A 116,586-nucleotide genomic window follows, 5' to 3' on the forward strand; every position below is an offset into this window, starting at 1 on the left:
CAATTCTGTGCAAATGCAGGAGATGACTTTGAGGAAAGGTGTTACCTGGAAACACTGGATGAACAGTTTCAGATTGTGAGATGTACCAGGAAAGAGCTCTGTAAGACCCTATTTCCCTGCGGTTCAGTGTTAGCAGCCTCAGTTTAGGAAAACTGGCAGGATGTGGAGGACCTGGACAAACGGCAACCTGAGGCTGTCAACCTCCAGCGTCAGCGCAGCCACACAGGGCTCCATGGTGTTTCCATTTCTCACATCTCTCCTCTCAGTCATGTGTAGCCAGGCCACATCATGTCTCCAGAGAAGATAACAGATAAATAATGGAGTAACACTCAGCACACTTCTTGTCATCCCCAAAGCTGCAGGAAGGGTTGCATGTCATTTGCATGAAAGAAGTAGAAAAAGCAGCTGGCAGAGGGCCTGGGCTGGGTTGTAGACTGGACTCACATGCCCCAAGTGTGGTGTTTTGGCATCCAGCTTCAAGCCGCCTCAGTGCGATGGTACAATCCAGAGTGCAGTGCTGGTTACGCTGCGCAGGACGGAGCCAGGCTCCCGGCAGGCTTGGGGAGCTCCCAGCCTCCGTGGCGGCCAGAGGTGCTGCGCGGGGAACGCCGAGGCCCTGCTGGGGCTGGGGGCTGGGCTCACCAAAACGGGGCAGGGCCAGGCACCTGCTGGGCTGCCACAGTGGGCAGCACTGCACCTTCTCCGCTGGGGAGCAGGGCACGCGGCGAGGGCAGCACCCCTACAGACGCCTGCAAACTTTGGAAAAATTTGGAGCAGTGACAGAAAAAAAACCATACACACCAAAAAGAAAAAAAAAAAAAAAAAAGGAAAAACCCCAGTGCTGTACCTGTTGCTTCAGCCGGGAGGACAGAGGACCCTGTAATGTTCTGCCAGCCTCTCCATGTCCTTTCTCCTGTGTCTTAATACAAAAGGCATAACCGCATCTCCAAATAAGGACTAGGTTCCAGGTCTTTCTGCTTCCATGTGAACCCCTCGAACAGTTAGCCAGAAACACTCACTCTCAGCTGGTGCTCAGGGGCTTTATTTTTTTCTTGCCACTCGGTTCCATGTCCAGCCTTTATTGCATTTTTTAGATCCCCCCCTGCCCCAGGCCATGTAGAACAAAGTGCCTTCTATAAGGGCTGCCCTCCGATCGCTGGTGTAATGGGCCCAGGAGGAGGACGAGGGCCGGGACTTTCATGGGAGCCGTGTTTTCCCAGGGTCTGTATCTTCGTGCTCTGTCTGGGCTCTGTGAACAGCCGCATGGGCAAAAGGGATCCAGAGAAATGCCAGATGCTTCTCCTGGGAGTGATACAACAGTACTGGTGTCAGGCGTTGCTAATTAGGGGGAAATGTGGTTAACGGGGGAAGCTGTGCAGCTCGGCCTGGGACAGACTGGGTAGTTCAAGACCAGGCCTTTAGCTCCTACACTTCGTTAGTGTGCCCAGGCCATTACCACTGCATGCTTTTAGGTCTCAGGTACACCTGCAGCGGGTGCCTCGCATAGAGGCCACCTGCAGCTGTTACATACCACCTGGTTTCCCCAGCTCTCTGCCCTGTTTGGAGTCAAACTATATAGATTGCTCTGGCCTGCATCACCTTGCCTCTGCTGCTCATTTTTCCTTAACTGTGCGAAATACAAAACCAGAGGATGTAGCCTTAAATATGTACTCGAACCTTTGTTTCCTTACAAACAGGAGTTGAAACTCAGCTCAGAAGTGGATAATTTTCTTAATTATAAGCAATGTATTGATATTAGCAGCATTGGTAATTTTGCTATGTTTTTATATATTTTATTCTTTTCATAATAAGGTTTCTTTTAATTGAGTTTTACAGTGTGCATTTAATATTCTCTGAGGAAATTCACTGTACTTTACTGCTTTTACTTGTCAGAGAATGATTCAGTTTCATTTAATGTAGATGGCTGATGTCTGCTCTACGTTTGAAAAAAGAATGTGGATTTGTTTGAATTTAACATTAATGGTTAGAAGTCACATTGCAGAAATTTCCTATCACTGCTTTGAGAAGTTAAGGATAAATGTTGAACAGTTGATACTAATAATTTTTATTATTATAATTACATTGTTTTCTTCAGCCACCTGTGCAAAAATAAACATCACATACTGTGTTACTAAATTTCCTACTATTTGTTCCTGTTTTCCCATCTAGCATTACTGGAAAGTATAAAGTCAGGTGTTTTTAGAGTAACCCCTACCACCAATGTTACTGCTTCGGTATTAGGGGTATAGAGGTCAATCTTGCATTTTAAATAATCAGGTGCAGCGTGGTTCAAATTGTGAGCAATTTTTTCTCCAGTCTGTCTTTTCTGGGCAGGGGGAGACACAAGCACATGTGCATCTATGTGAGTGAAGGAGCTGCAATAGCTCTCAGGGACTCACAGAAATACACGTGGGCTCTGCTTGCCACCCGTCCCCTTGGGACTTACTCTACCAGTCCAAAAGCTTGAGCACCCTCAAATAACTGACAAATTAAACAAAACCCACGACGCTGGCAAGGGGGAGAGATGTGAGTGGGACGACAGGCGAGAAGTGACGATTGCGAGGCGGTGACTCGGTTTCCCACTTCAACTGCACACGCTTTCGTGTGATCTCAAGGATTTCACAATCTCTGAGCCTCTCTTCTGCAGCTGTAACAGGGGAATAATAACACTTCCTCTCCTTTCCCTGTTTCCTCCGCCACTTCTGGCACATAGTGATTACAACAGGGCTTGATCTCAGTTGGAATCTATCAGTGCTACTGACATGTTAATAATACTCGCAGAAACGTTTCCTCCTCGCTTTGCACTGACAAAGCTCTGCTCCGGGGAGCAGCTCGCAGCGTGTCAGCCCAGAATGTATTCACTTTCAACCCCAAATTTGAGGCATTTTCTGGAGGCAAGACAGAGAGGATACAAGATTCGTTCTGACTTTGAGGATTTTAAACAGAAAGAAATAGTCATAATGTGCTTAAGTTTGATGGTCCTCCAGTTATTGCAAAGAAAGCTCAGAAATACCCTCAGCCTCTTGGCTGCTTGTGCTGAGTGAAACCTTGAGCAGTTCAGTCTGTTTTGGTGACTCTCTGCCCAGGAGTCCTCCCAGTACGAGTCTGGTCCTGGAGAGGACAGGCAGAGTCGACTGTTGTCTAGGCAACATTTTTGAGGTGATTTTTGTGTCCTGAAGGAAAACCCCAAAGACACTGCCAGTTGCTACGAAAGCTGTGTGGGGTTGGCTGCCTGAGCAGCCTGGGGAAAGCTCTCCCCAGGTCTTCGGGATCCCCTGCTCCTTGGCTCTGCTCGGAGTCACCCGGTGCAGGGCTGATTTCCTGCAGGGGAAGCCTGAGGAGGTTTGAGGATATAGTAAGGTTACGGGAAGATTTTCTAAACATAATTTGTAATTAATGTTTTTGGCCTGAGTGTGAAAATTGCCTTCCCTATTGCATGCAGTCATATAAAAATGTCTCCCTAGTAGCTCTAGCTTTTACATAATTCATCATTTAAAAGTCTCTAATGACTTGTATGTTTTCTTAAAGTTTTCCAGTGATAATAAACACGTGTTTATTCAAACAGATAAGAAGCCAGGCAGATCAAATTAATCTGTTCAACCAATGCAGATAGTTGTATTATCTCATTTTAGTAGAACTAAATTAAAGCTCTGTAAAATAGTTTTTAAACACACAAATACTATACTAATAGAGGATAGACTCAGAATGCATTTTGGCTTTGATAGCTATTGCTAGCCTCAAAGGACAACACCCAAGGAGCTGCAATAAGCTCATATTCTGTTTGTGTTTTTCCATTTGTGCCTCCATATTCCCATATGTGAGTTCCACAGGATGCAAAAGTTAAGTGTAGCAGTATAACTCTTGTGCAAATTGTTACTGCTCCTCATTGGTGAGATGGAGGCATGCAAGCCAATGTAGGAAATAGCTGGCACATCTTCATTAATTCCTTCTGGTTCTAAAGTAGCTCTCAGGAAATAATTCTCCAAGACCTTGGCTACACACACAGAGTATTTATTCAGAGTTGGCAGAGGCACCAGAAACCATATAGCCCATAGAACCCTGCATTTGTTTATATCCTGAAGGTATTTATGAGGAAAGACTTTCAGGCAGAGTAGAGCCATGCAGATACATGGCGCTAACCCTAGGACACTTCTTGATATCTTCAAGCACTTTAGGCTTAATCCCAACATCCATCCACTGTATGAACAAACTTTGGAAATCCCTTGATGGCTTTAAGAGTTACTGAGAGAATAAGGAACCATCCCCCTTGCATGTCCTGTGAATATTAGGTGTGCAGGTTTTTTACTCCAAGTTATTTGCCTATAACTATTATCTTTTCTTCTGTGTTGTGACTATTTGACTTGTGACCTCAGGGATACTTTTTTTGTTGCTTGAAATTTAGCAATGACTAAAACCAGGAGTTTAGATATTTATTCAGACCTTTTTTTGTCTGAAAAATAGACTGAAAATCCTGAATATCAGTCTCTCTCATGAGATGTCCTGATTTCATGCATTACAGCAGGGCCAGAAATAACATGAGAACAGCTTTTCTCACAGTACTTTGGTAGTTCTTTTCTGGCCATTGCCAAAAGCAGGATGTGAAGACATGCATGAACATTAAAGCAAACTCTTATTAGAATAGTTCAAGTTCCTTTTGCATTGTGGTAAAAATTCGTGTCAATTTTTATTCTATTCAGACTATTTCATCCCTTTCACTACTTCAAAAATCCTTCAGTGTTTTTTCTTAATAAATCATTCTGCTAAGTTAAATTTGACTTGTGGGTTTTCATCTTTTTTTTAAGTGCAGTCCAAGAAAATGACGAAGTGCTCAGACCTAAATTGCACTTTTGGTTGTATGCATAAACATTGGCTATCCCATTGGCTTTGCTAGAATTCCTCATTTGGGTAATAATAAGCATACACTAAGTGTTGGCTGGACCAGGATGGGCGCTGCCCTCAGAAGCCCAGGGGCTTCCAGCTTCCGTCAATGGGGACACTGCTCCCGGGTGTAAGGACAGAATTGGTTTTCAGGTTTGCATAATTAAATTGCTTCCTTCAAAGCTGTCAACAAATTTAGGTGCCAGTCACCTCGCAGCCTTTCTACAAAGTAGCAAAACTGTATAAAGTTACTCAGCGCGGCTGCCAGTGTAAACACCGGGAATAAATGCAGGCACAAAGCAGGGTCACAGCCGCTTGTGCATATTCTCCTCCTGTGCGAGACGTGCCCATGGCAAGTGGCACTGGAGTACCCAGAGCTGCGGGATCCTCGGGGGCCGCGTGTCCCCACCGTGGCAGTGCCCCTAGCTGTACTTGCAGCGGTTTTGGGGAGCGTCCCTGCCTCTTTCCCAAGCGGTAGCCTAAACGCATGCTGTGGCCCCGCAGTCGCTTGGCCTGTCCTGGAGGGGCCTCTCCACGTGTGCTGGAGTCATGGGGCAGGAGTCAGGGCTGCCATCCTCTCCCAAAAAGTGGTTCAGAGACAGGCTCTATAAACCTGTGAAAAGGGACGCTTGCCAGAGTGCAGTGGAGGTCATCTGGGCCTCCTTGCACTAAGTCTTCACCTTCTCCATCAGATGGCAGCAGATTTAGCCTGGTTTAGCAGACTGCAGAGTCCACTGTTTGCCCACATTTCCTCTCCACCAGTTCAGTAAGGAAGGAAATGTGGGGGCATGATGAACAGCTTGTCTGCGCAGCATCTGCCAGGTGGATACACTGATTTTGATCACCTGCACACAGAGCACCACGGCAAGCCTGGTGTGTCGTAAATTAGAGGTAATGACCATCAAAGGTGAGAGACACAGGGACATTGCATCTCCCCCTGTATCCCAGCTGAGTACGAGTAAGGGGTCTGTCATAAATCAGTGCAGAAGACCATGTCAGGAAGGTGTTTTTGGCAAGATTTCTGGTGAATGTTTTGCCTGTCAGCTAGCAGGCTTTTCCTGAAGAGCCCTGCACCTCTGCCATAAATGGAGCATGGATGGGTGGGCCTGGCACTGGGCAGACTTTGCTTGTTCACACCCCCTGGTCTGAGGTCACTCTGTTCTGGATATGCTCCCAGGTTTCTGATGGGAGTTAAATGGAGATGTGTAGCAGAAGGGACAGGGTCCACTCTCAGAGACTTCCGGCTCTTCCTCAGGCCCTCAGATGGACCTTTGCTGCCACAGCAGTAGCAAATTTGTTGGCCCTGCTCAGGGGTTATGGTACCTGCCTCTGTTGGTCAGGATGCATGCGTGCAGGGAAGAACAGGTGGCCTCTTGCAGTGCATGAGTGACACTGCTGTTTTTACTGAAGAAGTTGGAGCCTTTGAAGAAGATATCCTCAAAGGCTGCCGGCCCTCCTCTAGTTCAGTGAACTCAACTCTGAGACCTTTTTCAATATTATCACAGCCACTGTCCTGCAAAGGTACCAAGCCCCGCTGGGAGCATTCCCTCCAAAAGAAGGCGCTTTGCTTCCTGCCTGTGTTTATGTGGAAGATTCTCCACAGGTTGAGCCATAACGTCCTCAGTTAAGGTAATTCTGCTTGGCAGCAGCACTAGATAGTTTGCAATGAACGTTTACAAACTGGCCAAGAAATATGATCTTCTACCCAAAAGATCTCGGGTTTTTTTTAAGGTTCTTGTCCCATGGAGCAACTTTAAACAGTCATTGTGATTTTTATCCTCCCCTGGATGGACTCCACAGGCCTGGAACCAGGCGGCAGATAACTGTAAAAATGCTCAAAATACTTGGAAAGGATATAATCATGTCAGTTCTCTCCAATGAAGGTAGCAGGCACAAACACGTTGGTTTGCCAGAAGTCTCTGGCTGGTTCCAGGAAGCCTTCCCTTGTTTGCATTGCTAATCTACCAGAGACAGAGACTGTGCACGGGGAGATAGCACATTGTTTGTAAGCTTTCTCTTGCCCTGCTTCTGTTTGGGTCTGTGGGGCAGCAGCCATCTGAGAAGATTTGGGAAGTCTCCGCAGTTATCAGAGTGAGACAGAAGGACCCATGCTCAGCCTCAGTGACCGGCAGCACAGGCAGGGCAGCCCTCGGAGCTGGCTGTGCGTTTTCACTCTGCGCGTCCTCGTGCTTTCCCCGTGGCTCAGCTGCTTGCGGGCGCTGGCTGATGGCAAGGCCTTGCTGTGGCCAGCCAGGCTGCTCTCCTGAGGGGCGTCCTCACGAAGCTCAGTGAACGCCGTTACCCCCTTTGGGTTGGGATCCCTGCTGGAAGAGAGATCCCTGCACATTCTTTTGGAGCTCCCCTCTCATAGGAGAGTGAGGAGGGTAATTTGTATCTCCATGTACTTTTGAGCCTTTCTGGAAAGGGGAGTAGTGTGAGGGTGGTATATGGTATACAGGGTATATGTCCTTTTCCTGCATCGGAGCAGCACTGTTCCATGTCCCCTGCTGGCTGGAATGGCCCCTCGTAAGAGGGGCTGCCTTGGCATCCTCGCCGCAGGAGCTGCCATCCTGCCCTGTGGCAGCCCCAGATCTGCCCTGAGCAAGCTAACTAAATCATCTGTCTTCACTTCTTAATAAAACCCTTCCTTAATAAGCCTTTCTTCCCTTCTTGCTTCCTTCCACCCAGCAGTCTGACTGACCAGCCCCTCTCCAGCTAGGAAAGGCGGCTGCACTGGTGTGGGGCCCCAGCAAGAGCACGGAAGGAAACGGGGAGCGTGAGCGCAGCCGTGCTGCCCCTGCTCCCAGCCTGGCCGGGCGCGCGGGGCCCCAGCAGCATGCACGGGAACCTTGCAGAGCAACCCCCAGCCCTCCCCACGGGTATTCCTTGGGCAGAAATAACACCCCTGTGTGCCAGTCCCTGCCTTCCCGGGGCAGCCGAGGGAACCCTTTCTGGCCCCAGCAGCCCGGGTCTGCGGCACATCCACAGCTGCAGGGAGCTTCCCAGGGCCTGCAGCTCCCTTTGGCTCCTACTCAGCAGTTTCGCAATCACTTCGTTTGCAGTTGTTCGGGATGTGTTTGCCCAGATCGCACATGCTCATGGCCAACATAAAATGTTACCTGCCCCAGAGAGAATGGGCTGAGCTTTCAGGTATTTTTCCACAAAAAATTTTTGATTAAAGCCTTGAAGTGCGTTGAAGGGGTACTTGCAGGTGGCAGCCACCTTTTGTAACCGAATACCCTGCACATTCTTATTATTTTGTAAAACTGCTACTAGTTGATTATATCAACACAATCGTGTTACTTTGTTGGACTGTTTCATTTAAAAAATGTAACCCTTGTGGACTTCTGACAATTGCTAACTTTCTCATTGGATTAAATTCTTAGACAGCTTTATTGTTTCATGCTGTGGGGTTTTCCAGGGTTTTCTTTGGCTGGGCCAGCCTTTTTAAACTGCCATTTCGATTTGCTATGAAAATACACGCCTCCGTGCGTGCAGCACACACGCAGGCAAGTGCACACAGGAACCCGTAAGCCCAGGCTGCTTACCTCGGCTCCTGCACGGGGACACGTAATCAAATCCCAGGTGGGCCCTCAGCCCTGTGGAGAAGCCATCTGTTTGCCCCCAGCCCTCTCGGGGTCATAGGCACTTACATCAGGTGGGAAGAGATGCCTCGCTCCATCAGGCTTCGCAGCCCTAAAGCCGCTTCTGGGGTTGAGCGTTTTGGCCAGCGCTTTCTCACAGCCTGAGGCCCCGGCATCGCCGCGGCTTTCTGCCCAAGCTGCAATAGTCGTTCGTGATACAGAATAGGAGGTTGCAGGCTGTGAGTGTCCTCTTTTGTGCTGGCACAGTCTGATGGAGACTCTCTGAGACCCGGCGCGTGCCTGAGAGTGCTGTGGGGCACTCGAGCCCGTGTTTCCCATCCCACAGAGCAAGGATGTGCGTTGGAGAGAGTGGAGTAATTCACTGTTAGAGCTGAAATGTGTTTCAGTTCTTTGGGGTGCGATGGTGAGCATGGATGTGGTGACTGCATGGATTTGCATGGTTATGCAGGGGATGAGACACGTAATTCAAATCCAGCTCTAGCAAAAATTAAAGTGGTTACTATTACACGTTCCTGTGAAGTTCAGAATGGGTGCAAGGGTAATTAGATATCAGTAATTGCCAGTGGAACTATGACCAGAGCACAGACCTAAGTAACTCTGTTGATTCAGAAATGTTGACAGTAATGGTACTTGTACAGCCTGGTGGATACAAGTGGGTCAGCATAATGCAAGTGTCTTACAGACATGCAAAAATATGCAAAGCAGCACTGGGAGGACAGAAGAGAGTTCTGGCTTTTTTCCTGCTGAGTTTGGAAGGAATTAGGCCTCAGCTTCTTCAGAGAAATCACTCTGCTTTGTTTTGTACCTCTTCATGCCACATCAGATCCAATGCTTGGCAGTCACCTATATTCCTTAGTTGCTACACTGAAAAACATTCACCTAGTCATTACATTCTGGGAAACGTACCAACGCTGGCCCACAGAGGTCCGCTTCTGCAAATATTTTTCCTTTTACATGATACCCCACCACAGACAGTTGTGGAACGGACTGGAAGAAGGCATCAATCTGACCATAACTTCTGATTCTGAATGTATTTTGCCCCTCATCTGCAAGTGCATGTGGAATATTTCTGTCCAAGAGCTGCTCCAGCTCCACTCTGAATATTTTCCTCCCTAACCTCATGAAGGGGTAGGGGTTAGCTGGTCTGCTTTCTAAATGGTCCAATTAAAAAAAAAAAAAAAAGTCGGCCATGAGTGAGTGTAATGAAGGTCTGCAGAGCAAGGCTGGCAGCCACCGGGAAAGGAATTTTCCGTATACTGGGCAAGTCCAGCACAAACAGGGGCAATTCAGGAGCCTCTGCGCTATCACCCACCTTGTGACTGAGCTCGGTTACAAGGGCAGTGGGACTTTTGTTGTCGGACCTAAGCAGCACCGGTCCCTTTACTGAGTACACTGGGAGCTGTTCCTCTGTCGTGCTGGTTGCCCCCTGGAAAATGGCCAGAGAATGCCCCCTGTTTTATACCATCCTCCAGCAGGTCTCAGTCTGGCCCTAATCAACCTCGGTTCTATAACCAAGGTTTACTAAACTGCTGACCATCTACCACCAGTCTCTTTTTCCTCTTTTTTTTTTTTCTTTTTTTAAAATTTTTTAGCGTCTGTTTGTCCCAACGTGGGTTCCCCCACCCTTCCGTCACTGGAAGGTTTAATGCTGAGTGAAAAACCACGAATATTCTTTGAATGTGTTCTGCCAAGTCTCTTTACAGTACAATACTGGCAGGAGTGAAATACTGGGGCCAGGCAAATATGCAAGCTCCATCACATTAAAGGAAGCAGGGCAGCACAGTTATTGCATCATTCCATGGCTTCCCAGACATTGTTGTTATTTTTTCATTAGTGCAACAGGACTGCACTTGGTGCTTTTTGCTAAAGAGCCAGGGAGGCCCCAAAAAGCTGTTGATTGGAGAAGAGAATGCGGCAATTGGAAAGACGAGTGGTTTACTGCACTAATTTTATAGTGCAGCTTTTACCAGTTTGTGTTAGAGGGAACCAGCAACATGATCTGTGTTCACTTTTTTTTTTAAAAAAAAGACACATAGCCAAATACTCAAAACTATTTGCTTGTTCAAGACAACTTATTTGAAAATTTAACTACTACTGAGTCAACTAACAATTTTCAACAGTAAGTCATTTCAATTCCATATCATATGCTTTTAATTATATCAGCATCTGTAACTTTTTAATTACCTTTTTTAAAAAAACCTTTTTTCAAAGCAGTACATAAATCCCTAGTTATTTAACTTGGGTATCAGAACTTGCAGTTCAAGGCTCCACCACTGCAGCAAAATTCTGCTCCCAGACCTGCCCAACAGACTACAGGTGCTCCGTGTTTTCTCTTGGCATTCCCCAAGTGCCTCAGAGAAGTGGTACGTGTCACAGGATAACTGGAGAAAAACCTACCACCAAGATTTTAATGAGTAATTCTGCCAAGGAAAAGCTTCTAGGGAGATTCTCACCTAATCACAAGTGGAGAAGAAGGCAGCCAGGATTCCGGTTCAACAGGGAGGTGCCTGAAAACTTGCTCTATGACCTATCATTTCATGGCTTGGCGCTGGTATAAATTCATTCTTCTGGCCCTTGTCCAAAATATATTCAAAGTGACAACAAACCACAGTTTTGTCTGGCCAGCTACCCTATCTTGTCACCGCAACAGGATTCCCAAATGATAGAAGAAAACCCATGAAACTGGTGAAGCTGGTTTTGTGCCACTGGAGAGCTGCAAAAGCAATAGGATTAGGCCACATCGTATAAGCCGATAGCCAAGCCAAAGCTTCCCTATGTGGGTTTATGAACCTTGGAGAAAGGAAGCAGATCTGTAACCAAAGTAGAATTGATTACAGTCATGGTAAAAGAAGGATCAAACAGCTGAACTGCTCTGTGTTCCACCTAGATTAGAGTAAAGCACATAACTCGCCAGTGAAAACAACTGGAAAAAAAAGAGAGAAACTTGCCAACCAAAAGGTGCCCGGCAGCTACCACAGAAACAAGTTGAGAAAACAAATTACGGCAATGCTGTCCGTGCCTTCCCATTAAATAGTGAATATCACTGAACTGATAACTAGGCAACAAGATACAAAGCACCCGTCACAATATCAAACTGCACTCAACAAAAAGATTCAGGGAAAGGGTTGACTCTTTGCTAGCTTCAATATCCAGAGCAGCAAAATGTGGATTATTGAGGAACTTCTCTGCTTAAGCAGGGGAGGGAACAATAATTGGTAAAACTCGTTCCCTTCAGAAACCGTGTAGTGTAACTTCCCCTTGCAATGGCTACATCTGCAGACACTCTGGTCCTGGCACATATCAGGTCATTGAAAAACAGGAGATTAGGTTGTCTGAATTTCAATGTGGCTAAGAAACAGCACAGCTTCTCTCTGTTATTCTGGATCCTGAGCAGCATGTGGCAAAGTTGAAGGGGCTAAAGAAGAAGCAAACCACAATTTACAGTTGGGGAGCGGTTAGCTTCTGACTCTGGAAATAAGCTCTGCAAACAGCCTGAATGGAAACTCGAGTACCAGTGTTAAGGAAATACATTACACATTTTCATTGTAGTCATTCTGCTGTTGTGTGTACAATTTTTTTTGGTAGAAATTTGCAAGGAACAGCCACCTAATTTATTACGAGATGAAATTCTTAAACTAACATATTATCTAGTTCAGCTTCCCAGGACAGTTCACACCTCTGACCCCCAGTGTCAGCAGGTCATTTGACTCCTTTTGGGAGACATGAAAAGCAAGAGGAATCTCATTTCTTACAGAGTGATCAGCTAGCAAATTAGCAATCGAAATCTCAACAGCCCTGTGTGCCTCGAGCTCATTTACTCTCTGAAGAAAAGTTCTGGTGAGGGAGCAGAATAACAAAGCCTCTAATATATCTCAGATGCCATTGCACCCAGGCCGTGAAGTTTATATTTCCTTAACAACTTGGACACAATATTGTGTGTCAGAACACATGCACTTGTCATTAGCATGAACATTAAGAGGAAATGAACATAAATCCCAGATTTAAATGTGTAGTTTGAACATTCTGGGACAATTAAATTATTGATAATGGTTATCTGTCACCAAGCAATAAATCATGAAGCCTTGGAGTGGCAAAAGAAAAGCTATCTTGCTGCTGACAGATGCAAAGGCTGAAAGATTTGCTCAGCCTTTAAGGTTCCAGAAGTAATTATAGAAAAGTGAAAGATTTCTTTTCTTGCATTTTTTCTCATCAATTCTAGTATTTCCATACTCAAAACAACACTTTCTCATGACATCTTTTCTTATTCGACCTCTAATTTTTCTGACATTTTAATGAAAGCAAGGACCGAAGCTTGAAATGAGCGGTGGCTGTAGAGCAGGCCTAGCTTTCTTGCTGTATGTCGGCATGTGCTGCTCTGCGCAAACTGAGGAGCTGCCTTCCAGAATTTTAAAAAGTGATGGACTCTCTTCTGACAGCAAAGTCAATGCAAACAAACTGCAGGCTGGAAGAAAACTACTACAAGACTGGGAAAATACAGGAATTACATAAAGAAAACAAGCAAGCGGGGAAGGAGGGGAGCAGACTGAGTAGATGACAGCAAACAAATGCACCAGAGAGGGATCCCCTGTTAAGTCACTTGATTTTTGCAATTAAAATAAGGACTTCATATCAAATTTTTATATCAAATTGCACTAAGCTGAATATAATACTGAGCTCTCATGCTCAATATAACCAGATTTCTTAAGGGGCTGCAGGTTTGTCTGGATAAGTAGCAGCGGGTGGCACAAGAAAGGAATAAAGACATTTCCCTTTGGATTGCAGGGGCTGTAGGGAGTAGCTGGTGCCCGGTCAGAAATGGTGGGAATACTGGGGCTGGATGGCTGGGGCTGCTCCAGTTCATGCCGGGGCTTGAATAGGCTGGCGACGGTGCCAGGCCCGGCGTGCGTGAGCAGTAAGCGGGAAGTGGCTTTGTGGGGGCTCCTTTTCAGCCAGCCGCAGTGTTGTGAAACTTAACACAGCTCTGCGGAGCGAGTGGAAGCTTTTCAAATGTACACGCTGTACTGCACACTTTGGAGAAGCCAGGAACCAGATTCATTTATTCAGTGTCCAAAACTGAAATCTCTTTATATTAATTATGTGGAATCCAGCAGTTTTAGCCAAAAAAAGATGTATTTTTTAAATATTGATCTTTTGACTGTGTGGTAAGTCCATTGTATCAATTTCAAAATTTCTTCTCCCTGTACAGAACTTAAAAACTGCAGGCATAATACAGGAAAAGAAAACACCAGCTTAAGCCTAGGATTAAGTGTCTGATATCTTTAAACAAAGTCTTCAGCTGAACTACTCAAAGGCATAAGGGCTACCAGCGTGAGTGAGTGTCACACTGAGGCCATATAATTGTCATGAACATGACATTTATTGCCCTGACACCTGTATCATAAAATTAGGTTTACTTTAAACTTATTCTATTTGAATTCTATGTTAAACAGTCAGGAGTGCCTTGAGAGGTCAGGCTAAGGACAACAGTTATTGTCGGGGAGGTTTGTTCCCCACAACAATAAGTAAAATAACCCACCATTTTACATATTTTTCATAAGTAAGACTGCCATAAACTGTTCACATCTACAACTTTTCTCACAAAAAAGACAAAAATAAAGCTGAGCCCCTGCCCCTTCTAAATGAATTTGTGAATTAGCATTTTTTTCAAAAGTGTTTATGTAAATAGCTGTGAAGCATATGCTGTTACTACTGTTGTGAAATCTGTAGAATAATATAGATACATTTATTTAAAATAACATACCAGGCCTATGGGCCAGAGCTGGAAAATAGCTGAAATAGTATTTACTTGGTCACCAGTTGCTAGTAGAATTTGTGCCAACTCTGTGACCATATAGGTGTTTGCATTTATCAAAACCAGTAATTGGATTAATATTTTGCTCCCCACACTCTCAGCACCTGCCCAGAGTTGCTTTCCTTTAAATACTCTTTATAGCTTGGAAAGGGCCTGCTGCGATCCCCCAGCTCCGCCGGCGCAGAGGCTCTGCAGCAAGGCGCGGGACGCGGTCGCTGCGCCCTGGGGCGCCAGCCCGGGGCTCGACGGCTCTGCCCCTTCCTCGAGCGCCCGCGACGGGCGGCGGGACGGGCTCCAGCGCCGCAGGAGCCGCCGCGCAGCGCGGAGGGCTGCCACGCGCCCCACCGCCGCCGCCGTTAAAACCTGCGGTCTGAGGGCTCCCTGCAGGGACGTTGCAGTGCTCTAGGCTCCACTTGTACAATTTTGGTTGACGGCAAATTTGGTCATGTTTTTATTTTAAGGTAAGTAGGATGCAGACAAAGAAAGTGAAGTTCTTTTACAGAGGACCAGGCTCAGGAACCTCTTAAATACTTATGGGAGCCTACTGACTGCACTCAGAGAAGCTTTAAAAAAACTAAAAATTCAATGAAAATTCAATACTTTTTAAACATATAATGACTATTTCTTTAAAATGATAAAATGAGAAATAATTCTATCAGTCTTTTAAAATGAAATTAATGAGCCTGCATGCCTATTTCAGAGAAAATACAAATGAAAAGTTGGATTTGCATTTATTTATTTGTGAGAAGCCTCTGCTGGTAGTAAAATTAGTTGCCTTTCGTAGCCATGCTAGTTAGAGGGGAAAAAAATTATAAACGGACACTTCCAAAATAAGGAAACTGTTAATTATTAAATAAAATTAAAAAAAATTCAAAAGTGAATATTTGACAAATATAATTTATTTAAACATTTGTTTTTTTTCAATTTTGTCACCAGTAATTAAGACATTACTGCTTTCAAGGAAATGTCTTAGACAATATTATTTGTTGAGAATGGTACATACTTTAACAAAGACTAGATAACAGTTAAATAGATGCCTGGGATGTAGTTCAGTGGTTCTGTAATCTGTAATATGAATAATTGATTACATGGTGGTTGTTGAATACCAGTAATTGATTATATGGTTATTGAAAGGAATGCAGTATTTCTAAATATAATTTTATGTAGAAAAATAAAGTAACTACCTCAAGACTATGCTGTTCTCAGTTTAAAAATGGAAAATCATGAGATAATTTATAATGTGTAAACATGAATGTAATACTTTACTTTTTATTTACAGTTGGTAAGTTTTAATGTGATTTAAATGCAATGTTAATTAAGATAGATATTTCACTAGCTACTTATAAAATTATGCACTATATTGTTTGATGCTGGTAGTAAGAGGAAATGTGGAATGATGTCTACTGCTACAGCTGTTTGCAGTCCTTATATAACACCAGATGTGACATTGATGTATCTGTATTTTGTCCTCTCCCGTGAATTGTAAGTGATCAAACAGGCAAAAAAAAAACATAGTGACAGGATGATTAGACAAGTTTAGCAGGAAGGGAATTGTTCAAGACATTCATAAATTACTGCACAGCCACACACAGGCAGTAATGGAAAATGTATTTACTGTAACTTTACAGATATGCAAAAACACATATATCTAAATTGAATCTGAGAAACAAGCTTATTAATTACAGAAAACTACTTTGACATATCTTACACACACCATCAAGGTAAAAACAAACAAAACATCCTTTTGTTTTCGCAGATGTATTTTTATTATTAAAATATTCTCCTATAAACGTTTTATGAACTCTGCTGTGAAATACAGATACTAGATCAAGTAGTCATGCATTTAAGTGTAGCTGTATTGTAAAAGCAGTGTGTTGGAAAAAGCTGTTAAGGCATCAACCATACTTTGCTTTTTCTGTTGCCAGAGCCAATCTGCGAATGTTTGCTATGCAGCCAGCTGCCGCCTCCTGTAGAGCTTCATCAGTAGAGCCTACCATAGCTAGTAGGAGCTAGTAAAAATACAAAAGAAAAACAGCATAAGAAAAACAAATTAATATGCTTTTTATGCAACAAATATTCAAATCATATATACAACAACTGTATAAATTTACTCACACACATGTAGAGAAATAAAATGTTAAAAATCATATTAACCAAAAATCTTGTAAATTAAGATATATAAACAGAATGCTTTAAGTTTTATCATACTTGTACCTGTCATTTCATTTACTGATTTACTGATTATCTTATTACATCTGTCTATCAGTTCTGACTTGGATTTCTTCTTGTGAGTAGAAATTGCACATGCTTTAATTGAAATCATGATTTCCCCCTCAAGGCATAGTAGCATATTTGTCCATGCTCAAGATTTTTAACAAACAAAGCTATGCACTTTTTTTTGGCCTTGATCTTGAAACCAGATGCATGTGAATGGGCCCTCGTGTCCCATTGACTGCAGTAGGTTTCTTTATTGTCACAGCAAACCACTCATGTTAAACTGCTTGAGGGATAACGGTCTGGGCATATCATTCTGAAATATTTGCACGTAAGAGTGAAAAACAAAAGTTCAACACAGGCCCCAAACTTCTGGAGCTGATTCAGCTCTTCAGTCATGTGGAGCAGATCCTTTACTCTGGAAGCCATTCAATTTTTTCAGTGGAAATTCCCTTGGAGTAAGGCACTGTTCAACACAAGTATGACATAAGAGAGGGCTTGATGAGAAAATATTTTTACATATCAGAAAGTCATTAATAATGGTTTTGGCTCTTATTTTCTTAGCGTGTTGCAATCAGTGATGCAACTGCAAATGCAATATATGCTGGAAAACAGAAGACTTGCTTAGCTTAAATCAGCTCCATGCAATCCTCAGATTTCTGAAAATCTGCCAAACTTAATGTGAGTTCAGGTATTTTGAAGCTCAGACAGCTCTAATTAAAACCTATATTTTCAGTCTGCAATACTTAGGATTCTGCGTTCACCCAAACAATGTTGAGTCAAACCACAAAGAAATCTGTTATCACTCAAGTCCCGTGCATATTTTTCATACAGCTAAAATATTACATAAAATTATGAACTGCTAAATATAAAAGCATAAATTGAATGCAGACATCAAATTCATATGCTACCTTTTTGTAACCTTCCAGCAATCATGAAGAATGGGCCACAGCTGCACACATATGGCATTTGCTTATAGAGATCAAAGCATTTTATACTTGAGGAAGTATTTGTGTTAGCCAAATGTACAAAATAAGCATCTTGCCAGTCACCTTTCACTCTTTGACCCCTATATATATAACTTGTAAGATTGCCTGTAATATGCCTGAATTATGTAAAAAAGAGCCTTATGTAAATCAAGCATCACTGATAAATTCTTCTAGCCATTCTTCTTCCTATAATTTCCATTAATGTAATCAAATGTTTATGCACAAATAGCTAGATAAGAATTCTTAAAGTGTGAACATTGTGAAAGGATATACCTGAGTTAAAACAGAGAGGCAAATGATATGAGAAAGCTTTATATTTTTATATTTTATTTGTATGCAAAATCTAGGCCAAGTTAAGCAGGCAGTGAAGTCAGTGGAAGTTTCACCTCTGATTTCAACCGGGGACAAGACCAAGCTGTACATCTCCATGTAGTGATAAAGCTGCTTTACAGAGCACAAGAGCCAGAATGCAAGCCTTATCAGACAATTCACTTTTTTTGAAAGAAATATTGCTGGATGAATATCCTTCTTCCCTGCTAATTTCTACAGTTGATTTCTCATCAACTTAAACTGTAAAGTGTTTCTTTGGGTACCTCACAATGTTCTTACAGAACTTACAGAAGAAAACTGATATAGACCTTCATATCCATGACTGAAAACCAAAACCATGTATGTACATACTGTACATCTGGTATTTTGGTAAAGCCATAAGTTTCAAATTTTGGAGCAAGGAAACCATATGCCTTATGCGATTACTCTCTATATCTTCATAGACCTAGTGCAAGGCTTCTTCAGTGTAGTGAGTGTGGAACCCAAAACTTCATAATAATTTCAAGATGAGACTTGCTATTTATTCATAAGAGCAAAAGTTCATCATGAAGTTAATGTTTTGGAGATGTTATTTAGTAGAAATAGAGTAAAAAGCAAAAATAAATCTGCCTCTGTTATGTCTACATATGGTATGGAGGCCTCAGTTCAAGGTTATTTATTCTTTCTTTTAGCCACCATTTGTTTCTAGGCTCAGAAGACTTCAGAAAATAGATACTTTTTTGACACTTTCCTAGGCAAGTTCAATATTAAGCAACCACAGCGGTAGGAGGGGGGATCTACGCTGTTTACTTTGGACTGCACTACACATTTCAGGTGGATTTCAGAGAATCAAAGTTAGATATGCAAAACCAGCAGCTCTAACAGGCCAATGATTCAAAATACCTTATTACACTCTAAAGAATAGGTGATATGAATGCCACCAATGCAAACAACAATTTTAATGGAGATATTAAAAACTGGGAATTTTCCATTCTGGGTTTGGTGGGGCAAGGATCAGTCACTCTCTAATTGGTTTTCCTTTTAAGTCACTTGCCAGGGGTAATATCCAGAAGAACTGCCACATTGTACAATATCCCATATTACATTGTGTCTTAGGATTTTCACAATATGACTTGAAAGAAATATTCTTGGAAACACAGTCCAACACAGTAGCTGCCTCTGGGGATGGAGGATATACAGCAACATTTGCCAGTCAACTTACTCCATGTGCTAACAAAGAGGCAACTGAGGAGACAAATAGCAAAAATGCAGAATGTTTCAATGTAAGTAGATAATTCCATACTTAGGAATCCAACTTTGAAGATTTTGATATAAATGCTGTTACTATCTTTGTCTTAAATGAAATAAAATTTTATCCTCTTCTTATATATCAACAAAGTTATAATTCCTTCAATTCCTGACTGCTGCTCCCTGATCCTTTTGTGGTTCAGCTCAATTCACTGGCAATTTGGTTGTCCAATTCAGCTATGGAAATGCATTCACAGATAGTATACATGGATCATATATACATATTACATATATTTGACAAATCCAAGAAATTTTTTTTTGATTCTGATGCATCAATGCAATATAATATGTCCTTTCTCTTCATGCAATGCCCTTGAACTTCATTTATCCCTTCCCTTTACTGTTCAGGTATTATTTTCTGACCCATGTAAATGTTAACAGATGTGAGAAGCAGTAAAAAAGCATGTGGTATAAATGCTTCTTTATGGCATATAAAAGGCACTTTCCATAGACAGAGAAAGCATTTGCAGTACTATGTAGACTTCATTTTCAGTTGGCAGGTATCTAAGGCAAGAGTCCAAAATTTTTTGCACAGTTAGCACGTCATACCAGCAAATAAGCACAAATACAAGCTGTTTAGAGAATGTAAAGGGCATATGTAGCATTTATGGGTTCCAAAAGCAAAAGTAATGCACAGCCAAATCATCTAAATATTCACAACAATTAAGGAGATTTTGATATTGTTAGCATAGCTTTAAAACAGCACAGAACAGCGTGACTGTATTAGGACTGTACAATCATAGAATATGCAGAATATGCAGGTTGGAAGAGATCTTAGGAGGTCTCTAGCCCAACCTCCTGTTCAGCTAGGAGATCAGACCAGATTGCTCAAGGCTTTATCCAGTCTGATCTTGAAAACCTCCAAGCATGGAGACCGCACAACCTCTTCGGTCAACCTGTTCCAGTGCTGGATTGTCCTCATGGAGGAGTTTTTCCTTATATTCAGTCTCTTCCATTTTGATTTGTGCCTCTTGTCTCTCATCCTCCTGCCATGCATTACTATGAAAAGCCTGGCTCCATCTTCTTGACCTCCTTGCAGGTATGAGAAGGCTGCTATTAGGTACCCTGGAAGCTGTTGCTTCTCCAGGCTGAACATACCCAGTTTCTTCAGCTTCTCCTCACAGGGCAAGTGCTCCAGCCCCCAACCATCTTGGTGGCCCTCCACTGAACTTGCTCTAGTTCATTCATGTCTTTCCTGCATTGGGGGGGGGGGGGCGCTAAAACTGAATGCACTGTTCTAGGTTCAGTCTAATGAGTACTGTGTAAAGGGCAAGAATCACTTTCCTCAATCTACTGGCTATATTCCTGCTATATTAGCAGTATTCTGTTAGCCTTCTTTGCTGTCAGGACACACTGCTGGTTCACGTTCAGCTTGCTGTCCACCAAAATCTTCCTGTCCATTTCAGCAAAGCTGCTCCCCAGCCAGTCAGTCTCCAGCCTCTGTCACTGTAAGGGGTTCTTCCCTTGCAGGTGCAAGACTTTGCATTTGTTCTTGTCAGCCCATTCCAGCCCTGTCTGGATACCTCTGAATGGCAGCCCTGCCCTTGAACGTATTGACTGACCCCCACCACCCTCACCGCCTCGCCTCGCAATTTGATGTCATTGCAAACATTATGAGTAAGCACTCCATTGCCTTCTCCAGATCACTGGTAAACATGGTAAATGGGACACACAGATCCCAGTAGAGAGCCCTGTGATACTCCACTTCTTACTGGCCACCAGGTAGATTATGACCTATTAACCATTGCCTTCTGAGCTGGATCTTCCAACCAGTTTTTTTACACATTTGGTTGTCCACCCATCTAGACTGTAAAACATTCTAACTTGGACAGAAATATATTGTGGGAAACTGTTTTGAAAATCTTGCTAAAGTCAGGGTAAATGACACCCACTGCTCTCCCCTCATCCACACCCCTAGCCACTTTAGGATAGAAGGCAATCAGGTTGGTCAGGCCTGATTTACCTTTGGTAAATCTACGCTGACTGTTCCCAGTCATCTGCTTCTCTTTTGTGAGCCCAGAAATGTGTTCCAAGAAAACTAACTCCACAATTTCCCAGGGACCAAGGTGAGGCTGACCAGTCTGGTGTTCCCCAGACTGTTGTCAGGAACTGCTGCTCTGAAGACATGCTTAGCAAATTCTCATTGTTGGATCTTATGCTCTATGATAAACCGAAGTGATAACAAAAATTGAAAGGTTTTTGTTCCTCAGGGCAGCAGTAAGAGGTAAGAGTGTAAGCCACGGCATTTACTTGCATACTGGTATATCATGAATGATGCCATCTTCCATGGTCTGAAAAGCATAGCTTCCTTAAAGTGAAATCTCTACAAACACGAAATAATTAACTGAAAAACTATTTCTTCAATCAGGACAACACAAGCATCAAGATAAGCACTTGTAAAAATCTCCTTCCAAAATCTGGGAACGGATCCATAGTAAAATAAAAAAAATAAAAATGATATTTTCAGAGAAGGCTAGTAACTCTCTTTTCTATGAGGATATCTTTCGAGGATTTTTCACTTCTACAAAAGAAGTAGCACAAGGGAATTTCAAAGCATAAAAAATGCACATATTTGAAGATTTACAGCAATAAACCCTGAATCTGACAAAAATCTCAGAAGGTACTGGTGCTCTGTGTATTGCGTACAATAATTTTTAAGTACTCACTTTCCTTCAGTCACAGTTATTGCAGCTTCCAGACTCACTAGTGGGAAGCAGGAGACATAGGAAGTGGTGTTTTCAGAGAGAATACACTTTTGCATGTATTCATCTTAAAATAAGGGGGTAGTCATGTGATGTATCTACAACATGTTTTCCAAAACAGTGGAAAGTGTAGAGCAATACTGCTGGACAGAGGTTTCTTTGCTCATGCAAAACAGATAAAGATCAGCCTACTCAATACTCTGGAGTCCTGTGAACATGAAAGCAAATAATGAATACAGAATAGCTCTAAAAAGCATATTTAATGCCCCCTTTTTCTGGCTTCTTTAGATTTTCTGCCCTGCAAAACAAATTTTATTTGATTTTTTCTAATTAGAAGGAAATATGGGCAAACTCCTTCAACAAGATTCATATCCAGACACAGACTGGGAAGCTAGTCAGAGTTCATATAGAGCCTAAAATTCCTGGAACTAAAGACATTTGCTTCAATATGACTGCTGATTCTGTCTGTTACTCTGGTGATGACATCTTGTAGATTGACATAGCATTTCTAGTTAGTGGTAGGACTTGCCTTTTTTTAAAATTTAGATTTAATGTCTGACTTCTTCTATATGCAACATTTCCTAAAGGATGCTGAATTTCTAATGCTCTGATCTTCTAATTGCATAGCACTTCTTTTCCAAAAAAGACATTTTTCACATGCTTTTTATAAATCTAACCTAAAAGAAAAAAAATACTTTAAATAAAAGCATATGGTAGAAGCTTATCCAAGAAAGTATCAGTCTAGATCCAGCCAACATTTTGCTAACTTTCAACACCATATTGCACACTGGAAAATATTAAAGCACCTAGTTTGAGTGTTATGTTACACATATTCCTATGAAAATATTTCTCATACAATTAAATTATAAATAATAAAACATACTGCACAATCAAAGCATAATGAAAGTTGAGCTAAGTCACTGTTTCTAAACTAAAAGTCAGGTTGATTTCCTGATTTTCTCTTTCAGCTGAGTAAAAAGATAAGACAATATGTACCACATAGCTTCCTAAGAAGACACTAGTCCAAGTTCTGCAGTGTTTTTTGTTAATTTTGTTTTTCTCAGGTGGCACAAAGAGACTAGATTTCAGATGTAAACTCATCTGCGTCAAGGAATACTCTAAGCTAGCAGAGATAGAAAGTCCAGTCCTGAGCAATCCCAGGGATGGGAGAAGATGGGCACCCACAGTGCTGATTCTCTCTCATCTATGTGCTCTTTTCTCTGGGACTAAAGTCAGAGCAGCCCCTGATGTAGCCTAGTCCAGTCACTCTGAATGTGAAGAGGTGCACACGGACAGTCTCCTGACGGGCTGGGAGAAATCCTGTGAAGAGTCCACCTGGCTTCTTTCCCTTTCCTCTCTCATTCCTGTCTCTCCTCTTCTTCTCTGTCCCCTGAAGCACATCTCCATTCTGGCAGCAATGGAAAGAGGATAACTCAGTCAAACAGGGCTGGTGGGATGAGGAGGCCCAAAGGCTGCCACTTGGGCTAAGGTGCCCTTTCTGAACGTGGTGGCAGTCAGTGGGCTGGGCAGCAGCTGCCTCTTCTTTCCCATCCTCAGGCAGGAAAGCAGAGATGGGGCACAGGCAAACCTGCTCCCCCTCCGCAAATGGGTGCAGGACTTGGGGGACAGCGTCAGGATGATAGTAAACTTGTCTGCAGCTTGTGGTGCATTTCCAGAGGACGATTCATCTCCCCTATTCTGGGACTTAGGACAGGTGACTTGTCCTCTGCAGGCATTTACCTTTTCCTGTATGACCATGTGTGACGAAACAGCTGAACTTTCACATGGCTGCAGCTGGGTGAGCTGAATCCCAGCAAACAAGGGATTACCAGGAAACAAGGGAGAAAGAATAGTATGGCTTGATAGATTCAGTGAAGTAGTCTGATTTATTTATACCCTACCATGAGATGTTTACTGTTTCTTTAGAACACAAAATTTCAGTGAATTTTAATTGATTTCATGTCATGATAGATTTGCAATTTAAAATTCTTCTGTGTACAGCTTCATTTTTTCCTTTTCCTTCCTGTTATCTATTCATTTTTGTCTGTTTCTTTCACCTAGTAGCCTCCTTACTATAGTTAAACTGAAAAGTACTTGGGACAAGGACCATCTTTCTCCAACTCATCTAACTGTGACTACTACAATGGGGATAATACTCTTGAATAGAGGTCCTCTCAGGTACACATTAATAAAATACTAAATAGTATCATAGTTCTCAGACTCTTCAATAAGGTTAAATGTTCTATTGCTTCAGTTGCTGGAAAACGCATACAACCCCGAATGTCTAAAGGGAATTATAATACAATATACACAATTTAAAAATACACACGTTTTTGCCTGTTTGTATATATGTACAAAATATGAAAAAAAAATAACCTACAGCTCTTCCTACATCTCATCTGTATTAATTGTCTATTACTTCTAATTTTATAATTATTCAGGGGAGGATGCACCACTTCTTGCAAGGCCATAACAAATGGGCAGAGAATTTTGGAATATCAGTGAAAAGGAGAAAGTGAACAAAATGCTAAATGGTAAAACGTAAAATAGTTTTAAAACTTTGTAAACTTTCATGATGCTTTAAAATATGTTAAGTTTTAAGGGTTCCTATCTCAAGTTGTAATTCATAGGGCTTCAAATATTTCCAACAATTTCAGATGTGAATCTAACTAAATATATACACATCATGCAAAGGTAATGTACCTAAATAAAGCTAACACTAAAAATGTTTTCTAATCTTTGTTTAAAAAGTGTGATTATATGTAACTGAGACAGGTCCTTAAAGGCAGATATTTTGAATCTATACTCAGCTGTAAGAAGTTTGGTGCAATATTTAGAAAGAATTCAATCATCATGAACATTCCAATGTACAGAGAGTCTTATGGGATATGAAATTCATCCCACAAAAAGCAATACGCAGATCTGATAATCCAGAAGTGATGAAGCCAAAGGTCTTACAGCATATTATTATTGAACCACTTTCTCTATTTTATTTTTATTTCATTGTAGTTTTCAAGAGAAGATTAACATATAAAAAGCTCTTGGAGGGATAGAGAGAACAAAGAACTTTTTCAAAATATCAAAAGAATGACATTGAAGAAAAGCTTTTTTCAATTCACTGGAAATTCATTTTATTAAGATTAAAACAGGAGTCTGCTTACTTACTACATGGACATTCAAAATGGTAGACTAACACCATGGATGCTCCTTTCCTTTTCATAATTAGTTTGGCTTAATGACATGCTGGGGACCATCCTTCCCTTATATTGCTGCCAACCTGATCAATCTTTCTTCTTATTATTTCCTATTTCTTTTCCCTACTTACCTGCTTTTTCATACTTTCCTTTCTTTTTCATTTTAAGTGAGCATCACTTTTACGTTTCCTCCCTTCCCAAATATTACTGAGGGGATAGTACAGGAAATTGGAGAAAAAATTGCTAGTTTGTTTAGTCTTGATTTTCCAAATTTTGTTAAAATTACTGTTACTGTGAATACTGTAATTCTGTCTCCGTCTGTCTTTCTATCTCTAGCAGTCATACAAAGATTATATGGGAGCTCAGAGGGGGCATTTGGAAATAAACTATCAGGAGAGAGTCAGAGAAACAGAAGGAGCCCTAAGCTGTCCATTAACACTCACATTCCAAAACCATGGTGCATTTGGTTCTCTAGTTTATCCAGTTTTCTTGAAATGTATTATAACTAGACTATCTTTGAAGACAACACTGAACTGCGGCAATCAGAAACTACAGTTTCCAGATCAGTGACAAATTTTGCGGTGTTTATCTCAAGCTGCACCTTATCCGAGAAAAAGGTACAAAATCTGACCATACTCATAATTTTAAAGGTATGAAACATCTACTGCAATGTTTGAATTAACTTCAAATTCTCTTCTGTATGCAATTCCAACCACTGATTTTGATTTCTAAAGTCAATATAGCTTTAGGTCTAATGATCTAAGTGTCTGTCTCTCTGCCTATATATGATCATAATAATCAAAATCAGTGGGGTGCTTTTTTCTAGTAAACCTTACATATCAAAGTCTGGGGACAAAAGCAGGATGTTCTTATGGGAGATCCATATGATAGTATTTATTTCAAATAACGAGCCAGGAAATTTTAAAGCTGTTGTTTTTCTGGCATACTAGAAGACTGACCTATAATCTCAGGTTCTGAGGTGTGTGGGTGGCAGCAGAGCATACATTTACCTAAACTGGAAGATGACTGGCATAGTTCAACTCCTAGTCTGTTTTTAAGCTAAGTGAACATACTAGAGAATGCTTAATTAGAACATTTTATGAAACTAATATAAACATACATATATACAGTCACAAAATCAAAAAGTGACTTCTAGAACCTGCTCTGGGCATATTCCAAGATGAGAATATGTAATTTAATAACAATAATTTAATTAGAATTTAATTCTTCACATTTGGCTTTCCTTCCTAACTGAAGGTAACTTCCCAAAACAAATAACAGCTAACATAAATGAGAATAAATACATATATAATTTCACTATTCTTTTGGATACAATTAGTACCTCTTCCAATGAAGAAAGCCAATAATTTGTGTCAAGCCAAAATGTGAGAGGTCTATTTGAACTGGTTATTTATTTGCTGTTCTTCCTGTATGAATTTCCTTCATTTTGGGGCACTACTAAGGATACTTAGCAGACAGAAATTACATTAAACACAGAAAGAAAATGACACAGTATAAATAAATCTATAGATGGTATAAACACAGTTCAGCTTTATTCATACCAATATGAAACTCTGAAAGCGAGCAAGTAAGAAACGAGCTGGGGCCTTTCATGGGCAAGGGTCCTTGTATAGTCAGCATGTTCATTCACATCTGCGGATTTCATAAATTGTCTGTCCTTCCTTTCTGTCTACCTTGTGAGTTTCTATGCTGGATTACAAGATGAGGTGAACTAAGGAATGCATTTTTCTTTATTTTTCCCTATTTTTAAATTGATATTGAGATTTTCAGAACTGTGTGTATACTGATTATTTTAACTTTTGTATTGTTTTTCTTTTTTGTCATTACTTTTGTAATGCTCTGGAAGACAAAAGACAGAATTAAATGTATGATGTCAGGGAAAAGAAAAATAGAAGCAAGAATGAACACAGAGTGGAAGTTATTTTTTCAGATTCTCAAACTGCTTCTTTATTTGTTATACTAGAAAAAAGTAAGGAGTAAATTAATTTTTACTGAGGATTCAACTTCCTGTAATCATCCTAAACTTCAGAGTCATTTGAGCACTAGTTTATGAACACAGTGTGATATAGTGATCATAAAATACATTTACTTGTGCTGGAAATTTCTATGCTTTCATAAAGACTGTGCTGTAGAAAATCATTACCATACAGACTTATTGAGAAAGGCAAATGTTTGGGTTCTTTTGTGGTTAAAACATAAGAGAGGGCTTGAACTAGCACTCCATTCAGGTCATATTCAGCCTAATTATTTGTGATTTGCATATAGTTCTCTAGTGTGGAGTTATACAAATGTTTTGTAAAAAAAGAAACAAAAAATCACCCTAAAACACCAAACTGTTTCAAAGACTTGCTCTGGCCACAAATTATTTGAGTAGCTGTTGATTTTTGGAAGTTTTGTGAGATCAGAGATTTAGAAAAATACTGTGTAGCCTGCAAGCAAGCACTATTATCTGCCTGCCTGCCTTGTACATGTCAGCCAGGAAATCTTAGAGGCCTTGGTCTGCTTCCTTTCATCTCAAATGCCATAACTATCCAGTAGAGAATAAAAAAATCACTGACAGTAGTTAAGTCTAAAACTTTCCTCTGATTAGAGCAGAGGTCTCTTCTTCAACCTTTTGGCTGAATGATTACTCAATTTTAATTCCAAGCTTCAAGTTTCAGGGATGTTTTTGGTTTTTTTTTATTTGCTTGGGCTTTTTAGTTTTACAAAATAAAGTTATAGTTATGCTTATGCAAGTGAGGGTTGTAACACATATAAAAGTTTTACTAGAGCTTTTATGCTGGTTAAAGCACAGTTTATGCTTAAGCATATGCTTAAGTTTATGCTTTTATGATGGTTAAAGCATGTGAGGGAAGATATGAAATTTAATTTTGTAAAACCATGCAACTTTATGCTTTAGAAGAAGAAAAAAGAAAAAAAAATCATGTGGACCTTCTAGCAGGATGCTATCTCTGCAGAGAGCTAAAAAGAATTGGGATTAATACTCTGAATTTAATACAATGGCTACTTTGCATCTTAAGAAGCATGAAATGGCTGGAAAGGTTGTTTAACTAGCTATCCTAATTATCATTTCATAACACTAATGCTGTATAAGAACACTTCTGACAGCATGTTGGACATTCTTGGGTGAATATACTCAGGGCACAGTGCAACCTATTTATAAAATTATTGGGAAGCTGGTGTAAGACAAAGCAGCACTCCTTTGTGTGGAATATACTCTCTTTTTCATCCTTTACTTCCCAGCTTAAAGAGGCTACTTTTCCAGGAAAATACTCCATCACATGCTTAAATCATGGTCAAATCAAGGAAACTTAACATCCTTTCCTGAACAGGAGCCTCTTTATGCAGAATACTGGCATTTGTTAAAGAGTGGCTTCTCATAAGCACAATTCTGTCTTATGCGTATGTGATGCTCAAGAATTAGACAGAATATCAATTTCTTCCCCCCAGGAAGTCAAGACAAATTTAAAGATAAAGAACTCTTATGGTTAATTGCATATTTTATGAGAATTCTTGGATGATGAGATGAAAAGTATAGAGAATAACAGAAACAGCTTGACCAATCAGAAGCAAAACCAAGATCAAAAGTCAGGGATGTATGGCTTCAAGGTCTCCCTAGCTGTATTTTACACAGAAAAAAAAAAAAGTTCAAATCATTTGTGAGGACTTTATAGCCTTGCCCAAATATCAGGACAGCTTGTCAGTTCTAACAGATAGTTATTGGCAGCTCTTTTGGATCTGCTGCACATTTGTACTGTACCTTATGGTCCAGTGTAGTGAAACCATTGCTTTCACAAATGGTAAAAACTTTGTATTGAGCTTCACAACTGTGGTGTACTTGCACAGGAGATTTGACACCTCTAGGAAGTATAAGACAGACTACTGACTAAATGAGCTGCTACAGGTTGGCGTGCCCACAGAGCACAAGAATTGCCATACTGGGCCAGACCAAATGTCCATCTCGCTCAGTTACCTGTCTCAGACAACAGTCAAAAGCAGATGCTTCGAGAAAAGTATAAGAGCAGAGAAGCATATGGTGTTATTTCTTCTTAACCATCACAGCTTCCAGCAATTATAACCTAGGTATTTCTTCAGCCAAAAGCAATGACTTTATACTTCATAACTCTTAATAGACCTGTCTTTCATTCACTGGTTTAATTGCTTTATGAAACACTGTAATTTTTTTTAATCAAAAACACCCAGTGGCAATGAGTTCTACTTTGGGCTACCTATGAATATTCAGCTGACCTTTTCATAAAACTGCTTAACCACAAGACCACTCCTGAGAAACAACAGTCAAGTTAAAGCCCATTAGTGAATAAATAAATTTTTTTTCCTATTCATGCTTTACATGAATCTATGCTAAATTTCATCTGCCATTTTATAACCTACATGACTAAGTACAACAGATATTTAACTGGCTGAATGGCACAGCTCAGAGGGTTGTGATCAGTGGCACAGTCTAGTTGGAGGCCTGTAGCTAGCGGTGTCCCCCAGGGGTCAGTACTGGGTCCAGTCTTGTTCAACTTCTTCATCAATGACCTGGATGAAGGGACAGAGTGCACCATCAGCAAGTTTGCTGACAATACAAAACTGGGAGGAGTGTCTGATACACCAGAAGGCTGTGCTGCCATTCAGAGAGACCTGGACAGGCTGGAGAGTTGAGCGGAGAGGAACCTCATGAAGTTCAGTAAAAGGAAGTGCAGGGTCCTGCACCTAGGGAGGAATAACCCCATGCGCCAGGACAGGTTGGGGGCTGACCTGCTGGAAGACAGCTCTGCAGAGAAGCACCTGGGAGTGCTGGGGGGCACCAAGTTAAGCATGAGGCAGCAATGTGCCCTTGTGGCCAAGAAGGCCAATGGTATCCTGGGGGGCATCAGGAAGAGTGTTGCCAGCAGGTCGAGGGAGGTGATTCTCCCCCTCTACTCAGCCCTGGTGAGGCCACATCTGGAGTACTGCGTCCAGTTCTGGGCTCCCCAGTACAAGAGGGATGTGGCACTACTGGAGCGAGTCCAGCGAAGGGCTACAAAGATGATTAGGGGACTGGAGCATCTCTCTTATGAGGAAAGGCTGAGAGAGCTTGGCCTGTTTAGCTTGGAGAAGAGAAGGCTGAGAGGAGATCTTATCAATGTGTACAAGTATCTGAAGGGAGGGTGTTGATCGGATGGGACCAGACTCTTTTCAGTGGTGCCGAGCGACAGGACGCGAGGCAGCGGGCACAAACTGAAACACAGACAATTCCATCTGAACATGAGGAATAACCTCTTCACTGTGAGGGTGACAGAGCACTGGAACAGGTTGCCCAGAGAGGTGGTGGTGGAGTCTCCTTCTCTGGAGATATTCAAAACGCGCCTGGATGCAATCCTGTGCAATGTGCTCTAGGTGACCCTGATTGAGCAGGGGGGACTAGATGATCTCCAGAGGTCCCTTCCAACCTTGACCATTCTGTGATTCTGTATTGTGAACTGCAGTTTGCATTTTGCCCTTGTCTCTACTGCCCAGAAGAACTTTGTGTTGTCAGCAAACTTTGCAACCTCACCTTTCACCACTCATTTCATAACATTTATGAAGTACTCAATGGCAAGATCCCATGGCTGCAAAACCTGACCCTAATTCTGACACTTTGATTCCCCATTTTTAACCAATTATTTACCATTTTAGAACTTTGTCTCTCATAGCATAGCAAATTAATTTCTTAAGAGCTTTTGGTGAAGAGTTCTGTTGAATGCTGTCTTAAAATCCAAGTAGTGTAAATCCAGCACTTCCAAATATCAACAGGTTTATTGCAGATGAATACGACTATAGAGCAACTGCCGAAAAGGTATAACACTTTGAGAAGCAAAAGACTAATAAAATGTTCACTGTACAGCAAATGCCCAGGAAAGCCAGGACAGACAGGCCTCCTTGAGAAATGTACACAATCCATTTGCCTTATAGTGCCTCTGGACTACAGCAATTACCTGTCTTTGGATTCCTGCAAAGGTACTAATTCAATCTAACGACTTTTGGATCTCCTGCAGATTGCTGAGATGATAAAGATAAAAACAGCAAATAAACCTGGAATCATCCCAAATAACTGTAGACATGGTAGGACATAGGGAAGAAGTGGTGAAAGACAGGACCTCCACAGGGGGATTCAGACTTTAGGTGTTCTGAATACCTTTTGAAGATTTTTAATCTCTCTATATTGGCCACAGAGATATACGTATCTTAGCCTGAAATTCCATTATATGGAGCTGTACTACCTGTAAGGCAGTATGACTGCCTGTTTTCTCAGTTCTATGACATGGACTTAATTTTTATCTTTATTTTCAATATGGATGCAATGGGTAGACTGGATACAATCTAAAATCACTTTCTATGTAGCCTTCTCTTTTCCCCAGATCCAAAGATAATGTATAATAAGCAGTGTATCTGGCTCCTTTGGTAATTAACTGGCAATATGGACCAATGTTCTTTCACTTTAACATTAATTTTTTCTTCAGAATTACCATAGATTAGAAATTATCATGAGCTGTCACAAGAATTCTTACACTGATTAGCAGCTGGTGAATATAGCCACTTATCATCCTTGGAGATTAATGCAAAAATAAATAAAATGAAATTTCAAATAAAATGAAATTGTATGGACTTTCACTAATAGTGTATTAGAAGATACACTTTAGCTTTTACATAAAATTGATTGTTATGTCATCACCGTTATGATCAGTGATGAGTGAGTCTGATCCAGTCTTTAGTGAAATCAATGACAAAATTCTCATCAACCTCCTGTCCCCTGGCAGTTTGATCAGGCCTTTAGACTTTATGCCAAAATACAGAACACTGAAAAGGAACATTAAGAGTAGAACCCATCTTATAATCTACACTTTGCAAAAGGGCTTTTTCTTAGCATCTGTACCTTGAAAGTGACAGCAATAAGACGTGCTACATTACTAAAAGATACTGCAGTGGGGTGTTTGAAAAGGCAACATTGAAAAGATTACAATGACTAGGGCTTGAAGCCAATTTTAACTAAGCCTGATTGATTCTACAGGAAGAAGGAAAAAAAAGAAGTTTTCATAGATGGCAATAATGAATGCTTATTTTGGTACATTAAAGACTCATGAGTGATAATCTAGCCTCTATTTACACATATGTATCTGTATGTATGTATGCAAATATATATACGTGTATACAAGAACTGCTGTTTAAGGGTAAATGGATCGTATTTTCACTGAATGTCAAAATAGACTTATTCACACAGTCCAAAATACCATTATTATTATTTCTTACATTCAGCTTCTGTGAATAGCTCTGTATATACAAGGAAACTATTTTTGATCAGCTGAATGCCAAAAATAATTACCTGGCATTCTGCCCTTGTGCATTAAGCCCAGTATCTTTCAATTAAGAAAATTAATTTTAATAATTGACAATTTAGCTAAGATATTATTGAATAAAACTAAAAAAGTTTCTAATATTCTTCTTCTTTCTTATTATTGTCAAATCAGAAAGAAAAATTTCACATAGTCAGAAGGATCAGACTTGGTGTAGGGAGCTAAACAACTGCAAGAAGCTGCTCTGTGTATTTCTGTGGTTTAGAAATAGTGCCAAGTCGGAAGGAAAAGACATTCCCTGCATTTTCTAAAGCAAGATAAATACAGAAAAGAAATATAGATGAAAGATGGAACTGCTATCTATGGACTCTGCCAGATTCCTAGGCTTTTTGGCACACCTATTGAAGCTGGCAGACTTAGCCAGTAGCAATCTTTTCCATTAAAAGGAGCAGCATATATTTTGGTTTAACATACTTTGTTTGTGCATTTTTAAGCTTCAAAAATGTCTATTTAAATTTTTTTTAATGATTCCTTCTGCACAGTTGGCTGCAATTGCACTTATTTGAAACGGCTCATTTATCACTAAAAGAGCTGGAGGGCACAGCTACTGTTAAACAGCTCCAACAAACCTACAGCTTAGTGGGACAAGCTTCTTTTTAAAAGACTAAAGATGTTTAAAATGTGCCAAGAGGAGTTTTATGCCAGCTTCTAGGTTTGTTATCCAAACGTTACTAAATTAGAGGTCTCCTGAAGCACAGAGTTTGGGCAAAGATAAGCTGATCTCCCTTGGACTGCTGCTTTTTCCCATCTGGGATCAGCCAGACTTTAACAGAACACTTGCTACGTATCATAAACTTTAGTAATGTGAAATTTTGAAAAATCATCTAAAATCTGAGACTTAATCTACACTGAAGTCAAACTTTATCACCTTTGGCAATAGTGCAAAGGCGAATGTTTTATATGTAAGTATCCCTACTTCATGAATGGTGAAATTCTGCTTATTAGGAAGGATGAGGCTTTCTGGTTTCTGCTTCCCAGAGCTGGAACAGTAAACAAAATGTTCATACCTGCTACTTGCTAACACAATAAAAATTGCAGTGATGTAACACTGTCAATTTTCACTAATCCTTCTGAAACAAAACAAAATATGCTAGTATGGGACTCAGTTTATGGAACTTCTTGTTTTTGAAATTTTACAGTGATGTGATCAATTCCTTTGTGGGCAAAGGAACCGGGCACACTTTCTATAGCTGACAGACATGCAGCAATTTTGCCATCTAGTGCCCTCTTTCTTGATGTCCAAGAACTGTAATTAATTTATAAAAAGCAACAAGCATCAGCTTGGAGTATATGCCAAACACACTGTACCTCCAGCCTAAACTGTGGAGCCAGAATAGAGCCAACCATGACCATTAAAAAGTGGGTTCTTCCAAATTGGAAATAAAAATGTAAAGATATAAATAAGCAAATACATGTGTACTACACATATACATTATTATTACATAGATATCATATGAAATATTTTGGACTGATTTAAAAAGAGATTTTCTTAAACCTTGGTTGATAATGTAAAACTGTGTATCCTATACTCAATGTTCTCACCAAAGAACCACACCCCCAAAACAAACTACCCCTAAGCCAAATACACCTAGAGAAGTAGGTGCCAGTGCTTTTGCATTTCAGTTTCTGAACTTCAGATTTATAAGGTTTATGGCAGAAGCTGTTTTTAGAATATTTTCAGTAGAAATTACTAGTAACTGTCATCTGTATTTTGCAATTCACATATATTTATTTCACAAAGATGGTCTTACAAAAACCTGTTCACATAAAAAAGTTAGCCAAAACTTCTCATAAGGATTTATGTCTGCAGCAAACAATGGCCAATATTCTGGAAGCACTGCACAATAAAATACACAGAAGGTATTTTATAATACAGTCATTATAACAAAGTATATAAGAACACTTCAAATATTAAATCTACATGTCACAGTAACTTTTATAAATCATGGTAAAACTAATTATTTTTATATCTTAGATTATTACAAGGGAGCGGAAGAATCTATGTGTGATTAACCTTTCTATAGTTAAGAATAGTAATAGAATTAAAAAACCCACAATTATTTATGAATTAAATAGTAGCAGCATTCAGAAAATACATTGTAGCTCTTATACCTTCTTTGTCCCCCCTCCAAAAATTATCAAACTGAAAAAACCCCCACGTATCTCTTGAGATTACAGGCTGATGGGAAGACAGGAACAACTCTGATGGATTAATTTAAAAAAATATATATAGTATGTGCATGCACATATACAAATCAAGTCCCACTCTTATGAACACAAGTCCTTCTTTGCCTGCCTTATTATACTAGGTACTTCAAATTAAGTTTTCAGCATCCCTGATAAAGTTCCTATATGCTACAACAATTGATATTCTGTAAGGGATCTATTAATATTTCTTCATAATAAGAAAATAGAGCACTTCCATATTATGCAAATAATTCAAAGAAACAGGCTACACAGTTAGGTTAAAGATCAGTTCTATACAGTGGTAGGCAGAGTATACACTTTCAATATTAAAAAAATGTCAGTACACTAACTGAAAGTCTGATCTTCTACATTTCAGGTATGTACTGTAATCATTGAGTTAATCCGTCTGTCTTCCTCTGGCCCCCAAAATAATGTTATGTATATACAATGGAATAGGAACAGGAGACAATGGACTTATTTACAGTGCAGCATAGTAATAGCTATCTTTAAATGAACTTGTCTGGATAATAAAGGCAGTTCAGAATAATGTAGAGCTCAAAATAGGCTAATTTACTCTGACTTTCTGTAACCATCAGAGGAGACACACACATGGAAAAAAACTACCAACAGCACCAGTTATGGTTCCCATGTAAGTTCCTTAATGTCTAGGTGACTGGCTGCTCTTTAGTGGCCCCATTTCCTTGTTTTTCAAAAAATAAACAACCCATAGTCAGTATTTGGTACTTATATTTTACTTAAGATAATTGAATTGCAACTGTGAATTAGCAGTAATTGTATCTTGGTTTTACTTGTATTATCAACAATGATCAATACAAATATTTCTACAGATTTTTTTCTACCATTCCATCCCTATCTGTTTGTTCACCTCCGCCTTGTTGTGTCCTGTCAAACATTCAGACTGAAAGTTTTCTGGGGTCTTCTTTTTATGTAGGTATACAACACTGCCCAGCAAAGTGAACTTCTCAGCTGTGATCAATAGCTTTAAACACCATCACATTACAGATAAATACATAAATAAGTTACAAATTAATAATGTTATTAATTAAACATTGTTATTTAATTAGTTAAGAATTCAAGCACAAACCTTATCCCAAGTCAAAACATCAGGATATCCTCATACAAGATATTGGAAATTACCTCAATGAGAAGATATCCCTAAGTGTTTTAGAATATTTATGTACTATCTGACCAGGTGCTTGCAAATGTAGAAAGAACACCTGAAAAGAAGAATATACTCTTTTTTTAGTTTCATACTTTACTATTTAAAGCCACAGGTATTCTTTTCACAGAGTCTAATCCACCTGTGTCTACATAATTTACAAGCATTTATCACCTTTTCAGCCAGTGAACTCCTTCAGTTTTCTAATGTATCGTATCTCTGCCAAAACTGGAATCTGCTACTATGGAAATGCAGTATGTTGTTTAAAAGGCATTATATGAAATGTCAGTGTGTTGATCTCTTAAATTTCTCTTCTCTAAAACAATAAAATGCTTGAATAAATTTTGTGGCTGCCTTTAAACTGCGAATGATTCTTACAAAAAGAGAGCTAATTCATTTGAGGTTTACAAAGTGTATTGACAAGTATTCAACACTGATTTAATCTCCTTGAAAAAAGATACCAACTTGTTTCACAAGGTCTAACTTCACCAGTGATTTACATTAAAAACATTACCTTCCTTTAATTTTTAGTCCTGTGTATGCAGGCCAATATTATAGCATGGGAATTTCTAACCTGGCAAACAGTTCCCCAAAAGACATGGAAGTCAAAGTAGAAAATTGGCCAAACATAAACTTTGAGGGCAATATTGTGGCCAAACAGGCTAATGAAAATCTCTGATGTTCAAACAGAGCTTACATAGAAACAGGAAAGTTATTTTACCTGATTGAGTATTCATACAACTATTACTGGAATACTGAATCATGTTCTGAAGTATGTTGAAATTCAGTCCAAATTGGAAGTTCAAAAATAAAGCATTCAGAGTTGACCCACAAAAATAATTAAAGACTTGAAAAGACAGAGTAGCAATTCCATCAGAAATTCCACCTACTTAGTCAATTAAAGAGATAACTATAGAGTGATTTGATCTTACTTTATAAGAATGTGTATGAAAACAGAAGTTAGATAGGGCTTTTCGGTCTACCAAGCAACAGTATCATATATGTAATGGCAGAAGATAAAGCTAGACAAGTTTAGGCTACAAATAAGGTGCAAATGTTTTTATGGGGAAGGTATTTAGCTACTGGAACAAGTTATCATGGCTCTAGCAGATTTTCCATTACTGGAATTTTTTAAGTAAATAGTCAGTGTTTTTTTAAAAGATATACTCTATTCCAAACAGAAACAAATTGAAGCAATATATATTTCTATACTCAGTGGAGAAAGGCACCTTCACAAGTCTATTCCATCCAGATGTCTTGAGCACTTATTTTCAGCTAGTGTAAGTCTGCAGGTGCCTCTCTCTCTCCATTGACTACAGAAGGTGCCTTAGTTTAGACTACTTTGAACTACACACCTAAAAGTGGCTAAAGTTAGAAAGGATTTCATCCTTAACATTCCAAAGATTTTTTTCAAAAAAAAAAAGTCTTTATTAGATCATGTTTAAAGTGTGCCTGTTAATGCTGGGCAGATTATATTTCATTACCATCATATCATATAAATACATCTCATCTTTTTTTTCCCAAATAGAGAATAAAATATTTTTGAATAGTTCTTTCTAATTGCACTATTATTCAGAATTCTGTCATTTCCATCTAATAATGGACTGGACTGTATAAGTGTTTAAAGAATGTCTCTTCTTCGCTGCCTTGGGGTGGGATTTACCCCTCTAAGCATAGATATCTACAATGTAGATGTGTAGATCAGAACTGTGAACCTGCACTCCCATTATAATCAAAAGAGACCAGACAATACTGTCAGCAGAGAATGAGGTGTCTTATCTTAGTGTAAGTCTCTAAATTAGGACAGATGAAGCACAATAAAGAATCTATTTCTCATCCCTGACTATTAAAGGAATTTGGATGACTACTTCAGCAGGAGAAGTGTACAGTGTAGACATTAGAAGTTAAGATGAATGCTTGCTTTTATGAATTTTTTCTTCCACATCCTGCTTTTGGGTGCTTGTTTTTCCTTCTTTTCCTCTTACTTTTTTCATGACTTCAGTAATCTCCTCAGAGGTCTCATTAGTCTCTTCGTGAAAGACTGGGCTCAACTCTACATACAAGGAGGCCATCCAAAACTCCTAGGCCTTCTCTACAAACAAAGTATAGGATCAGATCCCACACTACACGCACTGATTTCAGTAGGAGTCTGAACGGAATACAGTTTACTTGAAGAGCTGGACAGATGTCTTCTTACAGGTTTACAGTTATTTAGTACATTTGATTGTGCATTGGCTGACAATCTTTGGTATGGATGGCATGAACCAGCTGACTGGTTTGATTCAGTTTGTCTGAAAATACACTGTGCCAAACTCCCATTATTTTTGCTTTTGGGGGGACTGGCAATGGTTAATCCTTCAGGTAAATCAACGGCTTCCAAGGGTATTTCCTTTTTACTGCCTGTAAGTAAAATGTGCAGCAAGGAATCTGGATGTTTCTCCTCCCAGGTATGTATTTGGTTCACAGTCACCTCCTGGCTATGAAAGGACTCCAGACTACCAACCTAAACAGCTAATGACATGAATCAACAGTGGGGCCTTTTTATGTTAGAGACGATTTCATTGCTATTCTGAACGACTTCCAAAAATCTTTCCCAATACTTTTTCATACTGTGATACTTAGCAGGTATGAAGACTTATTCAAGGTTCTTCATGGCAAAGTGTGCTCACAGGTGTTTTTATCATGTTGTTCTTCTTTAACTTCTTAACTATTGATCAGGTTTGACTGCATTTTAAACACTCATTATGGAACCAGTCTTGTTTGCAGAATCAGTTTGCTTTCCCCCCCAAAAACTCTGAGATCTTGTGAACTACAGAGGAGGATAACTTAAGTCTATCCTCATAGAGTTTTGAAGTACTTAATGGTAAGCAGGGTAACATAGCATCTCTTAGACACATGAATTTGTAGACAGGCCTAAGAATTCAATTGAACTTCTGTTCATGGAATGAATATTCCATTCCTGAATGATACAGAACAGAATGCAGACATTTTATTCTACACATTGCCATAATTGTCTAAACAAAAGAGTGATGAAATCTGTCCCTCTGACACAGTTTCTTTTGAGAAACCCACTTAACTGAATATAGTGAAGAAAGTTTCTTCCACATTAGATGGGGATTAAATGGGGTGACTGCTTCTGGACACTGGGAAAGTCTATTATCATATGACTATGACTATTTTACTTGATTGGATCTGTCATGGGTATGGATCAATAAAGTCCACTGTGAAGCTGGAGAATATTCCTCAATTATCAAAAGAGAGTAAAGAGGGGTTTTGCAAAGATCAATCATTATTTTCCATTTTTAATGGAAATCTTTCTTGAAGCAGGGGCCCAAACTGGACACAGTACTCCTGGTGTGACTTAATGAGTAAAGGGGTAGAATAATCACTTACCCTGACCTCCTGGCTACGCTCCTGTCAACACAGCCCAGGATCCTGTTAACCTTCAATGCCTCAGGGCAACCCTGACTGATGTTCAGCTTGCTGTGTACCAAGACCCCTAGGTCCTTTTCAGCTGAACTGTTACTCAGGCAGTCAGACCATGGACCAAAATGCAGCTGCTGCTCCATGTCTGTTACTAATGCATATCTGATCATAAGATATGAATGCATGCAAGTGCTGGTTCACATGATGAGAACTGGTCATATATACAGTCATAAGTTCAGACAACTCATCAATTATGAGATGGGAAGCAATTCCACTTTGGTTCTGTGATGGACCCACATACAATTATGTGATCATACACTTGTACACATGTGATCTTTCTTGTACACTTGTACACATGTGATCTTTCTTGCACATGAAAAGGGAAGTGCACCTTAGGCAAAAAGTTTAGCCTGATAGCTTTAGATGCAACAGATTTAACCTAGGTTCCTTTATTTTGTACCTTCATGCTTCATTTTACCAGTTATCTTTTCTCCCATTAACATATTATAGACATTCCAGAACATTGTGAATATAAAAAAGAAATACCTGTCATATTTTGCTGCAAATCTCTATTTTTCTGTAAGTGCAAATAAATGCTTTTAATTAGTCTAAATATTTTAACTAGGCTTGAAAACTAAAAATGAACCTAGACCCAGCTGGAATTATCATAAAAGTATATCATCAAGATTGTTTTTATACAATACTTTTAGTGTGTTACAGCTTATAAAACCTAAAGGACCTGCATAATGAAATGAATGAAAACAAGAGATCACAGGAAGGCAGAAAATAGAAAAAGGAGGAGGACACATTGGGGTTTGTGTCAGTTGAATGGAAAGATAAGCAACAATAAAAAGTTGGCAGAAACTAAAGTCTGAAAATGAGCTGTAGTAGAGTATACTTTTCCCTGTGCTATGTAGCTAGTATACTGCAACTGTCATGAGAAGAGGCTACTTTCCAGGACTGAAAGGGCAGCTTAGACTTGAGTCAGTTCAAGTACTGGCCTTTCAACTGAGTCTTTAAACATTTTTAACCAGCCGGGTCTTTTTAACCGGACTATTGCCAACTACAGATATAGGCATGATAATGCAAGACCATTAAACTGTGCCAGAATTGAAACTATTCATAACAAAGTGTACTATCATTACTGTAGACATAAACTTAACATTAACAATAACACTGCATCATAATTTAACTTTTATTTTCACTACATTTATCTAAATGTGAAAGTAAAAAGAAAAATCTGCAAACAGTAAATCTTTTAGGAAATTTATGAAAATTGACAATTCCTACAATCTCCATCTATCTCTAAGGCTGTAATCGTTATGTCTCCTATGCCAATGAAATAACTCTACTGGCTTCAATTTCTGAGATAAAACTTAACTGGAAAAGTCTTTCTGAGAGAAAATTCTTACTAGAGAAAAGCCTCTGGGGAATGTGCTCATACTTGATTCTTAAAATAAGAATTTTTATAAGTGAATACAGAACTCGTTGAAACAGGTCCAGGTGAACTAAGCTTTTGTATTATTCTATCTTAATTTGGCCCCAAAAGATCTATCTTATAAGTGGATTCAGTTGCACTGAGCTCGTAGGTGGCTTTCTGCCATACCGGGCAACTATCCATTAAGATGGCCCAACTTCTTTTGCAAAAGCCACTGAAAATGATAAAATGCTGATTACCAACCAAGGTAAAACTCAGGTAAAGCATTCTAGAGGTGAATGTCCATATCGTATGTCTGTATTGTAACAATCATCTAGCTGTGATATCTTTAGAACTGAAATACTCTTTCCTAGCTCACTGTTTAACCAAATGTTTCTAGGATGAAGTTCAGAAAATTTGAGGTACGCAGCAGTATTCAAAAATGATTTCAAAAACTATTTCAAACGATAGCGCTCTTCTTTTGAACATGCCAAACCCCTTCAATGATTTGAACTCCAAATAAGAAAAACCTTTCACCTCACCTTCACCACTCCATTTTCATGCATGGTGATACAGTTGTTGGGATCCTCTGAAAGCTGATACAAAGCCTGAGCTGTAGCTCTATGAACTGATGGGTCGTTTGATTTCAAGTAACGTACTAAAGGAGCTACAGCCTTTGTCTCTCCGAAGGTAACTCTATTGCTTCCCCAGAGGCAACAATGGGAAATGGCCTCTGCTAAGTGATGTCTTAATTTGTCATTGTTCTGAAGAAGATAAAAACATAATACATAAAAAATAATGCAATGCATTAAAAATTTGATAAGAAAGCAGAACGGTATTCTCAAACGCCTTTAAGGAATCCCATTTTAATTGTAATAGAATTTAAAACTAGAGAGAACTGTGAGGCATGGAGCCAGTAGCCTCTTATTATTCTCTTTGTAAGAGGTGCTGTGAATTTTTATATTATTTCAAAGGTGCTTTTAGACTGGCTGGAGATTAGCATTACAACGTAACATACAGTCCCATCATTGAGATTCTCTGTGTGGTTCAGATTTATTGCTCACCCCTTTGTGCTTTTTCCATAGGGCAGCTGCACCTCTGAAAAGCAATATTCAGCAGCAGGGATTATGAAAATGAAGCTCATCTTCCAAAGCGACTTTAAAACCAGCCACAGAATGCTTTCATGTCCAATACACCTCTCATAGAGGAAGATTCTACAGCTTTTCCTTATTGCTGCTGCAAAATCTACTGCTTATGTCCTGACCTTTTAATTGGGTATGATGTAATTTGACATAAGAAATTCAGACACTAAGTACATGTTTAGATTACTTACTGTGTTTGCTAGTTTTGACAACAGAGGGACAACTCCATGGTCTGTTATAACAGCTAAATTTTCTTCATCTTTTGCTATATTTGTGATGGCTGCACATACACTTGCCAGAACTTCTTTATTCTTTGATTTTAGCAAATTGACTATCAGTTCCAAGCCACCAACAAAGGACCGAACCATTTCTCCAGCATCCTAAATTAGAATCAAAAGAATCCTTATTTTTAAATATTCAATCTCTATTTGACATGCAAATGTTAAAAAAAGGGATTGACATAACAATTATTCAAAACACTGCAGCTACTGCTGTGTGGCCTTCACCAAGAAACATGGCTAATTCAGAACTCAAAACTCTCCTGATCAACATATATGAGCTGGATTGTTTTACAGACAAAAATCTAGGAAGAAATTCAACACCTACATAAAGATATCCAGTGCCATTTTAGATGCCACAGGGTATTGTTTCCAAACTCAAGCTGACGCTCCAGAAGGGTGCAAGTCTCCCTTATCTGCTGTATCATATTTGCTAGGTCCAGGTGGGTGTCTCATATGCCCCAGGGTATCTAAAACTGCAACAGAACCCCCTTTTTTGGCTCCCATAGTTTCTTCTGTTCCTCATTAGATCTGACAGTGAAGATAAAGGGGGGCTAATATTACTTTCTTATATCAGTATAAATGCATATTTGGGAATGCCTACAAATTTATTCAAAAGAAGGTTACAGGAGTTGTGACAGCTAATGTGAGACAATCATGGTGCATTTCAGAATGTACACCTTAGAACAGGTTCTAGGGGGTTTTAATAGCATCACAGTATGAATAATCAACATAAAATATAACCAAAGGCCACAAACAGGACTCTGGAAGGGTGTAGTTATGCTTTTAGAACAGAAATATAAGACAGAGAGCATCATTATGCTTCTGTATAAATCCATAGTGTGCCTCAATCTTGAATACAGCATTCAATTCTGCTCCATCTTCCCCATCTTAAAAAAGTTATAGTAAAATTAGAAAAGGTTTAGAGAAAGACAGGAGGGACAATCAAAGGTAGGGAATACTCTGTAGAAGGAATGACTAACCAACTAGGACACTCTAGGCTATAAAAAGGACAAGGAGGGATATCATAGAAGTATATAGAAACCTGAGTGGAATGGAAAGACCACACAGAGAATCTCTCTTCTAAGAGAAGAACTGGGGACAACAGGATTGTAGTGGCTGTTAAAAAGTTACATGCTTAGAAATTCATTAGGCAAATTCACAGAAAAAAATCCACTAAGGATTATTCAATATAAAGATAACCCCTCTGATTTAGAAAGTTCCTGAGTCACAGATCTCTTGCAGGTGGAGTGCATTCACTGCTACAGATTTGCCCTATTCTTATATCTTTCCTTAGGCATCCCCTGCTGGCCAGCATCAGAGAGAGAATTTTGGGGTTAGTGAACCAGCAGTACTGGCACTGTGAAACTAGACTAATGGGCATGGAATTCATTTGGTTGCCTCAGGCAAAGAGTAACTGGCAGCTATCTGATAAAGTGACAAGCAGCATGCAGTACTTAATGTATCTTTAAAAGCACACAGGATGTAAATCTAACTCTTGTTTAAGAACAAATTCTTAACTGATTGAGTTATATAGTCACTGACCAATGCTGCACATCCCAGATTCATTGCACTCTGTTAAACTGAGATGTCTGAAAAGAAATGTCTCTTTCGTATTTCTTTGGTAAGATGTTCCCCCGTATAAGGTCACATCACATTAGATGATCTTTTTTAGCTTCCTGGTGATCAAAAACAATACCAGAATAGAAAAGCGTCTATTTCTTTAAATGTTTCCTTACATGTTTACTCAATCTGTGGGTAATTTCAAGCAGCATTCTGCCAAAGACCAGCTAGAAAAGGTCCTCAGCATCCCCAGTTATCCAGAGCATGAAAGACAACACTGCAAAATGCAGCATCATTTTCAGAAACTTCATTTCAAGCATAATAATTAGCAAAGGGGTGGATGGAATTTCAAGTGGCTAACCTGAAGATGCCAAGACTGGAATGTAATCTGGAGAAGTCACCATTGTTACTTGAATAGGCCCTTTAGTTACGTTAGTTGAGTATAAAAATGCCTCTACAAGAAGCATAGATATTTGTGTTTTATCAAAACTTCTTTATAGAACCTGTAATCCACCATGACATTTTTTGTTAGATTTTCAACCTTTCAGGTGGATATGGAGAGATGAAAGGTCCTCTTAAAATTCTTTGTCCAACAAATACAGAAATCTAGCAAATGACTAACTTAAGGCTTACAGGATTTAGGTAAAAGCATAAGACCTAGGAAAAGCAAATGAAGTGTTGATTAAGAAATAGATACAGGTCAGAAATCACCTTGGGCAAGAACTTCACATGTGTTTTGATGGTTGTCTTATTTTTATGGAAAACTGAGGAAAATATGTCATTAGTGCCCAAATCCTACCTCTCACAAAAGGATCAGTAACCAGGATACTGTTTTTATGGACAAGTAGAAAAGACATCATGGTAAACATGGGCTCAAAGAGCTTTTACATTAAAGGGACAGGATTAGATAAGAACCCACTGAAGGATCAGGTTCTTAAAAGGAAGTGCTATCTGATTAACGGCTTTAGAAATATGCAAGAAACAGGGTAAGAGAAAACAAAAAATCCTCTGCCTGAGGGTATATGACTGAAACAATCACTGTATGAAGTCTGACAGGACTCAGAAGCTACAATTCTTAAACTGTGTGTGTAGTCAAAGACAATTAGCAGATAAGATAAAACTGGAGAGCACGATTGTTGAGAATCCCAGCATAGTTGTTTAGATAGGCAGATGTGGTGGATACTTTTCAGCTGTTTACAGTGATATTACCAGAGAGCGAAGCCTATTACAGCCTCAGAAGACATCCAGTAAGCATACACTCAGGTGAAGAATGCTTTGAATTGGGTGATCTGAGTGAAAAGCATTAAATGCAGATCTGGTAATAGAGGAAATGTTCTGTTACTCTAGCTAGATAGACTCAGAAGGTTCTGAAACCAAAATTGCCCGGGCTATATCCAGACAGAAGCCCTTCTAAGTACATGGTCAAAACCACACCTGATGCTGGCTTGAGAGCTAACCTTGGGCACTGAAGGTAAAAGACTTCTTGTTGATAATATCTGAGAAGTCCTAGCCCTGAAATATCTAAATTATTATATTTCCTCGAATGTCCCATTTGCATTCTAGCAACTTAAAGGAGGGTTTTTGGCTCTGAGGGGCAGTGATAGTTGGAGCACTGTATCCATGAAGGATCCTTGGAACTTACTTTGAGAGGGCTAAGAAGCAACGAATAGTATGGACTGTAAGAAGCTAAGTTAAGTCCACAGTGAGGTTTTAGAAAAGAACTGGAGCATTCCTACAGATCTCAGCACAGCCCTCCATCCCTTTCAAAGTACAACACTTTGTCTATGGGGAAGCTAGAGAGGCCCTTGCTCTCAAAAGGGACCTTCAAAAGGGAAGTCTTCCTTTGGGACTGGACTTCTTTGCATAGCCTAGAGGTTTTGAGAAAACATTCTTGGCTTCAAACAACTACACTACTTGCAGTCATCAATATCAGCCTGGCATGTAGCTGTGGAGTCTTGCTGGCTCTTAAAAATGGAGTTAAGGCTTTTTCCTAAATTCAGGTTGATTAAGGCCTGAAAATGAAATCATATAGGTAAGAAGTTTGTGGGCACAGCTGGCCAGAGAGTGCCAATAGTTACCTAAGAGGAATGCACAATGATAGAAAAATAAAACTTTGTAGAAAATGATTCAATTCTTTTATAAACTTTGTGGATATAATGATTCTTTTGACAAGCTTTTCCTTCCTATGGCAGCAGCTGCCAAAAATACTAGGTTGCAAGGAAAGAAAGAAAAGGAAAGTTTGTGTCTCTTGCTGGGATGAGAGACATCTTATCCCACCCCCTGTATGCAACTCTGCATGATGTTGGATTTTGCCAGAGCAGATGGGTAGAGTCCAGAAAAACAGGGCTGAATGACAATGACAGGTTTGCGGTACAAGGCAAAGGTAAGATGGTAAAGGCACACAGCTCCGAAGACTGATCCAAAAGAATATTCTGCTAACCTCTTTATTAGTTCTAAGAAAGATCTGTAGTCACCCTGTGATTGACTGGGGTGATGTGGAATCTATCAGCACCAAGGAAGTGTTCTTTCAAAAAGAAATGTTAGAAGCTTTCAGGAAAGAAAATAGATCAGAATAGATTCTTTCTGTTCAGTTTCTGCATCAGATAGTGGCATCAGATGGCCTGGTGTCAAACTGTTACTGCACTTGGAAGAGGGTTAAAGTGACTAGCCAAATGGTCAGCAGTAACTCTTAGAAGAAATTTTAGCCTGTGCATCTCAATGATAAAAATGTAGAGGTATAAAGAAAGGTCTGCAATTGGAATTTCATTTGTGTGCTCACCACAACAGGCCACTAGGAGAATTTTGAGTAAAAACTAGCAGATACTCTCTTGAAACCCTTTTGGACTGAAAGGTCTTAGGACTTCATGGAAGTGCAAACATGGAAAGTATGAACTCTCCTAGGGCTAGGGAGTGACCCTGAGACCAAGAATGGTTTTGATTGTACTTCGTTCTTTTGGGGGCTGATTTATGAGCAGAGGAGGGCTCCAATTGTATTGTGTTAGCTTTGCTGAGCCAATCCATCAAATCACTCACGGACTTGGTAAATAAAAATTCCAGAACATGCTGCACTCCATCTTTTCAGTTATGGGACTAAATGCCAACCAGAACACTTAGCTGTGATGTTTCCTTCTCCCAGAAAGCAAAGGCAGCGGGTATGCTCATCAGGAACATAATATTTTCTACCACAAGCAGGACAATTCTTGAGACTGGAAGGGAGAGGTTAGTGCCATACAGTTTGAGGGTCAAAACCAGAAGCCACAGCCTGTGGAAAAAGGGCAGTGTCCAAGAGCAAACTTTGGGCTGAAGTCCTAAATATAACAAAATGGACAAATAACAGAGGTCCTTACAGACATTAAAAGAAGATCTAAATGTTTATGCAAAAGAAAGACAATATAAGGTTATGACTCAAAAAATCAGCTCAGAGAAACAGAGAAGGAAGGGCAACTCTCTGCCACTTCTATTACCATGTGAACTGCATGGAAAGGGAGGTGAGTTTACAGCATATTTCCCATGGATATGCCAGGAAAAAAGCTTCTCTGACTGTCATTGCTGGTGTATACGTACCACATTGTAAATGTATCAATAGACTATTGCTTGAATACTTCTTGACAGGAATTTTCACCCCTTACTTGAAATTTTAAAACTGGACCAAAGGTGCTAGATGGTGGGTCACAGAGGAAAACTTCTACGCAGACATTTCTTATCTATGAGTATTAGAAGGCTATACAGCTAAATGGTCAGATACAGGAGAAGGAAAGAATATGTGACACTTAAAATTACTTGAATTCCTTGAAACTTAGTACAGAAGTGTGACTGACTCTGTGTTTAAATTTTGGCTCAACAAATGTGAAAGGTTCTGTTCAACAGGTAAACTCTACAGTAAAGTGTCTAGGATTTGAAAGGGGGCCCAGGGAGATAGGCAAATGATTTTGCTTTTCTGGATGGTTCAAAACACTCATGCAATTTTTCATCGTGCTCTTGAAAGTTGTTCCATGAAGAGATAAGATAACCCATCTCCCATTTTATGAACTAATACGTAAATTTTGTATTTTCCTATCTGTGGAAATTTTATATTTTCCCATAATCCCAAGTGATTAGAGCCCTACTTGTTACGTTTCTCTTTTGACAAGCTTAACTTTCCACCTTTTGTAAAGCTGTATGGTCAAATTAAACTGATGGAATACTATGTAAACAATCCAGCAGTAAGTAAAAGAAAGGAGTTTCAATAACCGTCTGTGAAACCAGCTATACACAAGGACAGAACCTTCTACCAGTGATGAAAAGCAGAGGGAAACTACAGAAACCACATGTCAGGAAAGTTTCCCAAATGTGACTGTGGGTGTAGTCTGGGGCTATGTACAAGACAAAGAGAAAAGCAAAGAGCAAGAAATTTGAAGAACAATGAGCAGAAAGAAGGACTGAAATGAGAGCTTTAAAATCCGTTAAGTTACTTATAAGATCTTTTGATGAGTTTTTCTTTCAAAGAAATTTAAACAACAAATGCAATCTTTTTTGGCATCATTTAGCAAAACCACAAACTTGCTTTGCACAGTAAATTTCTACTTTAATTTTTTTATTGCAACATATGTGTATTTGTTATATGCAATTGCCATACTTTAAAGATATTTTCACAAGAAGAAATTATATGAAGTTGTGCCTGTGATTGCAAAGACCTGGATTCAATTCTTTCCATTCCATGTTCTCTGAGTACACTTGTATTAATGTTCAGGTACTTATTCACACTATAAAGTCTAAAGTAATTTCTGCATACTTGGTTTCTAGATACCCTCAGGCATTTACATCTATACTTTTTAAAGTCCACCTTTTAAATTAATTGACACGTAACTTTTTTGTGAGACTAAACCCAAAGCATTTGGCATTTCCATATATTAATGTATGAAGCTTTAATATTTACTTGCAGTCCTTAAATCTTGCTGCAGAAATGTAAATGGCATTTCAGGGTTTTGGCTATGCAGTTAGTTTGCTATTGGGGTATAACAGAATTTTGATATTGAATGTGGAGTGGATAGTGCTGCATTTCAAGCCTAAGACTAAACCACTAAATTCATACTGTAGCACTTATATACAATGAAACTGTAATCTATTAATCTACGCACTTACTTTCTTTTAAGTTACATATGAAGATATTCAACAAATATAGACTTCTAATGTTTTGAAATGCTTAGAGAACATCTTAGGATACAGCTATACAACAAACAACTAGAAAAATAAGAAAAATGCATTTAAGTGAATTTAGCAAATTCATTCCCCTCTTTACTTATCTTGATAAAACCTTACTTCTTTGTTGTCCTAACAAGGCTACTCAGTTCAAGTTAAGCAGAAAAAAAATATGGCATTGTGAGATGAATTGTAAGAACCAGCTTTTATAGATATAAACATTGATAAAATCATTCCTACTGATAAGCAATAAAATAAAAAGTTTTATTTTATACATCTGAATGTATGTGTTAATGATAGACTGAATGCTTCTAGTTTAACAAGTAATATTTCCTGAGCTGAACAAAGAGCCTAAATGCAGTAACATTTATAGAAGAAATAAAAATGTAAAAAGGGTCAGAGCAAGAAGGTTTTACTGTATTAACAGGAAATATCTTCATTTTAGATATTCATCACTATTATATTACAATTTTTAATGTAATATTTAATCTTAGGTGATAGGTATGAAAAAATATGGATTGTTAAAATGCTTTTTAAATGTCTGGAGAAGCCTGAAAGAGAGAACAGGATATTTCATGACTTCACACGATCACATCTTTCTTCTAACAAGTGGACAGCAAAGCTTTTATCCTCAGAAAGTATGATAAATATTATTTCAAAACTGGATTCAAAGGAGGAGTTTGCAATTTCAAACAGTAAAACCAAGTATCTGGCATAGACGTTGAGGACTGCAAGGTTACCTACTATGCTAATAAAAGCTGCATCCTGCTACTTTTTAATCACAATACTTTCATCTTGTTGAACCTCATAACTATTAACAAAATCTAGTTAACTTTCCCTTCCTTTTTAAACTTTTTTTACTTTCAGCTAATTCTTGGCTTCTCACAAGAGCAGAAATACCCTAAGATAGACCAGCTTTACACTTTTTTTTTTTAATTAGGAGCAGAAAGCATTACAATATTTGCAGAAAAGGCAGATTTGTAAAAATCATTTGATCTTTGCAGTATTTACACAAGGAGAACATTTGGGATTTTTGAGTTCTCTTGTCATCATATTATATGTATTTTTGTGGTTATTTTCATTAAGGAAATAAAGTTCATCAGCCTTAAGTTGAGACATACAGTTCTTGTACAGGCACTACGGAATTCTTTTGTAACTGGATTCCTTTCCTATTCCTTCCAAAGTGAATACTGGTTTCTTTATTTGAAAGATTTAAACCTAAATACCGCATTATAAAAACACATTGTGTTTATCTTTAAAAATACTCTGTTCTAAAGATAAAAGTTTCTCCACTAAAAACAAGTAGTATTTTACTCTTAGAACATGTTAAAAAGCTTAAGATGTCACAGCTAATTTGTCAAATTCAATTGCTTTTGCCCAAAAAAGTGATGGTATGGCTGTGCAAATAAACTCTAATTATCAAGAATCATCTTTAAGCTACCTTTACTTTAACGAAGCAAGCTGTCCACTTCCATTCTCTACCTCCAGTTGCATGACTTAGTGAAGCACAACCGAATTTAAAATACAAAATAAAGACATGCAACAGGTAAAGTTCTATATTACAGCTGTTCAGTGAAAAAAGAAAAAACTATTTATATATGGAAGTTTCTATTCATTTTTCATATTAAACAATACAGTGTTACTATTCATTCAAATTATTTTATATTTAAAGGCAAATTTTATTCCTGTCTATACAGCTGTGGAGATTTCCACTGCAGAAGAACTGATGAAGAACCACCTTTCAGGATAAGACTAGTTTACTACATCTCACATCTCTGCCTCTGTACAGTGTGTTGGGAAAATGAAGGGCTGGATAGTAGCAGACAATCAACATGGATTTTCCTGTCCTCTTCGCCTCACCTCACTGAAGCAGCTACAGCTAGAGCAATCTCAGTGTTATATTAGTAGCTATAAAATGGCTCCAGGGCTACTCTGCAGTTTGGAAGAGCAGAACTGCTTTCTCCTGGCTCGTCAGGGAGCTGATCATCACACAGCTAAATATTGGCAAGTGTATTGCTATTGATAGTCTCAAGAAACAAAAGTCCATTAGCCAAGTGTACAGCCCAAGAAAGCATGTAACGCATGTTCTCAAAAAGATGGTGGGGAAAAAAAAAGCCTTCACAGTTGCTGGTGCAACTTCAAGCAGTCCTTTTTGCTTTTGTTCTCTTTCTTTTCAGTCTGGGAGACTACAACTACGTTTCCTTTTCTGCCCCCTATTCCTACTTGCAGCTCTCACTGAAGTTCACTCCTGAATGAATGCCAAAACCCTATTCTTTTTTACAGAAGCAGTGAAAACACCAGTATCAAGGTCCTTTGAGGCCACAATAGAGAAAAGGTCATGATTTGTTTTACATTATTTTGAAAAGCATTATAATAATGGAAGTATGAAAAATAGATAACATTGAACATAAATCCAAACAAATGTTTAAGCAAACTTCATCATAAAATTATGAATGTATTTATGAGATAGCTAACACTACTATGTAGTTTAATATTGCAGAGATGCAAGACAGTAATATCAAAATTTTCTGAGGACAGCCTAGCTAAATAATCAATGTAGTGACAACACAAAATAATAAGTTGTTATTACAATTATTGTTTTTGTCTTTGCAACTCTGGCAAGGTTCCATAAACTAGAGAGTTCTATTTGGCAAGGCAATCATATCATATTGTAGCAGTTATAATTGCAGACCACTGAGAATTTGAACAACAAGCATGAAGTATAAAATATGTTATAGTTCAACCAAAAGCTTCTGGGCCAGATAAAATGATTGCTTGAAATTTTCTGGTTTATATTATACAGTAGATCAGACACAATGCTCAGTGCTCTTTTTTTGCCTTAAAATCTATGGAAGTCCCATGTGGTAAATGAGAGGGTAAAGACAGAAAGAATGGAGATGGACAAGCAAGAAAAACAAAGAAGAGATGAAAAAAGAAAAGAGAAAAGAGATGAAAAATGGGAGGAAGATGGGATTTAAACTTTTTATAGATTTTTATATCCAATTAGCAAGTCTAATTTAAAAGTACAGAAGCAACATGACACGCTGTTGACTAGTATGTGTAGCTATTATAATTTAAGTTAAAAGAAAAGTCGTCAGATATTTTCCAGTGGAACAGTATTCCATCAGAAAATGCTAATGGAACGGAACCAAAACCTTCCATAAGAACATGACGACTCCTTGAAAAGTTGTGACAGAAACCAGGCAGAAAGACAGGCTAAATTACCAACGTGCCTCTTCGTCTTTTCTCTTGTCAGCCAGATGGCTGGTGAGTAGCTTGTCAGGCTGCTTGGCTTCTGGTTTTCCCTGACTTCTTGCCTGATGGGCTGCCAAACAGCTGGAAGGCCAGGTCTCCAGAAGCTCCCAAGCTTTTGGGCTTCTTATGTTCTCCAAGCTCCCAGGCAGCTGCTCTGCATGGACCTTAGGATCTGAGGCTCCCCAGTGAGGGAGACAGGGGTTATGCTCTTAGTCTCTCTTTCCTTCCCAGCTTTTAGGCTATGTGTTTTTATGCAAACTGGGCATCACTGGTAGGCCTCAGGGGCCTTTGGGCAATTTATGGCAGTCCATTCAGGATATATAGGAGAACAAGTCTCTAAGATCCCAAACGTCCCAGAACAGCTGGTTCACTAAGCTCCTAGGCAGCCTGTGTCAAGAATCATCCAACAGGCTGGCTCTTTCTGCACCCCGGCAAGCACGGCAGGCAGCTACCGATTCACTGGGCCAGCTCCGACCTCCTGGGCTTCCTAACTCTCCAGGGAGCATGGTGCTCTGGAAGGCCTGAAGGGAAAGCCAAAAACTCCTTTTGGATCTCTTATAGTAGATTTCTCAAAGTTTAGTTCGTAATAAAAACTTTAAGATTTGGAAAGTCGACATCCAGATATGAGGTATTCAAAACTGCATAAAAATGAGATCAAATATAGAGAAGTAGGTATGAATGATGTTAAAAAAGGATAATGTTTAGAGAAAACAAGTAGGAAAATGGAAAGAGAGCAGTAAGAGCATTAAGTTTAAACTGCCAAGGTTTCTGTATATAAATGCAAGAAGCATAGCAAGGAAAACAAAGAAACTGGAAAGTGCTGTATATACTCAAGCAGGGAATTTTGACATCATGGGCTTAACCAAAGAATGGTACATAAACAGAAATGTATTGGTACTATTTAAGTATAATTTATAAAATATAAAAACAAAATAAACAACACCGCATTATGGGGAACTACTGATCTTTATATACTACATTTTCAATTAGTAAAATGTGTAAACAAAGCATTTTAATTCATTTAAAACAGCAACTGGTTATAATTTTACTATTTGTTAAATATCAGAAGGTTTTCCAAGTTCAACTACCTTTATTTGTTACTTTTAAATAGAAAGGTTCTCTGTAGCTTTATACATATGATTATATTAAAATTTCCATAACAAGCAAAATCTATATAAAAAGCCTAAATAGCATGGGTCATCCGTAGCATATTTCCCACCCACACAGGTTTACTCCAGACTGCTGGCTCCGGTGGGAATCACATCCTCATTATATAATGCTTTTGCAATTACATATGGAGGCTACTGGACCTTCACACACACTCACCTCATGGCCCTTGCCACTTAAACCTGGTTTAGTTTTGGTTTTGATATTTTTGGGCCAACATGGACATTCTCTTTCCCCATACGTAGGAGATACACAGGCATCTTTACATGGCTGACTATTCATCAGGCCTATGAAATTCCACTCCAGGACTGAAAGGGATGCAACAAACTTGAAAAAAACTGCTTTATCACAGAAGTTTGAGACGTCATTTTACAAGTAGATTTTAAGAAAATAGAATAAATATCTTTCCCTCTTTCTTCCCTCAAATCCCCACTCCCAGACTGTTTACTTAAGTTAGTTTGACAGACTTCATACATAATGAGCTTCCTCAAGTTTTTTAAGAAAGCTTTTAGAGTTGTAGCAATAACAAAGGTTAAAACTGAAACATCTGAAAGCTGATATGTAAGCACAGACAAAAGACAGAGGAAAGAAGTGGGCCTGCCATTACCATTCCTATTCAAAAGTTTGTCCCAAAACTCTACTACACACAAGGAAGGAGAAAAACCTCTACAATATATGTTTTTTTAATTTCAAGACATACTATTTAAAGGTTACTCTCTGAGGAAATAGGTATTTTAATACAAACTCAAGTTGGCAGCACCCTTGTTATTGGCATAATGCCCTTGGATGAAATTTATAATAGCCCAAATAACATCTTTGTAGAGTTTCTCTAAATTCTTGTTTGGACTGATGTATACTGGGAGAACACTATAAATACTGCTTTTCAAAGTAGCATCATAACCAAATGTTGCCATTCCAACATCAACAGAGTTGAGTAGACTTTTCTCAGCAATTTTTCACAATCATGTGTGTTTCTTGGACAGTGTGCTAATACTTTGCCATTACCAATGTGCCTGCAGTAGTAACTTTTCCTTTTGGAAGTAAGGAATTAATTAATAGGAATCTGCTTCTATTAAGATAATTATTTTTAATTAATGCTATTCTTGCCTTTTTTAGTTTTATTTTTTAGAGAAATGCATAAATTAATTTGTCCACAATCACGTTATATTTGTCTTAGGCTCACAAGTAGCAGTGACAGGTGCTGTGCAAATTTTCCTAGGACATTTCTACCACTGAAATTATATCACTGCCAACCTGCAAGATCTTTGTTCTACAAACAGTCTTAAGGCTAAAAATACTTAGAACTAACACTGGTAAACAGAAGTGATGACTGACATCAAACTGATATTGTAGCTGTCAGAGATGAAACAGTCTATATACGAGACTGTACAACTTACATCCTCTATTTAAAAAGTCTTAAATCTGCCACAGACCAAATATCACTAACCTAAATCATACTGATGCACTAAGCAGTACTTTCTAATCCAATTCTACAATTCTATTCTATGGGAAGTACTCCAGCTACCATAATGTAACTGCTGTCATAGATAATCTAGGATTAAGGACACTTGGATTCTACTCCCTTCTTGCCATTAACTTCCTTTTTGACAATGGAGAAATTAGTTAGACCCAAATGTTCAGAAGTGGCTGGCACCTACCTTTGAGAATTGAGGCCTTGGCCTTTTGTGACTCATTTCTTGCTGACTGTAAAACAGAAATAGTAGACTTCCCAATCTTAAGAAGATATGGTGAGATAAGTACATGAGAGATACTCATGTACTCACATACCTTGACCATAAGAGCCAGGTCAGTATGATAGATTAGCTCCATCATAAATATCATGGAAAATAACCTTTACCTTGTACGTACAGAAGGTGTTTGTGCAAGAAAATGCATGCTGTACAACATTGTCATAAAAATTTGTTTCTAATACTGGTAACAAGTTCTGTTTCATCTACCAAACTCCGCACTACAGAAGACAAACACTACAGCTTCTCCAAAACAAACAAAAAAAGAAAACAAATGCAGAATCCAATCTCAAAGCTATTTGAAACATGGTTTGCAGTCTCAAGTACAGGCTTGGAAAAGCCAGAATGCATATAATCCCTTTAAAATTGTACCCTTATCACTGACTTCAAACCTAGTACTGCATAAACTGAATTGTGCTTCTCGGAAGATCATTTAAACAGTTAAATATTATTAACTGTGAATAAAAAAAATTTTTTTGCTTACATAGATAGTTCCTGCATATCCACTGTGTGGCTATAATCATTTGTTTATACATCTTTCTTTCCATTCAGTGTTGGAGGAAAGGGTATTGGTAGGTTTGTGTCAGCGTGCCACTCTGCCTCAGTCTCATACAAAGAGCTCTTTGTGGGGTCACAGATTAGCATTTGGGCAGGCAGCCATGAGAGATGAAAGGAGGACAGATACACTGAGGATGTACATAGCTTAAACTCATTAAATACCCAAGGGGAAAAAACAAAGAAGAAAATCCATGTAGCCTATGATTTCAGTAGCTGTCCCCTACCCAATAACTTCTGAAAAGGCGCTTAAAGTGGGAATTCCGGGAAAGTGGAGCTCTACCCTGGCACTACTGCTCATGGAGTCTTATACATAATAAGTATTGCCTCATTACTGAGCGATAAAGTGATATTTTAACATTCAACTATAGAAATATCGTTAGAGAGAGAGGCAGGTATAGCCGTATCTTGATAGAAGAGACATGTATGAACTACATCAGTAGATAACAGGACTTTTATATACGAGTCTATGTTCAGAAAAAAAAGATGGAAAAATAATTCAGAATAACTGGCATGTTTGAAAAATATCAGGGAAGCTGTCATGGTAGAAATCAATGTGAAGAAACAGAAAAGTAAAAAAGTTTTAAGTTATAAAAATCAAGAGCAAATGTTCTTTCAATAACTTCATCAATATAGCTATATGTACATCTATCTATCTATCTAATCTACATCTATATCAATATAAATTAATAGCAACCATATAGTGCTCAATTCCAAATAGGAAACACTGCTTGCAAAGGATGCTAAGGATATCTAGCACTTCTAAGGCTCTCCCCCTTTTATAGTTTCAGGTTCTCAAATGATATGTAGAAGGATATATATCTGTGGTAGAGAGAAGAAACAAAAGTTGTTATAAATATGGATGTGGATTAGAAATGGAAGATATTACTGCACATGTGTTAAGGCTAAAAGTATGCTTAGTATTTTAAAGAACTATTTTAGAGAACATGGAATGAGAAACAAAGCCTTCCCCACTTAATTTACCACAGGTCAGTGGTACCAATTCACTGAAGATGAGTTACAGATAATACTCACTATTTTATCTCTCTTTGGAAGCTGATGTGAAATAAATGAATAGCTCAGTCTTCTGTACACAGCTGACCCACACAACAACTACTATTCACAAACGGCACTTTTTGCTGGCAGTCTGAGCAGAGAATCTAAGGATTACATTGGCACTGAGTCTAAAATACGCTCTCAACCCAAAAGATTGTCTCCTGAGAACAGCTAAAGTACCTCATAGTGGAGAATAGCTACAACTACCTGTCCTGTTCATAGCCTATCAATAGAAGATTTCTGTTTCCCACATTGTCAGATTGGCATTTTCAGTATGCTTTATTTGGGAACAGTATTTTTAGGTCCTAGTAAGTTATAAAAATATGTTTTCCAAATAAAATAAACACTGTAAAGGCAAAACAGAATGCTATAATGAGCACTAGATGGAAGCCTACTGTTGTGTTAAAAAATAAATACATCAATTATTTAAAGCAGTTAAAAGAATGAAGTAGAGAGAGTGTAAGTAAAAAATGCCACAGTATTGTTGACAATCATCCAAATGTAAAAATTATACGCAAGTATATAGGCAACAAAAATATTATTTTAAATACTTTATCACCTTAGCATTTTCAATGCAAGGACAAATAGCCCAAGCTGCACTTGCTTGAACATCTGGATTAGGATTTTTCAACAATGACCATAACAAACGAACTCCATCTAGACGGTCAATTATCCTGTTGCAGAAACAGACAAAAAACAGGTAATCAATTACGGAGTAGACAATGTTAAATTTTAAACTATATCTGTTTGGAAGAGTTTTAAAAATATTGGTATGATTTTCTTTAACACACTGTTGTTTCAGGTAACTGCTTGTGTTTTACTGTCAGCTAATTGCCATCAGCATTTTCTGTAAACACTGCTCACTATCACAGATGACTGTGAACAACTGATGTAAAAACAAAATATGTTTTCTAACTAAATCTCATGAATGTTGTTTACCTTTTTCTCAGTACTGTGATTTAAAATGCTTACAAAAGATAAAGTAAACTGCATTATAACCAGGACTCATGTAAACCTAAAAACAAGCATGTGACTTTTTAACGAACTGCATGCAAAGTGAAATCTGAATTCAAGCATACTGGCTTCTTTCATATAGTGACAAATACTTTCCAAAACAAATATTTATGTCAAAAACTATGTACTTAACTTTTTACTTAGACTATGTTTAATATATTTACCTTACTGTATGACATATTTTAAAGTCCTATGTTTCTAATCTAGCATTAGGAATTAAAGTGGTTACACCACAGTGCATCCTTTGTTGGGCCTGAATAACGCGTAACTTGTTTCCCATGTGTTCCTTACCAACAAGACTAACATTGAATACTGTGTTACAATTACTTAAACACACTGTAATCAAAGTATCTTCATGACTAGCTGAAAAATGAATTATCATCAGAATCATCTCTGCACCATCTGCCTTATGTTTATATATCAATCAGCGTTGAGGATCACAACTTCACATTAGGGTCCAGTGAATACTTTAAATGGAAAGGAAGGCCAAACAAAACTTAATATCCTTTACAAACATGTTTTTTTTCCAAAAAGATATGTTAAACTCAAAGCAGATGAGCTGAAGATAAAGAATACCTTGATTTTCTAAACTCAAAAGTAAAAGTTTAATTGTATGCAGTTATTCTACATCTTTAATTGTAAATACAGTATAAGAGAAATAAAATACAGACTACTCTACAAAAATCACATAAAACATCATTTACGTTCACTACATATGTTTGCCAAGATTTTTTTAAACTAATTATAAAATCAGCTCTGTATGTAATCCTGCCATCATTTGAAGCAGAAAAAATTAAAAACATGAACTCTGTCTAAAACAACGAAGGACTTCACTCACAACACTTTTATGCAAACTGGTTGAACAGTTAAGTTTTCAAAACAATACTTTTTTTGCAGAAATCTATGGTTAAGCTGAAACACTATAATTTTTTAAAGACTTGCTAATTTTAATACAGCTTGTTTTACTTACTCAGCTCCGGATCAGATGCAAGAAGATTATCATTCAAAAGACAGATTCAGAAATCTTAACGTAACAAAATATATAACAGCATGATTACACACTACGCAATTACATATGTATGTCCATGTAGTAAGGATAACTTAAGGAAAAGCTTCAAAACAAGCTTTGAAATCCCTCCAAGCCCCCAAAACTTCTGAGCAATTTCAATATTACTTTCCCATCATTTCAGAAAGCACAAAGAAATTTTTTTTCTTATACAGGACTTGAATAATAAAGGATCCATGAATCTTTCTTCTAGTCAAGCAAAGCACTGACTATTTAGCAACATAAGGAACTTCCGAGAGGGGCTAAATATAAATGACCTAAGTCCAACCAGTATATAAAAATTAAGAGATAGAAGCCAAACACTGAGCTAATATTTTCCCCACATGCTAAAGAAAACAATCTCTAGGCTGATTCACCTTTCCTTCTATTTTTTCAAAGCTTCCTTTTCAATTTAAAGTTTACTTTCATTTTCTTTTCATTTTTCTTGTCTTCTCTTCAGCTTCTCAAGCTGTACTCTCTTCATGGTATAGTTTGCTTTCTAAATAAAAGTTTTGCCTTTTGTTTCAAGACCAGAAAGAGGCTTAGACCCAACAGGATATCTCAGAATATCTCAAAGTGTGGTCCTCAGTCCGTCCAACATGTATAAAAACAAACTCAAAACCTGCATGAACTAAGCAAATAAATCTCTAAATTACATTGTTCATCACTGATTACTTCCTTCTCTCAGTTACACTAGATTAATCCAAATGAAAAGAACTCCAAATACAAGAGCAATGCTCTTTAATTCTCATACTGGAAGAGTTGTGGTTATTTATTTAATCACCATACAAGCATAAACCCTTTCATTTTCATCTTGCTGAGGAAATATATTTGCCAATTATTAAAGAAAGTATTGGTAAACAAGTGACTAAATCCCTTCTCAGTTCAACTTTTTATCTTCTCTGTTTCCACTGTATAATGTAGGAGATGAAGAAATTGGATGTTAGAGAGTTTTCTATTCAAACTAGCATATCTGCAATAAAAGCAAAAGGAACACTAAAATAAATGGCCCTGAAAAGTGGTCCCTCTATAAAAGTGCATAGACCTTAGATTTCTTTCTATATAAAAATTCCTTTTTTAAGGGGGACAAAAATATACATTATTTTAGCTTTCTTTACAAATAAAGAAAGAAAAAGATGTAAAAATAGACCTGTAATCATGAAAATTTCAGCTCTGATGGCATCACTCTAAACAATATTCACTATCCACTACAATAAATACAAGCAGGCATACTTTAAAATTTACTTTGGCTGGCATTCAGTTCTGTATTGATTCATAGCTAGTACACTAGCCACCCCTGTGGTTAAGGTCACTTAAATGACGCATTTTACAATAATTTGTTGACATTATGAAGACAAAATTAAACTACAGTTGAACCTGTATTAAGCAACTACTCATGGGATTGTTAAAGAACATGTCTTTTAATGAAGATGCAAAACATTTTCTTTGAAAGCTGAGGCAAATCTCATAAAAGCTGTAATAATACAATATTGAATTGATATAAAAAATCTTACTATTTAATATTTTTGAAGTGCAAATATTTAACTACTTATGGAATAATTGAACTGCATACATTTAATCTACTGAATCTAACATATACAAGACTATTAATAGTCAAAACCTTGATAGGCATGAAAGTTACCCAAAGTAAAAATTTAAATTTAAATTGCTGTCTGTTGCTTTACTATAAGTGCCTAACAATGTATAAATATGTGGAGTTCAGAATCAACAGCCCAAATTCTGAACAGTTGTATAGATACACATGATAACAACGTATAAGTATACATTAACATAGCTGAGGTGCCTGGCAACAGACATGGACCAAGATGACCACAGGCTACATCTTCTGGTTCAAAGATCTAGGCCTTGTGCAGACTGTTCTCATTGCTCACTGATACGAGTTATAACATCATGTAAATTATTCTGCTCCAGAAGTAGTTGTATGGGCAATTAGAAACAGTTGGAGTGAAGCGGTATCATGCACTCCCATACTGGCCAGACATGGTTAAGGGAGGTGAGAGGCTATCCAGTTATTCCTACCTGAAGTTTCTGACATCACTCTTATGAAAGGGTAATTGTGAGGTCTCCGAGCAAAACACCTTTCTGGTGCCCACACAGAACAGCTTATGTATGGGGCATACAGAATATGTCTTATGGGCAAGTAATTTCAATGCAGGCAAATAATTTCAATGCAATTAAATCCATTTGGAGATTACTGAAGTATCTAAGACAGCTGCTGGGCAGTCTCAGGTTACAATAAATTGATATTTGCTATTTGACAGGGCAGATAATTTAACATGATAATTTTTTTGAATGACTTTGGTTGTTTGTTTATCATCAATAGTTGTTGAATAAAGACTTTTCATGTTATTTCCTTTAAGAACCTTCAAGGTCATTGCCATATGTCTGTGCAAGGCCAGGGTCACAATTCTAGAAATGCACGTTGATTTTTTTTACATCTTAAACTAACAAAAACATTATTCTGAAATAGTACATCCCTTTCAAATTCAAATGATTTAATATTGAACATTTCCAGTAGAAACATCAACATGAATTGCTTAAACACACATGCATACACAAAGCCTAGACATCTGTTTGTCATATCTATCATCTTTTTTGTTACACTGTTACTTGCCAGGACTTTTGAGAAGCCTAGCTTTATTGCCTGCCAATTTAGACCACAAATACAAATGTAAACAAACAAAGCTATACTGATTCTATACTGTGCTCACTGGTAAGATTACAGGGTTTAATTCTGGCAGAATGTAATCTTGTCTTTTTTGAAACCACAATTTAGCATGTTTCTTAAAACTATCACTAGTTGTTGCAGACTGCTTTGATAAGTAGTATTATATACCAGTGACTCAAACTCCATCTGTTTGGCTAAAATAATTGTACATTTTAGTTCGCAAGATTCTAAAACCTCAGTTTTGAATGCTAGAGATGAATCCTAAAGATTTTCAAATGAAAAAGGCAAATAAAAATCTAGTGAACATTAAAGAATAAGCACCAGTCTTCTGGACTTAGTAATAGAAAAAAGAATAACTGGGAAAAAGTTCCTCAAAAGGACAACCGTACAAAAAGTTGTCTAGAAGCATCGCTGTCAAAGACCTTGCAGCAGACTGAGTATGGAAAACAGCTTCAGGCTCTTCATGTAACACCAAGAAAGTTCAGTCACATAGTTATGTTGTTTTAAGAAAAGTCAACTTAGTTTTTGCTTGGTATTCTCTCACAGCTGTATGATTCGCTCTTTATTTTACATAGGTCAAGAAAGTTATTAAGAATCATTTAATTTCTTGAAGTTGCCTTAAAGTAAAGGCTTGGTGAAGAAAAATAACATTGTTGACCTTCCACTCTGTAGAAGTTAAAAGTCAGCTGGAAACATCACAGAGATTTAATAGATAAAAGACATGGAGGAGATCTAGATTCACCCATGCCTATCTACTACTCTTCTCCCTTTTTCAATGCTGGCTTCGTCTGAGCAATGTATGATAAACAAACAATTTTTCTCTCGGAAGTGAGTTCTACTATTTCATAGACCCTCATTCTTAGGGGTTTTTTTTTCCACAGTCTGTAATAATATGTTATTTTCTTTTTAATCCCATCCTCTTCATTACATACCCTTGAATCATTCACAGAAACTACATGAGCTCCCCTCTCAAGCAGCCTGTGTAGTTTTAGAACTAGAAATAATGATTATTTAAGTAGTACACATACCTACTACTGCAAATATAAGCACATTACAAAACAGAAGACTGCTTAACTGAATGGTTAGTCTGTAAGCCACACTTTATTAAACACATGCAGCTAACAAAATGTGAAAATATATTTGAAAATGCTCAACCCTTACTGAGGGCAAGCCATCCCTTGCAATTCTCCTGCTTTGTTCTGGGCTTCTATTACACACCAAAGTCAAGGACAGCAGAATCCAGAAGAATCACCAGAGTTTTTTAGAGTTTCTCTAGTGGTGCTAAAGTAAAATAATAACTCCTTAAATATTGCTTGTCTCTACCAGATGGCAAAAAAAGAAGCCACAAGAACTGCCAGCCAAATTTGCCAGGACAAAAACTAATAGTAGAGAACAACTGATCTCATAGAACCTGTCTGAAACCACTCCATGGAATAAATGATTATAAAATAAGGAAAGTGATGGGGATTCAGTCAGCTGAACTAGGAAGATTGGAAATAAGAAAGTATCAAACTGCCATCAGCCTTACGGGCTACAAGTAGCTTTGCTTTGCTTTTCTCCAGAAGAGAAATTTGGCACATCTCCACATCCTTGTTAAGACTGGAAATAGGCTGTAAGGAGCTGAGAGCCTTACAAGAGCTCAAATTGAGTTTCTCAGGTTTATTTCAGGATAGCTACTGATAGCTATTATCACAACTAAGCAACTGATGCAATTCCAATTTAAAAAAAAAGAAGGCGTAAGGGATATAGGGGAATGAGAGGATAGAGCTATGCATCACCTTCTCATGAAATTAAAGTTATTCATACAATGGGAAGACAAATGTTTCCAGGTACTTTTCTACCACCTGGGTCATTTAGAACTCTCTTAACACTTGGGAAAGGTTAAATAAGGTAAGGACATGAATACTGGAACCTTTGACAGGACAAATACCTGAGCTATTTTAACATCATGTGACAGGAATATCTCGCACTGTGACAGTTCACCAAAAAGATGTACATTAACCTGTATTTTTTAAGATGAAGACATAAGCACTGGAAGAGGATTTTTTTTTTTTTTGCTATCATAAAGTTGTAACAATTTTTTTTAAGAAGAAACTTGTACATATTTCTAAATGTGGTATATTAAAATAAGTTACCTTAATTATGGTAGATCATGCCCTTCTAGGGCATAGTATGATATAAAAAAAAATGCTTGGAACTTAAGCATCTTAATATGCAGTTTTCAAATCCTGGAATTTTCATATCACTACTTATAAATTGAGCAGCGATACATCAATGTTTCTTAATGCTTAAAAAAAAGAAATACAAAAACTCAGAAACAAAAGCCTTAGAGTACAAAATATGAAAAGGTGACAAAATACCTATCAGAAGAGTTGATTACTCCTAGAGCAAAAATGATGCCCAGATCTTAACACAACATTCCACATATGTTCTCTTGCAGTAACACCAAAAATTTTTAACAGTTGAAGGGAATTCATTCACTGTTTCTTTGCAAATTGCAAGCCATTAATATCCTCTTAAATTTTGTGATGGGCTTTTTAGCATACTACTGATCTCTACACTTAACATGTTAGTATCAATAGTTTGATAAAATTGATTATTGCTTCTTGATTATTATAGCTACACCAGATTACTGACACTGCAGAGTCTGTGAAATGAGACCTATATAAATCCTAAACTTTGAATCAACCACATATTCATTAAATATATGCCTTTGAGGCAAGACTGTCCATGCTTTCTTTTCAAACTTGCTGCTCCAGTTAAAGAAACAGAATGGTTTCCCCAAACATACTGTACTCATTTGCAGGTTATTAAAATATAGGCAAAATAAGACCCAATTTTTATTTCCGAAGAGAGATGAGAAGTGTTCTATAAATCTCCTCATTCCTGGCCACATGGAAGCCTCCTCTCACTGTGTTCTGAGGACTCAAGCTCCAATCAATTTACTGGGTCAGGACAAAGACTGAAATACAAACTTTTCTTTGTACTACAGCTCTTCACCTCTAAATCCATGTGCTCATACAGCACATTTCAATGCTGGCCAAACAGTTTTAACTGGTCTATATACCCTCTTTCCAATGTGGACAGCAGCAAATCCATATTCATAAGGTTAAGGGGAAGTCAGCCTCTGCAAGCCCTCACCATGAGATACACTACTTAGTTTTACTTCGAAGAAACTGGAAGGAACCAGGGAAACATCTGAATCCCAATTTAATTGAAATATGTTTTGCACATTACTGAAAACAACTATGTTTGTTAACTGGTACTTAGTTCCATTATTTTTGTTTCCTCTTTAGTTATCTGTGCAAAATGATTGTAAGTGGTAGGTCTTTCTATAAGAAATTGCAAAATCCCCTTTCCATACTTAGCAACTGAACGATAGAAATTTCGACAGATTTGAAATTCAACAAGATGCATCAAGATACATCAAAACTGCAGAAGGACCACTGCTCTGCAGTCTGACTTAAAGAATCAATGACAACAAATCAAAAGGAAGGGCTATTACATTATCTAACTCTATAGTCATTATCTGACTTTTGAAGCAGCTTCATTGTTTTCCATTCCTCTCTCTACTTAAGGGATTTAAATACAATCTATGGAATGCCATTTTAGTCAAATTCTAATATCAATCCAAAGACATATCTCTCATACTTTTTTCCCTTTAAGGTAAGACATGTAACTCATCTGTCAGGATACATAGATAACTTGCAAAAAGAATGGAATTTATAAAGTCTAATAGGTACACTAGTTCACTGAAGTTGCTAAACCCTCCCCACTAAAAAAACAAACAAACATATTTTCAATTTTTTGTAATTTTGCTTGACTACAACCATTCAGATCAACTCTTTTTTTGGTAGCCTTACTGGGTAAAGCTAAGGAGATAATTCTGACAGGGATCTAGGGTGTAGAAGCAGATATAAAAATGATCAGGCAAATAGATTGAGATAAAAAGCCAACACACACCCTCCAGAAAATGCAAAGAATCCAGACTTTTCATGTCTCACCATTCCTGATTTCAGCAAACATCTGTGAACGCCCACAGAAAAAGTGTTAGCCTACATTGAGAATGACAATGGATTGCTGGCAGAAACCCTTCTGCAGCTAACGGTCTTCCATTAACTGGAGACCGCAGGAAATGGAATTAAATGTTCCAGCCCCACTAAGGACTCTGGTAGGGGTCCCTGAGTCCACACAGAAGACTTACTTTTCTGCATTTTTTTTTAAGTTGGAACGCAGTGCACATATCTACATTACAAGATTGCTACTAAGGTGGCAAATCATGCAATCAAAGAAAGGCATGTCAAAATAAGGTTGCCCGTGCAATTTTGAGTCAGCCCACTTCTGCTTATGTCTTACAACACAGTTTTGTAATTGCATGATCATATCCTGTTTCTTCTTCTCTAGAAGAACCCAGTCAGTGTATGGTATGGAGGTAAGTCAGGGTTGTCTTTTCTTTTACACAGCTATGAACTTCTGCCCCATCTGATGGTATTTATTGACCAGGAGAAAATTTTGCAAATAAAAAAAGGATTTTGTCTGGGTAGCTGAATCCTGATTAGTTAACTGTATTTGATTGCAGCCTTTGCTATGGAGTCGTCATGCGCCAAACAAGTCATTAAGCCCCAGGATAGGAGCCGTAAGACTGCTCTAAGTTACACCAAGACAAGCAATGTTGGAGAAACAATCAAGTCTCTGTATGCTTGGGATGTGGTCAAACCACATAGCTGTGCAGTGGAAAACCAGTGCTAGAACCAACTAAAACCATAGTTGCTGTGAACAATGTCCCTCGGGTGTTCCATTTTGTAAAGAATGTTGGAGAGTTTGGTCTTATTACTTACTTTCCACACAAAATATGGGTTCACCTAATATTTTTGGTTAAAATCTTCAGAAATGTTTACAGAAAGAGCATGAACCCCCACAGTACTTTCTAACAAGACTACATATTGTTTTAGTTCGAAATTCTGTATTTGGCACAAAGCGATACTGTAGACTATTTGTCCCCCATTTCTTTGGTGACTTACTTATTCCAAAAAGGAGAGTAATTTTGGATGAGGCACTACAGTTTCAACTCCTGTTGTACTGGTCTGAGGATAAAGAGAAGAAAGATGAATGGATGGCCCAGGGTTTTTTTTTGGAAAATCAAATATCTTAACCCTGCGAGATGCAGAACACTCAGTCAAGCAAATCATTTAAATGTGTGAGTAGCTCCATTGACATCAATGTTTAAGCTAAGCATTGTTTAAACATTTTGCTGGATCAGGATCAAAATTCTCCCCACCTGGCTGAATCATGCCTTGGGAAAAGATAGCACCATTATTTCTTCTAGTGCTACAACTCTGAACTTCCATTGACACAATGCTTCAGGTAAGTGCCTCAGTCTTACTACTAATAATAATTTCTCTGTAATGGCTTTTTTGTAGTCGTTAAAAGTACATTATACTCCTGGACTAAAATCTTGCCTACTCATTTTTTTCTAAATGTTGTGAACCTTCAATAGAGAATTTTTCCATATGAACCTAATTTGAGATTTGATTCCTTCATCCACTCTTGGCAAACTCTTTAGAATTTCCTCCCAAACAACCTATGCTCTCTCCTTCTTAAAAACAAGATGCACTTTGTTTGATTACAATTTTAGCAGCAACCTGTGTTATTTTTGGTGCTTATACTGACCACATTCCAGTATGAAGCTATCCATACTGGGTATTACAAGTGATAGTGCTGCATACTGGAGTATGTCTGAGGTTTTATAAATGTCAATTTATATTTATTGACATTTAAATTTCTCAGTTGATTATGATGTTAATTCTCTTAGGTTAATACATTAGTGTAAAGGCTGATGTTTAGTACTCTTCATCTGAAATACATGGTGAAGGTGATTTCATTTATGTATACTTTTATGCTACATGACTAACTCTTTGCATAACCCATGTTTACAGTTGTGTACCATCTAGCCTTTTGCCACTGGGTGACAGCCAAAGCATGAAAACAAAAGCCCTGTTCAGGAAAAGAATTCCCTGCACTGCCATATGAATATCAAGTGAACTATGCAAATCAGAACAGGAGGAGCTTAAGAAAATTCTCTCTTTCTGACCTTTCTTACATATAAGGAGGGAAATATGCCCAAAATCTTGAGGTAAATATCCCTGTAAGGGAACAGCAAGCACAGTAAATACTGACCTAAATATTTTACTGGAACACTTAATCATAAAATTCAAAGTTTTTCTGTCAGCCATGCAAATCTACATCACAAAACTGAAGAGAGCAACAACTCTCTCAGTAAAAAGACAGCCTTTTTCTTTGGTTTTGTGAAGGAATAGGACGGGAGAAAAGGGCCAAAAAGAAAAGTCTGAGTTCATAAAAGGAATAATGAAGAAAGACAAAATACAAATCATATTCTAATTTTAAAAACTTTCAAAAGATTTTTCATGACGGTAAATGCACACATTTCTTTTGGAATTATTTTCTGTAATTTAGGCTATTATCTATGATTTGAGAACAGTAAAAGGAGGAGAAGGAAAAGCAGATCATCATCATACTGCACTTTAAAATTGTGCTCTGTAATTCTGAGTCTTAGCTTTGATATAAATCAATTTATCACAGGCTTTTCTAATTTTCCCCAAAATGCCTAACTGTTGTGTTCTATATATTTTCTTAATTAAATATTTGTGTTGCTACATAGCACATTTTACAGTAGGACATAACTAACCCACACAGCTTGTGGAAAACAAAAAGTAAAATATCCATTAAACTCACATTAGAATTGATGAAAGTAAAACCTATTAATATGTTTAACAGGAAATTAAGCCCATTATTAATTCTGATGAATTTATACTAGTATGGTACATAATCCATCAAAAGCCTGAACTAAAATACTACAAATTGGAAATTTCTTTTCAGACATCCCTATTACATGAAGTAACTAATCTGTGAATTCAATGCCATATCTGACTGCAAATATATCTACTTATAATTTTTTGTAAGAAACTATCTTCACATTAGAACTTTGAATGTTGTCCCCCCAAAATTATCTGCTGGAATTACTCAGATTATTTTCTTGCAGTATTCAGATGCAGTGAGTATGAATAGCTTACATCATATTTTCAGGTTCTGTTGCACAAGCTCCCACTGCTTTGGTGACATTCACAAGAAGTGCCTGATCAGTTCCAGTAAGCAACTTCACTAGCGGTGGTATTCCACCACATTTACGGATAATAGCTCGATTTATTGGCTCTTGGCAACATTCTCCCAATGCTCCAACAACATTTACAAGGACTTCTTCAGGCTGATCAGTGAGCAGTCCTACTAAAGCCTCTATTGCTTTATATTCCTGAAACCTAAATGACAACAATAAAAACAAAGTTATTATTTTCCATATGTTACTGTTGTAATGTTTAATTTTGTAAGTAACTTATTTTGTTAAAGAAATCACAATACATGTAAACCATTCCAATCAGTTCTTGAAAGTGTTATGTACAACATAATTTCTTATTCTTTTTTTTTTTTAAATATATTTCTCTAGGAATCTGAAGAGCAGTTTGAGGGCTGTTTAAAACTTAACATATGGATGCAATGACTATAAAAGCTGAAAATGCACTGGAAGACTGGCAAATACAGTGGCATCCTAATTTCCACTGCTTTTTCCTGCCATGTTAACAATGGGCTGGAGTAGTAGTATATCAGCACCTCTTTCAGCTCTCTATAGCCCAAGGATCATTCTTACTTTTCACTGAATGTTAGCCTTTAGTGGGTTTGTCCTGACAATTTCTATGCCTAGCTCAGGCCTAATATTTACATTTTCTTAAGGTCATACAGATAGTTCTAGTAAATTTCTATTGTATTATGTTAGATTCCGTTTTGAAGTGAAGAAATAAGTTGACAGAAATGTGGAACGTGTGCAATTTGAGTTGACTGCAACACTAATACTTCCTTCACTCTTCACAGCACTTTTGATATTGAAAATCAAGAAGATGATTATTTTAAAACTCCGGGAGGCCTGTTTGCTTTTGCAGGTCTCATCCTACAAACAGATGCATGCTAAACCTCAAAGGTTCATCTTTCAGATCAGGACTTTAGTCTTCAGTACTGGGGTCATCTTACTTCATGTTTTGTTCAGAACTCAGAGGTTTCTTAACACTTAACAAGCACATACTGTATCTTCCTTCCGTACATTTTCTGTGATACACCATGACAATTCGACTTGGGATATCAAACTGTATATTATCTAATAACTATGCTTTGACTTACACCTTTGTGTAAATACATATATTTTCTACCCTAAAGAGATCATTTCTCTGAGGGTAGAGATCTTACTTGTGCTTCCCTCATGGCCCCTAGCTTCTGTTAATGTGAACATGAGCTATAATTACTCTGTATTTTTCAGGAATCAGCTGTACCTGTGACTTTTCTTTCATATCAAAAAATTCACATTTTTGAGATTTAGATAGACAAATTAGAAACATTTTAATAAAATTAATCTTTCCAGGTTGATTCACCGGGATGACAATGTAATTAATGTAACTGAGAAATAAAAAACCTTCATTTTTCATAATTCAGGCTTTTGCCTTGCAAAAACCATCTGTATCTCTGTTCCTTGCAATCTGGAAGTGTCCCTAAAAATTTTATTCAAGAGAAAACATTAACAGCACAAAAAAATATTAACAAAGCAATTTCAAAAGTGTCAATAAAAAAGTATTGATTTTCTCAGGGGAACTTCATCTGTGTTGCAGATGGACTGTTTCGCAGATGCAGTAACATGGGCTGACTCTGCGATAGGCAGGCTACTCTCCAACAGAGTTGTTGGCTCGGGCCATCTTGTGTCCAGAAGCAGTATGGCTGCTTGCACACAAAGTGGAATCTGAGCTAGCCAGGCGCAGGCACCTATATCAGCTCCATGCTGAGGCAGCACTGCATCTCAGCAATATGCTTCAGGTATAGGGAGCATTGCAGAATATAGTTTGAAGATAATTAAGTGGCTCTGAGGAACCAGCAGGGTTTGTTAGTTCTAGCTCCATGCCAGATTCAAGCTCGTCCCTCCAGATCTACTTTTGTGTTTTTGTATTATCCTCCCTCCCCCTTCCGTAGTGTCCTCCCATCCTGAGTTTGGATAGGGTTTACTGCTTCAGACTCAGCACTAGAATATACACGAATTCAGCTGAAGTCTGGAGCTGTGCCTGGCTAGTAACCTTCATGGAGCTTCAAGCACTTGCCAAAGATATCTGAATAGCCCAGGAAAAATCTGCTTGCATTTGGCCAGAATTATTGGCTACAGCTATATTAATAAATAAAACAGGCGAGGGCTCATTCTCTAGCCCTGAGGACAAGAGGCACAACACAGCATCCATATGGCTAAAATCTCTTATGCTCACAATACAGGGTGGCCTCACCCATTCCGCCTAATGGGAACAATCTGTTGCCTTGTGCTGTTCCCAGGCAGTGTCTGGGCATTGTCTGGGAGACTGCTAGCCAAACTGTATAAGGCACTGTGCTAACAGTTAAACAGTGTGGATGATCATGACATAGTGGCTTAACTCAAGCTTTGGCCTTGTCTAGTTTACTAGCACAGGCAGAGCCATTCGCTCCACCTCACCACTGATTTTTCCAGAACCAGAATGCCTCTGTGCAGGCACCAAAGCTCATAGAAAAGGGGGATATGTACTTCTGAAAAGCAGTGTGTTACTGTGCAGCCAAGAATGCAAAATGCAGGGGGCCAGAAGTAGAGTATGTAAAGACTATGGCTCTGTATACCAACAGTTTGGGAATTCATTTAGCAGAGTAAAAAGCCAGACTTGAAAGCCTGATTCTTGGAATTCCTTCTGATTTTTATCCAGTGGCTATCAAACATATCGACTTGTCCAGCAACGTATACCAAAATTAGGGCTTCAGGAAGAGTTCACCTCTTACTAGTTTTCCTTCCAGCCCATGAATCTTGCATTTCTCTGTACACAGCTGCATAACTTCAGCAGGAAGCTTAATACAGACTCCAGTTATGCAGGCGTTTTCTTGAGAGAGGGTGCATAAATCTGATGAATGAATTTGAATTGAGGGAGCCTAGTGTTCTGAATTGTTAAGCTATTCCATGAAAGGTGGGCACCGATAACTCCTGCTTTCACATCCTCAGACAAGGACTCCAGGCTCTAATACCAAGTGGAGGTAGATACCTGAGGTAGAGTTCACTCATTTAGAAGCTGGGTGTCCAGACTAAGCTACTTGTCCGAGCCCCTTCTATAGTCAAAGAAAGAGGTATCTCCAGAGGCTAATTATCCTAGCCTCCAGTATATTTCTAAAATAGGTGGACCTAATGTATTTTAGCTATCTACTCTAGAATGAGGCAATTTACTCTATCTATTGGCTATAAAGAGTACCTAAATATGTACCTAAAATTTTGAAGTTAGGTGTGCTGAATATTCTCTCTGCTGTGGAGCCATGATTCAGGTTTCTAAGCTACAGAGAGCAAATGGGGATATCAGATATGCACACAAGTCAAACATTTTCTATGTGCTAGTACACCTCCTGGCTCAGTGTCCTATATCTTAATTATTCTTTACAGGCACCAGTTCTCACCCTGGACTGTTAAGATTCTAGGAACTTAACACTGTCTCCACTGTATCCTGACAAGGTCAGATGGCAATCTTCAGGTACTACAACACCTAAGTTGAAGGCCCAAATGATTACAAGGCATGGTTTTGCAGAATCATGACAGAAAAGAAATCGAAAACCAAATAGGCCCATAAATTCAAAACATGATAACATAATAAATATTTGCAAAATTAAATTGTTACTTTGACACATTTTCTCCACTGATTGCACATTTCCAGACTGCTCCTGTCACAGCTGCTAAAAGTTGCTTATTTTGAGAGTTACCAAGCAAAACAGACAGTGGTTGTAGGCCTCCATGCTGTCTAACCAGGTCACGTGTTTCTTTATCTTCTGCACACTATGCAACAAATTAAATACACATATTATTCAAAATGTAGAAGAAAGTGTCTTCAAAAGCTAGATGCATTATGCTGCAACTATTCAAAACTAATACAGAAGAAAACAAAAATTGCTTATTAAAATACCTGAAAAATGCTAGTCACTCACTAAGAGGATTCTGAGAGTAAAGAGCTACTGCATGTTACAATGTTTATACTGTCACTTTGTTCACCTCGTGCACAAATAAACAGAAAACAAAATGTGTAGCTCCTTGCACAGCATGCCCCACACCTCTCCACCGGTTACCTGCGCAATTTAGGACTTGCACGCCAGAGACTAATTCAACGAGGAACTGAAATGCAATATTAAATGTACAGCTAAAACACCCTCATAAAAATTTAGCCACAGACCATTAACATTTTCTGCAAAGTAATTTCTCCCACATTAGAGAAACAGTAAAACTGAGAAATGTTAATACTAAGTGACAACTATATGAAAACAAAGTGCTAATCCCCCCCTCTTATCTACTGATTAAAATAATCCAATTACCTTAAATATGGCACTTGCACAATGCATCTGTAGCTCCTCATGTTCACTACTCAGATTTTTCACAAGGTCCTCAATCATTCCTTCTGTCCTTACTGCAAGTCTGTAACTTTCCTAAAAAGATAAACTCCATCTTTTTAAGTCCTGTATATTAGTAGTTAATAAAACTAGTCACAGTAATAGTGAAGTACTATAATTTTAGGCTCTGATCTTGTGAAGCTTTGTGCTTAATTTTAAGCAAAAGTAGTCTAGATTGCCTTGAATATACTACTGATGTTCTCACAGTTAATCATATGCATAAAATCTCTGCAGGGCTGTGATCTTAAAATCAGCAGTACAAGCAGGTGCTGCAATGCTCACTTTGTAGGAACCTGGCTTAAACAATTTAGAAGACTCTGAAAGGTGCTCAGGTGCTCACCTTTCTTTACCTTCTGCACAGTATACAAAAAATAAAATATGCAAGTTATTCAAATTGTATAAAACAGTGTTTCCATGTTCAGATTCAGAGAAGAAACAGATGCTCCAGAACAGGATCAACAAGTACCCCTTCATTTCATCTGAAGCCAGTAGCCAAAACAATAGATCGGTTCCCAGAACAAGGTTAGGAAAACATGTTCTTAGCATTAAAATTTGTCAGTGATCTTTTCTTCCAAATTTTAACCCACAGGCATTGTAGCTGGAACCATTACTTAAGAGAGGGGAAATTTCTGTATATGAGATTCATTTAGCCTTCCCTGAAAAATGTGTTCAAATCTGGCCAAATACCCGCCCTGAAAACTGACCCCCCACCCCCAACCCTGAACCCCCTGTTTGTTCAATAGAGACTACTGAAGCTAAAATTTCTCACATGTCTGTCTTCATGGGGTCTGTGTATTTCAAGAAGGTATTTTTGAACACACTAAGTGTTTCATAATGCAAAATCCTTTGAAAAATCATGTCTTGCATGTCTCAAATTAGCCATAAAAATTAATGCATGTTTCTGAGCTTAGGCGCAATGTGCCTGAGTTTCAAATATGTTTCTGAAAATGGGGAAATATCCACTCATCTTGGTTGGCTATGGTAAAAATAATTATGTTTATATTTAAAAACTGGATATACTCAAGGTTGTAAAACCTGTCATAGAAATCTGTAGAGAAATCACATATATTTGTTCTTTTTGAAACTGATCAGACACTGTCTTCCCCAGTTCACAAGGACAGTGTAATCTGCCCTGCCTTGTACTGCATTGAATTATCTTGGCCTCCTCGCTAGATTAGCTTCGTACAATTTAAACATACTAACTAACCAGAAGATGGTATCTGAAGTTGCCAAATTTAATTTCTCAAGAATGATGAAAAAAATGACAGAAATTTTAGTTTCTAAAGGCCAGGAGTAGTGTGTGGAAGAAAATATCTCAAAATGAAAAGATTTGACATATTTTCTTCCACACACTACTCTTGGCCTTTAGAATAAAAAATTAAGTGAGCTTTATTTTATCATGAGCTGTAACCTTCTTAAAAAAACTTCTACCACACCCTAGCATCTACACTTCTGAATCCAAACTTCCTGAAGGGGTTCCTGTCCTGGACAAAGTTTGTTTTTAAATGGCAGGCAAAGGTAACACTTCCTTTTATTGGCCAATTAATTTTATGGTTAGAAATAATGTAGCTGTATGTGTTTACTTACCTCTGAGGCACATTCTTGTAGTGTTCCCACCACTGGGGTTAAGATGTTTACATGTGAACACTTGAGCCACTTAGCCAATAATGGAATGCCACCGGCCTTAAGAATCGCTTCTTTATTTTTGGTGCTTTTGCTGCAACTCCGCAGTGCCAAAGCCCCACAGCGTGCTATTTCAAAATCTTTTGCTTGGTGTGGTGTTAGAGTGGTTGGTCCCACTGAAATACATTCCAACAGCCCAACCTAACAAAAGAAAAATTTTTTAAATTATATACAGGGAAGCCTGATACTGTACTACTTTTTAGTGATAGCAAACACTACCATCTGAAGAGTCAGGTATATGACAAATGACCTATTGTTAGGAAAAAATACACATGTGGAAGAGGTACTGATTTTAGCATCTTCTTACCAATCTCTTGATCCCTCCATGTTGCCTTACTGTCTGTCGTGCTCGTTTAAACCTAGCAACATTAGCAATTGTTTCAGCTGCAAAACATTTCAGATCTTTATCTGGAGAGTCTAGTATTTTCACCATGATCTGTAATCCTCCGAGATCTGCAATTGCATGTCTGATCAGTGAATTCTGACTGATTTCCTTCAGGATTTTTAAAGAACCAATCTAAATAATGGAAAATAATAGACATTAAATATTATTTAAGAATACAAAAACAGTAAAATTATTTGAAATGTAAAAATTATCTAAAACATTTTATCTTTTAAATTGAATCAGAAGGAAATAAGAAAATTGAAAATCAGAAATTGGATTTTTATACTACAAAGTCCTTCAAATTAAGAAAATACAGAAAACAAATGAGAAAACAAATCAATTATTTTCTTTATTCTACATAATCTTGAAAATTGAGAAAATATTCTAATAGCACAAGCATATGCACTGCTCTGTTTGACAAAGCCACTTACCTGACATTTAATTTCTTCTGTATCAAGTAAATTAATTAACACTTCAAGACCTCCAACATCTCTGATGGCCAGCTGGCAAGTTTCTTGAGCCAGATTGAAATCTCTCATTGAACACAATGCAATTACAGTAGCTGTCGGATTACCTCCCTAAAATAAAGCAAATCATTAACATATGTAAAATTCATTTAATATAAAACTTAATCTCTTCTACTAGTTTTAATAAAACTACTACTAAAGGAGAAACCTGCTAGATTATTTTTGATTCTATGGTATTAAATAACATAGACATAATAAGAAACGGAATTATGATAAAGTCTGAAAATGGCATAAAGATTGAGGCAAAAGTAAATATTGCAGATGACAAATGACTAACATGGCCTGCTGTGAACGGATTGGTAAATTAGGCAGAGTCAAGTACTGTGAGTTTTGGTATAAGTGTATAAGAGAACACACAGAGAAGATAAAGACATTTCAGAGAAGCTATCTAGCTGCATTCTTTGCATTGATGTTCCCTCTGGAAGAAAACAGAGAGTCCAAACTGGAATCCTTCTTTGTCAAGAACATTTCAGAAGATTTGTCCAAAACTGAAGTGACTGCAGAAAAGCTTATTAAAAAAAAGTGACAAAATGAGTAATAACAAATTACCATTACTAGATGGTATTCACCCAAGAGTTATTATAGAGGAAACTGAGGCTAAAATAGTTGATTCAGTACAAGTGGCCTGTATCCTCTGACTTCAAACTTCTCTGCAGCGTAGGTACTGGAAAAATGACAAATGTCATGCCAACTTTGAAAGGAGTTCCAGGGGTGATCCAAGGCCTGTTAGGTGCCTGTGCTTGACAAATTAGTAGAGCATAATAAAGAACAGAATTTGCAGACAGCTAGCTAATATGGTATTTGGAATATTATGATATACCTATAGAATCAGCATGGATCTGTTAAAAGAAGTATTATAAAACCTGCCAAGACCTTGGACAGTGGTGATCTAGTTGATGAAGTCTAACGGGACCCCATAAGGCTTTTTGTCAAAGTGATACTTCAAAGTTCAAAGCACTGATAGCTTTGAAAGAAACTAAGCCACTATGTTATTAAGAGGGAAGGTCGTGGCATGGATTGAAAAAATGACTAAAGGATAAGAAACAGAGGATAAAAGCTAATGGTCAGTTCTGTCAATAAGGGGTGGTGATTAGTGAAACTCCACAGATCTGTGTTGCAAGCTGTGCTATTCGACATACTCACAAACACACTGGAAATGGAAGAACTAGTTAGGTGACAAATTTTGCTGATGAAACTATGCCATTCAGGGCCGGTTGCGACAAACTGCTGAAGAACCTTCTAAGACTAAGAGACAAGGCAACAAAGTAGCAAATGAGAAGTGATGCACATCAGAAAAAAAAAAAAAAACCTAACTCCATAGATGAAATGACAAGTTTTCAGCTGATCATTAACAACTAGAAAAGGTATCTTGGGGTTAGCATAGATAGCAATCAAAAAACCAAATGGAATATTAGGAGGTACTTGGAAAAAAACAGTGAACAGAGAATATCATTATACCCCTGTATAAATCTATGGTTCACACACACCTTAAAAACTTTATGCAGCTCTGGACCCTCAATTTCAGAAAGGATATTGTAGCACTGGAAAAGTTTCAGAGAAGAGCAGCAAAAATAATCTAAGGCTTCTTCAGTCTAGAAGAGAGATGACTGAGGGGATACGATAGAGGTCTACAATGTTAGGGATGGCATACAGCGGGAGAGATAGGGATTGACTGTTCACTGTCTCTTTTAACATAATCTCTTTTAATAATGAGATATAAAAGGAGCTAGGTTCAAAATAAGTAAGAAGATCTGTTTCTTCAAAGAAGAGATAATATATTAGTAGAACTCCTTCTGAAAGGATTCTGTAAAAGCTAAACGTTTACATGGGTTTAAGAAGAGACTGAATGAGTTCATGAAGAATAATCCCCTGAAGGTTATTAAAAACATAAATATCCCATTCAGTTTTCAATTCCCTGAGCTAAAAGCAGGTGGGGGCTGGGAGAGTGTGAGGGAGAATTATGTTTACCCTGATTTTACTTTTCCCTGGGCATTAATTTAAGGTCCTGGGTTTCTTCTGCCCTGGCAGAATACGAACACAGTCTCCTGCTACTAGAAATTGTGCAGTAATGTCTCCCCCATTTGTGAAAATCAGAAGTCCAGAAATCTGGAGTGCAAGAGATGAGCCTCAGCCACAGAAAACTTCCTTCTGGATTATTGTGACCCTCCTCCTGTTGCAGACAGGATACTGGGCTACACTTACTTTTGATCCGGTCCAATATGTTTTATTTCCAAATTTAAGGTCATACATACACAAATAAAGAAAACAGGATATACCTCAGTGTAGGAGTTCTATCCTCAGAACCAGAGCATGTGAAATGGCTTGGGATTTTGAATATGAATTTGAGATTACAGTGTAACATTTGACTAGAAGAATGAATTTTTGGATGTGTAAGTGATAGTACTGAATAGGAACACAGATGTTATCTCTTCTTAGGCACTTGTGCAACTAAAATTCTGTGTCCAATTTTCCTTTTTATAGTTCTATAAGGAGAGTGAAAAAATGGAGACAATTCAGAGAAGAGAAATAAGAATGATAATAAGATAATAAGCTGCATGAAGACAGACTGGGAAGCACTATTTAGTTTTCGAAAAGTAAGTTAAGGTATGATTTATTCATAGTGGAATAAATACAGCGATGAGGAATAGGAATGTAATCACAGAGAGCTCTACAATCTAGCACAGAAGTTTGATGGCTTGAAGTTAAATGTACACAAATTTAGATGAGGAGTAAACTGCAAGTTGGCCATTGGGTGGTTAGTTATCCTTTGGAACAAATTACCTAGAGGGATAACAGCAGTGGAAAGTTTTCACTCAAGACTGGATGTTTTCTAAAAGATAAGCCCTATTTCAGTCACAGCTACTAGACAAAAAGTAAGAAAAAGATCAAAGAATTTACCCTGTGTTAGGCAGAAAGTTAAACTGTATGATAACAATGATTTCTTCTGAACCTATAACGTAGACTTACAATTAATCAAATCAAGAAAGAACCCAGCTGCACAGAAACGAGGGAGTCTGAGCTACCACGTAGCTGCAATAGAAGCCAGCGTGCACGAACAATGCCAACTGGTGCTAATGAGTAAGCTACAGTTCAGTGTACCTAGTAAATCAAATTACAGTCTCTACCACCCATATGCCTTTGAATTCCAGGGAAGCTTGGGCTCACATCCAGATCTGAGCTGTGCTCCAGCCTCTCTCTTTTAAATGATACTTTTGAAACTGTAAAGAACTTTGAGTCAACCCTTCCCAGAGGAAAATAATTTGCTAATCCATGCATATCACACTGAAACACAGAACACTGAAAAACTGAGTAATGCTTGCTAATATGAAGCAAGTAGATCTAACAAAAACATTTAAAATAAACGTAAAGGAATCAGAAACAGTAAGACAAATACAGAGTACCAAAGTCTCTAGATTTAACATGCCCTTCAATAGATACCATTAAACTAGTAGGGAATTGTAGGTGAGAAAATACACTCAATACAAATGTGAGAAAAATACCTCATAAAGTTTCAGAGCAGTAACTTACATCAGACAAAATGGTTGTGATAATCAAAGAAGTGGATGGTACTTCAAAGCTAACTTTTTACTTTGATTTCTTTTAACTACAGATGTCCACACAATTTCCTCACAGAAAATTGCTTAAATATAAAGATATTTTTTAACATGTATAATATATTGTCCTAAAGGAAGATTTCTACAATTATGTCATGTTATCTTCTTTTTGATCATCACTATGTTCTTGACTCTAGAAGAATCTGAAACATGTGCCCAGCTTTCAGAACATATTTAGATCTATTTGGTAAAATATGTCCTAGGGAATAAAATATTGTAGCGATTTCTCAAATGGTTTCCTAGGGAAATCAGTTTATCCACAGGTATCAGAAAGTCTACATGGTTTAAAAAAAAATCCACAGAGTATGATTGCCAAACTACAGAGAATATTCTGTAGTTTGAAAAGATAGTTGTCCTTTTATGAACTTCGTGATCTTTTCATATAGCTCAGACTTTGAGATTTATTCTAACTTTGCTTTCTATTATAAACATTTTGCAATAGGTGTTTAAAGAGAAAACTTGTCTTTTCACAGAATCACAGAATCGCTGAGGTTGGAAGGGACCTCTGGAGATCATCTAGTCCAACACCCCTGCTCAAGCAGGGTCACCTAGAGCACAGTGCACAGCATTGCATCCAGGCGCGTTTTGAATATCTCCAGAGAAGGAGACTCCACCACCTCTCTGGGCAACCTGTTCCAGTGCTCTGTCACCCTCACAGTGAAGAAGTTTTTCCTCATGTTCAGATGGAACTGTCTGTGTTTCAGTTTGTGCCCATTGCCTCGTGTCCTGTCGCTCAGCACCACTGAAAAGAGTCTGGCTCCATCCGATCAACACCCTCCCTTCAGATACTTGTACACGTTGATAAGATCTCCTCTCAGCCTTCTCTTCTCCAAGCTAAACAGGCCAAGCTCTCTCAGCCTTTCCTCATAAGAGAGATGCTCCAGTCCCCTAATCATCTTTGTGGCCCTTCGCTGGACTCGCTCCAGTAGTGCCACATCCCTCTTGTACTGGGGAGCCCAGAACTGGATGCAGTACTCCAGATGTGGCCTCACCAGGGCTGAGTAGAGGGGGAGAATCACCTCCCTCGACCTGCTGGCAACACTCTTCCTGATGCCCCCCAGGATACCATTGGCCTTCTTGGCCACGAGGGCACATTGCTGCCTCATGCTTAACTTGGTGTCCACCAGCACTCCCAGGTCCTTCTCCACAGAGCTGCTTTCCAGCAGGTCAACCCCCAACCTGTACTGCTGCATGGGGTTATTCCTCCCCAGGTGCAGGACCCTGCACTTGCCTTTGTTGAACTTCATGAGGTTCCTCTCTGCCCACCTCTCCAGCCTGTCCAAGTCTCTCTGAATGGCAGCACAGCCCTCTGGCGTATCAGCCACTCCTCCCAGTTTTGTATCGTCAGCAAACTTGCTGAGGGTGCACTCTGTCCCTTCATCCAGGTCATTGATGAAGAAGTTGAACAAGACTGGACCCAGTACTGACCCCCGAGGGACACTGCTAGCTACAGGCCTCCAACTAGACTCTGTGCCACTGATCACAACTCTCTGAGCTCTGCCATTCAGCTAGTTCTCAATCCACCTCACTGTCCACTCATCTAACCCACACTTCCTGAGCTTCCCTATGAGGATGCTATGGGAGACAGTGTCGAAAGCCTTGCTGAAGTCTAGGTAGACAACATCCACTGCTCTCCCCTCATCTACCCAGACAGTCATTCCATCATAGAAGGCTATCAGATTGGTTAGGCATGATTTCCCCTTGGTGAAGCCATGCTGACTACTCCTGATCACCTTCTTTTCCTCCACATGCTTGGAGATGGCCTCCAGGATGAGCTGCTCCATCACCTTTCCAGGGATGCAGGTGAGGCTGACTGGCCTGTAGTTCCCTGGGTCCTCCTTCTTGCCCTTTTTGAAGACTGGGGTGACACTGGCTTTCTTCCAGTCCTCAGGCACCTCTCCTGTCCTCCATGACCTTTCAAAGATGATGGAGAGTGGCTTAGCAATAATGTCTGCCAGCTCCCTCAGCACTCGTGGGTGCATCCCATCGGGGCCCATGGATTTGTGGGTGTCAAGTTTGCTTAAATGATCTCTAACCCACTCCTCCTCCACCAAGGGAAAGTCTTCCTTCCTCCAGACTTTCTCTCTTGTCTCCAGGGTCTGGGATTCCTGAGGGCTGGCCTGAGCAGTAAAGACTGAAGCAAAGAAGGCATTCAGTAACTCTGCCTTCTCTGTATCCTTCGTCACCAGGGCACCCACCCCGTTCAGCAAAGGGCCCACATTTTCCCTAGTCTTCCTCTTGCTACTGATGTATTTGAAGAAGCCCTTCTTGCTGTCCTTGACATCTCTCGCCAGATTCAATTCCAAACGGGCCTTAGCCTTCCTCGTCGCATCCCTGCATACTCTGACAACGTTCCTATATTCCTCCCAAGTGGCCTGTCCCCCTTTCCACTTTCTGTATACTTCCTTCTTCTGGTTGAGTTTTGCCAGGAGCTCCTTGCTCATCCATGCAGGTCTCCTGCCTCCTTTGCTTGACCTCCTACTCATAGGGATGCACCGCTCTTGAGCCTGGAGGAAGTGATGTTTGAATATTAACCAGCTCTCTTGAACACTCCTTCCTTCTAGGGCCCTAACCCATGGGATTCCTCCAAGTAGGTCCCTGAAGAGGCCAAAGTTTGCTCTCCTGAAGTCCAGGGTTACGACCCTACTTGGTGCCCTGCTGCCTCCTCGCAGGATACTGAACTCCACGATCTCATGGTCACTGCAGCCAAGGCTGCCCCCGACCTTCACATCTTCCACCAGTCCTTCTTTGTTTGTTAGTACGAGGTCCAGCAGCACACCTCTCCTTGTTGGCTCCTCCACCACCTGTGTCAAGAAGTTGTCACCAATGCTCTGCAGGAACCTCCAGGACTGTTTGTGCCTAGCTGTGTTGTCTTTCCAGCAGATATCGGGGTGGTTGAAGTCCCCCATGAGAACCAGGGCCTGGGATCGTGAGGCTACTTCCAGCTGTCTGTAGAAGGCCTCATCGACTTCCTCATCCTGATCAGGTGGCCTGTAGTAAACACCCACCACAGTGTCACCCATGCTAGCCTGCCCTTTGATCCTTACCCATAAGCTCTCGACTCGCTCTTCATCCACCCCTAGGCACAGCTCAATACATTCCAGCTGCTCTCTCACATAAAGAGCAACTCCACCACCTCGCTTTCCTGGCCTGTCTTTCCTAAAAAGCACGTAGCCATCCATGACAGCACTCCAGTCATGCGAGCTATCCCACCATGTCTCTGTAATGGCAATGAGATCATGGCCCTGCGACCGCACACATATCTCTAGTTCTTCCTGTTTGTTCCCCATGCTGCGTGCATTGGTGTACCGGCATTTCAGGGAGGTGATCGAGCATGCAGGTTTCCCAGGAGGGGTAAAAGAGGGTCCTCCATAGCCACATCCCATGCACACTTCCCTGGCTGCATTCACCTGGTGGAGGCATCCCGACTTGAGCAGTCTTTTGCCAGCTACCCTGGCACTATAACTCTCCCCTTCCCCCATCTTACCTAGTTTAAAGCCCTCCTTACCAGGCTGGCCAACCTGTTGGCAAAGACCCGCATGCCCCGCCTCGTGAGGTGGATCCCATCTCTCCCCATCAGTTGTCGATCTTCAAACAGGGTCCCATGGTTGTAGAAACCAAAACCCTGTTGCCAACACCAGCGGCGCAGCCAGTCATTAACCTGGAAAGTCCGTCTCCTCCTCCTCCTCTCATCCATCCCCCTCACTGGCAGGATTGAGGAGAAGATGACCTGGGCTCCCAGACCCTTGACCACCATCCCCAGAACTCTGAAATCCTGCTTGATGGTCTCCAGTTTGCCCTTGGTGTCATTGGCGCCCACATGGAAGAGCAGCAGTGGGTAATAGTCCGAAGAATGGACGAGCCTAGGCAGTCTTTGCATGACATCTCTCACACGAGCCCCCGGCAGGCCACAAACCTCTCTAGACAAGAGGTCAGGTCGGCAGATAGGTGCCTCCGTCCCCTGTAGCAGGGAGTCCCCCACAACAATCACCCACTGCTTTTTCCGGGCTTTCCGGCAGGGCACAGGGTCTGTTGTCCCAGGTACTTCCCTGGCAGCCATGCCCATCTCCTCCTCATCCTGGAGGGCACTAAACCTGTTCTTCAGCTTCAGGTCTTCAGGAGGAGCAGGAGCCTTTCTCCTCCCACGAGCAGTGACCAGTTTCCAGTCTTCTTCTACGATGTTATGATGTACCGTTTCACACGGCACAGAGCCCTCTGGCAACTCCACTGCTGCAGGGGGTTGGGACTCCCGAAGCTGCACAGTCTCCGAAAATACCCTGTCTATCTCTTGCTCTGCTTCTCGGATGCTGTGCAGCCTACTGACCTCCTCCTGTAACTCCCTTACCTGACGACACAACTCGTCAACAGCAGCACACCTCCTGCAGGAGAGCTGGCTGCCAGCCCAGGCCTCCCGGAGAGGCCCCAAGCACTCCCTGCAGCCTGAGACCTGTAGAGCCGCATCTACTGTCAGAGGGTCGGTCTGGGTCCAAGCCTCTGACACAGCAACTCCAACAGCCACTGGGGAACGCGCTGTGTGGCGTGTCACGACCATACTTGAGGAAACCTACACCACATGGAACAGAAACGAAGGTCCCTTCGCGCGTCCCTTCGCGCGCCCTTCTGCGCGAACTGCTGCACAAACTGCTGCGTCTGTTCGCTGCGCTCTGGGAGCTGCGCTCTAGGCCTGGCTCTTATATAGGCTCTTATATAGGCCTCTCCCTAGCACTGCCTAAGAGGGTGCTTGACCGCCCTAATCAAGGGCCACTGTTGCCCAGGATGTTGCGCAGATACAACAATGTTTTTAAATGGTGGTATATAAAATAGCACATAAATAAAAAGGTAACTAGTTGGAGGCCAGAAACTCATCCATTGCTGTTATGTAAATTCAGGAAACCAGAAGGCATGATTTAAAGGGAAAGAAGTCTAAGGAAAGAGGAAGCTTAAAAGAGTCATTAGTTCCTTAAAGAAATTACATTAAGAGCATAAAAGCAAATATCCTATTGAGGATGAAGAATATGAAGTGCAGAAAGAGATTAATCAAGCAAAATCATGAGCTTTTCAGTTCTCTGAAACTCAAGAAGCATACAGACAGTGAAGACAAGAACAAATGACTAAGAATGAAAATAAAAGAATAGCTCAAACATGTAAGGACACAAACCAAGATACAACTACCAAAGGACATACAACTGAAAAACATCATTTTGTTTGGTACATCAGTAATTATCAAGACCAAGAAAACTGTTAGTTGAGGTGCAAGCTTTCAAAAAATGTATGCGATAAGGCTAAAGCATTACAGGGCATTTTTATGCATTAGTCTTTACTATGCTCCAGTACTGTATACTTAATGTCAATGACGAGGAGGTAAACACTCTGCCTATGCTAAGGAGATAATTAGTCAGTGAGTACTTAGATAAATTAGATGTTTTCATAGTAGCTGAGCTTAATGAAATCCACTCTGTGATGCTGAGAGAATTGGCTGATGCAACGTCAGAGCCGTTAGTAATTTACTCTGAAAAATCACTGAGGAAAACGATGTTCCAAAAAACTGGGAAAGGTCAAACACAGTAGCTGTCTTTAAGGTGGGGTAAAAGATGAGTCAACAAATTTAAGACTAGCCTATTTAAACTGATTCCAAAATGGAATTGTCACGTACAAGCCATATCAAACAGCTCTAATTTTTCATCATGAAAAGACTTGTTCATATGGAAGAAGCAGCAAGTGACATATATATTAGCTTTACTTAAGGTTTCTGTCTCTCATAAAATTCTCCTAAGTTATGTATGGAAACAAGGCTAGCTGGAACTGATTGGAAAAATATATTCAGAGAGTAACTACCAACTGCTCACTGTCAAAATGGATAGATACATCAAGTGGGTTCCTCATCTGTGCCCTTGTTCAGACCATATGTTTCTTATTAATAGTCAAAATGATACAAATGATCCCAAGCCAGGAGAACAGCATTAGGCTCCAAAATCATCAAAAACAATTAAGGAAATCATCTGGAAAAAATAAGATGCAATTCCAAAAGGGCAAATTCAAAGTTTTAAACTTACTCAGGAAAAACCAGCTGTACAAATACAGGCCAAAGACCATGGTTAGTTTGCAGTACTACAGAAAAAAGATCTGGTATTAACAGTGGAGCACAATATAAATATTAGCCATCAATATCACAATGCTGTGGTAAAAAAAAAAAACAAAAAAACCCCCAAACTTGACAATGAGACTTATAAACAAGTTTGCAACCTGTAAGGCACAAGCAATCATCCTTCTGTTCAGCACTGATAAAGCCACAATTCCAGTACTACGTCCAGTTCTAGACACCATACTTCAGAAAAGCTGTTGGCTAACTCAGCAGAGACCAGAGCAGGACAGCAAAATATCTGAAAAGTATGGTCTACAAAGAAAAACTGAAGGAACCAAAGTTGCTTATTCTAGAGATGGAGAGAGTAAAGAGGTGAAAAGAACAGCTATGCAGATAGCCATTTGTTCTCCATGTCCATTGTGGATAAGACAAGAAGTCGGGGTAACAAGGCTGATTTATGATGGACATTAGAAAAACTTTCTAATGACAAGGATATTTAAATTCTAATTTAATATGTTAATTATATTAAAATATTAAATATTTTAATTATATTGAAGAGGAATAATGAAACCAGCATCACAAGAAAGAAAAACTACAGAAATACCTGTCAAGACGACACACAGAAAGTTGATCCTTTTCTGGAGGGAAACAGGGGGAGTAAATGACCTCCTGCTTTCTGCTCTAGCCCCGTTTTCTGTTATTTTTTTCCCAGAAACTTCTATTACAATTTTTTTTAATATAAAATGTTTTTGATTAGATACTTCCTTCTCTTCTTTAAAAAACGAAAATGATTGATCCACAATAGTGCTGAAGTAAAAACATAACAGACAGATATCCTAATAAAACATACAGACTTAAGACTTGAATATCACATGTCCCATCTTAAGTAAAAGCCACACTAGTCAATATAAGGCTTTAAAATACGAAACCATGGTCTCAGTTCAGTAAGGCTAGGGAAGAAAGATGTAAAATTTCCTCTAGAGTCACCTCTGTAAAGGGTAAACTGCATTAAAGCTTTTGCAGATGTTCTGCCAGCAGGCGGAAACATTAGCTTTTCAGACAGTTGAAGCTGTAAAGGAGCTGCACAGGAGACCTATGGACTATCTAACCTGAATTTTTGCATCTAGTACAGTCCACATTATGGCATGCATTGCCCTGTTCCTTCTGTTTGAACCCTCCAACACATATGTGGTATAACTACACCATTTGACCGGTACGATAGGGTTTTACATATATCTTTCTCTTGCAGACACCTGTATCAAAGATTAGAATTGCCATAACTGTGACTAGAGGAGGGACAGTTTAAAGAGGAAGGCATTATAGCTGGACTCAGGATAGCAGAGGTCCTCTTGAGACCCTTGACAGAATGCCTGTGTGCTACTGGCCAAGTTACTCCTCCCAGTATTTTTGTTCCCCACTTTCAACTAATACCTAAGGCACTACTGGAGTAAAAATAAATGTACTAATAAGACTATAAACAAACTGGTTCCAAATGTGTTGCCCAGTTCATAGAAAAATGTACATATATGCATGGAAAATACAGATGTAACAATTAATTCATAGGGCTTTTCAGTTTCCTGAGAGACAGCAAGACTAAATAAAATGAAAATTATACAATTTTTGGGCTGCAAACATCTCCATAAATATTCAGAGTTATTTTATTAATTTATATAATTTGTACGTGGATAAGAGTGAATAAGACTGAATGCAATCAGAAAATGAAATATTATTTCATACTGAAAGGGCAAAGTCAAGGATTTTTCTTGTTGTTTAGGTCCATGGCTGAAGTTTAATTTGTCATAGTAAAAGTGCATTTTATTTACACTTTTAAGTAAATAAGTACTGGATAGATACTGTAAAGTGAATGTCTATTATAGTGTGCCTATGACTGAACAACAGGAAAGAAAACTGCTACTTGTGGCTGGTATTGTCATTTTTATGCATAATAAAACCATAGTTTTCATCATTAGTATATATATCTAAATGGCAAATATAATATACTTGAAAAAATTAAGACTGAATATACCAAGTCAATATATATTTAGGAAATGCTGAACAGACCAAACTTAATTGTGATATCCGAAAGAAAGCAGGTCAAATTGACCCTCAGTATTATATCAGAAATTATTTAATTAACATTCATTAATGGAATGAAACAATTCCTAGAACAATAATATTGTTTAAACGGATCCTAAGCCGAAAATATTATTAAAATATTTGCTATTTCTATAAAGCAAGAAAGACAAAATAAGTAGTAAAGTATAAAATGGAATTCTTAATTTGCACCATTGTAACATTTTGATTTTCTGTTGAACTAGACTCTCTTAAATCACAGATCATGCATTTTGTAATTTACTGTTGGAAAATATTTCTAAATTTAAATTTTGATAAAGTTTAATGAAAGACTGAGTATTGCAGCATGTATTAATATGCTTCAGCAAGGCAATTTTTCTATGCTAGTAAATCCCTAAACACTCTGGGTTTTGTTTTGGTTTAAAAACTAGTTCAAATTTTTCATTTTAGTTTGTAAAACATGCAAGCTGCAACTTGTTAGAGATGAGTTATGGACAAGTGTAACTGAGTTATGGAACCATTTCCTGCCCCTTTTCCTGAATCTTCTGGAGTTCTTGGGCTATGGCCTGACTGTATTTAAACCATACAGATTAATATAAAGCCAGTGGAAAATCATGGGCATCACAAAGTCAGAGAATCAAAAATATTCACATTGGACTACAAGTTTTAGTGCACAGGAGCTGCAGGGTTTTAGTTGCAGATTAATCACCTGGCCCTGACCCTATGTCTCAGTGGCAGAAGTGAGATATATGTTAGGACACAATGAGTTCAAATTGCTATCGTATTTTATGAAATTGAAAAGAAATGAGTTTTCAAACAAAAGAACAGTTCTATTATTTTCTGAGTGAACCAGAAGGTTGTGTTAGGCAGCTGTTGATTTCCTGTTGAAAACTCTTCCAAGACAGGTATCTATTTTGTTAGCTATCCTGATATATAATAAATGAATTCTCTTATAAAGAAGATAAAAGCCAATGCAGCTCATGTGCAAACATATGAGCTTTTACTTAATTGGACTAGGAGTAGTTGAATGTTTTCCTCAGAAACTTCTCAAACCTGAGTTTGAGAGAACTGAAATGCTAAACAAAAAAAAAAAGCATTTGGGATGCCAGAAAACCTGGCAAAGGTAATATATAATATTTTAACAATGCAAGGTCATCCTCTTCTCATTTCAGCAGTTTTCAGTTTAGGAGTGTATTTGTTACTCAGTTGCATCTGGACAATTTTATAAAGACAAAGTATCACAATGTTTTCAAACCTGGATAAATTTGGAGAGAAAAATAAAATAGACTATAATGTGGACAACAAGCTCCCAATACCACTGTGATTTCTAGATCAGATTACTGTAATGCATGAAATGAGAGGATACTTTACAGCCCACTCCCTGAGGGGCTGAAAGGACAGTGCAGCATGAGGTGATGAAAAAATAGAGAGTTGTGCAGAGTCAGTAGTCTGCTGAAACACTTTTGAAGAACTGGAAGCAAGACAAACCTACAGGATGGTGATTACATGCATACTATCTATGCGAACAAAGCTCAAGCACAGTCACTCAGTCAGTTAGGCCGAAGCTAGAGTGTAGGTATCTAGCAGAGTAGGTAAAGTTGATGAGGTGACTCTCCTGTTAGTTGAGGAGTGCCAATTAGTTTGTAAGACTGTTACCAAAAAGGCCGATTTTGGAAAAAACCTCCAAGGAAGAAGGCAAAACAAGGCAAAAAAGCATGCAAACCCTGAATTTCCAGATACTTAAAGAATCTGCAGTATGAATAGGCCTTTAAAAAGACTACTTTATAGTACACTGACTGAAGACTTCAAATGCACAGGACTTGGAAAGGGGAGTCATCTAACTAAATTCACACATCTATAGCCATCCTACATTCCTGTTAACTGAGATCAAATCAGCAGACAATGAAGTTTAGAACATGATCCATCTCACTCTGCATTAAATGCTTAAACGGCAGATGAATCACACCCTGAAAGTGCCCATTCTTTCCATGCGTGATACCAGTAGCCTACGATGCCCAGCTCAACTACAAATGTCTACATTGTTTACATTCAGAGCTAGGTGAGATGAATCCCAACCTAGGTACCTGACTTTTGGCTTGAAGAAGAAAGGTACACTTGAAGAAGAAAGGACTTGAAGAAGAAAGGTACAGCCCTCTCCCTACCTCTGGTCACTTCATCTGAGGAAAGAAATATGAATATATATTTTTACAAAGAACATGCAGAAATTATCAGGAAATGAGGACTGAATGAGAAAGTCAAAAGGGGTTAGGAGGAAGTTAAAAAAAAGAAGCAGCCCACACAAACAGCAGTACTGTTTTTTCACTTAGTGGTGATGCTTGTAAATCCTGACTGCAGACTTGGAGATGTGATATACACTGCCTATAATATATACATGTACTAGTGGCCTTGTGTGATGTCAGACCTGCCCAAGCAATTTTGATTTTGCATAGTGCTTGGCTCAAAAAGACGATAGAAACCTTAATGTTATTACAGCTATTTTATTTTACTTTTATGGATCCAAGTCGTTTGGGACACAGGTGGAACTGAATCTGTGGAGAAAATCAATGAGGTTGAACTAGGAAGGACCTGTGCTTGTACAGACTACTGTAAAACCAGCAAGCAGTTGAGCTTGCATAAGCACTGGGCAGCCAAAATAGACAACATGATTTGAAACCAGCCAAAAAAGTTTTTGCAAGAAAAACTAAGTGATACCAATAGTGTATGAAAATATATGAGAAAAATGCTCTCGGGAGAAATAAAAAAACCTTAACAATGAGCTTAATGAGTGCATAGGAAAAATGGAGATATAGATGAGGACATGGCTGAAGCATCTCTTACAGGCATGCTTTTGAAACAACTGTGTATATAGTAAGCCGTGACTTGTGATTAAATTTAGCCTAAATCCAATATGGAACCTTAAAACCAATGAAAATGCCTTTATCACTTCTTAAAAGTCTTGGTAGCTTTCAGAAACAATCATGTTTGAATTCTTTAGCAAAATCAACAATTCTACTTCAGGATTATAATGCTGAAAGTCAAACTGAGACGGCTGTGGCAATTACAGTTATTTAAGGCAAGTATGTTAGAAATACTGTAGTTATGGTGTCAGAACAATATCACATTTATCTATACAACATAATTACTTTTACAATATAATATAATCCCACAGAAAGGGAAGAATCAAACTTCACTTATTTTGCATTCTCTCCCTGTGTCCTTGTATTTTGATAGGTCATCTTCTCTTTCTTATTTTTGTTGAATGGTACCTTTTTGCTGTTTTTCATTTTATTTCTGTGTTGCCCTTCACTTCATCAGCTATGAAACAATTATGAGTGGGTGACCCTCAGAACATTAAGTAAACCTCCACTAAGCATAAATTCATCAGAATTAGTGTTAATGGTCAAAAATCAACTGGTAGTTATTTGCTTCATATGTCTCTTGTGATGAGGAAGGATTGTTTGTACAGTATTTTGAGGAGAGAGCTATGCAAGTTCTTTAGAGTTGCCAATTACAATAATAATTTGAGAGTTCATCATTTGCCAGCATGTCCAGTAAATTTACTCAGTAAATTTATCACAGAATGATTTCTCTTTCATGATCAGCACTGGCTAGGCTGTTAAAAATACATATCTTAACTATAATAAAATACAGTTTTTTCCAGATTTTTATACCATTCTTCCATTTGTCAGCAATCACATTCTTTACAGGAATTAAAAAAAAAATCTTGTCTAATATTAGAGGATGGGGAAAAAAAGACTTTTGCAAACAGTGGAGAAGAGAATAATATAAAGAGGTCAGATTATCTGCCAAGGCTGCCAGGTTAACCAAACACGTGCCTAGAAATACTAGCAGGTGGCACATGATTATGTCTCATATATTTGTTACTTTCTGAAAAATAACAGCCTGCCACTTAGCCAACTACAGCAAAACTCTTTTTTCATCTTGATCTTTCAGTTTCAGTTGAACTACCTCATTCATATTCCCCCAACATATACTTTCATAAGGGAATAGGAAGGGTTTATTGCTAGACACTGTACTAATTAAAGGTCAGCAAAATTATCTGCAAGGCTGATCAGTCTTGAAAAAATGCACACTGCACTGGCAAAATTATTTTATATACTAAATTTTATAATATACACTTATTTTGTATTTAAAAGCTATTCCACTAAAATATTATTGCATCCAAGTCTTGCTAATGTGATATTATAAAGAAAATAGTTAACTGTTTTCCACAGACAGCAGAAAAATTAGTATTATGAACAATGTATCTCCATACAGATGAGATATTTTTGCTACTCCTACTAGATTCTAACATTTGCCTGTATTACACATATAGGGCCAAATTTCAAGATTACAGATCAATTGCATTTATAATTTTGCACAAAAAATAATTTCTAATTTGGTTACATATCTATCCAAATCCATACCTTCTATATTGATCACTGAAGTATCAAATTATAGTTGCAAAGTTCTATCTACCAGTAGCTCTTTCTGGGAAAATGGAAGCCAAGTCAAGGGCTACAGAGTTCTTCACAATTTGTATTTTCACTTCTCTATGCAGTTTGATTTTCAGGGATATGCTAAAACACCAGAGGGTTTAGATTTTTCTACAGTCACCACAAGACTTCTAAGCACTATTACAATGTGTAAAATAAACAAACAATTTGTACTTCAATGGGTACACTGTAACACTAATGCTATTTTTCTTGTCTTACAAAAATTAAAGTATCTTTTTATATGATTTCACTTTAAGTGCATTAGTATTTAAAGACTCATTTTATTCCTTGGGCTAATAGGTTCATGTCTCTTTTGAAGTTCTGCATTTAAAAATAAAAAAAAATTACTTTTCTGCTAATCCTGAAATACACATGATATCCTAATCCATACACAGTTTATGAAATTAATTTAAAATTTTATAATGAGTGCTAATGTAACCTCAATAATTTGGAACATTTCTGTCACCATCGTGACTTAAAAAAAACCTATACTTTTCCATTATGCAGTTAAAAAAATACTCAGTCTGCCCTCTATTTCACACAAATCTTGAAAAAAATCTGTAAGCCACAACATTGTCTTCCCCAGTGCCATAAATTTATACTTGGTTCATATAAAAGAGTTGCCGTATACACCACCTGTTAAACTGCAGAGGGCTGAGAATGCTACATAACAAACACTCTTTAGCTAATCTTTCATTTGTACAAGAAAATAAACACATGTTTGAAGGGCTGGATGTTTCCTATAGGGCAAATTCCATGAGGAAATTTCAGATATCTAAAACCTTAGACCTCAGATATGACAAGCTTCATCTTGGAGATAAACTGTGACTGACTTGATATTAATAAATACCAGTGTAGCGTGCAAGTAGTTGCTCACTGCCGCTTACTCCTTCCCCTCCGAGTTGAGAAATATCACTTCTCAAATCCTGTACACAGGGTGCAAAAGAACTCCCCCCCCCCCCGATATTTAAGATCGTGGTGTTTGAATGTTCTGAAATGTACTTCTTTTCTGCAATAATCTGAACCTTGCTTGTCCCCACACTCCTATCTTTCATACAGACATGCATTTCCTGCACTCTGTTTTGCCCCAAGCCCTTGAATTTCAACCTCCAGATGTCTTCCCATCCTTTTCTGGGGAATACAGCTAGTCCATACTGTTTATCAACAATGTCTAGGTGAACCTCTCATCTGAAATCCTGCACCTTAGCTCCTGGCAGAGCCTCCCTGCCTCTTTTCACTGTCTGTATTTCTTCCCCAAGAGTCCTGATGCCCTCCAGGTACAAAGAGCTCAACAAGGGGAACCACTATTCCTTCCTGCAGGTCAGCCTACAGCTGCATTTCCCTAACTGATAAATCTGGGCTCCCTGAGATGAGAAAATAAATCCTGCCTGTGGTGCAGCAGCAACAATACATCCTTCTGCCTCAGCTTCCCCTCCACCACTGCTACCCAGCACCCGGGCATGTGGGTAGCCAGGAGCCTGTGTTCAAGGCCGTACTGGGGACACTTCCTCCCTAGCTCCTGGGCAGCACCACAGCCTCTCTCCAGCTCCGGCACCTGGCACAAGATAGAAACAACTGGGGAGAGTCACCAGGTTTGTTCAACACCCGAGACCTTGGAGTAGAAAGAAACACAATTCTGTTGGCAATGAATGAGGTAGGACTGGGGTTATTTTAAACAGTTGCCAAATTAATGGATATCTTATATGAGGTGTGAAACTTGACTGGTTTCACTAATATACTCCTGAAATGTTGCCAAAAGTAGAATGACTTTCCAGGTAAGAAACTGAAGGAGGAATACTGTAACTAACACAGTCCTGCAGAACTCTACCCAGAGCTCACTGGTGCAGGACAGTACATAAATCACACCCATACAGGGAACCAAAACTGAGCAGCACAAGGGCTTAAAGGATTAAAGACTTATCCTGGAGATTGGAGTTATTCCTGGTGCAGTCACTAGCCCCAATTCACCTCTTAACATCTTAAAACTAGCAATAATCAGTGCTCAAAAGAAGGCAGCACAAAGCATTGTGCTCAGTTCTAACCATTTTTTTTCCTTTTTTTTTTAAATTCTCTGTGAACAGCTTCAGAACCCCAGTTCTTTAGGCAAAGCTTTACTTTCTGAAGCCAAAAGGAACTCAGTGGGACTTGCTGCTTAGCGCAGAAGATAAATAAAATCCATCACCTGTTGTGAAGCAGTGGATCCTGACAGAGCCTTGTCTCTGACAGATATAGGATGCTTCCTATCAGTGCTGCTATGATAAATACAGAAGTAGGTGGGTAAATTCATCTGTATGTGGCCCAGGGCTAGCAGTATGATGTCAGTTTGCTGGTGCAATGGTCTCCTGTGGCCCAGGTCTCCTGACTATCCACACTGCAGGCAAGATAGCTTGTTCCACAGTGACAATCTTGTCCATTTTAGAAGTTGGCAAACTCAGTTTACCTCTCTTTAACTTTGCCTAAAATCAGCTTAACCAACAGTGCTGAAGAAACTCAGCTGACACTGGAAAATGCTTCCTGGAACTCGCTGTAATACTAGTGCAACCATCCCTGTCTGCAGAAAGAAACTAGGAGCTCATGCCTTATCCAGAGGCAAGATGCTACTGCGGATGACTGGCTGCACCTTCCTTCTGTGGGAAGCAACAACCCAAGACTTTCAGAAAGTTCACAACTCTCACATCCCACTCCCTGCATACATACTTCAAGTATGAGCAAGATCACCTTTTGTAAAGTGGTCACCTACTTGCATATAATTATTATCATTAGTATTGCTCAAAACAACCCGATTAGTCTATCCAAGCCATTTCATAGCTTTAAAAAGAATTAACATAATATAACACGAGGTGGTATTTCATTCTAGATCAGAGGGCATTCAACTCCTTCTAATGGACTCTTGATCTAATTCTCACTTAAACTAATTTCCCTTGACACACCACATTGTGTATTTATTTATTTGTTTATTTAACAATTTACACCTATTTTCACACTATTGTAACGCTGTAAAGGAGCTCAGTATAGCACACTGTTGTAATGCTGTAAAGGAGCTCAGTGTACACGAAATGTAATTCAGCGCTGCTGTAGCATTGTCAGATCCAAATCAATGAACTGCACTGTTGCTAACTTTAATGACCTCATTGGTGTTTTCAAAGCCCATATCCTAAGTTTCATTAGACTTATATTTCTAAATACAGCCATCACACTAAGCTTGTAAGTCATGTAGGTGTTTTGTTTTGTTTTTAATTCTGCCTTTATTCTTGCTAGAATTTCTGACCATTATAGGAAGTAACAGAATTGAAGGAAAGTCATGTGGAAGACCACATCTGTCTATCTCAGCTCTGCAGTGAAGAGGATTCTGCACTGCTACCTGATGTTCCCCACTCACAGTAAAAAAGATCCTTGTAAGATATGCTCCCCTCACCCTATTCCTAAATTTTTTCATGTGCAAAATGCACTCCTTCCCCCAGAAATCTAATATTTAAGAGGCACTATTTTAATAAATACCATGAAATCTGAAACAGGCTCTCCTGAGTGGATCTCACTGTTATAAATATCAACACACCACTTTGTTTTAATTTCATCTACTACAGCCCCAAAAGATGCCTAACACAACACCTACACCAGTATCGCCGATCTCTCCTCTCTGACCGCTCTTAAGCCTATGGGGAGACATGGCAACAGCACACATGCTCTATCTTCTGTTTCAGAGGCCTGGGAAGTTTGAAGGTAGGACAAGGAGCCAGACCACAGAAGCAGCTGCTTCCCAGTGGAGCAATTCCAACATGGCTGCTCCTTCCCACGAAGGAGGGGAAATGGAGAAGGACAGGCAGTCAGACGGGAATTTCCCTGTGCACTCAGTTTTCTTCAGAAATGCATGAAGAGGTATACAAATACACTGTCTGCAGGCACAATTCACAGGACCTGGCAAGTTTGCTTTATACAAGGAGCAACTGTCTCCTAAATTTTAGTGACAATCTAACAGTGATATAAAACATAGATATCTTTCAGGTTTTATGGAAGTTTTGTGTTTGCAGGTTAATCTCTTACGCAGTCTTGCTGAACTGTGATTCACATTTACTTTAGCAGGCATTTAAAAATGTTTGCACCTACATAACATTATATTTTCTAACTTTGTATCTGACACAGCTATTATTTAAGGCATTTTATTCAATTTTTAAGACGTGCATACAATGTATTCAATCTTTGAAGATACTCAAGCCCCCCACAATTTGTTCTTCTATATAAATACATTTGTAGATACTTAAATATCACAGTCGTATATATATTTTCTCTTATGTTGCATGTGTCATGAACACTTGACTACATGAACAACAAGAATGCCAAAAAATCTCCTAAGTCTGGCCAGAGCTGCAGTATTTGTACTTGAATTAAAATTAATTCCATGTGCAAGTTAAAGTAGCACTCCATCAATAAAGCATTTCAACCACTGTCTGTGGTATGGCACTGAGGCATCTCTCTTCAGTATTATCTGACACTAGGGATTTCTTGCTTTATGTAGCTAAGAATCACTAGTGAAGTATTATATCTTTAAGTACTCCTTTGTTCACTTATATCTAATATAGAGAACTATTGAAAGACTTGGGTGTACATGCATACATAAACAAACATTCATTTGAATTTTCATAACAAAACTATTTTTTACATGATGGACTTCTGTATTATAAACACTTCTTTTCAAGTACTCACAATTTGATCAAATTCTTTCTCATTCTAGTTCTAAGCCCTTAAGTACTTTTGCTTGTTGACAGCCTGAACAAAATATATTAATTTCTAAAAGAGAAGCATAAAAAATGTATTTTTCAATTTACCATTCTCACACTTTACTCTAAATAGCCTCATGCAATTGTAGACTTGTTTCCATATTGAAGCATGTTCAGTAGTAAAATCTAAACATGACTGTATTAAGGATCTAAGCAGGAGAGATGACTTGAGAATTAGATAATCAGGAGCGAAGAGCCTTATCTGTAAAGAGGTTGGTCCATAGATAGACCATTGAAAAGATTTCTGGGAGTTCATCAACAGCAACGAATTCCAAGTATCCTCCCTAGGAGGACCTCAGGTATTTACTAAAAAGCAGCATGGTTATTTCTCTCAACTCTCAGGAAAGTGCAAAGGAAGAGGTGATCCACAAAACAGACAGAGTTGAGCCATCAGCAGATTGAAAGTTTTGAAAGCAACACCTTGAACTGTAATTACAGGCACACAGAAACAAGTGTATCATGCAAAGTGTACATGTAATGTGCTTAGCATTAGGCAACAGCTGAGCAAGTAAGATGCTGAAGGTTATACCAGATTAAACTTGCAAAGGGGTCTTTCAGCACAGCCCAAATGACACGAATAAAAACCTCCAACCTAAAAATGTCAAGGCATAATGAACCATAGAGAGATTCATATTATCCATGCATTTTTATTTCTCTTTGGCTACAACCACTGCCATAGGTCCCACATACACTAACTAAGCAACAGCAGTGAGAGTGGATTAAAAACTGTTTAACAGACAGAAGGAGTTATTCTACTACAATGGTCAAAAGATGGGAAGGAGCCAAAGCTTTGCTTACTCCTCACTAGTATTTCTGCCGCACCTAATGCCAGCACAGTCATTATATCAGTGGGATGTATATACTGTGTAGCTGTACTCAAAAACCCAAATAATCCAGTGCTTTTATTAGTAACTTATGTTACTTAAATTCCAGTACAAACTTGTAAAGGAATTTCTCCTGAGGGAAAAACATAATTATTTTTAAAGTTTTCCAGAATATTAGAGAGCTTTTTTAAAAGTATGTCAGATATACAGAATTATAAACATCTATATTTATATGCTCCAAAAGATTTTCAACAAGTCTATGTAAAAAACTTTTTTTTTGTTTTAGAGGCTGCCTATTTATCATACATTTTCCTGTCCACTAACAGCATCTATCCAGACACAAGATCACATTAGAATTATTTCAGTCATGCATTAATCACAGTTGATGAAAGACTTTAGGCAAGTATTCAGTTTTAATAAAAACTCTTGAAAGTTATTATCCACATAAAAAATATCTTGGAAAGTTTCACCCAAAAAGCAAACCAGAAACCCAATAATTAATAAAGAAATTATACCATTTTAAGTTTTAAATAACACTGAACAGATGGCTTAATCTAAAGGTCTCTATAAGCCAAAAATAGCAGATAAAAAAATGCAGGAGAAAAGAGTGGGTGATAGGAAAGTCCACAGTTCCAGGATTTGAACATATTACATAGCAGGGCTATTGTAAAATATATTGAAGGGTGGAAAGGATGAGGAGTTTGTTTGTTGCCCTGGGATGTAGAGGGGCAAGAGTGGCATTTTTATAACATTTATTAAAGCATCTAATTTACCTTTAGATACTTCACAAGTTTCTGAATTTGCCAGTATTCTGATGGTAAATCAGTGATTCCTTCCTGGTGACGTTCAGGCTGTTCTTCATCTTCCTCAGTCTCTGAGGAACTTTCACTAACTTCTTTACACTTTTCTGACGTTTTACTAAAAATAAATAAAGAGCATCACCCCCTTTACCAGATATGAACTAATATGAACAAATACATCTAAAACTGATATGACATCATCTCCTAATAACAGTAGCAGAAAAATACTAGTAATTATCATTACCAAATACTATGTATGGTGACAATTATTGTAGGTATTGGAAATGAAAGAAATTGAAGCAAAAGAAAAAAAAAAAGCATACCATTTTGAAGCTGGTTGTATTTTAACAGATTCAGGAGAAATGCTAGTGGTTTTCTTTTTGATTTTTTTAGACACAGTACCTCTCCTCCTTTCTTCTTCAATGTCTTTTTTTGTAGCTTTGTCACTAAAATATTTCAAAAAAAAAAAATTATTATTCTACATATATAGCCAAAATATTATGATTGGACACACATTATATCAGTATATAAGAGCTTATGAACCTGAACAATGAACTTAATTAACAGAAAAGTATGCTGTGTCTTAAGTGACTAATTTTGCTATACTAAAATTAGTGGAATATTAGAAAATATATATTATGCTGACCTGTATGTAATACAAGAATAAAAAATGAATATACGAAGTCAGATTGTCACAGGCCCATCTATCCTTGGATACCATTTCCAACCATGAGCAATGGCAGCTATCTAGGGAAGAGTATAAGAACAACAGAAGAATATAGTAATTTTTCTTCCAGAATATTCTTCAGGAAATTGTGGTTCAGGGACTTCCTGAGTGTCCTTGCATTACCAGTTTTAGATGGATTTTTCTTCCCTGAATTTGTACGGTTGCTTTTTGGACTCACATAAGCTAAATACCTTTGATGTTCTGTGACAAAGAATTTTAGAACTTAACTATGTGTTGCGTGAAGAAGTATTTCCCTTTGTTCTGAACCTTCCTTGTCTGCTCATTCCATTTGATGCACCTTGTTCTTGTATTATAAGACACAGTGAACAACTGTTCCCTGTTCAACTTCTCTAGTCATTATTTTTTATCTCTATTTTATCTTCTCCCAGTCATCTTTTTCCCAGCAGAAGAGTTCTAGTTTGTCCACTGAGCTGTTCCATAGTTTTCATCTTGCTCTCCTCAAATTCCAAGAGGATTCCAGGCCTAGTTGGGTACAATCTCTGGTGACGTCTTGTCCTTAATTTAGAATGTTTTGAAAATTAAATGTCCTTTTGAGCCTGGACTAGTCATACTATCCCAACCACAACAGTAAAAGAGAAGAATACTCATGATTTGTGTATGAGATTATGATTAGACTCAATTTCACTACATCTAGGCTCTGACAACGTCCTGGAAGAAGAAAGGTTCTCGTCCCTAGACTACCACATTTTTGTATCTGATGACTCTAGGTTACATCCAAAAACTCTTAAAATGTCTTTTGCAATATGCCAACATCCTAAGCTTGATAGGATATTGACTTCTTTTGCAGGATGACCACCAAAGCCTTTCTCCATTCTCCTTCTTTCTCCATTAACACTTGAAATCGAACAAGATTTGGATTTCAGAAGAGGAATCTATTAATATCCAATATATATAAACTCTATTTTTGGTGTCCAAATGTTGAGATAGTCTCATTAGTGAACACTGTTGTTGGGCAGAGTTAGAAAAGTGGCTCATAGGACTTTGAAATGCTAAAAATTGGTATTGTAAGAGTCACCCTACTTTTCCATCCTGGATCTCTTTTGCCTTCCTCAGAAAGTGTTGTTTAGATAAGACTGTCTATTCTTTGTTGCCTTAAAGGGCACTTTACATTAAAAATATGACAATATGACTGTCCTGGAGGATCAAGCACCGCAGATTGTTGCAAAATATTGCCCTGCCTTGTCTTGCTGCTGAAATGACACAACATAGCAAAAGTTGTTGCATGACAGAAAATGACTGTGAGAAATTAATTTGCTAGTCAATACTCTTTCTTTAAAATCTGCATATAGTAGACTTTGCTTTATTGTTCTTAAGATAATAATACAAACCTATAACATGCATACCAATCATTAGCACGGGTTAGAGAAATCCTTGGGAAAATTCAGTTATAAAGAAAACTACCTATGGATAGCAGAACGCACAATATTCTTCCACTTCAGAGATGGTTCTAATTTTTTGCTGTCAATGGACTTGCTTTTCGCAGAAGAACCTTTCATCTTCTCATATACATTCTTTTCTGTATAATCATAAGGCTTCTGGGATTGGCCAGAGTCCTCAGCATCAATTACTTCCATATGCTGATAATACTTTTCAGACTCTGGTTCTTTAAAAAAGCTATATTCCTAATAAAAGAAAGAGACATGATTTGTCATTCATAGTGCTGTATGAATAATACATATTAAAATAATAAGTTATACAAAAATTTACAGGATGCAGTCCTTAACAATTCTATGTATTAGATGTAGAATTAGATTTTAGGCATAAAATTAGATTGCCTCTAAAAGAATGAAACATTCAGATTAATCTGAAAATTCCTATGAAAATTCCTAAAAATAGCTGTTGCCGTATGCAAATTAAAATGTTTTGAGAAATAAATGAACAAGCTAAATTTGGAACTTTGTGAACATACTTGAATTTGGGGTGTTGTTCAATTTCTAATAAGTGGAATAATTTGTGACACAATCAATTTCATAAAACCTAACTCCAAATGAGTTTTAAGATTTAGTATTTTAAACTCATTCTGCTTTCAATGGACTATTTATATAAAAGCTATTTCCCTGCACAAAGGATTTACAGTTTTTTACACAAAAATCCCGCAAAAAATAATGAACATAAAATTGCAAATAGGGTATGATAAACTGCTAGACTTTATTTCCAAGTAATTTAATTTGATATAGTTTAGAATTAATATAAACATACTCCATTTCTGTTTTTTCATCTTTTGTCTCTCAGGAGAAGACATTGGTGATCCACTCACATACAAGAATGGATTTGAGTAGCACCTACTGAACCTTCCACTTTCTCTCTGGTACCATGGCTGATCAAAAATATCCAGAAGAGAAAAGCCTCTTGTCAACTCTTATTCTCCATTAGAACGTATTCAATTTTTACAGGAAAGATGGCTTATGATCATTACTTCTCCTTCTTAATATTATTGCAGCTGTCACTACCAGATAGGTGAAGACATTCCCTTACATAATCTGATTCAAGGCGATTTTAAGGAGACTGTCACAGTATGGTCTGTCTTTGATTAGTTTCTGATGAGAATCAGCTGTTCCAGGCTTGTTGATCCAACAGTCTAATCGTAAACTAGCTCATGTTAATTCTCTCAATCTAAAAATGTAGTCTAGACAAGACAATTTAACATGCTAAACTAGTCACATCCCTGGGGAATTGATGCTGTAGCTTGACCAGCTTAGCACGTTAAAGCGTATGTGTGTCCTACAGCTACTACACAGCAACACAGCAATTCTAAATGTTAACTTAAACAAGGTCAATAAGATATTATAAAAGTTAATTATGCAATATGTACCAATAAGATATTGTAAAAGTCAACTAGTTATGTTATATACATGTACAGTAATGAGCTCTTTGAAGCTATTCCTCCCCCCAGAAAATAAATCAAAAATATCTCCAGCCATAATTCATTTCATACAGGCAAACTTGAGAATATGGTTAAAAAAAAGTCAACATTTTTGGAACTTCTGAATTAGATTTTATTTATCACACTGCTGAGATGATGGGAATATTCACTTATTCAGGCAATAGCAATGCCAAATTTCTTTGTATACATAAATATAAAAACTTTCCATTAATTAATAGTTCTTATAAAAAGATGAAATTCTGAGAACCTGCCTCTATACATCAGCAGCAATTACTATCTTCTTACATTCTCTATTATTTCTGTTTTTCAGAGTTCCCGAGTGGAGCTGATTTTCCTTTAAATGTACTACAGTATTAACTACAGTTATTAACTTGTTTAAATTCTAGACTTAGAATGTAAAATCTACTAAACAAGCTCTTAAACAGGGCAATATGATATGATATTCTTAATCCATTAAAATAGTATAATTTAAGCTCCATGGTATACACTTATTTGAAGTCAGGGAATACAGAACAAGTGGTTTATATGACAATTGAAGGAAAACAGCACAAGTTCTATTTATTTACTCTTATTTAATAAGTATAAACATTTCTTTAATAGCAGAGCACAAAAACAATAAAGGCATATGTTTTATTTAACATCTGCATTAACTTTTAGAATTAGAACTGTAAAATTATTTTTAAAATTATATATTTCATATATCTATGTATATGTATACTATACATATTTTACCTTTCACGATTATCAAATGAAGCCAAACCACTTTGAAAACACATTTAAACAGTAATTATGGCTAAAAGCTTTCATACCCTGTCATATTTATGAAATGTAAATCAACATGTAGATAGAACTTTAAACAAATATTTGTGTATGGGCTAAGTAAAATACATTTTAGAACTTATTACATTATGTTATTTTCAAACAGAACAACCTAGAAGTTTAATTCCACTGCCCTTAATGTAAACTACTGTATTTATGCATACAATTTGAAATGCTTTGTTCTTTCAGAACTGTCAAACATCCGTATCTCCAAAAAAGTAAATATCAGCCCTACATCCCAGAAAATCAGACCAAAAGCAAGGGAAAATTTCTCTGTTAATTACTTGCTCTTTGCAATAATTAATGTTGCATATAAATAATCACAATTAAAAGTTTTGACAGGTTTTAGTCTGTAATGAATATTACCACCAAGTTATAAACCTGTTAGAATCATGTTATAAATCTGAAGAAAGAATTTTTAACAAAAATGATGAAACAACTGTCATTGTAGTGACACTACAAGATTCTGTTGTAATAGACAAACTATGATGCTCCTTACTCTAGATAATGTAGAGTTCTAAATAAAAGCCAAAGACACTTGCATTTTAGCCTGACTGAAGCCTGGTGGCAACACATGCTATGTGAGCTGGAAGCATACCTATCAGCTCTGACATTTAAATCAGACAGTTCTCGTAAAAAAGTGGAGCTTTTATTTATATTTGGGTCACAAAGAATGAAGATAAAAATTTAAGTGGTTTTGATTTCAGAAAAGTATTACCACAGAAGGTTGACCTTTTCTATGAGGATATCATATTTTCCTGCTTTAACATTTCTAGTGCTCCATAAAGAATAATATCAGATGAGGAGAACTTTTTATGCAAAATTAGAAGCTGATCTCACATATTGGATCAAGTCTCATATTACTTTATGACAGAATGATAACCAAAATGTTGTATTATTTGCTTTCAAATACAACAAATATTGTAAAAATCCTGTGTTTTATGATTCCAAAATGTAAACAGTTATTAATAACATTAAAATTCAAAATTCTTAAGTATTATGAAGATTAATATTAATAGCATATATCAAGTGTCACATTCCATATAAGCATTCTAACTTTGCTCTTCCTTTGCTTTCTATTTAACCTAGAAAACTTTTATATACTTATGACACTAGTTCATCCCTATATTCCTTTTCATTTTTCGTTTTGTCTTTGGACTGAGTCTTGCCAAAATATGCTAAGCTTAGGCCCAGTTGAATCCAAATCACCAGTACTGAATTGTATAAGGCTTTGGGATACACTGTTTTCCAGTGGAGCTCTATCCTGCAGTAGTGAGAATTCAGGACAATTCCTGGGGGCAGGTATGTTTGTAAAGTTCCAGTGCAGCTATGCTACCAAAAAAGTTGGCCATACAGTCATGGATCAGGGGTACAAGCCCTCTCCATGAATAACTCCAACCTTTTAGAGAGATCCAGGGATCTCCAAGCTTTTTTAAGCAGATACTAGGACTCACACCATGGGGCTTTCTTTTCTCTTAACCACACATCAATTTTTTTTTGTGATAGAAAAGGGAAATTCAGCCTATTATTTCCAGAGAAACAAAAGCTGGGGAAAGTTATATTTTTTTAGAGCACTGAGCACAAATGAATGTGTTATCAAGGAATACCTGGTAGCTTAGGTGGGCTATTATAACAGGTTAACAGTTGTTACTTAATAAGGCTTGTATCTCCAGTCTCACTACAGGAGGACTAAGCCTCACTGAAGCCCAGACTAACCTCACACAAGGTTTAGACACACCACCAGATAAAGTCTGTAATGACAGTTCTTCTTCTTGTGCAACTATCTGAACACAAACTGGCCACTACTGCACTTGCAATTACAATTACATTGCAATTAACAGGAAGATAAGCTGGTTACAAGGTTCTCCCTAGAAGGACCAGAACAACTAGTCTGAGCTCAAGCCGCCTTTAGTCCTAGGCTCATGTCTACAGTCAGTTTACAGATATACTAAAACGTGGTGATACATACAGAGAACAGATACAGAGAACTAATTCAGGAAGTGCATCAAACTAGCACACTCCAGTCCAGCTACCCAAGATGCAGTGGCACAACCTGCATGTAGTCTTTCATGCAAACTCTTCATAGTTTTATTTCAGCCATGGTTTGTAGTGGTGTGAATGTAAGAATAGCTTGGGAAACTCATCCATTGTATCATACACAATAGGATGAAGCTTATAGCTGGAGAGAACTGATTAAAACTGGTCTTTGGAGACATCAAACTATAGACCCTGTTTCTTCAATGAGAGTTGGAAAAAAAATTAACAAGGCAACTTTTCCAAACAGAGACACTTTATATGGCAAAATTAAACAAAACAAATAAATGAAAAACTTGAAACATTTCAAAGTCTTAAAATGTGTCTAAAATCATTGGGAAGAGTTCTTTGAAAAGTGACACAGTATAAATCCTGTAAAAATACTTTTAAACTTACTGGTTCATTTATGGAGAATAACTGTCTTCTTATGCCACAACCGAACTACATTACAATAGGAATATATTTAGAAGAAAGTGTTAAATAAATCAAAAGAACAATAATAAAGGTATTTCAAGTTCCTCAAAATTCTTCATTTAATCATAGATTTAATTTTGATAAAGAGTACAAATATTCAGCCATGTTTTACTACTCTTTTACACTAACAGAATTCTAACATTTCTGCAAATAACTTATATAACGTAATTCTTACCAACCTATAACATACATTGGTACAAAGTAGAATATATACCCAGTATCAGTAAATACATACCTGCTTAGACATATTTTCTACAAATCTAGGTGATCTTTCCCTTAAAAATGTGACAATATCTTTATATATGTCACTTTTTCTTTCATAGTCAATATCACTTTTCTCCTTTAGCTTACCCTTAAAAAAAGAATAAATTTAAAATTATTAATAGCATTACATTATACAGGACACTTAATCTGCATGATAAAATACTGCTAAGGAGCACAGGGGTCATACTCTAATGAATTATGTGTAGAATATGCTCACACTCAGCACAGAATCCATCAGACTTCAATACTGGTTAGTGAAGATGCATGGATCATCTCCATGGATCCCAACGGCTAATCAAGGCCTAACATACAAGTCAGCAAGTAATTACTATCAGTTAAAGTGCATCGTACCGTGGGTAGTTCCACTGAGAGGTATTTAGGGCTGATGGCAAATAGCCAACTAAATATGAGCTTCTCGTGCAGTATGGCGGGTGTCCAAAAGTATCAGAAAATAATGTAACCGGACTGAGCCTAGGTTTTAGGAACTTCATCCATTAAAAACATCCTAAGTCAAAATTTCCCTCGATTTTTTAACTCTTAGGAAAAGCAATTTGTAGAGTTACACTTCAAGGGACATCCATCTCTCTTCAAAATAAGTTTAAGAGCTTTAGTCAACTGCTTACACCACATAGGGAGACTATTACATCTAAATGAAACCTGTCTGTAAAGAAAGAGATAACCAGAATGAAAAGCAGAAGAAAGGAGATAAGTAATATCTAAAAAGCTTCTAGTGAGAGGAGAAATAACTGCTTACGATTTAAAAAAAGACAAAAGAAAGCTATATTAGTCACAGATAATAATGTTATTTCTCAGATCAAGAGCAATGGGGAACTACTGAGGCATCTAGTCCCACAGTGCCTTTTATGTAGGAACAGTGTTAAGGACTGTTAGGGCACCTGCAAAGACTAAACGAACACTGCTAGTAAAATGTGCAGAATACACCCCCTGTATAACACTTAAAGAACAAGCACTCAAAAATGTAGGAAAACTGGTATACATTTATTACTGTGTCTTTTTCTTCAGTACCAATAAACCAACTCTGCAGCTCTAATAGGTTCAATACCACTACCCTAAACCTGTTGGAGTTTTGATTTTAACACATAAAAGCGTTTGTTACTTCAGGGTGTCCTTTATTATTACTTACTCCATTTAAATACACTCCTGCTGTGCTGCAGGTGATATACAAAGGATCAGTGTCATGTGGTTTGATGATTAAATAACAAATTTCTCCATGCATTTGCCTCCAGGGAGGAGCTCGGCATCCATTAGAGAATGTGTAATCTGTAACCAATTAGCAATAGTGTTTCTATCACATTTAAAGATACATTTTTAATAGTTATGCCTGCTGATTAATATAACATGTATACAAATCAAGGTCCCAAACCAATATCTTACTCTTGAGAATTTATACTCAGTTTGGAATTAATCATGTGAAGTGCTGAGAACCGTGACCTGATCCAACAAAGAATTGCAACGCATGCTCAGCACTTTTTAGGATCAGAGACTCAGTTTACTTCCTCTGCTTCCAGCGAAGTCAGTCATATGACTGGAGATTATTTCTACAAGTAAAGCCTGAAGAATAACATTCTGTATTTGAAGATAAATTTTATTCTACTTCATAACTTTAAAGTGGAAATAAACAGTGTAAATTAATTAGTGAATTTATTTTAGCAAATTCACACAGAAGTCAAGTAATTTAATAAGGATATATATAAATTTGAGATACGATAAAACAAAAGTAAAACAAAAGCAAAATATAAAAATTGAACCTGATGTATATTCCAGTGATTCCAGTACTGTATCTTCTCCTTTCCCACAGAAATGCTTGAGAAGATCCACCTCATTATTTACAGCAGCTGGATTTAGTCTTACCTCTCTGCAATTAATAGAAAATGGTCTAAAATCTATTCATCAAAAGCATGTACTCAGAGAAATCAAAATAGAATATAACAGGATTTTTTCTTGCAAATTGAGTCTTAGTAGTGGCAACAAAAATCTAGAAATGGGCCAAATTCTATTTTTTTTTATTTTATTTGTTAGTTTAGTGAAATTTTAGTTTCACAGCTAATATAAAATCCTTGTAACTATAGAACAAACTGAATGTAATACTTAATATGCTTCCATGAAGAAATAAACATCTCCCTGAAAATAATTTTACTGTTAGTGTGTTATTTGTATGAATTATTCAATTTGCTACCAAAATGCAAAACACATGCAAAAAAACCCAAACATGCTCATGGGCACACACTAACATATGCACATCCACAGGAAGATCTCTAGAAAAAATATGTTTTTTCAGTAACTTAGTTAATAGCAAAAGTTGTTTCAACAACTTTAACTTTCTATCACACCAAAAGCACATGCTATGGCTTGAAACAAATCTAATTTAACAGAAAACAAAAAATACACTTGGTGACATGCCTAGGTTTCCATTTGAAATCCACTTACTGTGAAATGTGTTTTAAAGAACTATTAAGCAGTTGCATATCCAGCTGATTAAGAAGGATAAAGATTTTCATTTTAATGTCTGTTTCAGGGTCATCATCTTTTTTCACTTTGTCAAGTAAATGCAATATGGACATATCTTCTCCTTCAACAGTCCCATATCCAGGGCCAAGAATATTCACTATAGGATCTCTGTTAGCTGTAAACAAGAAACAGCATCAATATAACGTGAGAAATGATTACAAGATTAACACTCTTCTTATTTCAACTGCCAAATAATTTCAACACAGTTAATTTATAATAAGAACTTTAATAATGTGCATAAGTATTCATCAAATATTATCAAATACTACTGTATGATGAAATTCTTTCATGCCCCTGTTGTAGTTTGAAATACACTTGTGTAGTACTAACTTTTAAATAAAAGATTAAAACATTAGAATTTAAAAACTTTTTGATAATAAACAAATTTGCTTTTTACAAAGATTAAGATTCACTCAGCCAAGAGGTGAATATTAAATACTTCCCTTTATCAACACTGCTCTTCCCAGAAAATATCTGTATCATCACCAAATCAGAAAATCAATGGTTCCAGTATTGCCGATGTATTACTTTCTACTAACATTACCAAAGAATATTACCTATCCCTTTCACCTTCAATGCAAAGTGGATATCCAGTTTAGCATATCAAAGTCTTCTTGTCACTTTGAAAAGCTAGGACTTGAATATGATCCAGTAGAAGTACTGGTACATATATTCTAAAAGCCTTCATGAGAAGGACCCAGAAATGTTTGCTCTGAACCTTGCACAGGTAAAAATGTCTTAAGTATACAAGGTTTTCTTTGGCTATTTTTTAAGGAATCAGCATTTTTTAAAGGGTATTTAATTACAAACATAGGAAAAACTGCTAACAGCTTCCCATGAGACATCCTTTTTCTGAAATATAAACCTACTGTCTGTTGCAATAGCTGTGGTACTACTCAGTATACAGGAATTTGCACATGAAATCAAAAAGTTAACTTTAAAAGTTAACTTTATTCCAGATTTCTCTGTTACTGATTGCTGTGCAAATAAAAGAAGAAACAGAAACTTAGTGAAATTCTGGATCAGCACTTTTAGCCACCTTCATGAATCAACACCTTCTCATATTTAAAATGCATGCATGCATGCATTTCTTCTTCACATTTCATAAACACAAATTCAAGGAGAAGCCATATTTTTAAGGAGAGAGAAAAGGGAAAAAAATAAAGAAAACCTTCAAGGCATGCCTGTGCTTCCTTTAACTTTTTTTCCATAGCAATATATAGCAAATGGGACAGCTGGTCAAAACTGCGAACTTTGAGAGTTGATCCCGTGAGGAGAAGCAATGGTTGTCCATCTTTACCTTTGGCTTCAGACTGAACAGTTGTTCCACTAGAAAAATGAAATTATATAGTTTTAAAATAAGAACTTTAATAAACAGCAAATTTTAGGGAAGAATCCATCACTAAGAATTTTGTCAAAGCTTCATGTGATAAAGCAATTTTTTTTTAACTGTAGTTCAGAAAACTTATGAGGTGAGCCCATTTATTCACTGCAAACGAGGCATTGGTGACTCATTTGTCTTACCTTGGCAACACCTTTTAAGGGAATTTTGACAGGCTGAATTCAGAACACAGTCATAGAGGACAGGCCTCACCTGCTGTTTTGTCTCAGATGTCTGCTCCTCTTCTGCATGTTCTCTCTGCAAGACTGTTAACTGATTTTCTGACCACTGAGTTCACAAATAACTGATTTAAAATGATCTGAATCATTTACCAAAACACCCACATTGTTACCATAATGACTACCCAATCTTTGGTTCACATTTTCCAGTTTTCCATCTTTCATATCCACTTCTGGGACTGTCTGAGCCGTTGTCTCTATCTGAGACCAGCCGAATGCCCAGATTCGAACAACACCTGTGAGACTCATTCTCCTACCTCTAAGCGTTCCCCTTCATGATGATAAAGGCATTTTTGAATGGAGAGAGTTACTCCCTTGTGCCTTATGAAGCTTCACCCTAATGAATTTACTCAGAGATATTCCCACACCCTTTGAAAGTATATGAACTGTCTTATATAAATAAATAAAATAAATACATTTTTATATATGTGTATTTATGCTTCCTATATATTATTTTTCAATTCCCCTTCCCATTGCGAACATGAAACACTGTGGCGCGTGACCACAGCCTGAACAGCTGAGTTTTTAGCTCTTCAGTTTCTTTTCTCCAGTAACCTGTCTGCAACAGTAAGTGCCTACTTGCTTAAACTTGCTTGCTGTCCTCTACCTAAAGAGAAAGCTTCCTGTCCAGGACATTGAGGCTGCCAGTCACCTCACTCATCCATTCCATATCTGAGACTTTATTTCACATTCTTTTCTGAGAAACTTCAGATACTACCTTAAATCCTTTTGTAAAACCTCCAACTCCTATTTTAGTTGGTTTTAGTCCTTTTTGTGAGTTTTTACTGTCAAAATTTATTTGGAAAAGCCTCAAACTTGTTTCTCATCTTGCCTCAATCCCCTTCAACCATCCTTGCTATAAATCCTGTTTTATCTATTCTGGAACTAGACTGAACTCTGATATAACTGAACAGACAAAAATAATCTTGTAGGTAGTTTCAGTTAGGAGAAGGGACAGTGTCAGTTATTTGTTTGGTGGAATCTTTTTTATTCACAAGGTATCAAATCCCATTTTCTTGACCACTGGAGGAATCAAATTCAGTTTTTTTTCAGACAGCATCCATTGGAATCTCTCTCTGAAATCCTTTCCTGAAGGTTAAGTCACCATCTTGTTCTGGTTCTGGCAAAGTTTGCTACTTCTTCTTATTTCTGTGTCCTGATTCTGATTCTCTTCTTCATATTCAACACTAAAACTACAGCCAGCCAAGTCCCCCTGTACACTGTTTGAATCTTTGTTGTGGGCAATATTTATGCCTGTATATTTTTTGGAGACTGCTAATATTTTGGTAGCCTACTTTCAAAGAGACAATTAATGAATTCTTAGAGGTATCATGTAAATGGAAGGCAGATGTCAGACTTAACAATTTAAATAAAGTTTAGTTAGATTATAGTTTAAGGGTGAATGCCTTTCTGGAAGATAATGCTTTGTGCACGCTTTAATTATGTTGTTCACATTCATGCAACTGGAAAATATCTAATGGTTTGTAACACACAATGTCAGGCAAGATGAATTAATATTTCCTTCTGGGATCAAGTTCTATGATTCTAGAGCAAAAACCAAACAGACTGTGTATCCATAATGGCAAGCTATATAGAATTTTATTTGGGGGAATATTTTTTAAGCATTATAACTGCAGACTAGTTGTACAGAAGAGTGAACTTTATCTTTGGATTTCTACAAATCAAATTAATAAAAAAGTATCTAAAAAAACTAAAATTGCAAAGTATTATGTAAGGTAGCTCTTCAGGGAATTAATACATTTAGGTGTTTGAAAATAACTGACTGGTAGAAGGAAAAAAAACATTTTTTAAAAATTAGGATATTACTACAGTGTTATCGAAACCAAGCCTGAATTTGTCTGCTTGTCAAACAAAATTCGCAGAATTCTCCAGTAGCTTTGTGATTTAGGGAAAAATGATTTTGCACATCTACAGCACCTTAATATGCCACTGTTCAAAGAATTACAAAAATACATGGGGTTACTGCAGCGTAAGTCTTAAGCATCAATGCAAGCCAGTCAGAGACAAACTGAAAAACAAACATAAGCCTCCTGATTATCATTATTTTTTCAGTACTAATTTGAAAATACTAGAAGAACTGTTAGAATATTTGGTGAGTAAGATACAGTGGTATAACCAAATCTTATGACTGAAACCATATTAATATATTAAAACGGTCTATTCTTAGAGAACATTTGGAGACTGTTGTTCACAAAGAAACTGCAATTCAAACCTATGTTTGTTAATACACCTCAATAACAGTGATAAAACACTTCTGCCCAATCAGAAGCAAATGCCAACACTAACGGCAAAGACAATGTTAATCACTGTTAGACACATGTAAAAAGTGTTAGGAATAGACCGTGCAAGCCTGTCCTCCTTGTTTCTGCAATAAATTGCTGACTAAACAGGTTTATGTCACAACCAAGATATGATAGTCTCAAACTCTCCAAGAAAGCTATGGATTTTAACTCAAAATTTTCAATGTAAAACAGTTGAAAATCCATCCACCTCAGCCTCCAAAACACAATAAGGCTTTCTTTATGTTAAATGAGCACGGTTTTGCTTTGCAGTTCGCCTTCAATGTCTCAAAACACACGGCCCTTCAGACTTACTCGATCTTGTAACCCACTCCAAATGCCGAACAGTCCAGTTGCGTTTTCCACTCAAGGGGCTCTTTGAAGACGAACGCCGCTTCCTGAGGATGTCTAGTGCTGAAGTTCTCCACAAACTTAATAATTTCCTTTAAAAGAGATTCATTCAAAGGCGTGATTTCAAGCGTGCCACATCCAGACCCAGCAGAGGTGCACTGGGCCACTCTTGCCAGCGCCGCTCCCATGGTCCGCTCGTGCGAAGGCGCGTGCCTCGGATAGAAACACAGTTAGACAATGACCGACCTGCAGTCTCAAATGATAAATAAAATACATAGGTGGGTTTTATAATTGCATAATTAGGAATGATTCTTCTAACTAGGATAAATCCCTGAAGTGGGGGAGAACTGAAGACTCTCACAGCCATTTTTAAGGCAACTCACAAACATTTTTAAAGCAATAGAGACAACTGGTGCAAACGGAGTTTGTTGATCGTGATTGATTAACTCGGGGTACTGGTAGGAACCCGGGGAGCTGGCAGCCGAAGGGCTCTGCCTGTGAGGAGGGGGTCAGGTAAAGCTCACACTCGCACACACACACTCCGCACACACACACACACACGAGCCCCTCGCCGCCCGCCCCCTACCTTGCCCCGGCTCAGCCCGGCCGCAGCCCGCCGCCGCTGCCGCTGGGAGGCCGCGGCGTTGCCATGGGCACGGGGCCCGGCGGCAGCCCGTTACCACGGGAGGCGGGTAAACACCAGCGGCGCCCGGGGCCGGCGGCTCCGGGCGGGCGGGGGAGGGGAGGCCCGTGGGGCGCTGCCGGGCCCTTGCGGGGCACGGGCGCTGCTGAGCCCCTCGGGGGGGGCGGCGGGTGCCGGCGGTGAAGCGGTGGGGGAGCAGAGCCCCCGTGGGCTCGGCTTTAGGAAGGGGCGGGGGGTGCTGGGAGCCGGGAAGGGCCCGTGGAGGCGAAGGGGCCGTGGGGACACGGGTGGGCAGGGCCGGGCGAGAGGGCTGGGGGCGCCGGTGGAGGCGGTGCGGGGGTGTCGAAAGGGCAGGTGGGCCACTGCTGTGGGTCAGCTGCTGTGGCAGACTCCTATATTCAGACTTGCCCTTCTTCGCTAACCTTACAAACAAAAACTCACTATTACCAGTATTTGCAGACTTTTTTTGTTCCTTTTCAAGTGTGTTGTGTTTTTGGCAGGGGTCTCTGAGCAGCCTAGGAGCGGGCTGAGAGCACGTATTCAGTCTCATGCGTGATGGATGGAGGATGAAGCAGCTATGCAGCGGCTGCTGCGCTCCCGCCTGTCCCGTCTGGTGCGGTGCTGGGCAGTTAGGCGCTGCTCACCCGTAAATCTGCCCCGAGGTCTGTTTTCTGGGCCCAGCAAAATACCTGTTGGCTGATAAGTTAGATCTAGGAAAGAGTGGTTACCTGTTGCGTAGTACCTGAGGAAGGCAAACTGTTCTGCTTTCTGCTATGTGCGTCCTTCCATGCACACGTGAAAAGAATTTTTCTTTATGGCAAGCAAGTACCGAGTCTGTAGCTCAGCTGTTCTCATAGGAATACTGTTTCAGAACCTAACTTCTCTGAAGATTAGAAATCATGTAATTTAATTTCTAACCTAGATTTGTATGACTAGTTTGTGGCTATTTTTTCTTACATCAACACTGGTCCTTTACGTTATACTCAATGGCTATTTTTCCTCCTTAATTTTTATACCCAATTTCTGAATTAGGATATTTTCTCTTAGACTTCACTTTGCTAAGCTAGACAGGTTAAGCTCCTCTAGTCCCCTTTTGTGCGTTCTTCATTTCTCTTATCATCCTGATATCCCTTATTTGCCTGTGTTTCAGTCTGAGCTTCATTTTCTTAGACAGATGTGACAATATTTCTAATGAGATTTGACCAGTGCACTTTATGATGGCATTAATATTCTTCATCTCTTTTGGAATTTCCTCAGCTACTACATTCTAGGATTGCGTGTGTTTTTCAAATCATATTACGGACTCTGTCTCCTTGCAATTCAATAATACAACCAGTTTTTTCTCCATTTTATTTTCAGCTGATGACTTTGTAGCTTTCTACAGGCTTTAAGCATAGTGTTGCAGTTTGACCTTATAAAATTTAATCTGATTTTCTTAAGGGAAAAAAAGATTTATATCACGCTGTCTCTTTCTTTTGATCCCTGTCCTCTTCCCGCTTTCCAAAGTAATTTTTGAACCTGATAGCAAATTTGAACCATATTTCACAGAGGGTTAGGGTCTTGGAAATAATTAAGCTCCTACAAGTTTTGTAAAACCTGGGGTATTTGAATAGAGGAGAAAGCAAAATTAATGTCTTTTCTGAGGTAAAGGCAGGCATACAAAACTCAGATAACGTTCTGCAGCAACCAGCCAGCCAAATATCATGTTCATACCATGTTGGCTAGTTAGAACATGAGTAACTGCAACCTTGCCCAGTGCGTGTTTTATGGAAAAGGTGGGAAGGAGAAGAATAAGGGACAAAGCACATAAATCCATAAGAAACCAGATCTCGTTAGTTCTGCTGCTCATGGAATAATTAGTTTTAGCTGTCAACATCAGTTTATTATCTTCTTTATATTACAGTGCCCCCTGAATGTATTCTTTCTACTACAAAGATCATTATAGCCAGTTCTGTGGCAAAATATAGGATCCCCTTAATGCTGAATGGTATTTAGAGCCTTAACTGGATTCTTGCCTTACCCAGTGCTGTGAGACAAGCTGGATCTGATGTAGGCAGCATCCTACTGGCGTTCTTTACCCAGCAAAGTTGAGTCATGGCATCTGACCACGTAAACTTTCCCTGAGGCTCAAGTCAGGTGAGAAGGTGAGAAGGCCTAGGGCAGAATTTGTGGGTGCAGGAACCTCCATATGGTGACAGGAACCTCCGTATGGTGACCATTCACACACCATTGTGGGTCTCTGACTGCCCTGCTATATCTGCCCTACACTTTGCTGGTTTCTGCGAATTGCATTCTTCAGTGCCGGAACTCTTCACTCATTCCTTTACGTAATATGAACTATTTTTGTTCCTGCTGTCAGATTACTTTCTCCATGATCTGCAGTCTTTTGCACGTTTTCAGATGCAAATTGGCTGTAGCAAGTCATTGCTACAGTTATTACACTGGCAGTTAAGCTCTAGGTGATTCCTTCAATCTGGCTTTGTGAGGGAGTTCCTAAATGCTTATTTTTTAAGGGATGGCTGAAATAAGAAAGCATGACTTCTGGTCATCCAGCAACACAAGCCTGAATGAAATCAAAGTAGCCTACCCAGGAATTTGGTACACCAAGAGATGGCATTTGTGCCATGTGGCTAGGTCTATAAATTAATAGTAGTACATTTATGTACTAATGACTTTTTATTGTAAAAGTCATTTTTACATTTTTGTTTGAAATTACATTTTACAAAATGGTAGGTGAAATGTTTGCCTGAGCTTAGTCAAAGATGAGATCATTAGTTATTGGCACAAAGAAATGGGGAATTTAAAAAAGATTTAAATGGAGAGAAGGGCAGTTAGGTTTTTTTTTAAACAACCTCAAAGTTGCAGCCAGAATGTGTAACCAATTTTTCTTCTATATTTTTCCTTACATTATAGTAGAATAGGGTTTAGAGTATTACTTTTAAAGTAGAACAGTAATATAAGTTCTTAAGAAAATAAGTAAATAAAAAGGCCACTAAAGGCAAATTATACTAGCTGTGGCTTCTGTTAAATAGCAGTTTAGCTGATGAGCATCATGGCGGTTTACACGAAAAGTTGAAAATCGGAAGAAAAACAGATCTGAATATTTATTTCTTTTTATTGCTCATTTCCTGGCTTTTGTTGCAGATATTTGCATGTTTTAGCATTCACAGAACAAACAGAAGTCCTACCACTTTGGTGAAGAGGACTTAGCTAGGGAAGAAAAATCTAGTTGTGCTGCATTAAATTCATTCTGTATGTGCATAAGTGCAATACACATATAACAGAGTTGTTAACCTAAGAGTTTTTTATATTATTCTTATAATCCATTGTTACTGCTTTTTAACTAGGGAGTAGTGTTTTGTGAAAAGGCAGGATTTCAGTTCAAGTGTAGACCCACATGAGATTGTGAAAAGAGAGAGGACAGGAATAATCTGTTGATCTCTTCTTTATTTTTTAAGCAATTCTAATGGAAAACAATGTACAAAACCTATCCTTAGGAAGTAAATGACTATTCATTCTTCAGTGCATCTCTGCCTTCTGTGCTGCGAGTTCCTACTTACCTCTTGTTTCTGAGCAATTGTGTGCTTCAAAAAATGCCAAATGATCTGAAGCGAGGTTAATTAAAGATTGGACATTGTGCAGCGTACTGTCTTGGTCCTAGAATTAAAAAAAAAAGTCATTTTTGGAATGTGAGTCAATGCAAGGCAGGGAAAAAAGTATGCGGTTTTGTGAATGGATGTCTGGCCAAGAGACAGTTTCTTCAAAAATGTTCAAGAAAAATAAAGGACTTAGTATTTGGTTAATAAGTTAAAGAT

General features: G+C 38.1%; 1 protein-coding gene across 1 annotated transcript; it reads right to left on the reverse strand.

The window, feature by feature from the left end:
- Positions 1-16,081: 16,081 nt before the first annotated feature.
- On the reverse strand, positions 16,082-112,316 carry ODAD2 (outer dynein arm docking complex subunit 2). Its single transcript, XM_013949258.2, has 19 exons — positions 112,093-112,316; positions 109,029-109,186; positions 107,777-107,972; positions 107,098-107,204; positions 106,473-106,609; positions 105,300-105,416; positions 100,255-100,475; positions 98,429-98,551; positions 98,079-98,223; positions 75,346-75,492; positions 74,837-75,046; positions 74,434-74,670; positions 72,772-72,882; positions 72,087-72,241; positions 68,400-68,642; positions 57,120-57,234; positions 41,952-42,140; positions 41,161-41,382; positions 16,082-16,304 (listed from the first exon to the last, which is right to left on the reverse strand). The coding sequence occupies exons 1-19, from the start codon at positions 112,314-112,316 to the stop codon at positions 16,191-16,193; spliced, it is 3,171 nt and encodes a 1,056-aa protein (XP_013804712.2). The 3' UTR covers positions 16,082-16,190.
- Positions 112,317-116,586: the final 4,270 nt, after the last annotated feature.

This window comes from Apteryx mantelli, chromosome 2 (assembly GCF_036417845.1).
Source record: "Apteryx mantelli isolate bAptMan1 chromosome 2, bAptMan1.hap1, whole genome shotgun sequence".
Taxonomy (NCBI): Eukaryota; Metazoa; Chordata; class Aves; order Apterygiformes; family Apterygidae; genus Apteryx; species Apteryx mantelli.

Coding starts and splice junctions, on each gene's coding strand:
- ODAD2 (XM_013949258.2), bottom strand. CDS start 112,316: ATGGGAGCGGCGCTGGCAAGAGTGGCCCAGTGCACCTCTGCTGGGTCT. Junction 98,224..98,428: donor ATACAACCAGCTTCAAAATG/GTATGCTTTTTT, acceptor ATTTATTTTTAG/TAAAACGTCAGAAAAGTGTA. Junction 72,242..72,771: donor GTGCAAGTGCCATATTTAAG/GTAATTGGATTA, acceptor TTTGTTGCATAG/TGTGCAGAAGATAAAGAAAC.